Below are 144,179 nucleotides of genomic sequence, written 5' to 3'. Positions count from 1 at the left end.
AGTTGCAGGTTAAAGCGAGGGCGTCCTGGAGTGAAAACTGGCTGGATTTAAGGCGGAGAGTTCCAGCCGCAGGACGTGCAGATGCTCTAGGCAGGAAAGCGAGGAGGGAAGCGATCAAGTGGTCCTGGAGTTGTTCAAATGGCATATCAGCATTGTCTAGGGAAGAGGAATCACTGGTGCTGCGAAATGTGGAGTCTGAGTCACTGGGTATAGGTGAGCGGTAGCGAGCGTCGATAACGTAGCACTTACGGCTAGATGGATGAATAGCCTGAATGTTGTATTCATGTAAACGGAGAGCAAAGAGATCAAGACTGCCACAGGGCTCTTTGAGGGAGGACAACCAGCAGAGAGCATGATGATCAGTAACGAAACGTGATGGCTGACCATATAAGTAGGGTCGGAACTTCACAATGACCCAAATGATCGCCAAGCATTCTTTTTCGTTACACAATAATTCCTTCCATCTTTTGCCAACGTGCGGCGGGTGTACGCAACTTTTTCGGGGAAGCCGGCCTTCCGTTCAGCGAAAAGAGCACCTTGGCCCACTCCGCTGGCATCAGTGTGAATTTCCGTGCTTTGACTTGTCAAAATGACGAAGGTTTGGAGGGTACACCAGAAGGCGCCGATGCTTTGAGGAAGCTGCGTCACAGGCAGCTGTCCAAGACGAGAGTTTGGGGTCACCGGCAAGCAGCTCAGTTAGAGGGGACCGGGTGGAGGCGAAATTGTGGACGAAGCGGCGGAAATAACAGCATAGCCTGTAAAGCTACGCAGCTCTTTAAACGGAAGGGTTCGAGGGAACTTGGATACTGCACGCAGTTTGGTGGGATCAGAAAGAACGCACTTTTTAGAGGCGACGTGGCTAAAGATATTAGGCCACCGGGCAGCGAAGCAACACTTCTTTATGTTCAGGTGCAGGCTGACGTCGGTCAGACAGTACAGGACACGCTCGAGGTGGAATAGCTGTGACGAAAAGTACGAGCCTAACGACGTGACGTTAAATTTGTAGAGGCCGTAGGACGTAGCAAAAGCCGTCTTCTGCCTGTCAGCAGCTGCCAAGGGCACCTGCCAGTAGCCGGAGCGCAGGTCAAGCGAGAAAAGGAATTTCGTGCCATGGCGGTGGTCGAGGGCGTTGGCAATCGGAAGTGGACACACATCCTTTCGCGTACTTTTGTTGAGCCGACGGTAGTGAACACACAAGCGGATGGATCCGTGCTTCTTCCACACGAGAACAACGGGGGAGGCCCAAAATATGGGGTGTGAAAAGGCAGGATGACGCAGCGCTGGAGCACATCATCCACTTATTTTAATGACCTCACATTCTGTAGGCGACATGCCATGCGGACGCTGGCGCAATGGGGCATGCACGATGGTGTCGATGCAGTGAGTAACGACGGATGTGCGGCCCAGAGTTGTGTGCCGGAAGTCGGACGGACGGAAACGCTGAAGCAATTCAACGAGCTGATCGCGTTGGGCTTGCGAAAGGGTGTAGTTCATAAAGTGGCAAAAAAAAAACGAAATGGGGCCTGTTGCAGCAGGACGTGAATGCAGGGCAGCTATCTGGAGCGAGGCGGGGTCATCAGAGACGGTATATGTGACAATGTGATTAAGCCATTCGACATGTCCCAGGAACTCAGCATGGAGAACCTTTTTATGGGCAAGAGAAATGTTTCGTGACATAAACAGCACTGTAGCCATCGCAGATAGAAGGACGAAAGGAACGAGGAAAAGGTGGCGAAAGGCAGCAGCATCAGTCGCTTTGAAGCACACAGTTGCATCAGACAAGCAGGCGCACTAGAAGGGCAGCAGGCCTACAGAGAAAGCAGGGATGTCAGTATTTGTAGAGTACAGCATTTTATCGTCACAAGTAGAGGTATCGCACGGAGGGCCGGGGCAAAGCGGAGGCAGTCCAATGCTGGCATGGACATAATCGATTATCGCATGATAAATGGCGAGAAAGTCACAGCCCTTAATGATATCGTGAGAACAGCGAGACAGCACAAGAAATTTAGCAACGTACGAAATCTCCTGTATAACAAGGCGAGCTCTGCATGTTGCCAGATTTGGATGCGGTGCGAGCTGGCAATGCGGAAGCAAAAGTTCGTAACAGGTGCTGTCACTTGGCGCAGTCGGCCGCAAAAGGCGGCACTAGTAATAAAGAAAGCAGCACCAGGGTCTACAAGAGCGAAAACGGCGACACCATCGACAAACACTGACAACATTGCTGTACAAAGATAGAGGGCCTGTACAGTTTGAGGAAAACGCAGTTCTTGCCTCTGGAACTGTGGCACTTAGTTTTCTCCGGGAGGGAAAGCGAGCGACGGCGCATGTGGAAGAGAGTTTTGCGACGGGGAGAAGGTGACCGGCGTGAAGAGTAAGAAGAACGGTAAAGATGGGAGGAGTCCGTAGAGGGGCCGGAGGAAATAGTTGGCAAAAGAGGCGTTTGGTCGTAGTCTAACGGGCGTGCACTGCCTGGGAAATTCGGCACGTGTTGGTGTCAGCGCCGTTCGACATAGCCTGGAAATCCACAGGCATAGTAGATGAGGCTATTATTCAGGAGGCGCCATTGGTTCATGACGGCGCGGTGAGACGGTGAGTACCGACGGGTAGGTGTCGGCGGGGATGGCGGCGGCGCGATGGATGGGTGTGATACGCAGGCGTCGGGCTGCCGTGGTCTGGCGGCAACATCGGCTTAGGTGAGTGGGCGCAGTCAAAGGCGGGAGGAAGGCTGGGGGAAAAACGTCGGCGACCTGCTCCTGGATGGCGCGTCGAAGTGTGGGGTATAGGTATGGCGAAGGGTCTCCAGATACAGGCATAAGTGACAGTTGGCGGGCCAACTTTTCCCGTATAAATGCCTCGTTCTCAATAAACAATGACGTAGGGTTAGCAGCCAGACCGTAACCCGCCGGCGCAAGAAGCAACTAGTCGTGCACGCTGCAATGGCGAGTAGGACCCTGCTGTTCTTTCAGAACATCATAACTTTAGCAAAGTTCGATAATGTGGACGAATCATTGCGGATTCTAGGCGAGCAACATCTTAAACGCGTCATCAGAGGTACCCTTCAGGATACTAATTTTATAGGCCTCAGACACCGATGGGTTGTTGCGCTTGCGCAGGTCGACAACACCTGCGAGTGAAAATTTTGTACTGAGCGCGGGGGCGGAGGCATTGTTGGGCATGTAGTTTGCACACAGCGGGGCGGCTGAATACCTCTGAGAAACTGACCTTGAAGGAAAAGGAGATAGGCAAGTCGGCCTCGTAATTACGGAGTCACAAATTAGCCGCGTCGGACAGGTAGATTAGAACATTACCGAGTTTGGTGGCATCGTGCCACTTGTTGTAGGCGCTGACACGCTGACACGACGACAACCAGTCGTCGATATCGTGGCCGTCTGTGCCGCTGAAGACGTTGGAGTCCAGCTGCCGGAGTCTGCCGGAACAGACGATGGTAGGCGAAGGGATGAAGGCTGGTCTCTTCAGGCATACCGGCCGTCGGAGATAAGGTGAGGCTACGGTGCTCCACGATCAGAGGGCGAAGGCACAGAAGCCTCCACCAAACGTAAAGGGAGTGGTCGCTCAGGTGAATTCGGGTCACTTGCGGTGTCCGACGACAATCCTGGCCAAGCATTCGACCGTTGTTGTTGTCCTCAAGAAGATAATGGCGCGTACCCACTACGGGGGATTGGTCAAGAAACAGGCAATGACTGAAAGGTGTTCAAAGCGTAAAAAAATAATGACATAAATCTAAGAATGCATATTTGATGGTTGAAATTATAAAACAAAACATTGCAATATTGGTGACTGAAAATAAGAACGGGGCTAACCATGCAGCGTTTAGGAATCTTTGGTTACAGATGAATTTTGATCACGAGTAGCCAAATAGAATTCTGAAAGACATTAGGATGGCAGCCATTTCGTGTCTGAAAAGAAAGTTTGAATGGCGTAAAGCACATGCCTGTTGCTGTGGCCAAGGGTGGAAGCAGCAAGAGAGATGACAACGCCAGCGGCCAGACTTAGACGGAGATGTCGTAACGGGTGCTCTAGCAGGCGCCTCCGTGAAGAGGAGATGCGGCGGCAGGTCATCATGAAGTGATCGATAGCCTCGGGTTCCGCGCAGAGCGGGCATAATGGGGAGTCCGCCAGACCAGCCCTATGGTGGTAGAAGTTGGAGGCACGCGACAACGCAGTCGCGTGAAAGAAACTTCGAGCTTGCGCGATCGCCATCCTTTACTGCACCACGGGTAGAGAAGTTGCTCGAAGCCGGGAGATGAGGTAAGTACTGATGCTGCAGATTCTTTCAATAGCAGATACCTGCGAAACGTGGCTGCAGTAATATATGCGCAGGGTGGAAGGACAGATATGACGGCGCCTTGAAGAGCTGCCTTCACCAGGTTATCAGCAACCTCATTAAAATGAATTACTCTGTGCCCAGTCACCTAAACCTACCGTAACGAACACACGTGGGTTGGTACCAAGCATTTGAGTAAGGGGAGCGCCTGAGATCCCGTAGACGTGGTGAGATAGGAACACAGGGATAATGAATCCGTCATAATTATGACTGAAGGAAAAAGCTATTAGACTTGTGCAAAGGCAGGTCTACTACTAAAAATTCGGCTAAAAAAAGGGGTGAAGACCGATCAGCTTACTGTCCGTTGCCTACAAGGTATTTACTAAGGTAATCGCTAATAGAATCAGGGCAACCTTAGATTTAAATCAACCAAATGATCAGGCAGGCTTTCGTAAAGGATATTCTACAATGGATCACATTCACACTATCAATGAGAAGATAGAGAAATGCACAGAATAAAACTTACCCCTATAGATAGCCTTCTATGATTATGAGAAAGCATTTGACTCTTTGGAAACCTCAGCAATCATACAAGTATTGCGTAATTAGGGTGTAGATGAGCCTTATGTCAAAATCCTGGAAGCTAAACATAGGAACTGTACAGCTACCATATTCATCCATGAAGTCAGCAATAAATGTCCAATAAGTAAAGGCGTCAGGCAAGGGGACACGATCTTGCCAATGCTTTTCACCTCCTGTGTACAGGAGGTATTCCGAGGGCTGAATTGGGAACATTTGGGGATAAGAGCTAATAGAGAATACCTAAATAATCTGCGATTCGCTGATGGCATTACCTTGCTGAGTCACTGAGGAGATGAACTGCAAATAATGAACAATGAATTAGAGAGACAGAGCAGTACGGTGGGTCTAAAAAGTAACATGCAGAAAACCAAAGTTATGTTCTACAGCCTTGCAAGGGAACAACAGTTCACAATTGGCAGTGAGAGACTGGAAGTAGTGACGGAATACGTCTACTTAGGGCAGGTAGTGACAGCTGATCCGAATCAAGAGGGGGAGATAACTAGAAGGATAAGAATGGGGTTGAGCGCATATGGCAAGTTCTCGCAGATTATGACGGGCAGTTTACCAATTTCCCTCAAGAGAAAAGTGTACAACAGCTTTATCTTACCGGTACTCATCTACGGGGCAGAAACGTGGAGGCTAACGAAAAGAGTTCAGCTTAAGTTAAAGACAACGCAGCAAGCCATGGAAAGAAAAATGGTAGGTGTAACGTTAAGAGACCGGAAGCGGTCAGAGTGGGTGAGGGAACAAACGCGTGTAAATGGCATCCTTGTCAAAATTAAGAGAAAGAAATGGGCTTGGGCAGGGCATGTACAGCGAAGGCAAGGTAACCGCTGGTCTTTAAGGGTAATGGAATGGATTCCAAGAGAAGGCAAGCGTAGCAGGGGGCGGCAGAAGGTTAGGTTGGCGGATGAGGTTAGGAAGTTTGCAGGCATTGGATGGGCGCAGCTGGCGAAGGACAGGGATAATTGGAGACACATGAGAGAGGCCTTTGCCCAGCAGTGGGTGTAATCAGACTGATGATGATGATGAAATCGGGAAGGCGGAGAGACAATGACCAATCGAGAGGGAGAGAGAGAAAATACCGGCATCTGCCTATCCTTCACAATGTGAGGCGTATGTCGCTATGAGAACGGTAGAGTGAGAGCACATCAAATAACCGTGAGAGCACATCAAATAACCAGAGAACAAGATACAGCCGAGCTCTAATACTGCACGGACATACATTCTACATATCATGAGAAGCGAGTGCCTACTCACGCTGGAACGAATGTTGCTCAACCTGCGCATCATTCCGATCACTGGGACTCCTTTCGCAGTCATCTGCTCTATGTGGGCCCGCCAGGAAAGTGAAGGGTCATAAATTCTTCCGAAGTATTTTGTAGTTTCCAGTTGAGGAATTATTTGGTGCCTATAAAGAATGAAAATATTAACTGGATAAGAGACCGGGAAAACTAATAAAGCACAATTATTTATATTAAGGGACAGGTAAATGTCACCTAAGCATTTGTCCGGGATTTTGAGGTAACACAATGAGGACTGGTAGAGAGAGTATATATCATTCTCGGAAGCAAAAAAGGCGATGTCATCTTCATAAACATAGGTTGTCACCTTATGACTGCAGAGATTACTGCTAAGTGAGATGTTGAAAAGAACAAGGAAGAGGACCGCTCAATGGGGCACTCCTCTCGCTTGTCGAAATCTGCCAGAGGAAACATCGTTCTGGAGGCAGTAATATTCTCTGTCAGCAAGAAATTCAGCAACCCATGCTTCAAAGTAGCTCGGAAGACCTACAGCCTGTAATCTTTGAAACAGCGCCCAGTGCTCAGCGCTGTGATGAGCCTTCTGCGCATCTTGATTAAAAAACGCAGCGTACTGCTTTCGGCGACGAGCTAACTGCATGCGTCTCTGCAGGTCGGTATGAGCACTCCATATAAAGCATCCTGCCCTGAAACCTTTTGGCAGAGGTTAATTAACTCATTCTCTGAGAGTGTTGACATTATTTGGCCATGCAGCACCCTTTCGAACAACATTACGACATTCGAAGTTAAAGAAATCGGGCTTATATCGTCGAACAGATAACCATCTTCCTGATTATTAAGTATAGAGATAACAATCGCTAGACGCCACTCACCTGAAATCCATGGCCCTTTAAGAGAGTAATTTATAAGCGCCAATAAATAGTCCGGAGATTCAGATCCAGGAAGGTTCAGATCAGCAGCCCAAATTTCGCACTGATTGCCCATATATTGAAACAATACATTTTGCCCTGCAGCAAAATTTTGAAGATACAAACAACAACAGGCCACCACCTCTTGAGGGAAGATCTTACCTAGAAGAGCGATAACTTTTTATATTGTAGCTTGAATACGTAGTGAGTCACGTTCCCTGAAGAATAATTAAGCCTGGAGGTAATTTATTCGTTAAGCAAAGTAACATGTTGAAACGGAAAGAAGTGACTGGCAGGTGTACTGCAACCCTTTCAGCGACCCTGTTTTGTCGAAAGCGCCGCAGCGGCGAACGCCTATTGCAAAATGCTGCCTTTGATTGTAGAGTTAGGGAGGTCTTTTTTAGCCTTCGTCAGAGGGCAAGACGGATAAGCAACACCTAGCGGGGACCCACGGCGCTTTTAAGCTCACATCTCAGCCTCCATGTCAACAAACTCGGCAGATGATACTCCTGCTGCACTGTGATTTGGATATCCCGTTGGAGGAAGAGACAAAGACTCTGACTGAGTTTGACATAGTGGTTTGTAGCCACGGGCACAAAAGTCAGGGAAAGGGCAACCAAAGCTGAACAGATTGGGCCACATAGAGGAGCAGTGGAGGCTTGCAACCAACTGGACATCTGAGATGTCATGACCTGCTAAATTCACGAAGGTAGATTCTCCACTATGCGATCTATGGGACTCACCATCCTATTTTTCACCGCCGCAGATATCGCTTGCGACATGAGGGAATCCACAACAATTGCATGGCACGATTCCACACTAGAATATACAGATTCGCTATCCTTGATAGCTGCAAATGCCTCTCGTCTTGTGCCCCTGCGCTTGTCAATTAACTCCAGCACTTGAAGTTCTTCAGCCTTCGGGAGTGTCAGAATGGCTTGCTCAGTGGCTCCCACAACACAAACAGCACTTCTCGTGCTCCGAAGAACACTTAGCGGGGTCGTGGCTCTCTCCGCACGGAGAGAAACGAGGACTCGATTAAAAGGTCTTGGAACTATGTCCAAACCTCTAGAATCTGCGGCATTGTAGGGGCCTGAATGCGAACTGATTGACACGAAATATCAAAGCCCACACTTTGACTTCCTCTTAGGAACCGTGTGAGAAAAAATAAAGGAAGAAAAAAAATGGGAAAGTCAGCCCCGCAAACGTAGATATAACTGTCTCGGTTGGTACCTTCCTCCAGTCTACTATTCGGCTGCAGCGGTAAATGGTGATAACGCCAGCCAAAGTTAGTTTCTCTAGCGTGTCAGACGCGCTCATCCGTGGGTCCACATCACGAACTAACCCTTTATAACACGCCAGATAAGGAGGTATGAATCGCGCTCGCCGGGTGACTGGCGAAGGAAGTCTGCCACATATGCCTTGTCTGAAGATCTGCAAACGATCCCGCCACAGCCTAACTGCCAGACATCAGTGATTCGCATGTATTGCGGGGTTGTCTATTTCATAGCTGCCTGTACAGGCTCGGGGTTATTAAGCCAGTTGGAACCCTCTATCAGCGGGGACAAAAGCAACCGGAGGGCTGCTTACTCGGCCACGGAAAAAGCAATCAAGTGGCAACTTTTCAAGGAAGAGACAGGCCGACCACGGATAAGTCCTCTGGAGTGTAGTGCTTGTGGACATCAGCACACGTTCCCGCGATCAGTCGCCCTGGAAAACAGGAAAAGTACGCAGGAAACGAAAAAGAAATTCAAGCACACACGCAGCCCCGCCTTGTACGACACAGCCGCCACCCAAAAGATATGGCCCGAGTCAGAAGGCTGCCTTGCGCTAAGTTCAGCGTCGGATGCTTCGGTAGCTGCCAGGCTACACAATCAATATATTACCAGATCTATCGTCGTCCGGCTTGCATTTTTTTTTTGCTATTAAGGTTTTTGCTATCGTGAAAAACACCAAAAAATTCTAGACAAAAGCTCTTTTGAACAAGAAAACGTTTTTGGGTGCAAATTTTGCGTATATTTTAAGCTTTAACTGTAGCAGTAAATAAATGTGCAAATCTCCTGTTCGCACGCTCGTATTTTTTTTTTTGAAGTTAACGTTTTTGCTGTCGCAAAAGCGTTCCGTAGTGGTTTTCAAGACAGTCTGCGAGATGGAAGCTATGGAACACCTAAAAGATTGTGCTGCCCATTGGAAGGATGGCCCATGAGCTCCGATATTTCATTAACAATACAGTTTTCGAAACTTCCGAAATTTTTATCTGCAATGTTGTCCATGCTAGTTTGTGATGGAAACTCAATGCCTAGATGACAGAAGGACGGCAACACCGTGAAGCGGCAACAGCAGCGAGAGTCGGCCGGAGCTGCACTTATGTGCTTTACCGAAGCCACCAGCGTGGCTTTGGTTTCTTTACCAAAGCCACCATGGCGTGGTTTGGACCTTGTTGCCAAGCAGCCGCCAAGCAGGTGTTGCTGCACACATGGCAGTATCTATCTGGGTTTTGGCAAGTGCAATAGATAATGTACTTATACACACTCTTTGTCTGCTCTCTCTGAAAAGAATGAAAAAACTTCCACAATTTGTCTTTCATTGAGTTGTGTCTCCCTCCGTGCCGCTGTAGTGTTTCTAATAATGGTTTGGAACTGTTTTTTTTTGCACCGTCCTCAACGCTGCGCTTAATTTCCTGTGCTGGCCACTTTTCCAAAGTAATTATTATTTTTGAGTAGACTTGCGTTGACATATATTTTCGGTGTTCTATTATGCTGCTTCCTGAACGCTATTGCGATCTTATGCAGGGTGTTTCACCTAAGACTTTGCGCAATTTTTAAAACAGGCTTTTTGAGTTCGAAGGGTGCTATTTTCGGCATAGCACTGTCAGCGGTGTAGTACAGTCAAGAGTAAAAAAGATTAGTCCTAGTGACGTGCTGCACGAACGGCAGATAGCAACGCCCGGCGCTGCGGTTACGAACACGCCGATAAAATAAGTGACAGGCGTATTCGCAAAGCACGTGCAGCGCCAGTCGTGCGATCCGATTTTCATCGCTGTGGGGACGTCATTGTTCTAATAATTTTTATTAGCGACTGTACATCACGATACTGCTCAGATGTGCTAACTAGTCGGCTGATAAACTAATATCGAATAGTCAACTTTTTAATTAGTACTGTTTAGCTGCTTAATTTGAGGGGTGTGTAGCCCAAGGTAAGTATTATCTATATCACACTTTCAGAGGAGGAGGAGAGAAAGAAAGGAAGCTTAACTAGTAGAATCTAGCAACCGGAAGAATAAACCGATTTGCTACCCTGCACGAGAAGAAATGGGTGAGGGGATATAAAAATTAAAGAGAAAAGAGAGTAGCAGGCAAATGAAGTTAGTATGCAGTCTACAAGCGTCCGGAAAAGTCACAGCCTATCGCGCTGGCCAGAAGTCTTTAAGAAGCGGAGTAGTGCCCTTCACCGCCGACGATCGCCGCGGCCAGTGGCCGAGAATCTTCGTTTCCGTCAGTGGGCGTGGAGCTATAAACGCTCAAGCGCACGGCAGAAAGACTGCCTTTCGAAGATGGCGGCAGAGCATACCACTTTTTATAATTTAAAAAAGGGTGGTTACCTTCGGCGCTCTGGCCCAACAAATTTTGGCTACATCGCGCATAAATACATGCGGATTTAAAAGCTTGCAGGCATATTAAGTTCTCCAGAGCATGTAACTCGTCCAAATAGCCTACATTTGTTGGGCTATAGCACCGAGGGCAACCACATTTTAGAAGTTCTAAAACCTGATATGGATATTACTTACGGTGGGCCACAAACCTCTCAATATTTTGGCAGCTTAACAGTAATAGTTAAAGAATTGGCCTTTAGATATTATTTAACTAACCTGCTAGTTAGCACGTATTAGCTGTACTCATATGCACCACGCCGTAATGTAAGTTCCACTGCTTCATCAGGATTTCTGGCAAAGCACTGCCACCGTTGTAATCACAAACCTGCCTCCATACCCGACCTTCACGACTGCAAAATCGTGACACGAAACAAGTGCACAATAAGAAGAGAGATAATCGAGGCCAGGGCGATAGCAAAAGCGGGGGATTCATGCGTCTGAACCCCGTCTATTCTTCTTTCAGAAAAAGATGGAATTCTTGGATATGCGAAGTTAAGCGGCGATTATGGATGTTGGCTTCTCATCCGCCTTTTGTGTGATATTTTATAAGCTTTTATTTTTCTGTGGCCGCGGCGGTGGCTGAGTGGTTATGGCGCTCGGCTGCTGGCCCGAAAGACGCGGGTTCGATCCCGGCCGCGGCGGTCGAATTTTGATAGAGGCGAAATTCTAGAGGTCCGTGTACTGTGCGATGTCAGCGCACGTTAAAGAACCCCAGATGGTCGAAGTTTGCGGAGCCCTTCACTACGGCGTCTCTCATAGACTCAGTCGCTTTGGGACGTTAAATCCCCATAAACTAAACAAAACTAAGCTTTTATTTTGCATGCTTGTGAGCTGCGCTGTCTGTATACATTTCGACGCGCTTCTCAATAAAATTTCAGTTGGCAGTTCAGCGTTTGTCCCCTTCTTTCTGTCTGTGTTTGCTTGTGCGCTGCCATTTCATTAAGACGCTGACTATACTATGCCAAAAAAATCGCTTTTTTAACCAAAAGGCTTGTTTGGAAAATTGCGTAAGGTCTTAGGTGAAACATCAAGTATCTATTTAATGCAAAAGATTCCGCCGACTCCGTCCCTTTGTCGTTCTGCGAGCTTCAGCCTACCCGGAGCTGCGCTGGCTCGCCCATGTGACTATGCACGTCACTCGCCGCCGTGGTTTTGTAGCCGGCGCGCAAGCTCTCTCCGCCACCGCAGCTGGTGCCGCCGCGCATGCACTCTCCCGCTGCCAGACCGCGTGAGTCGTCGCGCGCTTGGTCGCGGTTTAAAGAGGAGCGCACCGCTGGCCTAGGCAGTGCGCGCTTCGCCATGGATCCGAGCGAAGCTGGGTCATCTCGGAGCGTTACGCAGAGGACCTTGCAACGTCATCAGCAAGCGACATCTGACCACCCCGCGGATATCGCCCGTTTTTGCTTTGTATAACTATGTTTAGAAGAGTTAAGCCTTTAGGAATTTTTCTATCATTCTATGAGGCTACTCGAAAGCGAAACAACTCGAACATGATAATGACTGTGGAAAAATTAGCCATCCCGGGAATCGAGCATGGCATTGCAAACAGTGGAAACAAAGTTGCAAACCGTTATTAGACAAAACTGCTATGGTACGGAAGGAAAAATAATGAATTGAAAAGGAAATTTTGGAAGGATTCTTGATACAAGCAGCGAACAAAGGAAGGCGTGTATGTACAGTTCTATCCATAATATCACGGAGATGGCTTTGGCGATCAAACACTTCTGGCGCTTAAACTAAGAAAAATTAGTATTTCATAAGTATGTTGCCACAATCCGTTGGTGCACTTGCGCGTAAACCCAAGAAACCAAATGTGTTCACTTCGGCACGCGTGATAAACTTCCAAACGCCGAAGTCTGCTCCGCAACATTTTGGCTTTGGCTGTACTTCATCTGTCGCAATCGCTGCAAAAAAAAAGAGAGACGTGATGTGGTGCAGGGTAGTGGGCAAAATCATAACGGGGTCGTACAAGGACAGTGGTTTCTTGTAATTATGTTATGGTTTATGTAGAAATGCGCCTTTAAATAGATAATAAATAGTTGTGAGTTTCTGCCAGCGTCGTATGTCATTTTGTCCTGTTGTTTTTCCTAAGTAGAGCATACGAACGGTTGTGAAAATGAAAGACCAACTGGCTGCTGTGTTAGCATAATTTACCACAGGACTGCTCATACGGTCGCGTTGCCAGTTGCGGTGACACAGCGTATTCTGTGTATCCTCATCAAAATTTTTGTTGATTTTTTTTCTCAGTTTTCACTGCTTGATGAATTGGCCTTGCATTTCGCATGTGCCTTTGCGCTCACAATAAACCCGTCGCAGTGCTGTTCCTTCACCACGATTCCTTCATCGGCCTGAAGTCGCTGTTGCTTGTATTCACACATTTCCCGTCTCATACCTGAAGCCTCAGCAGCGCTATATGTTCTCGGGGCACTTCCTTTTTTTTTTTTTCTCTTCCCGTGCGCTTTATTCAGAACGTCCATACTATTTGCGAGTCGTTTTGTTCTTTTATTTGCGGAGTATTTTTTCCGCATGCGCAATACGACAAACGGGCTCCAACAACTCGAACAGCCGAGCCGTTCGTAGACGCATCGCTGGCGGAGAATCAGACCCCATAAAAAGAAGCCTGTTTGCCAAGAGAAAGAGTAAGAGCTGGAGAAGTCCGCGCCTGAATGTGACACATTTGCGACTAGGGGAGCGATATCTTTTCCAGTGTGTAACGAAGGCATCATATTGCCGCGTGCCTAACAGCCTGCGGCCTCCGCGCTTAGTCAAAACAACAACGAAGTGGTGGTTGCCTCGGAAGGCGCGCTCGGGCTTGACCTGGCTCAGGGATTAAAAGGAACTACCACATTATTGGGTTCTCCCCTACGCCTACCTGCACGGCACTCCTTGCTTGGTGACAATATTCCGTGCTGACATTCAGCTGCACTTAATCTTAAAATCGTTAAGCGCGCCATCCTGGCTACATAGAGTGTCTAGTTTCGATTGCCAAAATTTCGTTCACACGATTTTCTGTTGCAAAATACTGCACGATTTCATATGAACCGCAATGGTCTCAGTACATTTCCGTTCTGGCCATAATGCGAGAAGTGTGTTTTCATATAAAGAAGCCGCAAAAACTTTGCGAAAGCTTGGTCAGTCGAGAAATCTGTCCATGTTTAAGGCACCCATATACGCGGTGGTTGTGTTGACGGTCACCACGTATATATGAATATTTTGGGTGTACAGTTGAATTTATGCGTTCAAATGTCATGTAAAGGCATGCTTGTCGCTTTTTTTTTAATTAATAACAAGGGTCATGTCACAGATGCGCCAAACATCTTAGAGAGCTCTAAAAAGAAAATTTACTACTTCAAAGCAACGTGCATCGGTCCTCACAAGCAAAACACCACTTCATGCACTCGGTACAGGTGGTTTTAATGTTTACAAGCAGTGGCCACAATGTACCCGCATACCTTTTTTACATGCGTTAACATGTTTGAACAAACATTGTATTTATGAACAGAATAGTGCGGAAAAAAATTGCACACTGGCTGACTAAAGTTAGGTTGAATGTTTTTCCAGAAAATGAAGAATAAAAATAAAGCAAACCCTCGCAATAAACTCACCAAGATTAGTTTGCATCTCTGACATATTTTTGAAAATTGGCCGCTTCACCCCTGCCCTGTGCCGTGACACATGCACCCTGGGTATTCCGTGCAGTGGTTTATGTCTGTTTTCAGTGTACATCTGCCTTGCGTTTTCTTTCCACTTGCCTTTCCTTTCAGAAGGCTATGCGTAGAACACGTTCGCGCGTTGCAAAATATACCGCATAAAGAACAGCCTAGCTACACTCTACGAATTTTCTGAAAACCGACTCAAAGTGATTCATTTTTCATGTCGTTAGCAGGGAAGTCGCTCCAAGCGCTGGCTCTGCAGTCACGTTTAGCTTTTTTCGGAGCAGAGAGTTTTAGCATAGCGGAGACGTACGCCCTGCGTACTTCGTGCGCACGAGAAGTGGTAGAGGCGCATACAGACGGGACCACTGCACCTGCGCAGCCGGCGTCTGGCGTGCCGGTGTTCGCCTACTGACGCACGCCTTCCTATGCTACAAACCTCTGTTCTGATGATATGCTTTCTTGAAAGTAGTTTTTTTTTGTTGGAAGGTAAATAAGAGCATTTTCTTCCTATCCTTGTTTTTCTTGGACACATTTTCTGTGCAATGAATACAACTGCTGTCTGAAAATATTGATGCTTACCTAAACTAATTGCACAGTTTTTCATAAGTGTGACTTTTTGGACTTGGTGCATGATCAAGCAAGAGAATATAGCGCAGAGCAGACATGACACAAGAAGAAATAAACAACACCAAGCGCTAACTTCCATTAAATTTCATTTCACAAATGCAACATATTTGTACACCAAAGACACGTCATCTTCTTGTGCTAACGGTAACGTTGCCTCAGAAGCGAGAGCTCTTTATATCATATAAAGGGATAGAGGGAGTCCTTATACACATGTCTCTCCCGAAGCGTTTATCTTTTCAGCTTCAATTGTTAATCGCGTGGTCATGTCGCTACTTCTTGCTAGAACAGTAGTTTTTTTCAAAAATTGGTTTCCTCGTTTTAGATTCGCCTCAACGAATGTGGTCAACAAGTGATCTCTCTTTCCCGTTCTAGACGTCGCGTGCGTGTTCCATCAATCGCTGATTGAGGCACCTGCCCGTCTGGCCGATGTAATGGCCCGCGCATGATAACGGTATTTTATATACGACACGTTCAATGCATGTCACATACGGTTTCTCATGACGAGTCGTGCATCCACGTGCTCTTTTGCTGCGTGTTTTTCCAATCTTGCAAATGGACGCAAGTTTCTTTGGTGACGAAAATACTACAGTTGCGTTTGCGCACTGTCCAATTCTTTTCAGATTATGAGAAATCTTATGCAAATATGGCAATAAAATAAAGCGCTTCCTTTCACCGAGCGTCGAAGGCGATTGACATTGATATTCATTAAGTTTTCGCAGAAGCTTCTCGGCGACAGTCACCTGGACATTGTCGGGGTACCCAGCATCAGTCAGCTTTTTGGTCTGCTCCTTAAAACTTTCATACATCCTGTGTGTACATGATTTTCTCAGAGAGTTCTGAAAAGACATGTTGACGATGAATCTTTTTACTTGTTTGGAGTGTGCAGAATGATATGGTCATACATGCTTGAAACTACGAGGCTGATAGGCCCAGCAAATGTGACTAGGATGATAGGTGAAGTTGAGGTCTAAAAACCTGATAGTCATTTACGGGAAATTCAGTATATAAAACAAGTAAATCAAACACTTGTTCATGATGGTTACAATGCCTACGGCCTTTGACTTTATTGGGTCAAAGTCACTGCTAAAAAGGATTAGGAAATCGTCAACAAATCTAAACATTTTCAAAACGTCCATACCATCAAGGCGACTACTAGCAGTGTTGTCAAGTTTGGAAAGTATTAACGCGTTTTCAGTGGATATTAACGATCTATATTATTCGCTGCCAAATAGCAACGTGCTTTGCTGTGTTGAGGATTACATAGAAGATTTCGGGTGTGTTGCCTTCCAAAACATGGCGGGTATATCAGCGGCCAACTTCCTGGAGCTTTTAGCATTTTACTTGAAATCAACATTTATAAATAAACTGGAAAGGAAAACCATACCTTAAAAAGGACGGAATATGTATCGGGTCATGCTTGGCCCTGGTTCGAAGTGACTTGTCTTTATCCAAATTTGACAAGACTGCTAGTAGTCGCCTTGATGGTATGGACGTTTTGAAAATCTTTAGATTTGTTGACGATTCCCTAATACTTGTTAGCAGTGACTCTGACTCACTGAAGTCAAAGGCCGTAGGCATTGTAACCATCATGAAGAAGTGTTTGATCGACTTGTTTTAACTACTGAATTTCCAGTAAAAGACTCTATCAGGTTTTTAGACCTCAACTTCACCTTTCATCCTACTCAAATTTGCTGGGCCTGCCAGCCTCGTAGTAACAAGCATGTATGACCATATCATTCTGCACACTCCAAACAAGTAAAAAGATTCATCTTCAACATTGGTTTTCAGAACTCCGTGAGAAAATCATGTACACACAGTATGTATAAAAGTTTCAAGGGGCAGACAAAAAAGCTGACTGATGCTGGGTACCCCTACAATGTCCACATGTCTGTTGCCGAGAAGCTTCTGCGAAAACTGAATGAAGATCAATGTCAATCGCCCCCGATGCTGGGTGAAAGGAAGCGCTTTATTTTATTGCCATATTTGCATAAGATTTCTCATAATCTGAAAGAATGGGACAGTGCGCAAAGGCAACTGTAGTATTTTCGTCACCATAGAAACTTGCCTCCTTTTGCAAGATTGGAAAAACACGCAGCAACAGAGCACGTGGATGCACGACTCGTCATGAGAAGCCGTATGTAACATGCATTGAAGGTGTCGTATATAAAATACCGTTATCATGCGGGGGCCATTACATCGGCAAGAAGGGCAGGTGCCTACCTCAGCGATTGATGGAACACGCACGCGACGTCTAGAGCGGGAAAGAGAGATCACTTGTTGACCACATTCGTTCAGGCGAATCTAAAACGTGCAATCCAATTTTTGAAAAAAACTGCTGTGCTAGCAAGAAGTAGCGACATGACCACGCAGTAATAATTGAAGCTTAAAGGATAAACGCCTCAGGAGAGATATGTGTATAAGCACTCCCTCTATCTCTTTATGTGATAACGAGCTCTCGCATCTTAGGCAACGTTACCGTTAGCACAAGAAGATGACGTGTCTTTGGTTTATAAATATGTTGCATGTGTGAAATGAAATTTGTTGGAAGTTAGCGCTCGGTGTTGTTTATTTCTTCTTGTGCCCTGTCTGCTCTGCGCTCTATTCTCTTGCAGTTTTTCATGTTGTCAGGTGCAGATACTCTTCATATTGCGCTCATTTATTCGGCCGACATGTTTCGTTGCGCTAAATAGTTTTTGCTTGTTTCTCATGTGAAACTAGAGCTATTTTAAGGGGACACCAAGTGGGTATTTTTTTTTATTTTCGCCAGAAACTTTTTCGACCACAAATGCTGTTTTGCAGTTCGTACAAGGACACTAGGCTTCCCCGTTTGATGTTTCAGAACTTGGATTCTTTGCAATGAATTATAGATGCAGGATATCACTGCAATTCTCGTAATAAAACCCGTTTGAACGGAATGGCAGTTCAACGACATTTAGGTTAGATTTTGACTGCTTTTCCGACTCTCAAAAGAATTTCAATGAGTTCAAATATTATTTTTTAAAAATTATCGTGGAACTATCATTCATATAACATCAGATTTTAAACTGACCACCATAGAATGTAGTTTCAAAGGCAAGGCATGGGCTAATTTCCAAGCTATCCTAATAGAGCTACCATGTGGCCTCCATCACACCGCTAAAAAATTTCTATATGTGTTATAAATGTTAAAATGAAGCAACCCGGCCTCACTGAAGTTTTAACCAACAATTATTTTGAGGAAAGAAGGAACAATGTTAGAAATTTAATGAAGAAAACTGATTGGGGCAATTCTCATCAGGTTCCTCAATATATAGAATGAAATTTTGGGCTGCCAAAAAAAGTAAAATGTTAATATGGCCTCCGCTGATTAAGAAATCAGTGATAGCTGCAATTACAGTCGCACAGAGCTCCCCCCTACGTGACACTGCCTGTTGGTTGTCTTTCTGCATCTTGTACTGCACCCGGTCACAGTTACTTCCGGTGACGCTGTTTCTTACCCCTACTGCTCCGCCTTGTGAGTAGGCCCACGACGATAATGCCAGTGCTCCCACGCCCGCAATATAGCCCGCTCCCGGCTACTAACCTCGCTTGCCTCAGCAGAGATGCTACGACCACTCCACTTGCTTCTATCGCCATCTCACCGCGTCGAGCTCGCCAAAAACTGCAGCCCCGTTATGCTGGCTCGTACCATGTGCTGCGACAACTGACCGCAGTCCCCAAAGAGATCACTCCGGCCTTTCCAGAGACCACCTCCGGTCAAGCTGAATCTGACGAGCATACTTGTCTCGTGCTTACAGCCCTGCCACTCGCAGTGCCCTGGAACTCCCTAATCTGCGGTGTTGTATTTGCAATCGATAATATTGCCGACGATGTGAACTATGTGTCGGGGGCGTGCCCTGTAACCTAGATTTTGCTGATTTTCCTCCAGTGCGCATTGCCTTGGTAGGTTCTGTACCAACCATAAATTATGCTAACCAGGTGAAGAGCGCCTACATCTCTGCACTAGTCTAATCTCAGTAGAGTACGCTGCGTTTTTAAAGCGTTCTCAAGTAAGCTGGAACAGCCCGTAGAGGATTTGTATTCTTGTTGCTTATGGCTTCTTGCTTAATTTATTACCGTAGAGATTATTTGCCCCCTCTTTCCCATCAGTTAACTTAAAACTCAGATTGAAAACTCAAATTTCTGCAGACATAAGGCTTTCATTTCAGTATGTTCGCTACAAAGCTTTTCCACTTTTTTTGAACCACGCGTAAATAGATGCAGTGATCACAAGCAGATATATAGAAACTCAAGCTCAACCATAAGAGTTAAATTACTTTTTATAATTACAGTGGGCTGGTAATATCTTTAACGAGCCCGATTGTGGTGCTGCTTGTTAAGTTATTTTTTTACCCGCTACTTCCTGCTTGGCTACCATTCATAGTCAGAAGTCGGCATATGAAAAATCGAGGAACAAAAGCAGCACACACCCTCCACGGTGGCTCAGTGATACGTAATAGCGCTCAGATACTGAGCCGTAGTTCCCGAGTTCGAACACGGTCTTTTCGGCCGCGTTTCGATGGAGGCAAAATGCGAAAGGCGCACATGGCTGTTTGATGCTAGTGCACGTTAATCATCGCCAGGTGATCGAAATTATTCTTGAGCCCACCACTATCGAACGTCCTACTCTCTCTTTCACTGAAACCTAGCCCTTACGGCGCGGTGTGGGTGTCCAGCGAGAGGTTAGGCAGTTACTCTGCCATGTCCTATCCTCAAAGAAACATTTCTTTAGCAGCACACAGTGTCTCAGATACTTCACACTATGGTTCTGTGAAATTGGTATTATGATTAGTGAAAAGGCTATTTTTATCTCATTTGGTAGCAGCTATAACAACCGGCACTTTTTCACTTCTCAGCGAGACGAGGTGCACAAATGTTTGAGATAATTAGGCATGTACCTTTTAGTTAGCAATTTCTAGGACGTTTATCTTCAGTAGTGCGCTACCGTCATCTTTCATTCACTGCACAGAAACATCTGCCTTCGATACATTTCCATTGAAACGCGAGAATAAATACACGATCGAACTCGCATACGGGGTGCCTCTAGAGCTTTGGTGAAGGTGGGCAATAATCTTATTTTATGTGGCTCATCAGGGGTCCTTGTCTGGACCGCCAGTCAGGAATGCATTGCCCTCAGTACCATTTTTATGCAGGAAAGAGGAGCGAACACTGCCGCCACTTGAGAGAAAAGCATGAACGTATAATGGCGACGCCATTTCCTTAACAACTGTAGGCTTCCCACAAGGAATTCCCGAAAAGATCTCTTGATGACCGCCAGGAGCTACTGTAGGCAATTTTAAAAGCGCTTCTTAATACATATCTAAATGATGGCACAACGCATTTATGCATCTCGATGTGTACCTCAGAAGCCTAACCCCAGAGAAGGAGGCCTGATGTATTTTTGTTTCACATTTTCGTTTTTCACCGCCAAATGAGTGAAAGGAAGCGCATCGATCATGTGCACGCACCGGCATATTTAAGCACAAGTATTCACGCGCATAGGCTTGTCTAGTCAATCAACCTTGGAATATTAGTGGAGGGGATTGACTTACAGCTCCGTATGATACGCAGGACGGCCGCTGATTGTGAGGGCAGAGAAATTTACTCAGGTTGATGCCCAGGCACGCTGTTCGGTTTAGCTTGCGGCCGCTGGATTTTGCGGATCGATAGACCGTTGCCTTGAGGGCGTAGGTTGTAAGGCCCACTTTTGATGAGGTTGTCTGCGTGGAGCGCAGACTCGATGCACCGACGCCCGTACGGTGTGATGAGTACGGTACAAGATTTACACCTCTATCTTGTCGCGCAATGGAACCTCCCCAGTGGAGGTCCATATTTTCGCGCTTTTGTCACGAGTGTCGCATGCCAGCCAGCGCGCACTCTTTGCGCATGCAAGAGAGGCTTCCGCTCGTAGCAGCAAAGTTACGATGGCGCCCTTTCGATTCGCAAATAGCCACGCCGCTGCGTCAGCTCTGGACGCTCTTCTGTATGCTGTGCCTGATGCAGGCAACTTCACGCCGGTCGGTAGGCTGCAAAATCTTGCTGAAGGAGGAGCGCAGATGGTGCCTCGCGTTGCACATTGCCTCTTAGTTGGAGATTCTGTTTGTTTCGTCACTCTTGCCGAACAAACCGTTTTGTAGTTGACATGAATGCTTCCTTGCACGTTCCACGGATGTCGCACCAGAAAATTTATGACTTATTGCACTTCAACAGGGGGTTGATTTTTTAAATCTTTGCAGAATCTATTTGAGAAACCAAAGAAATACGTCGGTGCAGGTTGTGCAAATGGATTGTAGAGCAAAACGCACAATAAAAAGTGAATGAGGTCCACTAAAACATTAATAGTTAACTGAAATTAACAGATTACCTTTTTAAATTTCGTTTTAGTGCAGAATGCTATACTGCGAGATTAAAGGAAGTGAAAATACATGGCGAGCCCAAATTATAAACCTGCTGCGCCGGCATTCTGGTTCAAAATATCAAGTGTGTAAAATATCCCTCTGAGAACACGTTACGCTCACTTTCTAGTGTCACAGGCTGTGACAGCGCGCTGCGTGGGCCGAGAAGGCTGCCATCTCCGGCGACATCTCTTTGTAGGACCCGAGAGACGCTTCAACAAGAGACTGTATGGCGCCAGGAATCGTCAGGTGTCGAAGGCTAAGGCTAATTAGGGGTCCGACGGCCGTCAGCATGGCCGCCAGTTTTATTCGTACGCTGAGAAGGTCAAATGCAAGAGTGACAGAGATGCCGTCAGGAGAAGGTAGCCAAGCGTGCGGGCGTTGGCGTGTGTGTGTGTGGGGGGGGGGGGGGGGGTTCAGGGAAGAAAGGGACTGCCTTAGGTGCGCCGGCGCTGAGAGGAGGGATATCCTTTTGGGAATTCCTTGTGGGAAGCCTACAGTTGTTAAAGAAATGGCGTCGCCATTATACGTTCATGCTTTTCTCTCAAGTGCCGGCAGTGTTCGCTCCTCTTTCCTGCATAAAAATGGTACTGAGGGAAATGCATTCCTGACTGGCGGTCCAGACAAGTACCCCTGATGAGCGACATAAAATAAGATTATTGCCCACCTTCACCAAAGCTGTAGAGGCACCCAGTATGCGAGTTCGATCGTGTATTTATTCTCGCGTTTCAATGGGAATGTATCGAAGGCAGATGTTTCTGTGCAGTGAATGAAAGATGACGGTAGCGCACTACTGAAGATAAACGTCCTAGAAATTGCTAACTAAAAGGTACATGCCTAATTATCTCAAACATTTGTGCACCTCGTCTCGCTGAGAAGTGAAAAAGTGCCGGTTGTTATAGCTGCTACCAAATGAGATGAAAGTAGCGTTTGCACTAATCGTAATACCAATTTCACAGAAACATAGTGTAAAGTATCTGAGACATTGTGTGCTGCTACAAAAATCTTTCTTTGAGGAAAGGACATGGCGCAGTAACTTCCTCACATCTCGCTGGACACCCAAACCGCGCCGTAAGAGTAAGGCTGCAGTGAAAAAGCGAGAAAGACGTTCGATAGTGGTGGGCTCAAGAATAATTTCAATCACCTGGCGATGTTTAACGTGCACTAACATCGAACAGCACATGGGCGCCTTTCGCATTTTGCCTCCATCTAAACGCGGCCGCAACGGCCGGGTTCGAACTCGGGTACTAGAGCTCAGTACCCGAGCGCTCTTACCACTGAGCCACCGTGGCGGGTGTGTGCTGCTTTTGTCTCTCGTTTTTTTTATATTCCGACTTCTGACTATGCATACCCGTCTGACTATGCATACTTCTTTCTTCTGACTATGCATACGCACATACGCGTCGCATATAGGGAAATAAATACAGGGGAAAAGCAAAGCCAGTACGACAGTACCAAGCAATATAGATGCCACAAAATAAGCAATGCAAAAACACAATTGAAAATGCGGGGACAGTGCAGCTACTAAGCCAGCAGTGAAGACATCAAGAATGATTGGAAAGCAACGGAGGGTTCTGCGGTAGAGCATTCAATTCAGAAACTTCTTGGATTAATGAGAAAACATGTATGTATTTGTGCGTGCAAAACAGGTTCCAGGCTATGGGTATGCTTGTGAAGCGAGGCTCGTCTAGAATCACTAGCGATGTTAGGATGGTTCTAATTTGTCTCCGATGCAGATGTCAATAAAAAAGTTCAGACTTCTCTGGCGAGCATTGCAAGCCCCTATGGCTGACAGTTCTTGTTTTCATTTGTAGTCCTCTGTAGCGTACTTTCGATGAGCGCGTCGTTTCCACGGGTCATCCACATGGTGACATCCACATACATGCAGAAGTTCAAGCCATCTATCCGCTCCAGCATCACTGGTAGCCGTATCGCGGCCAGGTTGAAGAGATGGGAGAAAGTGCCGAGCGCTGCGGGGTGCCGATGCTGCCCAAGTGTATGTCTTGAAACTGACTTTCATCAAATTGGATGCGCGCTATCCTGCCCGAAAAGAAATTGTAATTTAATTGTATGTGCGTCCCCAGATTTAAAAGAGCCAGGTTTCCTAGCATCGCCTCGTGTTTTACATTATCGAAAGCTTTCGCGGGATCCCAAGCCCCAAAAGTAGTTTCGCATCGAACGACTTAGTGCAAAATATGTCATGTTTGAGTTGTATCATGACATCTTGCTTGGATAAATAGGGTCTAAAATATATCATCGAATAGGGGTATAAGTCGTCTTCCATGAAATTGCTTAATTGCGTTGGTATGACGTGTTCCATCAGTTTCCCGGCGCAAGATGTGATGCATATAGGCTTTAGATTTTCTAGAGTTAGCAGTTTTTCTTTGCTTAGGTATGAAAACTACCGTAACTGTTTTCCACTGTTTGGGAATCTTCCCCTTTTCCCAGCGCTGTTATAATTTTGCAGCGAGAGCTACACTGGGCTACCAGTCGAGCATTTCGCGGCGCATGAGATGGGCCAGTTGCGCGCATGCGCCTTTTCTATGGCAACCGGATAGGAGCAAGGTGCGGCGTGCGCTTCGCTGTCGCCGCGGTCGTGCGCCCGTTCCACCATCGGAGCCGAGCGTGACGTCACGCGTAGGAGCAATTGTGCGCATGCGCCGATACCATGGTAACCAGAGAAACCCCACATCTGCGCCGCGTTCTTCGCCTCCGCCTCGCCGCACCCCGCTGCATCACCTGAACCACGCGCCGCATGCGCAGCATTTGCGTATAAAAGGCGGAGGTGTAATGGGCGTCGGTATCACAACGTTTGATATGCATGCATAGAAGGAGAGTCCATCCGCTGCTAAACGGCAGTTTAGACAAGAGAAGATTAACTCTTCCGATCCCGAGGTTGTCGCCAGGCTCTTGGATGCTCAACCAAGAAAGAATGAGCGTCAGATAGGTGAAGAAAGCAGCGGAGACGCCCGATCAGAAAGAGGAACGGCCTGCCAAACGGAGTTGCCAAACTGCCGAGTGTAATAAACTGCGCATAGCCGCCGAGATGGAGCCCAATGTCTCTCATTGCTAAACATTCAGGGACCACAACAAGCTCAGCCAGGGAAACGTACCTGTCGCTACGTATATCCTGGCATAGCCGAGCTAAGCCAATGCCAATTTTTTCGTCTAGGTTTCTAAGCACTTTGTTGGTGACACCATCGGGCACGGGGGCTGGATTGGTTTTGAGCTTATTTCTTCTCGAACCTCGAATTCGTTGGTAGGGGCGTCTAGTTTGCTGCTGGATGTACCCTCATAAGTAGGTAAGGGAGTTTTGGTGGCGGATCATATATCGACAACGAACTGCATCGAGGAGCTCCTGTTGAGAACTCTCAAATTTATAACCTAATTTATGTAAATTTTGTCGCTGTGTTAACTTACTGCCTTCTGGATCGAGGAGGTGTCGGAGGAGATTCCATGTTTTGGCGAGGCCGATGTTGCCCTCAAGCTGGTCACACATTGTTGCACAGCTCTGATCGCAGAGTCTAAGTGCATATTCCTTAATCTCTTTGATATGGCGTGCTAGGAGCCTTCTGAGTTTGGCAGTGACCAATACATATTTGTCCCCTACCCGAGAGGACTGGGAGGCGGCCCTGCTCAGCTGCCTGGACCTAGCGGGCCAACAAGCCCTGGTTTAGCGAGCTCGAGTGGCGGTGCAGACCAGTGGTGTCCCTGAAAAAAGGACTCCACCTAGTATTATAAAGGGAGCGGCTCACTAGAGGCTGCTTCTGTGTCTACTTCTCTGTAAATATTATTAAACGCTTTCCCCCACCAGCCACCCTCCTACCCTGCCAGGTGGCAGCTATTGGTGCAGTGCCGCGTTCCTGCCACAAAGTTGTCAACGCTAATGCATGCAGCCCACATCTCTCTCTCTCTCCACACCACCACGTACCTCAATGCGCGATTGAAGCCTCCACTGACCCAGGGAGCCACTTAGGCGCTCTTTCTTTCCCCAAAATATCGGCGTTCAGAAATCTGTCAACGCTAACGCCAATGTGCACAATGCACGTCAACAGCTTTATCTTTGTATATCCTAGATTAGCTGAGCTAATCCGCATTAATTTTTTGCGTGTGTATTGCGAGGACGTCGTCCCCCGTCATACGTCGATGCATCAGGGTCATCCAGGCATCCGACCAGACTTGCAGCTCTTCCTCGAGTTCTTCGAGAAAGCCTTGCAGCCTTTCGAGTGACCCCGACAGCAAGGATACCATGCCGTACTTCAGTAGGACAGTAGTGAAGCCGAATTTGAGACTTGCCTCAGCCGCAGGACCATAGAAGACTATTAAGAGCCAGCTCGTCATCGAGCCAGTCCACGATGAAGACAAATGGTCGAACGCCAAAGCACACAATTCTTATCCTGCCTGCGCATGGATCTGACTGTATGGTGCGACTTAACAGACAAGCTGTTTGTGTGCAACATGAGGCCCTTGTGCCAAACGTATTTAAAGACGTTCACGAGAACACGCGCAAACCACCGTTGTAGTTGACGTCCCTCATGCGTCTGCGCTCGAATCACTGCGGGCCATCACTGAACTCGGAGGCATGTCAGTCCACACTGTTATGGCGCTCGCTCGGTGAAGAAGATTCTTCTGGGGTCACCTACGACGTCGACGAGGCTATGACGAAAGAAGGCGTGCCAATACTCATGAAACTAGGAAATGAAGGCACCATGATTCTTCGAGTTTCACATCTTGGCAAATCTCGCTGTGTGAAGATCGTGTTCAAAGGCGACGGCCTTCCGTCAAATGTAAAGGTAGGCCATTTTCGTCATGCTGTAGGGGAATTTCTGCCTAAGCCCCTACACTCCAAGAAATGTATGAAAATGGGCCATGTTCGCGATGTCTGCTGTCATGTGAGTGTGTGCTGCTGTTGTGTCGAACTCCAGGACGCTTAGACATGTGCCGAAAAAGTCCTAAGGTGTTCAAACTGCAACGGTTCCCATGACGCCTCATCGAGAGATTGCCCGCGGCTAAAAGCAGAGCATGCTGTCCTAAGGAAAACAGTCAGGGACAACTCGACCCACAGCGAAGCCGCTACGATTGTTCGAACGAGACATTCCCGACGCAAGAAGGATTCCAGAAAGGGTTCTGCCAATGAGAGCCGTGCTGACGCGCTGCTGGCGACTCCTCTTCACCCTCCTCCACCTCCTGGTCCTCCTCGTTCTAGTGTGACCGTACGCTCTACAGACAAGGGCATCCAGATGTCATCAGGTACGGATTCATGGCCAGCACCTCCGCGCACGGGCTGCCGAAGCAAGGCCGCCAAACCTTTGTGATCTTAAAGAGTGTGGTCAACGCCATTCCACCTCTCCTACAGGCTATGCAACCCTCAACTGCTTGAAGCATCTTACTAGTCCTGGACTCCATGAGTCGAGCGCTTTAGGGGTTCGACGGGTATATTTATAGTGTGTGGGCGGGAACGAAGCGTGGCGAAAAATATGGAAACTCGAAATGGTTGCCGGGCTGAAACGAGGGTATAATCAGAGTTAATCGATAACCAATCAGTCAAGTGAACGAAAAAACAACCATGGCTCCAAATTTTTAAAAGGAGACCAGTTTCGAGGAGGCGCCAACGCTTTCGCATCCTTTCAATGCGGGTAGCCGCAGTGATCTCTAATTATTCACTTCTACACGATGACCTTTTAAACCATTTAACCAGAGGATAGATGACATTGGAGTAGTTAACTTCCAGAATTCAACTGGCATAAGCGCCGCCGCTGTGGTGAAGTGGTTATGGCGCTCAGATGCTGGCCCGAAAGACGCGGATTCGATCCCGGCCGCGGCGCTCGAATTTCGATGGGGGCGAAATTCTAGAGGCCCGTGTACTGTGCGATGTGAGTGCACGTTAAAGAACGCCAGGTGGTCGAATTTTCCTGACCTTTTCTCTAGGGCATCTCTCATAGGCTTAGTCACTTTGGGACATTAAACCTCAATAAACCATAAACTATCAACTCGCATAAGGGCTGAGAGGTTTTTGGAGATGCTTGAATTTTTCCTCACGTCCACCGTTGTGTCACTCATTGACTAAACCTTAGTGCGAAATTCTGGAATCCGTATCGGCTTTTTGTGATATCTACCTGGCAGCGATGGATAGAAACATAGAATAATGTCTTCATAACAGGCATGTAGTTACGGTCTGCAGATAAATAGATGATTACCTGGTAGTTTTAGATAAGGCTTCAGCTGTCCGGTTACATGAAACAGTTAACGACATTACTGATCTGTTCAAAGCGTCATCCGGTGGCCTAAACTTTACCTTGGAAATTCCAGTTGAGAGACAGATACTGCGCCATTTCCTTTCCCTAAAAACCAATTATTATTATTATTATTATTACTAATATTATATTATGCCAGTTGACAACAGAATTCAGCTTCTAGATTTGCGGCTCCAGTTCAGCGACGCACACATTTGCTGGTGCTATAATGCCCGGTCACAAAACAGGCTGCTTCCTTTCGGCAGTGCCCACTCAAAACTATTTCAAACGGCCAATAGGGACAAGCGCATTCAGGCCACGTTAGAAAAGTACTTCGAGCACATGACCTCCTCCAGCTTTGAAAGCAGGTACAACGCCTCTTACCTGCCGAATACTCACCTGCCTTGGTCTGAAATCTGTATGAGATTTTGCTTCAAATGACGAAAAAGCAGGCGAAGACTGGGAACGAAAGAGAAAACTCCTTGTAGCTGTCATTCCCTGCCTCCACAAGATCTCGCACAACATAAAATAGGTAGCAGGAACGTACAATGTTCTGGTCATCTTTTCGGCTCTGTGCAAGGTGGCAAAGATGTGTGCCATCGTTAACAGACGAAGACAGCCGACTTGCACAACGAGACAAGCGAACCGGTACACAAACTACAAAATAGGTGTAGCGTATCAGATTCGGCTAACCTGTGGCAAAGTCTGCACAGGCCATACGGGACAATGCTTTAATGTCAGAGCTCAGGAGCATATCCTCAAAGTAAGCAACTGATCTGGAAAACATCTTTCAGACCACTACAACCAGCCCAACCACACCTGTCAGCCTTTATTAGTGAGCACGAGGTTTCCGGCGACGGAAAACAAAAAATTTGAAATTGAAGTGTTTGAGGGGCATATAAAATTGCGAGGGCAGGTGACTGGTGTGTCAGCACACTGTTAGTTTCATTGCACGAAAAATAAATGTTTCCTTGATCGTGCCTAAAACCTTCTATTGTCTTAATTGCACGCGCTTAAGTCAATGCACTCACATTCATTCTTGAGTTTCAACTTCATGACCACTTTAAAGCTTTTACCAAACACAAAGGGAACGCGCAATGCACACCGTAGATTGACGGCACAGAAGGGCTGTTTGTGCACAACGATCGGCGCACAAGGGAGAGAGCAGAGGCCTTCCATATCAACAGAAAGACAAGCAGTTGCGTCAGCACGCCTTCAGTAACCCTAACCTCCCAGGAAATGAGCCCGTTGCACAGGGGATATCATATCGGCGATAACTGCAAGAGCCTCTGATACAGTTTCATTTTTCTTTACATTTTCAATTAGTAGATTTGTGTTTCACCATGCGCATGTGCGTAGTTCTGCTCTACGTATAAATTGACGTGCTTACTTCCAGTAAAATTTAGTTGAAGATCAGCGGCGTTGTGTGTGTTCCCTACATTCTTGGTCCTTGTTCCTTAGCGCTGTTTAATATTATGGTACAATCCCCATACATTGCAAACAGGCACACACCGCAAATAATCAATTTAGGCTTGGGCAAGTTAAGGCTGCATGCGAATCGGTGACATCTGTTAGCCACCTCCTGTCTCAATACGATATTCACTCAGCTGAGGTCCCTGCAACGAGTCTGCCTTCCGTTTGGCCTTCTGAGTTGTCGCTGTGATATTTTTCCAAGTCATAGGTAAGCTCTCGCTTGTGCGGTGAGGGTCTTTCCTTGTTTGTTATTTGTAAATAACTTAGGTTTGTAAAGTTCGCCTTGATAAAATTTTGCTGGAAGTTTAGCACCGCGAAGCATCATATATTGCGAGAAAACGCATTTTTTTGCAGGATGAGACCATCACTTACCTGAAGCATGATTGAGGTGTCCACTAACCCAGGGAGCCAGTGATGCGTGACTTCAGCTTTTTTATCGTCAATGCCAATTTACACAATCACGTCCTGTGTTCCAGTGCTGCGTCAACACAGCAGTGTTGTCAACGCCAACGCGTATTGTTCTAGTGCGGTGTTTCAGCCGTAGCGTTTTCCACGCCAACGCACACAGCGAAGATCTCTCTGTCACTACCGCCACATAGCTCAAAAGCGTGAATATTAGTTTTATAATAGTATTATTTGATAAAGAAGACTATTTGCAATGCACAGCGCGAGTGTGTGGTGCACTTTAACACGAGGCGTGTTCGGGTGCGGAGATATCGTAGTGCTCTCGCACAGTGGCCGACGAAGCTGATCTATTCACGCCACCTCGGCTTCGTAAGCCTGTATTGAATGTTTATTTTATTCTTTTTTTCTTTCGTTCTGCACAAACCCACAAACATCACAAGATTTTACGCCGGTTCAACCCTCCGGAACAGTGCTTTCGTACTAAAAAAACGGACCCTGGCTCAAGTAATGCCCCACCCGCCACTCACCCTACCGAAAAAAGAAGAAATTTTCTTGTAGTATTTTGGGATCTGAACACAAAAATTACAGTCATGAGAAATGAATTATCTGTAGTATTGTGCAGTCCCCTGTCGTAAAGACGGAATCAATTATTATGCGACAAAAGACAGCTTCGCAATACCACAGAAAATTCTGCCGCAACTATAGGACGACCAAAAGTTTCGCCGTATTTTGGAAACGGCTCTGTCGTATGTTTCTGCTTGGATTCAGCATGGAACAGTACAAAGGCATTTTGACTGTCGATAAACGCCTTCGCCACACATTTACCGTACACGAGCAGTGGAGAAATGAGCGACACCATGGATGGATTTCAAGCATAGCGAAGTCAAATGTTGGCGCACCGTTAAAAATTTATCACATGCAACTACCATCAAAGTGGTGCTTAGATACATAAGTACCAATAACCTGAATGGCCACCTTTAGACTCGCCCTGGGCATTGAATATTTTTTTTCCGTAAAAAGAAGCCAAGACGACAGCCACGTCCTTTATCTCCTCTACTTCATTAATACCACTCGTTTTATTAAGGGTTGCGTACAGAATGTGTGTATGATTAACCACAGTGCCTTTCCTTCATTTTCTCCCTGACTCTAAGATGGCACCGTAGATTCGTGGATTATTGGATTGATCGTTTATTAAATTTCGTTCCCTTCACCTACGATGCCACCTGTAACCCAAATAACAGTTGTTAAAGAGTAGCTTGCAGGTTAATAAATCCAGCATGGTTATTGGGCAGATATTGAGAAGAATGCACCACAACCACAAATGTGAGGTGTCGCTGCCCGATGACGGTGCACAGAGCAGCGATACACTAAGCTTTATGGGCTTCGCTTCTTGAAAACACAGCCTTGAGAAAAGCAGAGGTGCACAGTTGACGGCACACTGCCTTGCTTGCTTTGAAATAGAACAGCGTAGAAAGCAATGTGTGAATTTATTTATTGATGCAGCAACAGATGTTGCCGGCTGATGATTTGTGATCACTGACGCATTCCGTGTGAATCATGCCATATATCAAGGTGGCAAATAAGCATTTTTCTGTATCCCACGGCGGACCATGCGACTAGAAACACTTGCGTTCATGTGCCTGCAATCGACGCAGTGAGTCCGCTTTCAAGAATTGGCTGTGACCTCTACCTAAACGTCCTCTACAGGACCCTTGACGGCGTACTGGCCCGCAACGTGCGTTGACAGGAACAAGTCGAGCGGGGCTAGACGCCGCTAGCTCTTTTTTCCCAAGCTTGCTCTTCGCTTTGGTGTTTCGTCCTCAAAGGGTTATTAAAAACAACTGACAAACTCGTGGCTGAATTCTTGCTATCACCCCAACCCCAAAGTAACAGACTAAACTCCTCAACGCAAGGTTTCTCGAGGGATCAAACAGCTGATGCAAATCTATAAGGAAAACAGCACAGCCTGCGGGACAAACTCGGCTGACTTAGATAAAATTATGTATGATTTTTGGACGCCAAATTAGCACTGCCTTCCTACTCCGAGAATATATATCCAAGAAAATAAAAACTTTATTTATTTACCATAATTTTTGCAATAATGAATTCTGGCTTCGTCGTGCATTTCTTAACGAATCCTTCGTCTCACCTCTTTTGTTCCCTTTACAGCATAGCAAGGACCTCAGTTTTTGGCCCCATCTCTGGCACAGAAGTTGGAAAAGCCACCTCTTATTCGGGTCTGAGAGGGACTGAGCTCTGTCCCAAGTGTCGCTGGGCACCTGCAGGTTTGCAATGGGAAGAAGATTTCCTTTGGCCACGTTCTCGGCTTTCTTTTAGACGAAACGCTTGGGCAAATAGTTGTTACCTAACCTTTGCTGTGATGGGACATTAAATTGCTGAGAGAACTTGAATCCACGTATCGTTAAAGCTCAGCTCTGGTCTTGTCTTGTTGTCAATTTTGTTGTAGGGAAATTCGAGGCGCAGCCTAACTTCTAAAGGTGCCGCACCTCTGAAGAGGCTAATTGTAGGCTTGGAGATGTCTTTTAACACTTCACCAGCCAAGACCAGCGCTCACAAAGGAAGCCACCAGGCCCAGTTTTCTTACATTTCGCAGTTCTTAACTTCGTATCTTGCATTTGCAGTTTAAAAGATGTATTACAAGAGACTTAATGAATATGTGCGCCATATGTGATAGAACTGAAGGTCTGGCTACATGTAAATAACGCAAAATCCTTGCAATGCAGAAGGGCAGACAGCCGACGCTGTAGGTCATTGAGATAGAACCGCACGTGACATGAAGTGGTCATGCGTTCCCTCCAGGTGACGGTATGTTCTCTTTTGTTTGATCGCGTTAACATCTCTCGTATCTAATACAGATCGATTTCGCCTTTACACGGGCAATACAATTACGGTCTAGTTGAAGGTGAAGAAAACCGTGTGCAAGAGCTTAAGGACCTGAATCACGTGTGAGATATACAACGTAAAGAAAGCTATAAAAGTACAACTTTAATAAAGATGACTGGTTCAGGCTTGAGAACAGAAGTCCACTGGATCATGAGTTTAAATGCTGTGTAGGTGCAGTTCACATGTATTGGAGTGACCGCCCCTCTATCCACACTGATCAGCCGGTGTCACGGATTTCCCCGGAGAACACACGGACCGAAGGAATGAACAAGGCGACAGGTGTACCCAAACAGACGCATATTTAATACACCCTACGTGAAACAAACACTAGCACACAAACTAACAAAACTAACTCAAAACACAAACACTGTCAATACACACGAGCCGGTAACAGTGCTACTAGCGTCTACTACTAGCTGTTAGCTGTTCTACTGTTAGCGGTCGGGGTTCGTGCTCACGCACGGATGGCTCGGTGCGGATGCGGTGTAGCATAGGTCCAGAAACCGGCGTCGAGATGGCGTTCGATGTGCTCGGGCTGGCGTCGCTGGCGGCGTCGTTGGCTGCGTTGTACAAGCTCCCGGTCCAAGCGCCCGTGGAGGTGATGCCGGTGATGTTGGCGTTGGGGGCACGTACCATAAGGATGAGTGGCAACAGCGCTGAATACACCCCTGGCCGTAGCAAGTGGTAGCGTTCTCCGTTGACACCCCGGAACGGGCTCAGGAACGGCAGGAAATCCACGGTGCGAAGCCGTAAAACTCGAGCTCATCGGAGCAGTAGCCGGCGTTGCTCTCTTCCAGCCGGTGCGTCCATGACCCTCTGGAGCCTCCGCTTCTCTGATCTTTCCACCGTGCCTCGCTCTCCCTCACGCTTTTTTATCTTTGGCGTTAGTCCACGTAATCCTTGTCGTCATCCTCTTCTTCTCTCCTCCACCAATCATCTCCTCCCATCTCTCCAAATACTTCATCTTCATCTTTTTTATTCTTCGGTTAGTCCGCGTCTCCTTATCGCCATGCTTGTCTTCTTCTTCAAACCTTTTTTGTTCAGACATTTATTGCAGATTCCCTATTATATGTGACAAGGGCCCCCTCTCTCAACACATTTTTTTACATGAAAACAGCACACATCATCCTCATCTTCAAGCCATCCAGCCAACCGGCTTCTTTTGCGAATCTGGACCCAGCACCCAACACACCGCGGATGTCAAGCTCACACCAAAAGTACACCACTAGCACAGCACCCAAATTGCACTTACGGAGCATTAACACACCACTGCCGTTGTCCGCGCGGAGTCCTTAATACTCATCTTAATGCCCACAACACGCTCCCTTGTATAAGTATGTAACAACAACAGAAAGGTGCAGTCCAGAGATAGCAAGAGCCATTTAGATGGCTCTATCTGTATAGAGATCTTATTTGCAACATATGACCTCCGTTTTGGCCGAAGCATAAGAAAACACATCCTCCTTGATTTGGAGTAGAGCTGTGATCGTCTGTCTTCATTCGAATTGGGATTTATTAGTACCTCATTCCATCCTACACTTTTCTTCCCACTGCGCGTGGGCACCTCGCCATCATAATCTGTGTACTCGGCCACTACCGAGCATGCTGCCTTAGGCGCGTAGTGCTATACTGTCTCTCTTCGCATTTTTTCAACAAATTTGCATGGAAAATATTCTAAGTGGTATTTATCAGTAATTCATAAACCATGTCACGTTTGTTCCGCGTCACATGATACGGGCCCTTCCATTGCGTCAGTAACTTATTATGATCCGTTGGTAGCAGGATTAGAACCCTGTCGCCCTGATTCAGCTTCCTGTCAGCGGCTTTCTTGTCATAAAATTGCTTATAGCGTTCGCGCGCCCTTCCCAGACCTTGATGCGCAACCCTGCATATTTCCTCCAAAATGTCCCCCAACTAAATCACGTATGTGTATGTTGTCTTAGGATCTGAAGCAATCTTTTTATTAGCCAACAGCTTTTTCAGTATTGTGAGTGGACCTCTAACGGTTCTCTCATACAACATCTCGAAGGGCGAGGAACCATGAATATGTTCGGTACTTCAAGGTAAGCGAACAGAAGAGCTGGGAGATATCTATCCCAAGCAGTAGGTATCTCCTGGCACACTTTCTTGATCATATTTTTGACGGTGCCGTTGAAACGCTCTACAAGCCCATTACACATGGGATGGTATGGCGTTATTAGTAACTGCCTTACTGAAAAAGGCGGTTAACCTTCTTCATTAGTTCTGACATAAAGTTCGAGCCCTGGTCACTCCAAATTTCCCTCGGAAGCCCATAACGCGAGAACATCTCCGCAAGACTCTCCGCCACTTGGATGCTGTCATTGGTCTTCAATGGAATAGTGTCAGGATAACGAGTGGCCACGTCAACCAGAGCAAGCATATATCTATTGCCTCTGGCGGATGCTGGAGAGATTGGCCACACAACGTCAATAGCCACTCTTTGAAACGGTAGGTCAATGGCTGGCTCTTGCCCAGAGGTGCGGGACCAACGCATCCCTTCGGAACTGTCTCATGAGCGAACAAAGCGAGTAACGTCACTCTGGACACCTGGCCAGAAGAACTCCTCGGTGATTCTAGACACAGTTTTTTTAACACTATGGTGTCCAGCAATAATGACGTCATGTCCTAAGCGTAACACTGGCGCTCTCATATCTTTCGGTAACACCAGCGGTTGGCCCCGCCTTCCTGAGCTAAAATTGCATTCCCTGTGCAGAAGACCGTTTACCAATTGACATTCGAATGACGTACGACTACTCTTTGTTTTCACTTTTTCCCCGACTCTTTCGAAGCAGGCTTTCAAGCTCGGGTCTTCTCTTTACCTAATTGCAATTTCTCCCTGCGTTACGCTCAGACACATCGTAACGGGAGAAGAGAGCGGACGGTGCGTTGCTCGGGCTGTCCTTGAGCTCTTGTCTTCATTGCCGACGGTACACTGGCTGCCCCATCACCCACCTGAGCAGTCGTGGGCCTTTCTTCTTTTGGGAGCTCTTCAACGTCGAGCATCCTCCACTCGGTATCGAGGTCTTCGACACTTCTTTCACCCGTAGTGTTTCCCAAGATGGCATCGCAGATAGGTTGCGCTACGCATTTTGCCAATAACTGTCCAATATAATATGGATGAAAACTGTAATCCTGCCTCAGGAAGGCACCTTGCTATCTACGCGAGTGACGGCCGACGCTTCTCCTGTAAGATCCTCGTCCTTCTCCAGACTTCTCCGAACCAAAGCCGTGCTGGCTCCGCTGTCTCTAAGCACCCCAATATAGGACGTTTCCCTACTGCCCAACCACCACCGGCATTGCTGCTTTCGACTTGGGGGTTCTACTCACCGCCATATTTTCCAGCGGTGTTTGCTCTCATTTTAGCTGAGGAACCTCAGTTGGTGGGACAAGTTCTGCCCAAGAGTTGACAACACAAGCAGCTCGGTCCTGCGTTCTATATCGGCACTCATCCAGGGTATGACCCCTCCTCTTACAACCTTGACACACAACCTCGGTCTTTTGGGCAACGCTACTTGTCCGACAGTCAACTGCACGGTGTCCCACCTTGCCGCAGAGGAAACACCTTACTGGTGACTTAGATGCACCGCCATAGGATCCTGATTTTGTTTCATCTGTCTCTAGGACCTTTTGGGTTTCCTCCTTTGCCTTATTGATATTTCTCAGCCCTTGAGCCCCGAGGAATATGCCTCCAGGTGTCGGCAAACTCTTCCAGCGATCAAAACTTTCAGGAACAGCGCTAGCTTCAGACTGCAAGATGATAAAGACTGCTCTGTCACCAGCTTGTCACGCACACCTTCAAAACTCTTTTCTGTGTTTGACGTATCAGGCCACCTGTAAAAATAGTTGGTCAGCCTGCAGGAGAACTGTTTAGCGGTTTCAGAATCCTGAGAATTCGCTGTGCGAAATCTCTCACGAAAATCGTCTGCCTTAAGCCTGAATCTTCGGAGGCGTGCCTTCTTGACTTTCTCGTATTCCATGAAATCAGTGGCAGGCATCCTTCCAAACGTATTGAGCGCCTCCCCGAATAAACACGCTCAATGCCGTGGCCCATTCACTGCTCCCCTGCCTTGCCTCAACGCTATCCGCTCGAAGCGTTGCAGATATGCGTCAAATCATCTCTTTTGTCATAAGAAGGAGCCGTCAGCTTTCTTGGACAAACTCTGCAGGTCTAGGAGATTCTGTAGTCGCAAAGGAACGCTGATCATTGTCCGTGATCTCCTCATATCCTCCGGCGACAAGCGACTAATTCCACAAAAGAAATTTCTTCTCCCATTTTATCCTTCTTTTCTCATGGTCTTCAGCCTCGCGAGCCCTTCTTACCTCCCTCTCTTCTGCCTCGCGAGCTGTTATTTTCTTCGCGAGGTCTTTCATCTGCTTCGCGAGCTCTTTTATCCTCCCGCTCTTCTGCTTCGCGAGCTCTTCTAACCTCTCGCTCTTCTGGCTCGCGAGAGTCTGCCCGCGCTTGTGCCCTTTCCTCTCTCTGCCTTTTTGCCTCTTCTTTCTCCTCTTCACAGAGACGCATCGCCTCTTCCTTGCATAACCCTTGCTTGAGCTCCATTACTAACGTTTTTGCCAAAATCCATACTTTCTGCCATCGAGAGTTCGGAAAGATCCGAGACAAAAGAAAAAGGAAATGAATCCTGGCAAAGTCCACCAGTTAACTTTGTCACGTATCTCCCCGGTGATCACTCGGGCCGAAAGAATGTACTAGGCGACAGGTATACCCATACAGACGCACATTTAATACACTCTACGCGACACAAACACTAGTACACAAAACTGACACAAAACGCAAAGGCTATCAATATACACGACCCGGAAACATTGCTACTAGCGTCTACTACTAGTGTTTTACTGTTAGCTGTCGTCGTTCGTGCTCATCGTTGGTTCTGTACCGATGTGGCGTAGCATGGGTCCAGTAGCCGGCGTCGATGTGGCGTTCGACGTGCTCAGGCTGGCGTCGCTGGCGACGGCGTTGGAGTAGTACAAGCCCCCGGTCCGAGCACCCGTGGAGGTGATACCGGTGATGTTGGCGTTGGAGGCACCACCAGGATGGGTGGCAACAACGCCGGAAACAACCCTGGCCCTAGCAGGTGGTAGCGTCCTCCGTCGACTCCCCGGAAAGGGCTCAGGAACGACAGGAAGTCCACGGTGCGAAGCCGTAGAACTCGAGCTCACCGTAGCAGTAGCCGGCGTTCCTCTCTTCCGGCCAAAGCCTCCCTGACCTGCCGGAGCCTCCGCTTCTCTGTTCTTTCGACCGTACGTCGCTCTCCCTCGCGCTTTATAGGAAGGAAAGAAGCCTTGCTTCAGACGTTGCTGGCACATACCCGATACGGGAGAGTGGCCAAGACACAGGTGGTTAAATGCTGGATTCAGAAAAATTTTGACGGGAAAAGGAGTGGTAATAGTATGTAGTCTGATAGATTGGAAGACTGAAGGATAAGGGTCCTGTTAACTTGGAGATCGAAGACGGGATAACGGCTTAATGTTCATAATAGTTTACAATGCCTCTATTGTTTCAATGTCGTAATGACTGAGAGCGGGAAAAAAGAAATTAGATTGGGAGTCGCTGCGTTTCTTGAAAGTTTTTCACAGCAGAGCGCACACTCCTGTCGCGTCGTCCGAGCAAAGAAGCGCCAATGGACTGAACAACCGCGGAGGACACAGGCAAGCCCCGTTGATGAAATGAAATTTGCAAAAGACGCTTCCTCAAATGAGAGAAGCAGCGGCAGAACAGCAGGAAGTTATCTATTGTCTCCGGTTCCGCACAAAAGGGGCACAGTAAGGAAGCCGCCAGGCCAGATCTGTGAAGGTAGAAATTTAGAAGGGGAACCCGGCAAAGCAAGCGCGTCAAAGAGACCTCTAGTCTGCATGAGGGCCAGTCTTTGCTACGCCAAGGATGCAGAAGATGCTGATATTCGAGAGATGATGTAAGAACCTAGGCAGCAAATTCCTGAAATATTGTGTAGATGCGAAACCTCACCGCAGCTGCATATGCACACGTTGGCAGGACAGCAGCAACTGGGCCACAAAGAAAGGCTCTTGCTAAGGAATCTGCAACCTCATTTAAGTGAAAGGCCATGTGACCTGGTACCCAAAGCAACCTTACCGAATTTAGATGGAGCGGGATAAGAACTTAAAGATGCATAATGCCAGAGACTCAATGGGTGAGGATAATGAAGAGCAAACGGGCAGAGAGTCTGTCATAACCACGGCCTGGGAAACGGTAGTTTCTAATTTTCGTAAGGCTAAGATTACTGCTACTAATTCAGCCAGAAAAACTGGAGTGAAGTCAGGAAGAGGGAGAGAAAAGGACCAATCTAGTGAAGGCAAAAAAATTCCCACACCTGCCATTTTGCGATGCTGCGAGGAATCGGTAGCAATAAGAACATGAGAGGGAAACGACCTTAGGTGGTCCTGCAACAGACCCTGAAGAAGCGGGAAGAGCTGCAGCTTTGCATTCGATGGGAAAATGTCATCAAAATCAATCTGGACAGATGATGAGTTGTTATACATTTGGCGGACGTCTGTGAAATGAATATTTATAGGATCAAGGAGGGACTTCGCGTAACATATCTGTGGAGTATGAAAACGCGACCAGAGGGCACTAAAAAGGCGGAAGGTAGACTAAGAATATATTATACTGGAAGCGTGAAGAGATGAGTCTCACAATTTTAAAAATGTTTGAACTGTTAAAAGGAGAAACCTAGCTGATAACGATGGAATTGGCGCCTCAATGTGCAGAACAGCATTGGCGACATAATTTTGAAGTCCCAGACAAAGGCGCAAGCAACGCCTCACGCTCCAACAGCACAAGAGGGCGAAGTTTATAGGCAGGAGCTCCTGAGAATAAAACACACCCGAACTCCAAAATTGGGCTGACGTACCTTTAAATCATCAGAAGTGTATGCCTTCTCATGCCTGACCTAGCAGTACAAAGCCTGCGTAGGATGCCAATGGTCCGAACTCCTTTTGCGGAAACATGCTCAATGTGTGGCCGCCAGGATGACAAGTGACGTATATTACTCCGAGATACTTCACTTTCTGAACTTGAGGTATTATGCTATTTTTATAGACCAGGCAGATAATTACAGGAACAGAAACCGGAAATAATAACAATGCGCATTTCTTCACATTGAGGGACAGATGAATTATTCCCAACCAGTTGTCAAGAACATTGAGGTAATTTTGCAAGGCTTTATAGCCTTGGCGTTAGTGCACGTAATCCTTTTCGTCGTCCTCTTCTTCTTCTCTCCTTCACCAATCATCTCCTCCCACCCCACCTAAAACTTCTTCATTTTCTTTATTCTTCGGTTAGTCCACGTTATCCTTATCGCCGTCCTCATCATCTTCTTCAAACCTCTTTCCTTCATATTTTTATTTCAGACTTCCTATTATATGTGACAACAGGACTGAGAGCATGTCAGCCAGCAGGCCAGCATCAATGGCGCAATGCCAGTAGGCCAACATCACTGGGCCAATAGCAGTAGGGCGAGAATATTAGGGCGAAACTATTAGGGTGACACCAGTAGGTCTGCACAAATAACATCCCAGTTTACGTTTAGCGAACAGACCAGCAACCTGTTGGATCTTGTGCTAGAGATTTTTTTTCTGATTGGCGTACATTACCGTTTTCCTGGGGCACAAAAAACATGTTTCTGGAGCATTTCTTGCTAGATAAACATGCAGGATGTCTTTATAGTGTGTATCGTGAATAATCTGTTGCCCATACACGACACCATTTTGAATGTTATTATATTTCGCGACGTGGTATGTTCGTCCCAGAGTACTACTAAGATTCTTGTCCGCTATATGCAAGCCATTCATTGTTGTTGGATTAATGGCGCCTATGACCAAAATGATACCAGTCGGAATATTTGCCATTCAAACCACTCCATTGCTGTTGCCATACTTTCGTGTTTCACGAACACAATACCAATCTGGAAACTATTGGTGTTGGCTACTGGCTTCGTCGCGAAAGAGGTCAGTAACTATTTTTTTTTTTGCCGTTGAAGACCGAACAGAGAGGAAAGTTTGGATTTTTTCGACGGGGCTGGAAATTTAGGGCGGTCAGCATGCTTAGTTTTATAACAACATAGAGTCAATTATATATAGTATTGTGAGTCAATATACCCTCCGCACTAGAGCACGTCAATGCTTCACTTTTTTTGCGGAAGGCAGCAAAAGAATGAGTGGTTCTACCTCAAGTCCGGTGCTGCAGATTGGAACCATCATGCATGCATATTTTAGCTTGAACGACGCGAGATTTATAAGGAAACATAAGGGTGGGCCGGACACCAATGAGGCCGCAGTTATCCTGAATATTTTCTCTTTGTTAGATGACCGGAGTTTATGACACAATGGCACAAGGCTGCTCCATTTCTGTGTTGACCGGCTTCCACGCCGTCGCTCTGAGCATGATCACGATAAGCGCAAGGACTGTCCACATTAGGCCACATGCACTCAAGCTTACGCGTGAGTGCGACCGAGTACGTAGGCTCCAGCGGATAAAGAGCAAAATTTTCGCGCCTCCGAGGCAGAAGCCATTGAGTCGGAGCCCTGAGACACGGAATGTCGGAGTAGAGATTGCGAGTCAACAATGAAACGACGCGAATCAGCGCCCAAGCTCTTAGTGTAAACTACTACATGGCGTTCATATCGTGTGCTATGAATTCGTAACGCTGGTTTTCATAGAGAGTTTCAGCTGAAACCATTCGCCAGCTAGCTTGCGGCAGCTGCTAGCAGTCGCTAGTTGCAGTAGCTAGTCATGGATTGAAATGACGGTTTCTCGGCACAAAACACTATCGACCTTATATATATATATGAGGATTTCTTTTGCTCGTTAAACAAGGAGAAATCGAGATTTATCTGAAAACGCCCAACAACCGAGCCAACGAAAAATCAATGCTCTAATCCGTGCTACGTCGACATTATTCCACTGCAGGAATGTATGCGTGCTGACCAGTGTTTTGTTGCCATAAAGAAAGTAAAGTTTTGTTCTCGAAGGCGTTTTTGCCCTAGCTCCTCTTCTGCCCCGAAAGTTTTCGCCTGACGCTTCCTTAGGCGATCGCGTTGTCTGTTCTCTTCCGCGGTTAGTGTTTTTGCCTGTCGCTTCGGAAGGCGATCGCGTTCTTGGCGATGGGCAGCAGTACTCGTTGAACGTTCCGCCCAGGTAGCCGCCATTATGTTAAACAGCGTGCGCTAACAGGACGTACACAGGAAACTTGGAGACAGAGGAAAGAAGCGCAAATATTTGCGCTTCTTTCCTCTGTCTCCAAGTTTCCTGTGTACGTCCTGTTAGCGCCCGCTTCCTAATAGAGATGTACCAAATAGCCCGTCAGAAAGTTCTACTCCATTACGTTAAGGTCACAGCGTCTTAAAAACACAGTTTGCAGTTGACGCGTGTGATACCCAGAACGAAAATGGTTTTTCAAGCCCGAGTGTCAGGTTACATGGGTACAGAATATTGAGCAGCCTGTGCGCACGTGCTCATTGGTCCCGAGGTACCGGCATTTTGTCCGCCTCGCGGATAAGTAGTGCCATTTGGCACCACCACCGCGATTCTTGTTTGAACGGCTCTGTACCACGAGGCAGCGGCAATCCTTGACGCCGGGGCGCACACGCTAGAAACTCTCCAAGACTAACAATTCTGCGCCTTAGCAATGCGTTATTGTAGGCAGTAACTTAAAAAAACGCATTGCATTCAGTACTGCTTCACTTGACGATATTTGAAATAATTTTTGCAACAACACCTGAAAAGTTCTGAAACTCCTGTCAGCCTCTGTAGGGCACCTTTGGATGTCCAGTAGCTTTTGTGGACTGAACCATGACGGACAATGGGAGTTGAAAATCAAGCCGCAAATGGATTCCTGCAGTATAATTTCTTTCTGGCAGGAGACTTTGTTTCCATAAAATACATGTTGGGTTTTGTACAAAGCAGGAATGTGACTTTAAGCATTTATTCAAGACATGTGGGAGCGCACAGTGCTGCCATTGTTCGTGGCCTAACGGAGCAGGTACGCGTCGAGGCCTCAGATGAGGCCTTTTCGCGACTTCGGTCAGGTTCATGAAAGCACCAGCACGTCACCCTTGCGCTGTTCACTGAAGGCAACCTGTCCGGCTCAACAGCAAGGTCCTTCTCAGATGACATAGTCGCATTCGCAGACGCCAGGCCCATTCGCAGGCTCCACATTCAGGCCACGCCTGCATACACGTAAGGCACATAGCGTCCTTCTCTCATTTCGCCTTTGCCGCCATATCCTATACATTGAGAGACAGGTAGCTTTCTTCACTGGGCGCTTTCTCAAGCAAATCTTTTCCTGAATATAATCAGGGGCAAGACTTAAGCAGGTGACCGTTGCAATAATCGTAGCAGGACAACATTTATTGCCCAAACACTGATGACTAAAAGCTGTTAGGAAGCAAGCAGTTTATATGAAACACTTACGTGCAGGAACTTACGAGGCCTTAAAAAGGGCTTAAACCTCTGAATGCTGAACAAGGTACGATCAAGCAACATTTATACTGGTAGAGACTGTAGCCGCATCACATACATCAAACAGCAAGTAGCAAGATGCACACACACGCAGTATTCAGCTTGGTGTCGCTGTTGGTTGATTTTGGCTATTTTCAATGACTCTAGAAAGAACGAGGGCGTCAGTAAAACACCCATACAATGCATAATTTCCTTTGCGACCGACGAGGTGGCGCACACTAAATCGCGCTGGCATGATCACGATCCCCTTGCCCGAGCAGCATCATTGTTACGTTCTACATTCCCCGCTGGCCATTTGCGCGGTTACTTGAAAGCATAGAATTTTAAATAAAATACTATAAATTATACATGTTCTGGAAAATGTAGAACCTTGTAATTCTTGTACTTTTTTATTGCAAATATCTCCATTACCTTGCAAAAAAAGCACCTGTAATGTTTCGTAACAAAGGCACTGATGTAAAATTAAAACTACACCTATTCGTTAGCAGCTCGTTTCAGAAAAAAGTGTTTTCATCTTCGTAGCATACTCCTTTCTGTGCTTTAATGACTACTTTACTTTTGGCTTGACAACCTCAGTGATAATACACGGCATATCAGTGAGACCTCTAAATACCTCAGTGACCGGACTTACTTATTTTACAGATATATCGTGCAGGCCGAGCCCGCACTACACATGGAAATTACGCGGACTCTAATTAAGCGAAAGTGGGCTATATAATGCAACTCAGCCGCCTGACAGCAAATAAATCTGGTAAATGTGGGGTTCGCAATTTAAAATTCGGCAGCAAACGCGAAATATATCATTTTTTTACTTGGACGCAACGAAAAAATGACTAACAATCCACAGATAAAGGACTCTATCTCTAGTGAGTTTACTGGACTTAAGTATAAGGAACTCCAGCAAACACTCTTCGTACACGCTGTTATCGTTTACGGCGGAACCCCAAACACTACACTAATGCGCACGAGCATAAATGGAGAGTGAAAAATGCAACAGACCGGTGGATATGATGACGTAAGGACAGTGAGATTCACAGGGACTTGAGACGACCCGTAGCATTTAGTGGTCATTTCCGTGCTTACGGTTTAAGGAGGGTCGGTTGGCCGCAATGAGGAGTACCTTCCTTTCTTTTGTACTGATCCGTTACCTACGATTGATAACAGAGCACAGAAACACACACCAGACAACATCGAGAAGAAAAACAAGCGGCCAAATTCACTCATCCAGGCTAAGATTACCGCCATTTGCGTTCAAAATAATATTTTTGCTAAAAGGTTTTACCTGCACATTGTCTGCTTTCGTTTTTATAACAGGGGGTGTTCAAAAGTAGAACCCCTGCATTTTTACAATCACACGATGAACAAAAGACGAAACCCGCAGTCGCAGGCAGGTTATGCGGCAAGGCGGACAAAAAGTGATTGGATAAGTGCTGCCGTTAATCGGCTAATTAGTATCTGAAATATCTTAACAACTTTATAGCCGTTTAGATCACCGTGAATATCTATATTCAAATTTTATGGCAGTGACATTCATACCAAAAACATTTGGAGAATTCTCTTGGGGCACCCGTTTTCTGGAATTTCCTCTCAAATGGTTCAGTACAACACTCGCAATTACACAAGTTACTTGGCGGCAATCGGCGCTAAAATTTTCCCCAGTGTGACTGCGCCGTTTCGCATGGTGTGTACAAGATCTTTCAAGCCAACATTTAAACGGAAGAATTTATCAGATTCACTTACTGTTGTATGCTATTGGAAGACAAAAGAAACAAAAACATCTTCCTCACGTCGGTACTGTTACGCCAGTCATCAGCGTCTTGTGTTAGCAATTACGTGAACTGGGTTTAGTATGTCGAAGCAAATGTCCTTGAACACGCACGTGATAGAGCAGAAATCTTGAAAAAGCATTGGTGTAGAAACGCGACCACCTCTAAATTAGGAATACTAATATACACGCTAGCTCGACTGGGTTTTCGTTAATGGGGGTTTAACGTCCTAAAGCGACTCAGGCTATGAGAGGCGCGGTAGTGAAGGGCTCCGGAGATTTCGACCACCTGGGGTCTTTAACGTGCAGTGACATCACACATATACACGGGCCTCTAGAATTTCGCCTCCATCGAAATTCGACCGCCGCGGCCGGGATCAAACCCGCGTCTTTCGGGCCAGCAGCCGAGCGCCATAACCACTCAGCCACCGCGGCGGCTTCTCGACTGGGTGAATTCTTATTATTTCATTTTTGCTTATTATTCGGTTAGCGACAAGGCTCCACCATTCTGATTTTATCCACGTATCTGGCCTAACAAGTTACACGCGAAAACCACCTCTTTCTGTCACTGCCCATGCCATGTTTTTTTATGAGTCAAGAAACACGAGTTGTAAACCCCCTTAACATCAGAAAGATGCCACGGCTGAAGCGTACGTTGAAGCCTGAATGGTATAATCACTACCTTATTTCGAATATTAGTCGCTTGTAACTTTTTCCATGTCTGATTCGTTGCGCAGAGTATTAGAATAAAAATAAAGGCGCAATTTATGGTGGTCAGTAACCTTCATATACCTCAGTTAAAATTGTGTTTCCCTCAATTTACCCTTGCACTGAAATTTATTTAGTTTTGAATAGTCTTAGAACTTGCTTTCTTTCTTGAGATAACATGTCACAAATTTTACGGTAAAATCACCTGTTAAACTTTGCTTTCTTTGTTAGAACATTGCTGGAACAATTGGGTGGGCTGACTGGTCTTTATATGACTTTTGGCGTTGACACACACACACAACCGCACACACGCACACACACACATAATGGTTAAATGAAGTAGCCACTTCTACAGAGAGGCATTTATTGTCGACGTTTCTACTTAGGTGCGGTCTTCTGCAGACAAGACATAATGACCGCAACGCGATCAAAACCTCGACCGCAAATGTCTCGCTGTAGAAGTGCCCACTTCATTTGACCTTTTCCCTGCGGAATCCAACGGAACCTACTTTCGTAACCCAATATATATATATATATATATATATATATATATATATATATATATATATATATATATATATATATATATATATATATATATATATATATATATATATATACATACATACATACACTTATGAAGTGAGCTAACAGTCACCGAAACCAAGGTGCATAGGGGAACGTTATGTTTTTTTTTAATGTGTTATGCTGATGAGTGGGATAATATTACTTAGATTAATATATCGCTTAAAGAAAATTACTTATATATAATGCTAATAGCTTAACGAGGGTCTCGGTTCTGGCAGTCGTGAAGCCACAGGTTGCTTAAGAGGGCTCTCGCACAGTTTCGTCCCTCGCCGTTAGACGACGTTCCACGTCACGCTCGCTGTATTACAGGACGTGCTACGTCCGCCGCTATGGTCGAGGGTGGCGCTGGTGAACACTCTCAAGGTTCGCGTACACCAAATAAACATAAATACCCACGACAGCAGCAGATTGGACAGCCGTTGCCGTAGCTCAGTTGGTAAGAGCACCGAACGCGATATTCGGAGGTCGTGGGTTCGGATCCCACCGGCGGCATGGTTGTTTTTTCTGCTGCTTCATATAAATAATTTTCTTTAGGCGATTTATTAATCTAAGTAATATTATCCCACTGATCAGCTCAACACATTAAAAAAAAACAACGTTCTCCTATGCACCTTGGTTTCAGTGACTGTTAGCTCACTTATAAGTTTGTCAAACGGGCCCCTTATTTACTTTACCTATTCTGCTAATAGCTTAACTAGGGTCTCGGTTCTAGCAATCTTGATGCCACAGGTTGCTTAAGAGGGCTCTCGCACAGTTTCCGCCCTCGCCGTTAGATGACGTTCCACGTCACGCTCGCGGTATTACAGGACGTGCTACGTCCGCCGCTATGGTCGAGGGTGGCGCTGGTGAACACTCTCAAGGTTCGCGTACACCAAATGAACATAAATACCCACGAGAGCAGCAGATTGGACAGCCGTCGCCGTAGCTCAGTTGGTAAGAGCACCGGACGCGTTATTCAGGGGTCGTGGGTTCGGATCCCACCGGCGGCATGGTTGTTTTTTCTGCTGGTTTATAAGTAATTTTCTTCAAAAACCTAATCGATTGCCACCACAAATATATAAAAAATAGAAACATTCCCCAATGCACCTTGGTTTCGGTAACTGTTGACCTCCTTAAAATGTTTCTCAAACGAGCCCCTCATTTCATATGCCTTCTCTGCTAATAGCTTAACAGGGGTCTCGGTTCTGGCAGTCTTGATGCCATAGGTAGCATAAGAGGGTTCTCGCACAGTTTCCGCCCCCGCCGTTAGATGACGTTCTACGTCACACTCGCGGTATTACAGGGCATGCTACGTCCACCGCTATGGACGAGGGTGGCGCTGGTGAACACTCTCAAGGTTCTCTTACACGCAAGACATAAATACCCATGAAAGCAGCAGATTGGACAGCCGTCGCCGTGGCTCAGTTGGTAGAGCACCGGCCGCGTTATTCGGAGGTCGTGGGTTCGGATCCCACCGGCGGCATGATTGTTTTTTCTGCTGCTTTATAAGTTATTTTCTTTAAAAAACTAATTGATTGGCACTACAAATATATAAAAAATAAAAAACAAACATTCCCCCAATGCACTTTGGTTTCGATGACTTTTGGCTTCCTTAAAATGTTTGTCAAACGAGCCCCTCATTTCATATGCCTTCTCTGTATATATATATATATATATATATATATATATATATATATATATATATATATATATATATATATATATATATATATATATATATATAAGGCAAAGGAAATGAGGTGCTGGTATGACAAACATATGAAGGCAGCCAACAGTCACCGAAACCATGGTGTATAGAGGAATGTTTCTAATTTTTTTTCTATATTATATATATATATAAATATATATATATATATATATATATATATGCATGTTACCTGATTGATTTAGCACAGCATCGCAGTTAATCCGAAGGAATGTTTTCGATCCTCTCCTCTGCCCAAAATGTTATTCTATCTATACTCCTTTTTTCCAGGCTACAGTCCGCACAGTTATTTATTCTGCGAAGTTCAATCCTATAAAAAACATCACTAAACTGCCCGCCCTAGGTGCATTGCCTGCTGGGCCGATCCTTAGAACACTTTAACTGCGTCCGTCCCAAGACAACCACGGCGGGCTGGATGGTGTATTCAAATATATTGCAGCCGTTTCCTGAACTGACATGTTTAACGGTTTTCTTGCTTCCTGGAGGAAAGACACATCAGCACCAGAATTACTGCTCAGGTGCCTATGATCGGGTGATCGGAATTATTTCTCCTAGGGCATGTCGCCTGAAGAATAATCTGCACGCAAAACAGGCCAGCTCTGGAAATGCGATTTAAAATCAGAGCAAGTTTGGTAGCAAAAAAGGGATAATGAGAATTATGATGGACAAAACAGGTCGTGGTAGTGAAGTTGGAAAACAAAATCTAGCCCTTCATATAGATCGCAAACCACAAGAATGTATTCCTCGGATTTTGAACCCAAGAAACTGTAATAATACTAGATTATACAATATTATTTCTTAATTTCATTTTTGTTTGTTGTCTTCCGTTCAATGTAATGACACCTTTTGAATGTTTAAGATCGTGGGGAAATTTCAACTGGGCAAACTTTTGCGCCGGCAAGCCCATCGTCTTTCCCGCGTAATAATGAGACGTATAAATGTTAAGTAAGCGTCCTCACCTCAGCATCCGGCAGCGCTGCTCCTCGAACCTCGCGGATGCCTTCTCAGGTTTGTTCACGGAGGCGGGGCTCCACAGTTTCTCAGCCGGGGCACACGCTCGGGGCCTGCGATGTTTGCAAGAGTGCCTCGTTTCGGGATGCTAACGAGCATACAATGTACCAGTTTCTCCTCAGGTGTTACACCATGCATTTTGCTAAGCTCCTCAGTCAGGGTATTTAACTATTACTTACGTATATGCACGCACTCGCGTTCTTTAATCTCTCTAAATGCGTCACAGAACAATTAAACGTAAATATTACGCCGCATCGAGCACTTGTTGACATGCCTACGTTGTGGAGCAAGCACACCTGATTTAAAATAATTGCGATATTTGCTGTTTATTATTCATCACTAGCGTAAGCCTTCTCAGGCCCCTATTGGAACGGGAACTGGGTTGCGGTAGCTCATAACCCAAAACTTTACGAAACTCATGAATGCGAAAAACCCACAAATGTGAGAAGTAGCCTCCGCGGTGGCTCAGTCGCTATGGCGCTCGGCTGCTGACCCCAAAGACGCGGGTTCGATCCCTGCAGCAGCGGTCGAATTTCGATGGAGGCGGAATTCTAGAGGAACATGTACTGTGCGATGTCAGTGCACGTTAAAGAGCCCCAGGCGGTCGAAATTTCCGAATCCCTTCACTACGGAGTCCCTCATAGACTGAGTCGCTTTGGGACGTTAAACCCCCATAAGCAAAGCCATAAACTAAACAAGTCAGAAGTGCCACACTATATATTACATGGCAAAAACAGTATGTCAGAGATTCACAGCATCTTTTTGAAAACGAATATTTGCACCAAAGCGCGTGGTTTCGTGTCTTTAAGCCCGACAGTAATCACGCGAAAGTTCCCGTGCTTCATAGATCTACATAAGCTATCTTCTGCAATATGACCTCCAGCGATTGCCTGGCGCGGCGATTGTGTCCCCAAAGAAGAAATCCGAATGGTTTACTTTCAGTTTGAGCTGTGGTGTCCTCCGCTTATACCATGCCGCAATAAAACCTGTTTTTTACATAACGAAAGATGTTTGTGTCCCCAGCGCCTGCTGTCAAAAACCGAGGCCTACACGCCATTGTGTGCATGCGATTTCTTGGCTTAATGACTGGCTTTATATGATGGTCTCAAATATAGGCAGCGCGACCATGCACAGGTCATTCTGTTTAATTACGGATGCCACGCATGATTTTTTGCGCGTTGCCCTTGCTCACTTTGCCCCTGAGTACTGTCCCGGATTGGCACAGAAACGCCTGATGAACTCCTCCGATGTGCCCAGATCCCTTTATCCCGCAGCAGTGTCATGATTTGGTGAACCTTATGTTTGGGGTCAGGGCATGTAATGTGAACGAATGATAACCGACTGCCCGTAAGCGTAACGGCGTGGATTCGAAGAGAAGGCAAGCGTAGCGGTGGGCTGTAGAGAGTTAGGAGGGCGGATGAGATTAAGAAGTTTGCGGGGATACTGTGGCTTCGGCTGCCAAAGGACAGTGTTAATTCGAGAGACACGAGCGAGGCCTTTGCCCTGCAGTGGGCATAGTAAGGCTGATGTAGATGATGATGGGGGTGGTACTCCGTACACAGTGCCTTCACCAAAAGCGAGCTGTTCTCCGAGCTAGGCCATGAAATATTAGTGAAAGAGATAATTCAGCAGTCCTCTGACAGCTGCTGCGGATTTGCTCATGGAAATTTTGTATAGACTATTGTTGCCAAAATTTATTTGTAGAAACGTTGTAAACCTACTTAACTGAATAAAACATGCCTAGATTATCTTTACGGGTCTTTTATTTTTCTTCTTTTAATTGTGGTCACTATGCTGGCCAATTCTATTCCACCCGAAAGACAGACAACACGGGGCCTTTCATAAAAGCGTTGCTATCGCTGCGCAGTTAAACGTCCATATTTAAACCGTGCACACGGCCACTTCTCTCTCCCTTTTCGCTGTTTTATCCTCTATCCCCTAGATGTCGGATGTCGTGGCTAAAGGCGTAGGCCTTCCTCTTGGCTGTTTCGTGTCGCGACTGCCATGGGGTGCATTGGTTTTTCGCATGGACGGCCGAAAAGCATGTAAACGGGTATAGGCCTTGCAGCCGTGGTTCTACAAAACTAGTGTTGTTAAATAATTGAACAGCCGCTTGTAGGTAGAAACGTCGCAAGTTTTTTGGTTTAAGGGCATAATTCTCAAGCATGATTTCACAATATCATGACGTGGAATAGCATCCGACGTGCGCTGCTCTCCAAGTTGTTGGCGACTGGAAAATACTGATTTATCACTAGCGCTGTGCTGGAATTCCTTCTAACAGCGCATCCAATTCTCCAACACAACAAACGTTAAACTCGGACAGTGGTTCACACTTCTGCATGCGGCGTTGGCTCTGACGTCGTTATTGTGCAATGCACTAAGATGACAACAAAAGTGTAATTGCTTAGCCCAAACGTTCCCCTAGCAAGGCCATGTGGAGACCAGGGGTGTCAATTTTGTCTGTGCAGATTTCTGTTGCTTCCTGGCTATCATTCCTCTTGATTTTTTTGGCGAAGCTTTGTCTTCAATCGTGCAGTCTTGTTCGTGTACCTTCCATATGAAAGATTCCACCTGAAGTCCTAATCTGGAAGTGTATGATTCCTCATTGTAATAAATATAGGTAGACAGCACTCAGGGGTACAGTACTGCATGCTTCGGCTAAATAAGGCGCTAAGATACTTTAAGTCATTTTCATGCCACTGGAGTTTGCACATAGCGGTAAATTGTGAATCTACGAACGCAATAGACCACAGTCCCATTTCATTCCTCGCCACTGCGTACTAATCTACAGCGAGAAGAATGTCTGATGAAAATGACGGCTTTTTAAAACAAAACCTACTGCTACACTCATAAGCGCTGTAATTCTTGCAGTCTCCAAGAATTTCCGTTTTTCTGTTCTGCGCGTTATGCACGATAATCGCCATCCCGGCTACCCTGTCGTCTCTCCAATACAATTCGTCCGACGACTCATACGTAGGGGGCAAGTAAGCTAAACAGATTTCGTTTCAAAGAAGTGTCATTTGAAAAGTTGAAATCTGCGGCCTTTGCTGCTGTCCGATTCCTCCTGGTTACAACTGCCACACCTTCGTCACTGCCTCACTCTGTTTTGTTCCGTTCTCTACTTGAAATCGATTTTATTTTAGGCTGCCGTTTGCTAAGCGTGCCGCTTTAGCCTCCGCGCATTTAGCCTCTTGCATTAAGCACACAAATTACACGCTAACCAATGCAACCAATACATCGGTGATGCTGCCGTTGAGCTCCTTCGCTTATCCTCATTTACCTGCATACAGTGAACACCTCATCATCAACGCAAACTGATTTTACATAGCGCAGCGACACCTTTTTTATCAAAATGGTTTGTGTGCATGCAGCTTAAGGTAAAGTAAGACGTGATCCTGTCTTTCCCGTGATACTGTCCCAATACTTGTTCAGGAGTGGGACAGTGACGACACCGGCTAGAATGTTTTGTCCTGTATCAAAGCATGCGCACTCCGGTGTAGTTTACACATCACACTTTCTTACACTACCAGTCAAGGTCCTAGCATAGGAATTCCAGATGGGAAATCCCCACCCCTCCCTCATTACCTCCCACCTCCCACCCCTCCCCGTTCCAGTGTGAAGCGGGCCTGTCTAGCGCAGCCTCGGACGACCAGCGTAACGTAATAACCCAGGCCATCCTGATAGCTACTGCAATTGGGACCCCTTACAAAGATCTCCATGCTCGAGGGGCCTCCCTCCTTACTTTCTAACATAATAATTTTTTTCTTTCTCTTGTGTCGCCCTAGAGTCCGTATTATTGTAGATATCAGTGTTCTTCATCCGGAGATTTCTGGTAAGAAAATTGCCTCTAAGTATCCATGACAAACGCCGTCCTAATGCCACTGGCACTAGTCCCGTTCAATGCTGTTGCGCTTAGGTACTCCAGATGTTGTTCGTCACAGGAATGAGCAACGCTTATTACTGAATAGCGTGCTATAGCGGAAGTGGTAACCGCTCATCAAAGACAGAGTACCCTACGATATTTTAATGCGTCCGTACTACTGTCTTCAGATTGATTTAGGCTTTCAGTGAGCTCCAGCTGTAAAGACGGAAATCTTGCTGACCCTATGAACAGAGGTCATGTACGGCGCAAAAGTAGAAGAACGATGCCAGGTCGTTCGTCTAAGCGAATGTTGGAAGGTATCCAGTTGACGTCGATCATTTCCCATCGTTAATCGTCCTGTTTCTAAAACATATATCGCTCGTCGGGATATCGAACCAGCTTACTTGTTATTCTAAGTGAGTGATTTCGCCCTCATAATTCATCACAGATCATAGCAGAGCACTGAAAAGTGCAGGAGGAGAAAGTATAACCAAAACATAGAGGTGTGTAGCGGTAAAACGAAAAGATCACACCCAAGATATGCCGACGGGCATGCCTCCCATAAAAGAGTGATCGCGATTAACAGAAGTAATTATTACCAAGGAGATTCAATCTCTCATTTTATTATCACTTCGAATTTTCAACGCTGCTGGAATATCCTTCGTAAACTCCATGGATCCATCTGTCTTTAGGGCTCTTGTCTTTAGTGGTCTTGTTTTGCCTAATGAACCTAAAGAACCAACTAGCCCAACATAAATCTTTATCAGTCTAAGAGAACAAAAATTTGTAGGATTTTGTGAGTAGTGTAAAAACTGTTGATCAGTGCATCCAACTCACCACGTGCGACTGATTAGGTTTGTTCCATCCACGTACTCTCCCCACATGCAAGCTTCTCCACCTAGAACCAGAGCCTTCTGCTGGGGCGTACCTGCAAGGATATCAAAAAAGACTTTGCATTAAATGTTATACCAGGTAATTGCTTTCATTTTACACAGTAGTTTATTTTGTGCTTATCTATTGATTTGCTAAGAACGCAAGATATAAATATTCGGAAATCTTTATTCACGATGTTAATTGCAGAGCATCAAATCGGAAAAGTTTCATTATGGTTTGTAGCACCAATCTTTCCTAGTACCGCACAATATGCGCAACTGTGTTGCAATCGTTCAGTATAATGGTAGTGAGGAATATGCACGGGATTAGACAAATGCGTGCATGCTGTTATGTACGTGGTTTTCCAAGTCGCCTCATTTGTGTTCCGGTTTCGGCGCAGAACTCAGGCGATATGACACGTCCAGAGTGTACGAAAGCATGAGTACCAGAGGAATGTTTCATATACGAAAACCTTTCTAGTAAGTTTATTTACTTAGGCATAATACTGTCCCACCCAACCTAACCACCACAAAATGGAGAAGATGCATCTAATCCCTGCTGACAGTCTATTCGCCAGTAAAGAAAACATCTCAGCTTAAGTTTGAAATCAACACAGCACATTTTAGGCATTCGTAGCTGAATATATCAATGTGAGGAGTCTCACGTTACGAAGAAAATGCACGCCGCCGACATGTCGGGCGCACAGAGTGTAGCGGCCTACACTGGATGATAACGGGGGCTGCAAGAAAAACGTGGATAAACTTCCGCGACACAGACATTGCACCAAACTGAGTGCGCTTGCCCATTAAGCGAGACCGCGTATCTTGAAGCAGACAGGCTCCTGTAATTTGACCTATCTCTCGAGCTGACGGGCATCTTCTAACGAAAATTTAAGGCTTGTCTTGCATGAAACCTTGTTTTGGTGGCCTTTGGCCAAGAGAGTAGCACTAGTGTGCTTGAGTTAAGCATCCAGCATTGACCACTAGACTAATTCAAGAAATATCAAAACTTTCAGAGTTGGCTTCTTAGACATTTGTGTAAATACTAAACATAAGCATTTTGCGTTGCACAGTGCAGAAAACTTTTAGGATCAGTAACTCTATTATGTAAAATGGAGTAATATTTTTAAAACAGCTGTGCCACGCCAGTTCTCGCTTTTCAGAAGTGCCTTAAAATCAATTAAGGCACAGTTGAATGAAGAGCATTAGCAAAATAAATGTTGCTCACATGGACTCTGTCTGCGCCCCGTGCCGAGGGAAACCATTGCATTTTTCTAGACAGTTTCTTGGGCACTTGACCTTGAATTTTAGACAGTTGTTGGGTCAGTGTAACGATACTCTTATTGTTGGGTTGAGTTGTATAACATCGTTCCTTAGTAACGCCCTAACTTTTATTTACACATGAAGCTCCAGAATTGTTATTTTTTAATTCCAGAAAACATATTCTCTTGTTTACCTTATAGATTGCACTTGTCCGCGAAGCGATGTTTTTTGCGCCATCCAACAATACCTTACCTAATCCGCCTTTTTCATTTTCCTGTGCTGCCACCTCGCGTACAACGCTGGAAGCTCACTGGTAGGGTACTGCGCGCCCAACCCGGCCGGACTGAGTGCCGCTGCGGAGCACGTTTTGTTGGAATCTGTCAACGATTGCGCGTCCTGGGCAGCACCTGATACCTGGAGGATTTCTAGGGTTCACTGATGGCTTGGTGCGAAGTCCGAGGCAGGCTGTAGTGCCCACCGAACACCGAAAAGCAAATTCTTCAGTATCTCCGATCATCCGGCATGCGATGCGAACACCAGCTAGCAAGGGCCGCCGCTTCAGAGATGAAGGCTACATTCGGAACATAATGTTCAATGAAATATCCCCGATCAGTGAGGTTGGCATTTTCCGCTGTATACGCCTGCCATGCATGACAGGTGGATACCACATCGTGCACGCCGTAGCACAGAAAAATACTGGGGGCAACAGTTTTCACAAGCAATCGTTGTGCTCAAGCGCTGCAGAATAGCTACACGAGCTATAAAAGCACAAGCGTACTCGCAACAAAGTAGCTCTGCTAGAATTTCACTGTATTTTCCCACAACACACCGCTGAATAGGTTAAACAAGCATGCGCGTCCATAAAGACGAGCGCGAGAGGCGCACATTAATCCATTCCGGCGATACCACGCAGACCTCTTCATCATGGATGTGATTCGAACACACGCATAACGCACCTTCTTCTTCTTCTGCCTCTTAATACATGGCACATACCCACACGGGGGGATTGGCCAGGGTGTAGTGGCATAAACAAGGAAATTTCCATAGGAGATTATGACAAAGCTTTAGCACCATGCGTGAATGCTCTCGTAGCTTCTTTTCCGTTGCCCGCTCCATCGCGCGTTGAAAGCGGCTCACAGCACTTGCCCATTTGGCCTTCTTGCTTGAGAAAGCAAAAAGCGTCGGAACGCAGTCTGGGTGCCGCGGTGACATTCGAGGCCTTCCTGCCCATAAATAAAACACTTCGTGATAGACTGCACACGCATTTAAACACAGTACCTCGTCGGTACCTGTCACAAAGTGATTCCCGCACAGTCTTGACGTGCTTGACGGTGCCCAAGGGCGGCACGATCGTCGAGCCGGCTAACTGCTTTTATCCACGCTTCGCGTCGAAGGCTCTCCCGGGAAGCGCTCGGAAAGCGAAAAAATCCGAGTTTTCTTCCCTTTATGTATTGGGCATTGCTGCCGTATGCAACACATTTCGTAGGTATCGCCAAATGCGTCGCGCTGAACGCCCGACAGCTGCAGCAACGCACCCCGCGTAGGAAGCCGGTTTGTTTACACTTTCACGACCGGTCTCGAGTGGAGCGAGCGACCCTTGCAATATGTTTCGCGACACCGCCGCCAGGGGATGGGCACATGCGCTGTCGCGTCGTGAAAAAGGCGCATTAATCAAACTAGGTGGTGCTAAAGGTAATCCTGTCCTATGTATAGAAAGTGGCCTATGTGATTACAACCAGAATGTTTGTCTCAGTAACTGGCCTTGCCTAAAATTTGTGAAGCTATTTGCAGAATACATGGTTCGGAGGCATAAAGGAGCGCGCTAGAGTGATTTTCTTCCTGCGACGAAGAAATACAAAAAATAATCGCAATTGTCTTTTGTGTGAACAAATTTCCTGATGGTCTGAGTAGAAGTCATTTGGCGTTATTTTAGGTTTTATATTATTGCACGAACGCTTTGCGATAAATTGCCCTAAAATTGGTTGGGAGGAAGGGAAAGGGCGCAGTGACTATCTCACTTGTGGGTAGACGCCCTGATCGCACCGTGAGAAGTGAGCAGGTGGCTTATTGGAAGTGTTCTCCAGAGCACTGCTTGTACCAAAGCCGTACCGAAGCGAAAATCCTTTACATTATAAAGTTGTATCATTAAGACATGTGGCGTCCCTTATTTAGCATTACGTGTTGTTATATTTAAACCCTTTCACGAATACACGGGTGGCGTCACGTGTAACGTGACTGCCGCTGCACAACGCCGACGGTACGACGCCGCCTTTTCTGCTGGATGGGACTATGAACGCTATCACGCTAAAAGACGTTAGTGTGCTGTGCATTGTGAGTACACGTCTGATGGACCCCGGGTGCCCTAGATTAATCCAAACCATTGCACTTCGGCACTTCTTCCTTTCTTTCTTCCTTTATCTCTTTCTTTCTTTGGTTCATTACTTCCTTCTTTCTTCCCTTCTTTCCTTCCTTCTTTCATTTCTTCTTTCCTTCATTCCTTTCTTCTTTTTTTACATCTTTCCATAATTCTTTCCTTCTTCCTTTTCTTTCCTTCTTTCCATCCTTCTTTCTCTCATTCTTTCTTTCTTTCTTTCCATCGCTCTTTCCTTCTGCCTTTCCTTTCTTTTTTCGTTCCATCTTTCTTTCACTCTTTTTGTCTTCGTTCCTTCTTTATTTATTTTCTGCCTTCTTTCCTTCTCCTTCCCTTCTTTACTTCCTTCCTTCTTTCTTCCCTTCCTTCCTTCCTTTCTTTCTCTCTTTCTTTCTTTTTCCTATGCTTCCTTCTTTCTTTCCTTCTCTCTTTGTTTCTTTATGGCTCTTCTCACTTTGTGGATGAAGTATTCACTTAAAACAGATACTGTACGGCGCCTTTACATTCCTGAAAACAATTTATTTTTAATTCTTTACCCGTGGCAGTTGCTCAGTGGTGATGGCGCTGGGCTACTGAGCCGGAGTTGGAAGGTTTAAAGCCGGCCGGGGCGGCCGCGTTTCGATGGAGGCGAAGCGCAAAACGCGCCCGTGTGTTGTGCCATGTTACTGCATGGTAAACGTCCCCGGGATCACAGAACCCTCCACTACGGCACGTCTTTCTATTTCCTTCTTTCACTCCTACCTTTATCCCTTCTCTAACAGCGCGCTTCGGGTGTTCACCGAAATGTGAGACTCTTACTGCGCCATTTCCTTCCCTCAAAAACCAATTTTCATTCTCAGTTTAACTATTGTATGAAAGATGACAAATACAGCAATATGTGAGGCACAGCGCAAGATGTTACCATTCACAATGCGGAGCGCCAGCCTGGGCTAGTGGTCGAAAGGTCTAAGGCGCCATGAAACGAAGCTATATTCGCACCACCGGTCGTTGAAATCCCGCTTGGGGCTTGTGTTTTGCAGCCCCACTACGTGCAGCCCCACACGCGTGTGCGCGCGCGTGTGTGCGTGTGTGTGTTAATACTCGATGGAGCCCATCAAATATGGCGTCCTCATGCAACTTAGCAGGTGGCGGTTAAATTAATGATTGGTCTCGAGAGCGAAGGGTCGCAGCACCCAGGCAGTGGAGCACCGCTCAACCACTGCACCATTGAGCCAGGAGTGGCATGAGCACTCTCAGGGATCTCTGAATGTTAAATATAGAAAGCCTAATTCTGCATATATGCGCATTCAGCCATTAGTTATCGCGTCATACACTTAAGGCGGAGCGCGTGCCGCGGTAAGGCGGCGACTGTCTTCCCGAATTAGCGCGCAGACCAGAAGGGGTGCGGCGGCGTCGCGGCAGCGGCTACGAAGAGCTATGCATGGGTAAAATTGCCAGCTGCATGGCAGTGGGTTACATGAGGCCACAGAGCACGGCGACTTGGTTCACAAAGTGAGCGGGCGGGCCTAGGCACTCTCACGCGTAAGCATTCGCAAGTGTTCCTGCCGACTTTGTTTTCCTAGTGGCTGCCTATAAGCAAGAATGTGGCTGTAACAAATTGTTCTAGACGAAAAGTCGGGCACTGTGCCTCAAACTGCTCTTAGTGGATTGCACTCAAGAGAACACTATTATTACTGTTCATATCATAACCGTTAAAAAACTGCAGTTTTTTCACCAGAGTGTGTGCCCGCAAAAAAAAAAAAAACTTTAAATCTTTGATCATGTCCAAGAATAAACCCTCCTTGCGTCATTGTGCTGAAGACATCCTGCTATCGATGGACCAATTTGTGCTTTGCTCTCCAAGCGAAGATTATTTATTTATATATTTATTTATTTATTTATTTATTTATTTATTTATTTATTTATTTATTTGAAATACCCTCAGGGCCATACGGCATTATAGAGAGGAGTGGTTATACAATGTAGTAAAACATAGAAATATGAGCACAATATTACAGAAGGTTGCTAGTTATACAGTGCTAGCTAAATCATCTTGAAATAAACGGTGATCACCGATTAGTATCAGTCGTGCGGGAAGGTGATTCCACTCGTCGGATGTCCGGGGTAAAAAGGAATGAAAGTAGGTTTTCGTTCTGCAGAATGGTATTACAACCTTTTGGGCGTGATTCATGCGTGATGACACGTACTATGGGGGTGAAATAAGTTCTTCGCGTAGATAAGAATGGTGAAAAAGTTTATGAAAAAGGCGAAGACGAAGTGCTCGACGACGGGACCCAAGGGATGGCAGACCGAGACTAGATTTCATGCTGGTTATGCTTGCAGTTCTGTTGTAGTTAGAGAGAATGAATCGAGCAGCTGTATTTTGGACCATCTCAAGCGAGTGCGTGAAGTTCTGGTGATAAGGATCCCATATCGATGCAGCGTATTCGAGTTTAGGTAAAACTAGTGTTCTGTACAGTAAAAGTTTCAGCGATGATGGTGCTTTAGCAAAGTTACGACGAAGGTATCCAAGTGTTTTGTTGGCGTTGTTAACGACATGTGTGACATGAGCAGTCGAGGTAAGGTCATTAGTTATGTGAACACCGAGGTATTTAAAAGAGTGTACGGAGTCCAGAGACAAACCGTGAAGGTGATAAGAGGGCAAGGTATTAGTCACTAGAGACACACGCATGAATTTGCACTTGTTAACATTAAGGTCCATTAGCCAAGATTTACATCAGGTAGAGATGGAGTCGAGGTCGGATTGTAGCATTAGTATGTCGCTATCGCATGTTATTTCCCTGAATATTACGCAGTCATCGGCGAATAGGTGAATGTGAGATGAAATGCAGGAGGGTAGGTCGTTAATGTAAGTAAAAGAAGTGGACCGAGCACAGTGCCTTGCGGAACATCGGAGTGAATCACACTCGGATCTGAGGTGAGGTCATTAATAGAAACAAACTGTTGACGGTTTCTAAGAAAAGCTTCAAGCCAGGTTGAAATCTTTGGGTCGAGGTTAAGTTGCTGCAATTTGTATAGTAGTAAGTTATGACACACTTTATCAAACGCTTTCGTGAAATCTATGAATGCGGCGGTCAATGCCGGTAAAAGATTTTCGCGAGCGTCGTCTCGAGACAAATTTACGCAGAACCCTAAATTTAATGACAGCAATTAATGGTCGCAAGGGACTAGATATTTCTGGTTCCTTTTGGACCGCCTAGTTCGCTCCTAGCTATTTATCATCGTCACCGTTTTCATTTCCTAAATGAAAAAGCCGTTCAAGAAGACCTGCACTCACCTGTGAAGTTCTGCGGGTCACACTCATAGTAGACCTTCCAGTCGGCGCCATAGTTAATATGGTTCAGGTACCAGCAGCTTGACAGCAGGGTTTGGAAACCTGCCGCCGTGACAGCGTTCAGCTCGGTCAAGTACGGTTGCTTCCAGACGTGCACTACGGTGTCCGGCGCCACCTGCACCGAACGCGTAGAAACAAATATAGAACGGGTGAGTAAATTATCGTTAGTGTCAACAGGTTAGGTAAGGGCCACCAGATTGAGTACTAAACTTATGAGATAATTAACAATTTGAAATGTCGGCAAGCAGGGCTAAATTTATGTGCCACATTTACAGGTGCACTAAAAATCCTTTATGTCATGGCACCACAATACTGACAAGTAGAAGAAGAGACAAACGAAGGGTTTTTCTGCATGTTCGTCTTGTTCCATAGCGTAACTCCCCCTTACCGACTCGTCCAAATTTCCACGTTTTTGAAACATTTTGTCTGCAGAAAGTGTTCTCCTGAAACTTTGGCCCATTGGATGGCCTAAAAAAGCTTCTAAGTATCGAAGTATGAATTGGGTTATTAGCAGAGGAGAGGGGTGGTGGCAGGAAGGACTGTCTGCAGTTCCGCTTGTATAACAAATGTTGACAAAATTGAATATATCGCTGGAGGGCAGACCCTTATGGTTACACCTCCTTATTTCAGTAGCTTGGCTTTAATTACTTGCGAACATAGCGTTCCCACTTCTGAACCACTATGGGAAGCCCTTCCATTCCAATATCACGCGAATTGATTCAGCTAACAAGTCTCGGTGACAGCAGATGGTGATCTTCATTAAATCAGTGTGTGAGTTGCCTCTTACTTTGCTGGCGCTGAATGAGTAGTGAAATGCAGGCGCTGTGGTATTTAATAAGCGCAGCTGGCGTACGAAGAGCAGAGCTAGGTCTGTGTACCTTCCAACGGAAGCATGCCACATAACGCCCTCCTCTCAGTGTCTGCAATTATCTGGGTTTCGTAAGGTGGACGTTGTTTCCGACGTCAGTATGCCGCGATGCGTAAACCCATTGTTTGGATCAGGGTGCCACAATGCAAACTATCGCGTATTGCACAAAAAGGAAAGCCTCGATGGTTTGATGTGTTTTCATGTTTTCATGCGAACCTTGATGTGCAAGCTGCATCAGCTGTGAAAATAATACCGCCAAGCTGAAGGCCCCCGGCGGAGGCCTTCAAATAGCACCTCTGATACGGCTGCGACGACAGTCGCATGTTATTAAAGCAGATTCGCAGTCCATGAATATACTCTCGTTTCTCTAGATGATGCTGGCGTATTTTAGGGCATAAATGATCGTAGTTAGCTATGACTGACGTGTAGAATGTGTTGATTGCCGTAAGGGCCTCTCGGTCGCTGTGGTGTTTGGAGAATGACTTACCACATTGATCTTTCTGTGACTTGTCGTAGCGACTGTGTAAGTAGCTCTATGTAGACCTTTTTCCAGTTCTTTCACGCATTGCACTTCTGCTCTTTGTCACTGGCATCTGTTTTCACTCTACATAGCACTCGCAAGGTCGATAGTCGAGCTTTATGAGCCGCGGTTACACGAATGCGACAGAAGTCGACCCCGGTTCACTTTTTGAGAGAAAGCAGGTTTTGAGAAGGGAAGGCGTCACTCGACCTCAACTCTCTTTCTGGACGTTTATGCACTTTCCCTCAAAAAGTGGCCTGGAATCGACCTCGGTCGCATTCATGTAAACGCGGCTATGATCTCATCCCAAAAGATGTGCTTAATGGGAAATGAAGGGACGATTGGTTAGTTGGCAGTGTAATTGGTATAGGATGTGCCTTTCCGGCTTTGGTGGCTCCACACATTTGACAGTCACAATTATACTCAGTTGTGCCTAATCTTTCAATGTTTTAAGTAGGAAGTGCAACCAGAAGTGCTTAGATTTTTCGAAATTTGGAAAAAAAGGAGATAAGTTGCAGTACCTTCCGCTTAAGCCTTTTTCTTTATTGCTATTGCCATTTCTGGCCGTTTGTGTAATGCGCTGCAGAGAGTGAGAGAAAGACTCACTACTTTGGAAATGTTTTACTGCATTTTCTCGATGGGCCCTAATAACATGAATGAGTCACGATAAACTTGATAAAGCATTTGTTTTCGGCAGTGACGTGTATGAGTTCTGCAAGAATTTAGTTCACTGCCCTTGAAGATTGATACGGCGCATTATTTTGACGCTCTGCGGCTGTTAATTCCGGTGAGTGTTTATGCCGAGCTTACTGTCAGCCTACATCAAACCGAATGAGTTAAATTACAAAGAGTACAAAATTTATATTCTTGTGAAACAGCCTCAGGTGTGTTCTACACTCGTTTGTGATCTGGTGATTGCTGATGGATGCTGTCTTCGTTCATTGAGTGTCATCGTTGACGAAGGTTAAATGCAAAGTCTGCCTACTGCGCTCTCTAATGCGGTAGAAGGTGGGAAATGTTGATAAAAGTTTCCATTCTATCTCCTGGTTAAAAGCGGCTGCAAGCATGTATTGCATACCAAGAAAGGCATAGCACATTGAAGGGTACCTCATAGATGTTAGGCCCACTCGATTTACGGCCAGGGCCTTTGTGTTATTCAGAAACCGCCGCCTTCATCGCGCGCTTAAGGGTCAACGAAGGAGGCTGTAAGCTTTCTGTGTTGCAAGCAGAACTGAACAAAGTTGTCACTATCAAATACATCCGTACCATCCGCTGGATCACATGGGCGCCAAATGCATTGCCGGGATCACACATTTTTCACCGCCCCCAATCCATTGGTTTTGCAGACGCCCTGCCTCAGTTCTTTGTCCAGCCCATAAGCTCGGGCTTCATGGCATGCCATAAATGACGGGTTCGAAACAATGTAAAGCGCACCGTGGCACGTGCTGCCGCCGACAACCGAATATTCGGCGTGCATGCACAGCGTTGGGAGATATACGCAATGCGCCGCACAATTTAATGCACGCAAGGGCGCATACTATTCTATCGAAGAACTGCCCCAAGTCCGCTCTATGCTCTCAGCGTATTATCGTTTCGGTTCAGCGTCACTTTATTCCTCTATCTGTTTTGCCGCTGTTCCCGGACAGGGTTAATAATAATAATTGGTTTTTGGGTAAAGCAAATAGCGCAGTATCTGTCTCATATATCGTTGGACACCTGAACCGCGCCGTAAGGGAAGGGATAAAGGAGTGAAAGAAGAAATGAAGAGAGAGGTGCCGTAGTGGAGGGCTACGGAATGATTTCGACCACCTGGGGATCTTTAACGTGCACTGACATCGCACAGCACACGGGCGCCTAGCGTTTTTCCTCCTGAGTTTTCCGAGAACGGAAGTTGACGCACTTCATGCCCATTAAGCTTGAGGACAGGATGGCTACTCCGAGAACTTCGCGGCACATTCGCACTCTGTGACGTAGGCTACTGCCTATTTCCGGTCTCCATGCTCAGTCTTTGACGAGTACATTTATTAAAGGGAGGACTGGGCGATGAGACCAAATAGGGAACGTAGAAATGTAAACGACCGTTGTCCTTTTTGATGCGCGAAATCCTACAGTTTATTTTACATTCTGCAGGGATCCAACCTACTTTTTTTGCAAAATCACAAAATCTACGTTTGCGACATCGCGTGATATACTATACTGTCTCTTTCCGAAGAAGACTACAGCGTTCCCTGAAGAACTAAATATGATTTCTTTGTGTCGACATATTTGCCCATCACACATAAAAATTTAATTGAAAAAAATAGTCATGGGACCTCGATTACCGTTCTTACCTGAGCACATCCATATCCATTTCGCCACACTTCTTGCGCATGATCCGTCGCGTGCACAACAGACATGTTTAGACTCGCCAGATGACCATTCGGCATTAACTCTCGCTACGTCCGGCCTTCGCCGCTTCGGTTGCCTGACCGGCCTCTCGAACGCATGTCCTCTTCCTTCGTTGTTTTGTCCTCAATACTCTTGGCGTGGGTTTCATAATAGTAATCACCATCAGCCTGACTACGCCCACTTCTGGGCAAATGCCTCTCCCATGTCTCTCTAACTAACCCTGAAATTTGCCAGCTGCGCTAACCGTAAGCCTGCAAACTTCTTAATCTCACCCGCCCACCTAATCTTCTGCCCCTCCCACTGCTACGCTTGTCTTCTCTTGTAATCCAGTCTGTTACCCTTAAGGACCATCGGTTATCTTGCAGGCAGGACTGCGCGAATCAGACAGAAACAATGACGGTACTACCGGCGCAGAGTTACTTCCAACTGTTTATTAAAGATTGAAAGCACATGATCTATAAGCGAGGAACCGACGCCCGCAAACGCCTTTGTTGATCATAAAACACACACAAGAAACTAAATCACATCATTACGGGACGCCAGATTAATCGCCTCGCCTTTATTCAAGGTGGCTGTTAATTTAGACATTTCTTTAACTTGTTTATTCTGGGCTCCAGCAAGGATATCATTTCGTTTTGTTTTTTTACCCAAGAAAAGTATGATCACTGTCTGCTATCTCATAATAGTATCTGTGCGAACGACGAAGGCTATTAGGCGCGTCAGTTACACGTTTATATAGCATGTACTTTCACTCATGGGCGAACATTTGAAGTCTGAGTCCACGGTGTCAGTCGCGTATTTATGTGTACTGCGCTGTCTGATTGGCGTAGTCCTACCTTTATACAAAATGAGCCGGCTTGCCCGCAGGAGGTTTTACTGTACGCATCCGTTTCTTCCTCCCTACTTTCTGCGCTGTTCTTCGCTCGTTCTTTCCTCCTGTTCATTCTCAGCGGTGTCTTACTCGACGATCGATTTTTGTCATCACTGGGCCTCTAACGCTTCACAAAATAAAAGCAGTTATCGAGCCCGACCAAAAAAATAGTGCCTAAATATTGCTGCTCTCTGAGGGATGACCAACATTTTGTCATTGCATGCCTACCGCAATATATTTTTGGTAGCAAAGCGGAGCGCATTTTATTATGTGCACGGGTAAATGTCTCTATACACATCTCGTTTCCAATGTGGTAATAATTTAGCCTCCCTGAACTGCCGACATACGAATCAAGCACTGATGGCATCTGTGCAGGGGAAGTTTGACCTATTTAGCGTTACAGCGTTTAGTCGTGACTTCCTGTTTCCTTTGAGAATGAAATAAACCTCAAATATCAGTGGGCACATAGCAGACACTATCAGGTATTTTAAAAACAACTTGCTGTCACTCCCTGAGGTAAAATGCATATAACAGTTGTATCGTGCTATTGCACATTTGAAGGAACAAAATTCTAGCCTAACAAAAGCTCTTTGAAATTAACTGTAGATAACACAGAATCCCATTGACGGAATAAAAAGTGTGGGGAAATTGGCAGAAATGTGGATGTAGCTGAAATGGCCGGGATAATTCAGAATAATTTCATGCGATGGTTCACAGCACAATTGTGAAAAAAGAGCAAGATTTTGGGAGTTCTCTATAAACATGTAGATTACGTTATCTTAGCTACAACGGTCTCAGCGTCAGAGGTATCAGAGATGAAAATGGACGAAATGTACTTGGAAGGGCCGACTCTTTCAAAAAGCAGTACCCTTATTCTAACAGATATAAGGTTGGGGCAACCTAAGAAGCTTTAAAAATAATAACCCTCGCCTGCGACACTTACGTATCTTAATCCAATTTGAAGATAAATGAAAAGGACCGAGGGCAAAGGTACAATTTTAACACCCGTACGTGGAGAAAATGGAAAAAAAAATGAGGTTGGGGTGGTAAAAAGCTACATAGCGACCCCCAGCCGGGGGAGCGGGCCCGGGGAGGCTCCTCTGATCTCCCCTGGGACGAAGCGAAGAGGATGGAAAAAATGGATAGGTTGTAAGGTTGTGCACAGGGGATATGGGCATAGGGATGGGAAACAGGGCAGGGAGTTTTTTTTTTTTTTGCTCTGATCCTTCGAAAGTCTTCACTCCATTGCTGGCCTGCCTGTCCAGGACAGGGAACGGGCTCCGACCGCCGGAAACAGGAGAGCCTAACACGTGGTCAGCTACCTCGGGCCCCTCCCTGACTTTCAGGTTTTTTTTCCAACCTGTCAGCTACTAGCCGTCGACTTCTTTTCGCGGTTTTCGTAGCGAGAGCTACATTATTGTAGCCGCTTCGCCTTTTCAGCATGGCCGCACTTTCGTCGTGGTTGCACCTCGGCCGTGGTCACACCGCTCGGCGCGCCATCTGGCATGACGTCACTCCGTCGTTTCGCTCGTCGTGGAGCAGACGCCACTCGCCTCGCCAGTTGTGCGCATGCGTAGTAGAGGGAGAGGGACTACATTACGGCAGCCGCTTCGCCTCTTCAGCATGGTCGCACTTTCGCCGTGGTTGCACCTCAACCGTGGTCGCACCGCTCTGCGCGCCATCAGGCATGACGTCACTCCATCGTTGCGCTCGTCGTGGAGCAGACGCCACTCGCCTCGCCAGTTGTGCGCATGCGTAGTAGAGGAAGAGGGACTACATTACGGCAGCCACTTCGCCTCTTCAGCATGGTCGCACTTTCGCCGTGGTTGCACCTCAACCATGGTCGCCCCGCTCTGCGCGCCATCAGGCATGACGTCACTCCATCGTTGCGCTCGTCGTGGAGAAGACGCCACTCGCCTCGCCAGTTGTGCGCATGCGTAGTAGAGGGAGAGGGACTACATTACGGCAGCCGCTTCGCCTCTTCAGCATGGTTGCACTTTCGCCGTGGTTGCACCTCAACTATGGTCGCACCGCTCTGCGCGCCATCAGGCATGACGTCACTTCATCGTTGCGCTCGTCGTGGAGAAGATGCCACTCGCCTCGCCAGTTGTGCGCATGCGTAGTAGAGGGAGAGGGACTACATTACGGCAGCCGCTTCGCCTCTTCAGCATGGTCGCACTTTCACCGTTGTTGCACCTCAACCGTGGTCGCACCGCTCTGCGCGCCATCAGGCATGACGTCACTTCATCGTTGCGCTCGTCGTGGAGCAGGCGCCACTCGCCTCGCCAGTTGTGCGCACGCGTAGTAGAGGTAGAGGGGCTAAGCAGTGTGTATATACATACGCTTCGGCGTAGCAGAAGGCGAGCCGCAGCGTTTGTTCGGCGTCGCGTCAGCGTCTCGTCTACCGGCGCCGTCGCTTTGAGCACGCTGGAGAGGGCTACCAAACACATGAGGGCATAGGAACTGGCGTCTCCAGACGGGGGAGGGGAGACACCGTGAGTGAAGTCTCTCAATTATCCCCAGTCAGTACCTAATCGTCCAATTCAGCGCTGACGGGAACATTTTGGGGGGCAAGGGGGACAATAGCAAGGGTGCAGAAGGGGCGCTGCTGCCTTTGCAGAAACGGGCCACGGCTTTTGGCCCCACCAATCCCCACCTGCTAGGTATTTCCGGCGCCGACGCTGCGATCTGGCCTTGCCAGATATCTGCGTCTACCTGCGTCGCCTCGCTCCAAGTGCCGAATTTTCGCCTCCGGCGACGCCAGTAGTCCACACGCTGACGCGGCGCCGAAGAAACCCTGGCTTGTGCTTCGGCCGTCATGGAGAACGGTGAGTCGGCTAGGCTGAATGAAGCCGGACTTCGGTGTCGCAATGAAACAAGGACGAGACAGCGTGCCGTAGAGACCGAAGAAGAGAGTGTCAAACGTCTCAATAAGCGCCGTAATGACGACGCGGCTACACGACTTCGCTTAGCGTCCAACAGTGAACCCGCGAATGAAGAAGACGACGTGCCGAGTTTGGCGTCTCTGAAGCAAGCAAGACTTCAGCATTGGAACGAAACAAGCATACACAGAGATTACCCAAGTAAATCATCAGTAGCATTACGTCGCCTAAGCAAAGCGAAGCCTCAGCGTCGTCATGGCCTATAGCTCTCGCTATCTACTAGGTTTAACGAGAGCGGAAAACAGCCAATTTTTCAGACACCGGAAGTATGTGTGGTGCGGTCCGGCCAGTAGAGGCTTAGGTCGTCAGCCTATCGGCCCTACGGCTATTGGCACCATGACCTAGCACCTCCGGTGGGACCCACGTGTACTTCCAACCAACCAACCATGCACTTATTCTCTTCCCTAGCTTGCTCCACGCCTACTGAGGAGGGAGTGTTCAAGGCTGGGCTTACCGGGCCGAAAACCAAGAACGTAGCTTAGGGTGAAATAACCCGGCCTACTCCGCCGGTACTGCACAACATCGGCGGTTTTCGCACTGGTCGTACTACGCCCCCCTACCTCGGCGTACCGCAGTGACCCCAATTTCCTCGCGGGCAGCCGTGAAGCTGCCTCCAAAAGGACATCGCTTCCGAGGAGCCTGGCTGCTGTGAACCCCCGCGCAGACCTGGCCTCTCCAAAACCAGAAACAGGCGCGTCGGTCGCCTGACGTGCACGCCCCCGCGTGCGGAGGCGAGTAGCATGTATTTGAAAACCTTTTGAGCTTTGATGCCTTCCGTGCCGAATTTCGTGGGTCCAGTCTGGGTGTGTCCCCAGGCCTGCCTCCGCTCACGCATCAGACCACACGAGCGCAACTGGGCCTGACAGTCACCTGAAAGTCACTGCCTCTCCCTGGGGTTTCGCATCCCCCGAGGATGGGCCCCGGCCAACCCATCCCCTCCGCTTGCTTTGCACCGGAACAAAGCCTAGTAGCCGAAACTACACCGGCCCGTATCCGGTGGCGGAGGGGAGAGGGGGGGCACGAGCAGGCCGCACAGTTGGATTGCCCCCCCCCCCCCCTTTTATACTAACAGTAAGAAGCAAACTAGTCAAACACGCGCGGCTTAAAATGTCCTCGTTGTCTTTATCTAAAAACTCGAAAATTCATGCTATTGACGCGGGCTTGATTCGCGCTAGTTGCGAAGAGGCTGCCATTAGAGTTAAATGAAATGCAGCTCCTTGTTCCTTCTTTAGAAAGATTTCTGTTAAGCATTAGCTTTGGTACGAAAGTTCTAGCACACGCATTTTGGTGCAACTATCGATACTAAGGGAGTGCCGTTTCATCCGAAGTCACGAATCAAAAACATTGGGTCCCCTCTCGTCCTATAGCCATGAGCTTCGAATTTGGCGGTCTAATCAAACGGCGCAAACTGAAATTTCATATCTTACTTAGTCGACGCCTCCACAATCGAAAGCAAACATGCGTAAGCAAATCTCTATACTTTTCAACTTTGATCTGCATGTTTTTTCATGACATAAAACACAGTAGGATCATTAAAATTGGAGGTGGGTTTGTACTTTCTACAGCAATGTCCCTTTGTTGTTCTGCAGTTTTTCCCACCTTGCAGCAACCCAAGATCTGCTTGCAGTATTTGAAATGAATAAACAAAAGAAAAATGGGCACGTCTTTCGGGGGGGAGGGGGGGGGGCACCAATCCTTGTTGCTGAATGAAGATACAAATATGAGACTCCGTGGTATAGGTTGGGCTCGGGCAGGCGCGCGACTATAGTCTGATCGCAGTTCTGAAAACGGTGCCGACGAGAGCACGACGGATATCCAGTGAGTGCAAAGAAAACATTTTGCAGGAGTTGGAAACACTTCTTGTGCAGTGATACGGCAAGAACTTATAACTAAGTTCTCTCACCTCCACCTTGTTGTCGAACACCTCTTGCCACACCATGTAGCTCTTGCCCGTGCGCCGCACAATTTGAAGCAACCTGCAAGCACAGCGAACAGTCCTTTTGAGGCTCTGAGAATGTGAGAGGCTTTGAGAGGCTCTACAGCTTTAATTGCCATGGCAGTGTCAGCTACCTACAGCAAAATCTATCGGTACATTTTCGAAGCCGTTTCTGACATTGTTCGCAAAGGAAACTAGTGGTTGTCGCATGAAATATAACGGCCGTCCGGCGTTTTCCCACTGTGAAAGTGGCATGCTACATCACAGAATATTTCATTCACTTCAGAGATCTTGATGACGAAGGCTTCGACAGTACCGGCTCTAGCTGCAGCTACATCCAAGAAAGTGTTCCAAGCGTCAATAGCCATTGAATTTGCAGGCATAAGGATGCGACGGGTTAGTGTGGAAAATTGTCCTGAATTTTCTAACTTGTATCATGCAACCATAAGCTTCATTCAACTTAAACAGAAAATTTGATTCTTGATTTTCAAGCGCATGTCGCCACGCCCTGCTTGAGGAAGTAGTAGCAGATGCGCAGTGGTCAATCTAAAAGCAGCTTCACATTGCTTGCTACTTAGTGCAGAAAAACGAGCTCTGTGACCTAACTCACGCTATTCCTGTGTGCTTTAGCCAGCCCCTTCCGCCCCGTGAGCCGGCCAAACTAAATGTCATGTTGGGGGCCACATGCAGGCGGGCGCTGTGGCCGCGGCCGAGATATTAATGCACTCGGCCCGAGTGAATAAAGCGCACGGAATTGGTTTTGTTGTGGTAGTTGCTTTTCTTTCGAGGGGTCCAGTGTAGGCCGCCACCAAATTAGTTCCATTATATTGAGTTAAAATCTCAAGTATTAAAAGGACACGAGATGATCCTGTTGAGGTGACCTCGCTGAAGTGTCTAGATGCGCAAGCTCACGATGTCGTTGATTTGAGAGCCCCTAGTTTACGGTCTTTTCATAAACTGCTTTTCCACGATCTGTCGCACTACCCTCCTCGGCAATGCTTAGCATCTCCGCTGTCCTGGGTTGCAAACGTTGGCCAATTACCGGTTAGTAGTGTGTGTAACACTTCCGTTTATTATTTGCATCAATGTTTCTCTGAATATAGACAACCTGTATAATTTACCTTTTATTTGAAGTTTGGTCCTGTATACTTCCTCGGTTCTGAGTATGCACTAACTACCGGGCATGACGGCTCCCCTGGTCTTGAAAGCGAGTGGTATCCTTATCGAAATTCTTGCTCACTCTCTGCCTATACCTTACGTTCGGGCAAAAGCAAGTACCGCATTGTGATCCTTTGGACGCCGCGCTGCTCTTTCTACGCAGGTGGTGACGTTTATTGCGGGCATCTAATGCGCATGATCAAAACATTGACGGACATGCACGGAGGCCATGTTTCGCTGAGTTCTGCGGTAGGAGGTAAGATGCATCGTCAGCTCAGAGAAATGACGGAGATAATGCACAAAAGGTTATGTTGAGATTGTGAGCGAGCGGTTTTGAAATCAATGTCATCGTGAGCTAGCGGCCCCATGCGGACTCTTAAGCGAGGTCAGCCAAGCGGATAAATCTTGTGTGTCTTTCATGGTTCGGATTTGAAATCAATTTAAATGATCTGATTACTACGCTGCGTACATATACGTGCAGGAACCCGAGGTGAGGAAAAAAGTAAAGAAACAAAAATCTAAAGGAACACCAGAGCGGTAACACGAGAGAGAAGCAAAAAGCCAGAAGGTGGGCTGAGAGAGTAAAATGCAGGCCTGACAAGTACCGCAGCGTGAAACAAGAGTCTGAAAGAGCAAGGCGAGCATAGGAGTATGGGGAGAAAGAACAACTGGGCTAATCCCCGAACGTGGGTTTGTGGCATTTGTTGTTAGGACAACATGAACAAAAACAACTTAGAGCGTGATGAACACCCTTGACCTTATGTTTCAACTATCATGTTTACGGAATAACAACGATCCAACTTTACTCCGCGTTGACAGAGAAAGCAGCTGATTGAGGCTGGCACTCACGGCGAAATTGTTAAAGTATAGCAGCCTATAATCCCAGCTTCAAAGGAATCACACGCAGCCAAAATTGGCGACAAGATAAGTTCGCAACCGCTTTTCCCGCTTTCTCTTCGTTCCGTTCTGGAGGTTCTGATGCTATGCCGCCACTATAATCCCCGGAAAAGAGTCATAAAGAATCACTGAGCACAGCTTTCGCCTGAACCAGATATTTTTCACACCCGATAACAGATATGGTAGCCCTGGTTACTCAGGCAACATGGAATCTCATCAAATTTGCGCTTTCCTGATGGCCCACCTCCTATTGCAAGTAGCCCAGGCAACTCGACACCGGGAGGCCATGAGGACTGATTGTTGGCAAATTATCGCCAATGCAGACTTTCCTCTTACTCAAGTTGCGAAGTGAAGACAGCCGACAAGCTGCACCTCCTTACAGAAGCGTAGCATTCATTCTAGTCCGAGCTGAGGTAGCGGCCCACGTTTGTATCTGGGCGTTGCGGTGCATGGTACTGCCGACTTGCGCTAACAGCCACGGCCAAAGTTCGCGCTCGCCCGCGGCATAGTGTTCAAGGGCCCACGTACTAAACGTGTGGTCTCTGCGAGCCGTCATCATCCGGCGTAGTGTGAAAATAGGCCTCTAGAGCTGCAGTCTTGTTACGGTGTCTAGTCAAACTCACTTCTGTATGTAGTAGTCTTCAAGCTTCTCATAGTTTCCAGCGATGCCCATTTTCCGCATGAAGCTGGTGATGTTCGGGTTCGACTTCCTGAAACATGAAGTAGCTTTTTAGTATTTTAAACATTTAAAACATTCAACAAAAAGCTATCGCGCGTGCCGTGTTAGATGCCTTTGAAAAAGAGATCATTGTAAAAATGAAATTATTTTTGAACGGAAGTGAATATATCCCGTATTCTACGCTACCAGGAAGAACAAAAGTGAGAGTTATTTTCGCCGTCACTCTCTTATGAAACTAGAGTCCAATCATAAAGAAAAAGTTGTCACTGCGTTTAATCTGCGTGCTACGAACGAAAGTATTGGTGTAGCGGCTTCCTGAAGTATTCATTTTGAATAATTGCAGCAGGTCACTTTCTGAGATAAATATTAAAAATTTTGAACAAAACTAAAATAATTGCTCATGCAAGATAGTGGCAATCTCCTCGGAATAACTCGCTTGTGCTAGCCGAGTGCTACATACAGCGTTTCTTCGATTTTCCTAACCGGTATCGAAAGCGAAACAGTTACCAGCTTAGACTGCTGCTCTGCGCAGTCGGCAGATGAATTGCAACGCGCATCGGCTGAGTGACACATGGGAAAATTTCACGCCGATCTTCATCGCTTTCCATGCACAAGAAATGGGATTGAGTAAAACATTCAGACGCAAAAATCTCGGAGGGCATGGATGCTAAATCTGCGACATCCAATGGGCCAGAAGCGAAACCTGGCCTGCAAGTAAAAAAACATAAAAATTTTAGTGTTTAAAACTAGTTCAGAGTATCTCAGCTAATTAGAGTATTGACAATTGTCATTAAAGTCTTAATTTATAACCGCCTAGTCTCATGACCTACGTCCAGGAGCGGTTTGTGCAGTTAATCGTAGCTTTTTGACAAATCTTGGAAGTCAAATTTTGAAAGAGAAATCGTCGCGGGCACAACTTCCGCGGTAAACGGTGGTTGCCAAGAGTAAAGGCATTTCCCTATCAATTTTACGACTGTGAGCCCATTGGGTGACAACGAATAACATCCGACGAATGCCCATCGGCAATCAGTGCGAACGGAGGCGACTCTGTGTCCTTCGCTGCAGAGAGACCGTGGTTTGCTACCTGAATATGCCTCATATTGAAGGATATTTCTTGATGACCAGCTCGCGGCCTAGTCAGCAGTGGCAGAATGATAGATTGCAAATAAAGGTGAAAAGAACAAAGGGCGCACTGGGCTGTGCTTGTTTTCTTTAGAGCACACGTTGTTTATGTGTGCTCTGAAGAAAAGTGTTTGCTTCGACGTTCCAGCCAAACACATCAGGTAGCTCTAAGTCACGGAAGTTCACTGAATCAACTATTCATTAAACACCGCGTGTGTCGCAATAAGTGTGTTGATTTATATTAAAATGCTCAGCTTTTATTCGCGATAATTTATTTCCAATATTTCTTTAGAAAAGCCAGTGTCCCGTTGAAAAGACTTCCCCGTAACAAGTCCCACGACAGTGAGCGGAATTTTTGACTGCCTTCAATATTTACAATAGTCAGACGACAAAAGTTAAATCTACGAAAGCGAAACCTCTGCTGACATGTGACCAATCCACTGGGTTTGTCTTTCTTGACATAGTTTCGTGCACTGGTATTTCGGAGCATAATCCCCGCTTTTTGTTCAGCGTGCTTCAGTATGTACAAAACTCCTCAAAGCGCGCAACTGGAGCAGGGCTTAGGTGGCACCTGCCTACCGGCAACAGCTGCCACAGCACAGCTCTGCGGGCATCGCTAATCGCCAATTGCTTTTCTTTGGAACCTCTATTTAAATAACGTGACATGTGAAAGCACTCGCGGTGCGTCGACCACCTACCAGCAGTCGAAGCCGACTTCATCTCCGCCCAGGTGAACATACTGATCAGGAAACACATCCGCGACCTCCTTGAAGAGCCGCGCCAAGAATGTGTACGACCCGTTTTTGGTGGGGTCTATCGGGCCGAGTTCGCCATCGGGCTCTGAGCCTTTGTAGCAGGTCGTCAAGACGTCAGGAAACGCTGCTCCCCATGAGCGGGTGTGTCCTGCAGCATGGCAAAAGCCATGGTGTGTTCCTTTTTCCTCACCTTTTTCTATACACGGGAAATTGGCGAAGGCTATTAACGTACAACTATACGCTGCCTGTTATTCCACAGCTTCTTTCTTTTTCGCCTTAGTCGCAGCGCAGTGCAACGAACAGAACGAAATAGACGAAAAGAGGACTTGGAATCGGTTCCTTCCATGACACCCTCCCTTGGCTTAGTTCATTGTGTTCCTTGCTCTGGTTTATCAAATTATGGAAAACCAACAGCAAGTATTTCATTTTGATGTGTAATCATTTGTCTGCTGAACCTACTGGATTAGCAGACAAAAAAACGCAAAATACTTTGCATGTTCTCTGGATTATTTTAGGCAGTTATTCTCGGCATTTCGCGCATCATATATTAAAACGTCTTAAGGGGGACGTGACAGTTCGAACTATTTTTACTATTGATGCATAAAATGTCACCAAATTTGCAGTATTAAGAAAATTTTTATGCTGCCATCAAAACTTCATTACAAACTTAGCTAAAATCAGTTGCTGGGTGAGATGGTGTTTCATGCTTACATTCACAGTGCAAAGACGAACACGAACAGTACAAAGACACCACAAAGCGGCGCTATGTGGCGTCTCACCTCTGGTCCGTGTTCGTCTCTGCGCTGTGAATGAAAGCAAATTTATATAGCTCGTATATTGGGCAATTACATCACTACGCTCATAAGGTCAACACCAAAGCGTTCATTATTTAACGAGAATTGTTTTTATGTCAGCTTTATCACAAAAACCTGTTATGTTTAATTAAACTGATTATTTTCTTAGATTCCAAATGCTAGTCGAAATAAAAGTTAAACTCCAGTATACATATATGCTAAATAAATTTCTTGCAAAAATAACTTTCAAAACCTACTGCATATGTAGATGAAAAATGGATTGCTTCATTGCAATCCTTCTCTCCCCAGGATTATAGCGCAAAAATTGTATATTTCGACTGCTATTGATAACAAAAAGCTGAAGGCATGAGTGATAGAAATCCCCGAAAAAGTGAAACCTCAGAAGAACAAGCTTAAAATTTATTTTCTCGTTTGCATCGTTTGTCGCTCGTATGCTTTTGCCTTTAGTCAGAGCAAAAAGGTATTGTATACAACCGAAGCGCTGATCTGCTGATCCCTACTATACATAGCGATACCACGAAGTAGAAATTTCTGGAGCCATTGACTACGGCGTCCCTGATAGCCAGAGCCGATTTGGGACGTTTACCCCCATGAACCTCAAACCATAAAACTATGATGACGGTCCTTCGTTGTTGGAATCGCGCGAAATGAGCGACATTCTGAGAACATCAGAAGAGTGATTCGTGGATATTTTTTTTTATGATCACAATTAAAAAGGCAATTTTCTGAATGTATACTTCCTATCCCTCTTCAACATTTGTCATGACAGAGATAGAGACCTGAGGGTTAAGAAAAAATAAACTGATAAATCTGAAATTTTGGCCACATTCTTCACTCATTTTGCCACGTTTCCCTCAAGCATAAATATTTAAGGCCTGGCACGGTAAATTGCATTTAGCCTAAGATAAGCCTGCCGTCTCAAGCGGAATCTGTCGACATAAGGTACTTCTCATGTGTAGAAATTACAAATCAACAGTGCGAAATACCGCTTGTCATCGTCAATTAGTTTTTCAAAATTTATTCTCACGCTGCATATCCTAATTCACTGCACGGAAGCGGCTCTCCTTACTACCAAAAGGCCCATAGGTTATACAACTCCTATATTTCAACGGCAACCGCGTGCTTCTCATAATCATCATCAGCAACATACTGGCTACACCCACTACAAGACAAAGGCCTCTCCCATGTCTCTCCAATTAACTCTGTCCTTTGCCAGCTGCGGCTACCCTATCCCCGCAAAGCTTTAAGGCGAAAGCCTTTAATGGCTCATCGTTGTCCGCCGGTCCGTCCGTCCGTCCGCGAAATCTTTCACACTTTGGCGTCATCAATGGCAGGATTGCTATAACCCATACGCTCTTAGCAATTACTAAGTAATGGGTGATTAATAATTAGTTAATTAGTCATTGTTAAGCGATTAGTAAAATGTATTAAAATATAAAAACGAAAAATACAAACATCAAAATATAAATGAATAACAAGTAATGAAAATAAAAACAAAAATAAACAAAACAAAACTAAATAAAACAAACAAAATTAACCAGTAAGAACAACAGGAAAATATGCGTTGCCTACGGGCGCCGTGGAAAAAAACCCGTGTTCTAGAAAGTTCCATGCTTTCGCATTCCTGCACGTAAGCAGACTTAAGTGCCCTCAGAATTTTTTTTAAATCCATCCGCCCGCCTCACTTTCTGCCGCCCGCTGCTAAGCTTGCCTTCTCTTCGACCTTAAAGGGAATATGAAATGAATAAAAAGTCGCTTGTAAATGTTTTCAATGCTTAGAAATGATGCTAAGAAGCATTCACACCGAGTATGAGTCTTCGGAACTGAGCCGGCTATTTGTTAAGAATTTATAAATCCGTGTTTTTTAAAATTCGCGGGCCGATTGGTGTGCTCGTAGTGACCAATTTTGAAACTTAAATCGCGAAAAAAAAAACACGTCACTGTACCCGTGACGTCGCCAGGCCACCACACGCTCTCATTCGCTGGAGCCATGGCAGCCACAACGTCACGGGCACACTTCCGGTAGCCGTGAAAATCGTCTGCTCGAGCCGCCTCGCGACCCTCTCGGGCAAGCGCGAGCCAGGGCTTTGCCTTCGCGCGTATGGTTTCAATTTTCCTCTGCCGCCTCCTTCTGTCGGGAGTTCCGGACCTACTCGAAGTGGCTCGCCGAGTCGCTACTATCGTCGCTGGCGTTCAGCCGGTACGGCGTGAACGCATAGGGCTCGATGCCCATCGCGGCCGTAAGAGCGAGCAGTCCAGGCCCAGGTCCATTACTGCTAACTACAACAGGCGACAAGCAAAGAAACCCGATGCGCGCCGCAGTAACGCCGCCTACGCTGCTGCTGGGGTGCTAGGAGCGACAACCGGAAGTTGCAAAAGGAACGTCAGCGGATGATGTATTCAGGGGCGGGACCCAGTCCCGGAGCTGTTTTCTTTATTTTTGTGTGGTTCCCCACGTGTACGAGTTCAGGGGGAGAGGAGGAGCGTAATTTTTAATCGTCTATATCTTCGATGTTATTGATGCCAGCTTAAAAATTCTTGCGTTGGGGTGACGAGTGATGAAATGCCTTTCTCTGGTCTTCTTTACGTATTCTCAATTAATTTATTGCATAGTCCCTTTAAAAACCACGGGTTATATGCCTTCGCATTGCATGCACTGCCCACGCCCATTTCTTCTTCGTGATTTCGACTAGGATGTCATCAACTCGTGTGGGTTCACTCACCTCTTTTCAGCTCTTTTCTACAAAGAAATGGAACAAAGGAAGGGAAATGCTCAGGGTGGTTGCCGTGGCAAGAACTCTGGGCCTCATTTTCTCTCTTGTTAACTTTGTGTCTGGCAAGAAACCATCTTCCTACTCTCTACCATGCAGTGGTCTCTTCCTTTCTCTTAATGTTACATCAATCAGTTTTCTTTCCATACCTCACTGTGATATCCTCATTTTAAGTTGAACCTTTTTTGTTTAGCCTCCAAGTTTCTGCCCCACAGGTAACTACCACTGCGATTCTAACGTTCCCAAAAACATACTCGTATCCGAGAGGTAAATCTGCTATCTACATTATTTTACTAGGTGGCAAAATTTTGACGAGGACACTGTGAAAGTCATTTCACCCTGCTTTAAGCGTTTGGTGGATAAACAACGTCGGAGGTGAACAGCAAAATGTTTTGTCAATGCATAATAAAGGGAAGCGTTTGCCTACAGTTACCATGTAAGGAACGCAGAAAAAGCCTGAATGCTAGGCGAGTACGCACAAACAAGTTCACTTGATCTTTGGTAGTGCTTTTCACTTCATGATGATTTGAAGCATACCTCGGCCCATGGCTTGTCAACTACTACCTCCGTACTGGAAGCTTCATAGAATTGAAACACGTTTGCAGAGAATAATATAGAATATCGATCTTCTGCCCTACCTTCGTCCCGGCGTCTCTGCGTGTCCCGCAGCTACTGCTAGCCTGGAATTCCTAGAATTTACTCTGATTTCTCCTTTCTTTCCGTACCGGGTGTGTCGAACTCGGCCATTACGCGGATGCCTCTGGCCGAAGCTTCGCTGATGACGCGTTGGACGTCTTCTGGTTGGTAGACATGCGTCTCCGGGTAGTAGGCGCCCTGCAAAGTGCGCCATTTTTTGTTAACAATGCTACTAAGTCCAGGTAGTCACCACGATATTGAAACCGGAAAGTTCTAGCGTCAACCAGGCGACAAAGAAACCAAACCTACAGAAGAAGAAAAACTAGATTGACAGTCATGTGGACTTGAAATATCATCTGCGCGTTCCCCACGATAGCGCTGCTGATTTTGTGGTCAATTTGAGTTGACTATGGAAAAGCATGCATTAAGAAAACTATGTCGATTTGCTCTCAACAGTGACTGGTACCTTAAAAACATTGTTGATTTTGTAAATTGTTGTCATCAACTGTAAAACTACAATTAGGATGGTCGAGCACTTTATATACGGAAGCCTCGTTGTTGTCACAGGGACGCGGCTTTTTTCTCTGTTCAAGCACCTGCGCAGGTTGTGTGCCGATCATGAGTGTAGCATTGAACACAAACTGCATCTAGCCACTGTGTGCGCTCAAGTTTTGACATTTTTTTTAATGCATCTGGAACCATATCTTTCAAGGCAAACGCTAATATCTTGAAGCTGTTTGCCCGACTCATACACCTACGAGAAAATAAGAATGAAACGTTATTAGGGTACGTTGGATGAGCGACATATTTTTATTTATGGTCAGTAAGAAAATATCATTTATTCGTGCGCCGTCATGATTGATGGTAAAATTCAATTTTTTTTTCATTCTCGGTGCTTTTGTTCCTAGCACACGTATATTTTCATTCCTGTGTTTCTCCTGTCCCTTATCCTGCGATAAGCCTCCTGCCAAAGATATTTGCAATTATAACGAACTATGAGATGGGGTTAATAAGTCTGTTCTTATGCTCATATATGCTGATGATTGTACCATACACAGGAATGTAGAAAATGATCGTGATGTAAGTAGTTTGCAGAATGATCTAAACAAAATTCATGCTTGGTGCACTAATTGGGGCATGTCTTTGAACAATGCTAAATGTTAACTTGTGTCGACCCGTAAACGCTTTCATCTGAGATCATTGCCTAAATGGGACGGACTACTTCTTGAAAGGGTCCAACATCACAAACACCTCGGTGTCTATTTTTCAGAAAATTTACCTTGGAACAGACATATTGAACACTTAACCTTAAAGTCATCTCGAAGGCTAAACCTTGTTCGACGTAATTTTTTTGAAGCCCCCAAGAAAATAAAATAAATTTTTAGATAACAAATCTTCGTCCGGTACTCGAATACGCTTGCGCAGTGAGGGGCCCTCAATGCTGAAACCTTACAGAAAAGCTTGAACGCGGCCAAATACGGGCTGCAAGATTTGTGTCTGGTAATTATAACTTCCGTAGCAGTACTGCATTAGTTAAAGAGAACTTTGGTTGGAAAACAGTGGCACACCACCGGTTAACTGCAAAATTATAACTTTTTTTCCCGAATTTACTCTGATCTCAGAACCATAAATAAGAACTTGTACATTTTTCCTCCCCACTTCATCTCTAAACGATGTGATCACGAGCTGAATGTTCTTGAAAGGCGCTGTCGTACTGATGTCTACCATAATTAATTTTTTTCCACATGCCTCCGCGCACTGGAATAAGCTTCCCAAGACCATTGGTGAATTTAAAACGTGTTTAGAGTTTCTGTCTTTATTGTCAGGCAGTCTGCCACAGATTAATATTATCCCGTTTACTTCACATCTTTTGGCTGGCATTGCGCTTCATACAATAGTGTATCATTTCAAATTCTGTTTTGCCATTTTGCACCGCAGTTCACTGAAGACCGTTTGCCATCGAGATGACTCATCGATGTTACCTACTTTGTCACTTTCTTGCTTTTACCACCTGTGCTTAGCTGTTTTAACTTTTTGTCACATGTTAATTTTCCTCCAATGGTCTCTCACCCCCCCCCCCCTCCTGCAATTATGTCATTGTGGGGCGGCAGGTACTTGTATAAATAAATAAGTGCTGAAACAACACTGCTGCAGTGAAAACCGTCGAAGAGTGCTGATTGTTAAATGAGGCCCCCTTAGGCTACTTAAGATACAGTTTGGATACCTGACGGCGCGTCCTCACGGGCGTTTAAAATCTGGTCTCTGTAAACTATAAGTCCCCATGGCGGGGCTCGTATCTTTGAATTCGCGCATGTGTCTGAGCTTCGCATGTTTTGAGTCACTACAGCTGATGTTCATGGGTGGTGAGAAGACCAATAAGAAATAAAAGTACTCACCTTCTCACTCAAGCTCGGAAACGTCTTGCTTACGTAGGGGAAGGAAGGATCATCCACGATGTGCCAATGGAGAACATTCAGCTTGTTGTACGCCATTGCATCCTGCGTACAGCACATTGCATATTTGACTTTTAAGCAACCGGCAACATGTGACTAACACCTGAACCAACCTATTGAAAATGTTAAGTGCATATAATGATAAAATCGAAAAATCGAGCATTGCTCTACGTTAACAATTGCTCCACTCCTGTACGAAATAGTGAATTCATGAGCTTACTTAGTAAAGTCACTAAAAAAAACAAGAAACGCCGTTCACCTAAGCAAGTCTTCAAGACGAAGCTTAGGAATGCAAATATTTCATGGTCACGACTGCTTCGTCACTAAATGCAAAATTATCCTCCACAGTTATCGTCAAACTAAGAAGAAACCAGCGACGCGACGCTTGTTGATGTAATACAAGGGCAGCATTGCTAGCCTACCATGACCCGAGTGAATTATTCGTACACCGAATGTTCACTAGCGCAAGGTCTTACAGCCAATCGTATTCTGCGTTGCTTGCCTGGTCAGCAGTCCAGGCCATTAAATTTTTGTTTAACCTTGCGACCGGTTACTTCCCAAAAGAAAAAAGCGGAATAATAAAAAAGTACTCGGAAGCAGGTGGCGTTCCTGCCTTCACACTTTTTGCTGAGTGTGTAAAATATAAGAGGGCGAGGAGACATTATTAGACATGCACTGTGCACAACCATATAAACAACTGTTCTTTATAGGCTTGAACTTAGAACCCTTCCGCATCCAGTTTCCCGTCACCCTTTCTCCTCTGTCCGATTGCGCTACACTTTAGGGAATATAAATGAACATCCAAAAGTCCACGACCTATAAGTAACCCGTCCTAGAGAACGCTGGCACTGAGAAGCATTTTATGCATGCATCTACTTTCAATAATAAGAGAGTCAGCAATTTTTTTCCACCGGGCATAAAGTTATGAAGGTTCAAAGTTACGCTGGCTGACGATAAGCGTCCATTGTAGGGAGATAAGTCCTAAGTCGGAAGCGAACAATGGTGCGGCAGAAAAAGACCAGGACGAGAGGGTAACACATGCGGACGCTTCTGTGCGTGTTACCCTCTCGTCCTCGGCTATTGTGCAGCGCCATTCTTTGCTTAACATGTGCTACCAACTTGCCCAAGCCTATGCGCAGCTTAATCGAAACATCTTTATGTGAATAAGCTGCATACCACACTCGGAACAGAGCTATCCAGGCCCATATCTTGAAAATTACATCAGTGAACGTTTGTCAGGCGGCACCGGACTTGGCTGGCAATACGCTGGTCTTCTGACAGCGCGATGCAGTGGATTTCGGTTCGTACACTTCCAGTTTCCTGAGTTATGCTGGGCGACGCCAAGCTGAGAAGTTTTTGGAACTTCTAATCACGCTGGAGTGGGTGCCAGTCCCGGTTTTATCTGCTTTCCGAGCGAAACAAAGTGGAAAATATGTGCCAAAGAGCTGCTATCAAGGAAAACTGGTACCTCTCAAGCGTTGACATGACCTGCAGCGGGCGCATCATTTACGGTGAGACGAGCTCTTTCGCGGCATGAAGAAATAGCTACACTTAAATCGCGGGGAGTAACAAAGTACGCCTTGATTTCATAATTAATCTTCCCAACAAATAAGACTACGATCCTTGCCGATGAAGTTCTCAGAGGCTTAGAAAGCAACACGATCGCTATATCAACGCCACAAAGTTCTCATCTGGTATTTTATTTGTTCTAGTGCTGCAGACTATCCCCAATCAGCAATCTTCTGTTACAGTGGGGCTCTCAAAAGGTGCCGAAGACTTTTTGCTTAAGCACTGGTGAGTTCGAACGAAGTATCACAAGATGCCGTGCTCGAGCGCTATTGAGGCCTTAGCCAGCAAGCTTTAGTAACCGTGAAATTCGTTGTATATATGCATCAATAGCAAGCAACGCAGAATAAACGTTGTCTGGTGAGCCTATTTTCAATTAGCTTTGTTCTCCTGATAGGGACGCAGTCAATTCTCGCCCCAACTGAGCAGCCCCACTGAACACTTTTTAGCGACGCTACCACAGTGTTTGTCACGCATATTGTGATATTCTTGCATGTTTGTTTCAGGTCTTCATTGCTTCACTGCATTGTGGTGCGTTGCAGTAACTATTCTCCACAGCTTCTTCGCTTCTCTTTGTTATTTATTTATTTATTTATTTTACCCTCAAGGCTACGGGCATTACAGAGGGGACTGGTTGAATGAGATACAATACAGAAAAGATAACACGAAGCAGACAAATTAATGATCGACATATACAATGGTAGTAATGCGGTTCTAAAATGAGTAATGTCTACAATGGTGGCAATTGGTTTGGGCAGATGGTTCCAGTCCTTAGATGTTCGAGAAATGAAGGAGTTGCTGCATGTTTTCGTGTTGAGTGGAGCAATTCCAAGCTTGTGTGAGTGGTCCAGACGAGATGAGATGTACGAAGGCGAAGGGATGAGTGCGCTGCGAATCTTGGGACAAATATGAAAAAAATTATAGAGTAAGGAAATTAGAGAAAATTTCCGACGACAAGCTAATGAAGGAAGGTTTAACAGGTGTTTCATTGATGATATGCTAGCAGTACGATGGTAGTTATACAAAATGAAACGAACGGAGTTATTCTGGACAAGCTCCAGGGCATAGGTTAGGTTAGCACAGCTAAGGTCCCAAATGGATGCAGCGTATTCTAGTTTGCTACAGATTAGTGTCTTGTACAGGAGAACTTTAAGTGATCCGGGGGCAGAAGAAAAATTACGGCGAAGATAACCAAGCATGCGATTAGCATTGTTAATTATGGTGATAATGGGAAACGACCAAGTAAGATCAGAAGAAATTTCAATGTCGAGATAACGATAGGAAGTAACGGATTCGAGCGCACTGTTATTTAGGTAATAGACGCTAGGACTGCAGGAATTTCTAGAGACACGTAAGGCTTTACATTTAGATGTATTAAGGTCTATTTTCCCCAAGTCACACCAATTCTTAATAGCATCCACATCATGTTGCAAGGCATTAATATCGTCCGAACTGTTAATTTCCCGAAAGACAACACAATCATCAGCAAATAAATGAATGTTTGAGGATACACAGTCAGGTAGGTCATTAATGTATATTAGGAACAACAGAGGATCTAACACAGAGGCCTCAGGCACGCAAGAACCAACGGAACATAATGATGAGTTGCCATTGTTAGTGATACAAGTGGAAACGGTTTAAAAGAAATTGTTCAAGCCAAAGTAGTATGTTCGGTTCAAGGTTTAGTTTGGCTAGTTTGAAGAGGAGGAGTCGATGACGAACTTATTCAGAAGCTTTCTTGAAATCAAGAAATATGTAGTCAGCTAGTGAGCCTATATCAATGATAATATGAAGATTGTGAGTGAATGATGCTAATTGCGTTTCACATGAAAGAAATTTTCGGAAACCGTGCTGGGCGCTGTTGAAGAACGAGTTATTTTCCACAAAGTTAGCGATATGGGAGTACAGGATGTGCTCTAGTAATTTGCAGGAAATACTGGCTAAAGAAATTGGGCGGTCGTTGATAGCACTCACTTGATAGCACCTTTGATGAATGATAATTTAAAATCTAGCCGCACTCTAAATTGCCGCAATCCAGCCGCATTCTAAAATGCCGCGATGTCATTTTACGCTCTATCTACGAACCCACAATGTACCTCCTGCTCAAGGCCGCCGGGTTGCCTCAGTGGTTCCGGCGCTCGGCTGCTTACCCGGAACACGCGGGTTCGATCCCGGCCGCGGCGGCCGACTTTCAATGGAGGCGTAGTTCTAGATGCCCGTGCACTGTGCGATGTCAGTGCACGTTAAAGATACCCAAGTGGTTGAAGTCTGCGGACCCTTCACTACGGCGTCCCTCACCACCTGAGCAGGTTTGGGACGTTAAACCCCATAAACCAAAACAAACCTCCTGCTCAAGCGCATTCTACATCTGTCACATATTTTTATCATTTCATTGCTTACCAAAGCCGCCGTGGTGGCTCAGTCACAGCCGCCACGTTAGCGCAGTTGAAGTGGATTTCCGGCCACGCTACCGAGCGGACGTGCTTATCATGTGCTCCAACGGGGCGGTGTTAGCGACCGTTTCTGGCTGTGGTAACAAAGATTTTGATGAAGCTGAACAGGACTACCAAGTTATACTGCAGCAGCTGCTCTCAGGTCAGGGAGTTTTGAATACCGTCTTCTCTCAGGGAGATGTGAAGGCTCGGCCGTTCCGTGTCGAAGATTTCAGGGATGCTCTAGCTGATTTTGGTACGCTACCCGACGTCATCGCGCTGCGGCCGTACCAAATGAACCATGTTTGGGTGGTAACACTGAAGACAATGCAGTTGTTCACCTTCGCGGTGCAACTGCTTTTCGCCGCTCTACCGTCTGCCTCCTGTACATCGGTTTCGACCGCCGCCCTGAAGTTCCTTGAAAAAGGTCTTTTCCATCCGCCTGCCCCATCACCGTTGTTGCCCCATCTCCTACCCTCATCGTCGCCAGAGGACGTCATCTTAGACCATCAGTGGCCAGTCCCATCACCAAGAACATCATCTGATAATTCTAGCAGCCATATAAAGCCCCTGCTGTCATCGCCGCCGCTCTGTGGGCTCAGTAGCTGTGCATCAGCGCAGGCTACTAAACCGCTACTTTGCAGGTTAGTAATAAGTTTTCCCTATTTGCTAAAAAAAACAATAACTACTTTTTAATGCAGCTGCGGAGCCCTCAGTGCTGCTGTAGTATTGCTGCCGAGTGTTCACGTGTTCTTCGTTTTCTTTTACTATTTTCAGGCGATGTTGAAACTATCCCAGGCCCCGACCGTCACGACAGCGTACTTTCCGAGCTCAAAAAACTAGCTATCGGACAAGCTACATTAATTTCTGATCTGCAGGACATTAAACACCGACTGAAAACTACCGAAACAACCTTGACCGACTTAAACAAGCGCATGGACACTCTACAATTACACTACGCCACACTTTCTACTCTCCATTCTGAAATCGACGCCCTGAAAACTTTAAACACTGAACTTACCTGCAAGGTCGACAAACTGCCCAAGCAGCACAGGTCATCGGCCCAATATTGCAACAGGATGGTCCCATCCTAGTCCTTTGTAGCGCCAGCTTTGCCAATACAGTTCCAATGTTGGGCTGCTTGGGTGGAAGCACGTATGGACGACGCAGAAAATCGGTCTCGCCGTAACAATCTCATATTTTATAATATTCCAGACTCTAACCCCACTGAAACGTATGCAGACTCGGAAGAAACAGTCATTCGTCATTGCTCCGCTCAACTAGGTTTTGCCATCGAACCTAATCTAATCTAGCGTGCTCACCGCCTCGGGCGCCACTCTACTAATCGCACCAGGCCAATCATCGTTAAATTCACCTCATCGAAAACTAAAGAAAGCGTCCTTTTTTAGGCAATAAGCTGAAAGGCCCCAACTACAGTATTGGCGAAGACTTCTTCCTTCCCGTTCGTAACGCCCGCAAACACCTTGTAGCCTTTGCCAAATCGGTATCCGATAAGTTTTCTTTGCGCTTCAAAACATTACATATTGGTCCTAACCGCAACATATATACGAACAGTCAAAGATGTAAAATAGCAACCATCTCAGCTCCTGTCGACAGATCGTTGTAGGCATGTATACTAAGAAGCCCTTTCATTGTCAGCAATCCTTACTAACGTACGAAGTTTCATTTCAAAGCGCGACATTTTTTCCCATATCGTCACTTAATCTGCCAGTAACATACTAGTCTTGAGAGAAACGTGGCTAAACAGCGATATTTCCGATAGTGAAGTGCTTGCCGACTTGCCCAATTTCTGTGTTTTTCGTAAAGATCGCCCAGATCGAAGGGGAGGAGGGGTACTGATTGCCACCGCTCGAGATCTATCATGCTCAGCCATTAACCTTTTATCAGATATAGAAATATTGTGTTTTATGCCACTGTTCACCTAAATCAGTTGTGATCGGCGTTTGCTACCGGCCTCCTAACAGCCCAGATTTCCCTCGAAAACTTAATAACGCACTGAATGAAATTAAAGCTAAACACCCTAACACATGCACTCTCCTATTCGGAGACTTCAATTTTCCGTGTATCGACTGGAATAATCTAACCGCTACAGGGAATAAGGATGCTAATGAATTTCTAGACGCTTGCCTTATTTTAACCTCATTGAAACTATATCTGAGCCAACTCGTGTAACCGAAGACTGCACAAATATTCTAGATTTATTATTAACGGATAACCCTGAATGCGTTAATTCCATCACGTATCTACCAGGCGTCAGCGATCATCACGTCATAGATGCCGGCTTCACGATTAAACCATCCGTACGCGCAACAACTAAAAGAACTATCCGATTATACGATAAAGGAAACTATACAGCAATAAATAATGAATTTCGCGCATTTTTGCCAGGATTTCAATCTAACTTTCATCAAAGATGTATGCATGATTACTGGTCCTTGTTTAAGAGGAAAATCGACGATTTGGTCGACAGGCTTATTCCGAACATAAATATAAGAACTAACCCTCAAAACACATGGTTCACAAATACACTCAAACGCCTTGAAAATAAAAAGAAGCGTCTTTTCCGATCGGCCATGTTGCTTTCTAGTCAGAACGCTTGGAACAAATATTACGCATCCGAAAAAACATTCTTATCAAGTATTCGAGAAGCCAAGCGCACCTTTTTCAACTCCGAACTGCCTAAAATGTTATCAACTAACCCCCTTAGGTTCTGGCAAGTCATTAACCCCCAGCGCACACGCACTATTTCCCTCAGCGATGGTTCGGGTTAAACTGTATGCGAAACAGAATGCGCCAACATGTTCAACGGAGCCTTTTATTCCGTGTTTACTAATGAAACAGATCCGACATTTCCTCCAAACGCCCCTGTTATTCAAGATACTATGCCCTCTCTTACATTTTCTTCAGCAGGAATTTCTTCACTAACTGAAAACATTAAACTTTCATCCTCTGCAGGAACAGACAATATCAACGCTGAAATACTGATTAATACAAAAGAGATATGTTCATCTCTGTTGTGTTTGTTATTCGCTCAGTCACTCTTCACAGGTCAATTTCCCATAGACTGGAAAATTGGGAAGGTCGTTCGAATCTACAAATCAGGTAACAAGAACTCGCCGCTTAATTCCCGTCCCATCTCGCTAACTAGTATTCCCTGCAAAATCATGTAACACGTCATCTATACCTATATCATGGCATTCCTTGATTCGAACAACTTTTTTCTACCTGCACAGCATGGGTTTCGCCGGGGTTATTCCTGCGAGCCCCAACTTGCTACGTTCATTCATGATCTGCATGCTAAACTTGATTGTAATCTACAGACTGACATCGTATCTTTAGATTTTGCGAAAGCGTTTGATAAAGCACCCCATAAACGCCTGCTGATAAAATTTTCCCAATTAAATTTGCACCCCCATATTTTGAAATGGATTGAAGAATTTTTAACTAATCGTTCTCAGTTTGTCTCCGTTAACAATAAGAACTCTAACTCACGCTTAGTAACGTCGGGCGTTCCACAGGGACCTGTGCTTGGCCCGCTACTGTTTCTCATATACATCAATGATCTGCCTTCAAACGTAACATCTAACATACGCATGTTCGCTGACGACTGTGTAGTTTATCGTGCTATTCTCACCAACGCTCACCAATCTTCTCTTCAAAATGACCTCAGTGCTGTTCAGGAGTGGTGTGATAAGTGGCTAATGGAACTTAACCCACGTAAATGTAATCCTTTGTCCATCAGCCGCCGCCGTAACCCTATAATTTTCTCTTACGAAATATCAAAGTTCCCGTACAACTAGTTCAGTCATACAAGGACCTAGGCATAACAATTTCTAGCGATCTTTCTTGGAGCTTGCATGTAACTAACATAATATCGTCTGCAAACAAGACGCTAGGTTTCCTCAAGCGCCATCTTCACCATGCTCCCAGCATGTAAAGTTATTAGCTCACAAATCATTCATCAGGTCCAAACTAGAATTTGCATCGCCCATTTGGAATCCTCTTCAAGCTTACCTCATCAATTCCCTCGAATCTGTTCAAAATCGCGCTGCTCGCTTCATTCATTCATCGTACTCTTATGACATCAGCGTTTCCTCCTTAAAAACAGCATCTGGATTATCACCCTTATCGCTCCGCCATCGCATTGCCAGCCTGTCTTTATTTCACAAATTTTTCCACAGCCCTATGCACATCGCACCTTTTATTCTTCCCCCAGCGCGCATATCTCATCACACCAGCCATCACCTACAAGTTGCCCGTCCACGCTCACGCACCGTCACTTTTTCTAATTCCTTCTTTCCTCCTGCAGCCGCAGACTGCAACGGCCTTCCAAACAACGTTGCCATCATCACTTGCCCAAGTCTTTTCGTTGAAAATGTAAAAACTTTCCGGTTATTGTGAATCTGTGCTTTTAATTGTTTCCACTCGTTATGTAGCACCCTTCTTTTGGGGCCTTTAAGGTAATAAAATGAAATGAAATGAAATGAAATGAAAACAGCTGATGCGACAAAGAGTATGCTTGCTAAAGGGGAGCTCGTCGTCAATGAGCGTCGGCGCCTTGTCATTAATCCGGATAACCAAGTCATCAGACTTGAACTTCACTGGTTACTTCACGGAGTCATTGACGACGAGGTGCGGGCTGCCTTAGCTGTTTATGGCAAGGTAACAGAAGTTACCCGAGAGAAATGGCGAGTCCACGGCATGAGCGGCAGGGCGTCGACGACAAGGCTAGTAGCCCTTAATTTGAGGCCGGGAAGCGCGATTGACGATCTGACTTATCAGCTACGTTTCGGAGGTGAGGTGTCCTTAGTGGTGGTGCCGAAAGGGCTTCGTCGTGTTGACGGTGCGGCAGCACGGGCCACATCAGGCGAGACGGCTAAGTGCCACGGTGCTCACGACGCCGACGCTTTGGGTACGACGATACCCAGTGTGTCAACACCTACACTTCCATCAAAAGCCAACCGAAGACTGATTTGGTGGCAGAGAACATCATGGACGCTCAAGATGCGGAAGAGACTTCAAGTACTCCTGCAGGGCAACCAGCGCGGGCCCAAGCTAGTGACGCACCTGACTGCGCAAAGGAAAGTCACGGTGCTAATTCTATCACTGGTCAACAAGTTCCTGTAAGTGAAAGCCTGAGTGAAAGGCTGTTGAGAATGACTCCGGTAGTGCTACAAAAACCATTTCGGGAGTAGACGAGCACGAAAAAGCGCAACCTATGGGTGCCACGAGCGGGCAGCCACCGACAAGGGTGCTTAAGAAGACGGTGGGTGCCGGCGACAGTTCGAGCGTGGAACCGCCTCCTAAAACAGCTGTGAATTGGCGCCCAAGCTTCATGAATGGATAAGGCTGAACCCTTGAAATTGGACTGTGGTTCAAGCCACGTAGCCATGACTTGTGAAATTGCAGTCTTGTCTTGATATTAGTCGCCAATCAGAAGCCCAGACAGTTCTCCCTGACCGCAAAGCGGTCAACCAGGAGCCCACCTAAGAGCAGGGACTTATTGTCCCTTAATGTAAGCCACCAACATTTGCGTACTGTACATCATGACAGCATCTCAAGACCCAGCCCTATAGATGGCACGGAGTCGGCGTTTCCTGCGTCATGTTTCAGATACCTGCACATAAGGAACGTTGACAAGAAATGAAGAAAGGGAACTAGAAAATTGACAAGCAAATATCTGGACAGCAAAAGGGGGACAAATCAGCAATTATCGGTTAAGAAAAAGGTTAAAGAAAGAGAGAGCTCTATGAAAAACAGAGTTGCTAGCGAAATTGGCACTGCGAACCTACAGGATTTTTAAGAAGGAAATTGCCAAAGAAAATATCTATGATAATTATGGGGGAAGCTCATTGTTGTTTGAGACGAGGACAAAAGTTTTGCGGACTAAGACATACAGAGTCAAGTACCACGAGATAGGCACGTTGTGCGTTGCGTGCGGAGAGGAGGAGGAAACGGCTGAACACTTGATACTTTTCTGTTAATGGCTTCACCCTACAGTGGAAAGCAGCGGGGCTTATTTATCCAAGACATTGGGGTGTAAGGACAGTGAAGGGAAAGTAGATATTAAGCGGCTATAAGTATAACCAAGCGAAGGTTATCTGATTGCTGGTTAAAATCAAGACGAGAGTAAGATTTCATGTCATGGCTGGGTAGCTTGAGCCTCCGCCCGATTTAAAGGGTTCAGCCTTATCCATTCATCCATCCATCCATCCTGCGCGGGAGCGACGGTCGACTGTCTCTGTAAACGGCGTACGATTTATGGCACTGCATATCTAAGTAAGCCATATGCGGCCCTTTGGTTTGATTAAACATGGCAGCGATTAAACGTGTATCCACATTGAACGTACGAGGCTTGGCAAGTAGGCGTAGGCAGTACCAGGTTAGCCGCCTATTAATTGAAAACGACTTAGACATCGCTGCCAAGAGTAGACGTAGACGGACCGCATGGTGCAGGCTTTCACAACCAATTACAACGTGTGAATTTCTCATGCTGTACAAGCATCTGCACGTTGCGCTATTTATGCGCAAAAGCATAGGAATTGTGGACGAACAAGCTTTTCTTTTTTTTTTACAGTTCCCTCGGACAACCACCCTACATCACACCGCCCGCTCGCATATCTCATCGCACCGGCCATCCACTGCAAGTGTCATGCCAACGCACCCGCACCGTCACTTTTTCCGCATCCTTTTTTCTTCGCACTGCTAAAGACTGGAATGGCCTTCCCCACGACGTTGATGCCATCACCTGCCAATCAAGTTTTGTGAACAATTTAAATATGCATTTCATAAATATCATGTAAGCAATCATATTCAACCCATATTTGTACTCCCACCCCTTATATAACACCCCCAAAGTGGGGTCTTTAAGGTAATAAAGTGAAGTGAAGTGAAATCGTTGCTTTATTGTCCTAGATTTTGGCATTACAAAGTCTTTTCGGCGTTCAGTGTGCATATACACGCCAAACAGATAATGTGAGCGCAAGGTGTTTTTGAAAATGTAGAGCTGTATCTGCAATCCGAGTGGAATAATATATTTCTTGGAGATTTTAATTGTGTTTGCAGGCCAGAGGACCGAGCCAAAGGTCGGCAGTAAGAGATCAAAGTGTTAGCACATTGAACGGGCTGGTTGACGATTATGAGTTAATAGATGTACGGAAACCTGGGCATGTTTGTTTCTACTATCCATGGTAAAACAGTGCGGAGAAACACGAGGATGGAACAAACGGAACGGAGCGCTCGTGTCGTCGTGTTTGTACCGTCCTCGTGTTTTTCCGTGCTGTTTTACCATGGATATGAGTTATTAGATGTTGACTGTCGTTTAATCACAAGCACTCCGGTGAAATTCCCGCATTTCTAAGGTGAGAGCCATGTTAGGCTTGATCGCATTTATATATCGATGGATTGAGCACCTTTTTGTGAAAGCTATGACGTTATACTACTATATTTTTCTGATCATTGCCTTGTTGTGTTCAGCCTGGGTTCCAAAGTAAGGAGGTCGAAATTTAACTGGGATCTCTGGTAATTAAATGCTAAACTCTTAGACGACAATATCTTTGTAAACGATGTAAAACATTTTGTGCACATGGCAGCGAATAGTTACAGTAGCTTTGCAGCCAGCTGGGCAAACTCTCAAGGCAGAATAAAACTGAAGGCAATGGGAAACTTGCGCTGAAGTTTGCGGTGCCGATTGCAGCGCCATAACACACTGCCTAGCTTGAAGAGCAAGCTGTTTTGGGTGGTACTATTAGTACTTTTCCGCGCCACCTTCAGACGCTTATTGGCGTAAGCCTCCGCGCTCTGTCGTGCCGTGCGTAAGCTATCTGGGCTACGCCGAGAGAAGCTAGGCAATGATTGCTGTCAGGCAAACGTGGGTATCTAATCGCGCAGAATGTGTTCCCGCGTTTGCAGAGGCCCAAGCGGCTGACAAAAGCAGTTTTGAGTAACCGAATGAAACAATTGCAGTGCCACCTTGGCAGCGCAGGTTCCCCGTCGAGCAACAACTGTGCTGCACTACAAGGAAAAGCAAAAAGAAAAGGATTTGCAGTGCCAGCTGAAATTACTGCTGAACATCGAAAGTGCGCAGCCTGGTTTCCGCATGAAGCAGATGAAGGAAGTGAAAAGCAAACGTGAGCTTGTGAATGAAGATAAGCATAAAAGGGCAGTGGTGCGAGCACGCGCTGAGCGAATATGGCTTGCAGAGTGGGCCACTAAGCGATCCCCGAGTGAGGAAAAAATGAAATCCACAAAATACTATACATAAATAAGGAAAACACCGACCCCAGTCTTATAGAAGCGGCGTTTGTTGATCAATATCGAGATTTAATGGGACGGAGCATGCAAGGAAAGGTTTTGAACTTCATTTTTTTGCGACGAATGCCCAAATTAGATGACAGTGTTAAAGAAAGATTGGAAGCGCTAATCAGTGTAATTAAAATAGAATGTGCGAATAACCGGCTATGTGCAGGATAGTCCCCTGGACCTGATGGCCTAGGCCCGTCTTCTACAAGTTTTTCCAAGGAGAGCTCAGTTCTTTTTTGCATAGAGCCTTCAAGGAGCCATATGAAATGGAACAATTGCTACACACTTTTAAGACGGCTCATGTCTTGATTCCGAAGTGTGACGACGCAACGAAGCTACTGTTGGTGGTTCTATAAGCCGATAAGCCTCACCAACGTCGATTATAAAATGTTTATGAAAGTGCTGGCAAGAAGGACACAAGGCATTAAAAAATATCTGGTAGGTCCACATCAAACCTGTGGCATTCCAGGGCGCGCCATTACCGCCAATGTACACGTACAGAGAAGCATTCTCGGGTGCTGCGATGCTCTGTAATGTCGAGTTGGTATGTTGCAACTCGATCTGGCGAAAGCGTTTGATCGAGTATCCCATGACATTCTTTTTCAGGTCTTAGAGTATGCCAATATTGGGAATATTATCACCAATGGTGTCAAACTGGCGTACTCTGATTGTGCTGCGCACCTCAATGTAAACAAAAGACTTAACGAGAGTGTTACTGTAAAATACTCTGTGAGGCAAGGCTGTCAATTGTCCCCCTTACTTTTCGCGTTATATCTTGAAACCTTTTGCTGAAGCCTGATACATAATTAAAGGATCCGCAGTCCCACGCCCGAGGAAATAGAAGTTAAGGTGCCTGCGTTCGCGGATGATGTCGCTATCTTCAGCCATAATCGAGTCAGCGTTCGAGGAGGTGTTCAGGCGGCGAGTGATTTCTGCGATAAAGCACGATGTCGCGTTAACCGGAAGTCAGTAGGTTTCTGGCATGGCGAGTTGGATCAACAACGTGAAGCGTTTGCCAACGTACAATGGACAGTGCTACCCTTAAAATATCTTGGTGCGCCCCTCGAGCACTATGATAACAGAGATCAATATTGGAAGAATGAAACAGGAAGTGCTCGGGATGAAACGCTTGCATGGAATGGTCGCAATCTTTCCATGTTCGCACGTGCCACTATTGCTAAGCTTTTTCTAGTCGTAAAGATATAGTATGTTCTGCAGGTATTATTTATAACGCATGTGAACATACAAAATATACACAGAGTATTTGCTTGCTTTTTGTGTGGCGTAGCGCATGGGAACGTACTAGCAGGGCCAGTTTGCTTCATTCGCTTCGCGGTGGTGGTGTGGGTCTTGTGCACTTAAATTTGAGGCAAACTGTGTCGCGCTTTATCTTTCTTCGCGAGAAGAATGATGAATTTTTGCGCACATTCATCCAAGTACATTGGTGAAATACTCTGCCCGAACACATCGCGGCATGTTCTGCTAAAAGAACTGCAAGGTACAGAAGGATTTTGGAGCGAAGTTTTGTCTTTTCGCTTGTTGAAAGTGCGTTTTTCTATAGAGTATTTGTGTTGGGCAACAAAAAAAAAGAAATTGTGTAAAGATTTATTGAATGTTATGCTACCCATACCAATGTACCGACAACTAAGAAGTGCAGGCTCAGGGAAGGATGTCCCAAAGGGGTGAAAAGAATGCCTGCAAAGCCCTGCGATAATAGCTGTTTCTTTCAGCTCTAAGCTGCAGGCTTCCACTCAAAACATGTCTAGATAAGAAGGGATTTCTCGTGCCATGGATAGCAAATTATTTCTTGTGCAAAAAGGCAGAAAAGATCGAACTTGTGTTCATCGACTGTTTGGACCCTGTATTTCATTGGTACATCCTTCAAAGGACGTAAAAGAAAGACCTGCCAATCACATCGTATGGGATTCGGTATTTGCCTGTAGGTAATGAGGGAGGTTTCTCTTATGACCTTATTATGCTACTCGGCCTGCATAGTTAATGGAAAACAAGGATGGCATTTAGAAATGCTGATGCATACGTTCCGCCAGTCAGATTGAGTTTTATAGAAAGTGCTATGTACGTGCGAGAAGCTTACCGTGCTCAACTAGAGCCACCTGAGTGGCTACCCGTGTTGGATGAACTTGCAGCTCTGAAGAAATTTTAAATTGCTACATTTACCCGAGTGCAGTCAGCGTGTTTTATTGAACTAATTTGATTGTTGTCGAGACTGGCAATAAAGAAAAAAAGCCGCGCTGCCTCAGTGGTTAGAGTGCTCAGCTGGTGACCCGAAGGACGCGGGTTCGATTGCGGTGGGGTGTGTAGCGTTTCGATAGAGGCGAAATGCTATAAGCCCGCGCTCTGTGAGATGTCAGTGCAGGTAAAGAACCCCAGGTGGCCGAAATTATCCGAAGACCCAAAGTACGGGGACCCTCATAGCCATATTCTTTGACTCAGGCTTTAAACTTGCACAAAAACTGATTTTTGTTTGGTGTCCACATTTTAACGTTGTGTTAGGATTATGCAGGTTTTCGTCCCACTCTTGACTGCATCGTTCCTGTTGCCGCTGCTTCGAAGGAAAACTCAGAAAGAATTACAGCGTTCAAAACACAGCATTGTGGCATTAAAGTTGGCCGGGCACGGCACAAACAGCTAAAATTGTGGCATTACAGTGTGTCGCGTCTAACATCTTGTCAGCCCATGCGTATCAGACCAATATACGTCCGAAAGCACTAGGCCGGCCCACTTACCAAGGTTTCGACGATGGCGTGGACCGGAAGGAAGTGCCTCGACGTGTCGATAAGAAGGCCACGGTGCGAGAACCTGGGCTTGTCGTAGATCGCCGTCTCGTTCACGACAAACTGCGCATAAGAATCGACCGTTAATTTAAGGATGCGCCGAGAGGGCGCATTGTGTCCAGGTACAGAGGATGTCCATTATTTTCCTAGATTAGCTTAGTACGCTAGATGCAATTATAATGACAAACCTGCAAGCCTGTATCTTTGCGGACGGTGCCTAATACACGGGGCCTAATCCGAACGTTACCTCACCTGAGGGGTCGTATGATCAGTGGGCGGTCACGTCAGGTGTGAAGTGTAAAATAGTGCTGGGATTACTTTGCGTCGGGCACAATTCGATGGCGTGAGCAACTGCTGATATTCGTATATAAAGTTACGGGAAAAGAAGAATCGCTTTCAGCTAGAGCTGCACAAATATCAAAAGTATGGTTCCGAATCAACTACGAATATTAGTTGTTGGCTACGAATCGAGATGCCTTCTCTTGAATATTTTCTAATCATTTTGAATACAGCACAAGGGGTTCTAAGTAAAGACAAATGCTTTCCGCCAATACAAAGCGATCAAGAAAAACATAAATAGCACAAAAAAGTTTGCTTTCGAAAAACACATAGGCGACAGAATTTACTATACCTCTGAGACCAAGAGGGCAATAAATAAGGGAATGGGATGAGAGGGTAGTCAAGTAACAGTGAGAAGTAATTGACTTCATTCTATAGAGTAATGCCTTGTTTGCATTTCTTTCGATAACAGTTACATTCAGTGAAAGAAGTCCTATTATCAGTTTGGCCTGATGCTCTCATGACAAACTGGCTTAATGAATACAGTACTGAAGTATAGTCAGTTGCCCACGAAGATAGCTCCGTACTGGAGGAGCACCATCATTGCTTAGTTATCGGATGTGGAAGGAGCTAAAACTATTAGTCTAAATGTAAACAGCCAGCTGGTGAAAGACTTAAGGGGTGGAACTATCCTTTCCATGCTCCCTTGCTACGCCTGAATACAAAGCGCTGGTCGCAATATACCACCCCGAACGCATCGTTCAGGACAACGCATAGGCGTATGACCGCAACGTGGACGTTCTTTGGACCACAAGGCGCATGAGAGGCCCGAGCGCTGTTTCGAACCGAAGGTGAGACATCAAAACCACGCTTTCAGATTCCCCAGAGCGCGGCCCGTGCTGATAATGTACTCGGTGCGCCTGCGCGCAGGATGGCTGCGAGCAGGCTGGCTGCGAGCTCGATTATTCTATCGTACGCTCTTTTCTTGGCCTCTGTGCGCCTGAAATACGCTGTTTCTAGATTGGAACTGAAGGGAATTGAGAACGAGCAAAGTGGGCGCTGCGAAACAAACGCAGCTGGGAGCACGGACCGCAACTTCGCCCATTCGGCTATCATCTATAAGCCAGACCGCTGCAGTGGATGCTGCCGTCTCTTATCGTCGCATTTAAACCCAGAGGTTTGCTACCGGTCAGGATCACAGCCAGTTTTCTATGCGTCGTGGCGCAACACGACGGTGTACAAAAAAGTAGTGCATTTCATAAGACACCATTAGAATGCCGTGTGCACAGTTACCGTCACCGTCACCGAAGTAGCCCGCGCGCCATCTATGTGCATCTTGAGGGCGCCAGATGGCGCCATCGAGTACTCGTGAGCTGAGCGGACACCTGCCGCATTGGGACCAATAAGCGCATGCGTACTAGTGGTGGGGGAGCTCCCGGTATTGCAGTAACGGTACCACGGTGCAGAAAAGGCGAGTATTTTCCGACCAGAAGCCTGCAGTTGCCGCAACGCGAGAGCAGTCGATGGCTTCAGCGCACTAATATTATCTAAGTCTTTAAAGTGCTGTGTTCTGGCACTCAGTCCCATAAGGAAAGAGGAAGTTAAATTATGGTAATGGCACGATGTTTCGCGGCGACCTTAGATGAATGGAAACTGGTAATTTTAAAATATTATTGAGGTTCGAGTAGTGAAAGCGCGGCCCGAACCGAAGCGAACAGTAAACACTATACAAAGTTTCCAATATTCTCACTCTTAGTCTCGGCACCTCTTAGTAAAGAAATTCCCTTTGAACATGTAGCTATGCGAGGTGTCCCTACTATATGTAGCCAAAGTTAAAAAATATGCCAGTGCGCAATAACGCGGCTCCACTACAACCATGCGGACCACTAGATAAGCCTGAGTATGCTTGTATTTTATTGCATTTAATTACTGCAAAGCCTGAAAAAAATATTGAGCTTTCGACATTTGGTTTATGTCTTTTCATCGTGATATGTTCATTTCCCGTATGGTAAGTCCGCTATGATCCCACGAAATATGAAAAAAAATTCTACGTTACATTCCTCACGCGCGCCGCGACTGCAGTGCTCTCAAACGGGAAACTCGTGATCTTTTCTCCGCTATGTGGTTCTGCTTATGTTAGCGGGAAGAGTAAAGATGTGGGCGCCGGAGCGATTCATCTGCGAAATAAAACCTGCGACCTAGGCGCCATCAGTGCGGAAAAGAGTGGGTGCCATACTTCGCAGGAGCGACATGGAGGCCAATGCTAAGAGCATTCCTAGGCGTCTGTCGGGCGTTTCGTCTGTCGAATCGCAGGGAAGACACCAACCTGTGGTGCAAAGAATGGCGTCTGGACGAAAAAACGCCAGATTCGAGGCACCTTACTAGAAATAGCGGTCGGTGTCTAGGAACACCACTCAATGTTCTGGCCTGTATATTGCTATCACAACCACCGCACCCGCTGTGTTCCGCACTGAACGTGTTTAGGCCGCAGGTGTTACCTTCAGTTATGCCGCCACGCCCACGTCATTGTTTTCGCCCTGTAACATTCGCTGCCCCGTCGAATACAGCTACGTTCATGACTGCAGAGTACAAAAGCACTGCAGTCGCAGTACGTAAGCGGAGAATCATACGTTCCTTTTCTTGAAATTTCTGAGCTGGTGTGGTACATCAACCGTAGATGACCGCATATGGAACACACAATGCTGAGCAAAGGCAGCTCTGGGTTTCGACTTGGCCAGCCAACAGCGGTCTGGCGTCGATGAGCCTCTTCTTGGGCGCACTGTAATGGGCCTGCTACCCCTAACACACGCGCTACTCAGGCGCCATGCCTTAGCGCGACGCCACTAGAGCCCGCCTTCTGCCCGGTGCGGTACCCTCTTTCTCCGCTATCAACCGAGCACCCTCATAGCTATACTCCATCTTACGAGATGTTTGCAGCACTATGAAAGGTAAAGATCTCTCGCCAAATCAAGATGGCGAGCACAACATCACTGTCTTCCTAGGTGCCTGTTGCCTCACCATTTACTGGCAGGTGGCGCCTTCCATCTGAAAAAAGGCGTACTAGTAGTGAACTTCTTTATATTTCTAGAAGCTGGCGCTTGATGTCTTGTTTCTTTCTTGTGCTTGTTTTTGGTCGGGCTGATGCCTGTTCCAAAAAGAGAGGAACTTTTTCCAGCACCCGTTCGTATCAGTTCCTATGTTGTCACGTGACGGATATTTTCGATGTTCCTGTCAAGTGCATATAACTTTATTTACTCCAGAGTGGTCACTGCACTAGTAAGCTGGGTCGAATGCAGGCAGGGCCAACCGAATGTCGATGGTTGCACAGGGCAAAACAAGCCCACATGTTCTGCGAAACTCAATGCCCAAGCGGCCAAAAATTAATTCGGAGCCCTCCGCAATATCGCTCTCATTTTAGATTTCTCACTGCGACAGTATTGAATAATTCCGACTTTTCCGCGCTCAATTAATGAATCACGTCCGCACGTTAAAGGCGCTCATCTCATCATCATCATCACAAATTCATTCAGCGCTGCTGGTTGTGTAGGCGTCCAGGTTGACAACAATCGCCGGTCATTGGTCAACAAGATAGTCGATGATGTGGCCCAGTTTTGTCATTACATTTTCTCACTAATAACATGCTCCGCAAAATTATTTCATTTCTCAGTACTCACTTGCATGATATGCAGCCAAACCAGAGGCTCGATGTCTTGGAGCTTAAACGTCTTGTTTTTACTGGATACGAAGCCCTTGACGTCGCACCAAACAAGCTCTATCGGGTTATGTTAGCAGTGTTACGGTGGCAGCTGCACACAACGAGATGGCCAGCAGCTTCAGCGATGCAGTCCACTTGTATATCGGTCCCCACCTGTGTTCACGCTGTTGACAACTTCCATGAGCTCAGCCTTCACCGTGTCACTGCTCCACGCGGCACCTTCTCCGGACAGCCAAGCCTGTGTGTCATTTTTGAGGGTACTGATGTGGTGCACTTTATCGTGATTTACTGAATGATATGGGCCATTGTCCATCACTATAACGCTGCCAGCTTCTTCGGTGATAAAACTCGGCCTGCCTTCAACTTCTGCGTTGTCCACTGGTAAAGCATTCGCTCACTCACTTGCGTGAGCCCTGTCATTCTCTTGGATGAGCGCATTCATACTTGAACTGTCCCCACACTCGACTCAAAGCACTTCAAGAAGCCAACTTCTTCACCTGCTTGGGAAAACAGCGCACTCTCGCTGTAGGGTGCACATGCGACACAATCGACTCGGCCGACTCCATGTGAGAAAATGGCGAAGCATCACTCCCTCGCAGCAGGCCTCCGCAGAGCTGTGTCCGTACAAGCTTTGTCTGTTAATCTGACCAGTGATTGAAACCCTCTCTACCATTTATACCCAGAAAGTCCGATCTATGCTTTCAGTTGCTGTGCTTATTGTTTGGGTAATAGCCCCACACTATTCGATTGTTTCAGAGACTATTTTTGTGTCCCTGCAGCCCTGATTGCACGAGAGAGCTTTCGCATTCTGTAGTGCTCCAAACATCTTGTGAGGCGGAGCATAACGCGCAATTTTCTGCACTGCGCTCCGCATTCGCTCTCTTTCATCCGCCACTTGACGCTCATTTGTTCTGCCGGTTGCGCGGAGATCGGCGGCGTGAGAGGCCGCTCAAACGAGCAACGAATATTAAAGCCCTGCTCTCTAAAACATTTTGCCGCTTCATAATGTCAGCCTACCCGACACGTGTCATATTTGGAAAGAAAGTGTGCGAAAGAACGGGATTCGAGCTGGCAAACGTCTTGCATATTCCACGAACCTTGCCTCCTGAAAAGTGCGAAATTGTAAATAGGGCTTAAAAGACATGGCTTAAAGGCAAGTAAACGCAAGTTAAAAAAAAGCTAACGCTGCTATCAACATCGAAACAAAGAAATACTTTCGGGCGTATAAAGCATGAAACGCATATGAAGTACACTGGCATTGGCAGGGGGAACGGCTGTTTGAATAGCTGGCTATTTTCCGGTACAGTAGATATCGCTACTTCGATATGCAACACTTATTTAACTTTTCTGACATAACGAATGAATCTTTGAAATTTAATAATAAACAGAATGCCAGTGTCAGTTGTTCAGCAGGGTATATCTTTTCGAGCAATACTCCACTAACCGTTCATTGAAGTCACCGACGACGCGAAGTTAACAGGAAGGATTGTTTTAAGTATATGAGGTTGGGAACTCACCTCACCACTTTCCACCGTGTAGACAAGCTGGCTGAATGTCTCCAGTGCCCTGAGCGCTCCCCAGACTGTTTCAGCAGTGAGAAAAGAGTCCGAGTGCGCTCTCACCAGAAGTTTATCTGAAAAATAATTCACGCCAGCGGTAAGCTATGTGCTTTCCTGGAGGCTTGCTGATTCAGCGGTGTTGGGCGTCTCACGCTCCTCTTTATCTTGAACAAAAGACCCTCTATGTGCCTGAATATGAAGATAGAATTAGGCGCAGAAAATCCCCCGCGGTTTTGAAATTGGGAAAAAAACAGTATTGTCTCCACGATTCAGCTTTTGCAAGATCCAGTGCGAGTGGAACTCCTTAATCCAGTACCAGATTCGGTTTCTGATAATCGTGACTGAGGCTTGGTACTCGTCGTTGGGCGCTTAAAGGCATTCTCTGCTGATGGCGGAAATACATCCCTGGGTTGAGGGAAAATAAATGAATGCACACATGGCAATTAAAGAACAATACATCGGTAAAAAACAAGAAAGAAAAGTCCTCTTAATAGGCGCCCTCACTTCCAACACGGCAGCCGTATACGCTTTCCTTTGCAGTCGTCCTGAAGAAACAGTTTTGGAATGCCACTCTCAATCACAGTGCAACTGGGATGTTCGATATATTGTGCGAAATTTGCTAGAATTGATAATAAAAATTCACAATATGGTTTCGGCAACTAATTTATCAAATCTATAAGAGCTTTTACGTTCATCCATTGCCTTCTAAAAGGCTTCTTTTTTACTTTTTCAATAGCACCTTCGACATCTAACACGGCCTATTGTTATTGATTGATGTATGCGACTGTTTCTTGATGTTTTGATTTCTTTCCTGATTTGTATTTTTCGCCTTTTTTGTGTATAATTTCCAGCTGTTCTAGTTGTTCTGCTTAACAATCACATTATTAGAGTTCAGAAATTTCGAATCTTGTTTTTTTTTTAAATGTGCATGTATTTAACTTGTCCTTGCTCTTCACAGCTATTTCTTGTTGCCTAGGCGTATTCCTGTTATGTGTTTGTATTTTACCCCTGACGTTATACTCTCGAACTGAGGCCCTCAGGGTATCGTGTATGAATGAAGCCTTTATTGCAAGGAAGGCATGGCTCTCAGCCGCGGTTGGGGAAATAGGAGGGATGGGGATGTATGTGGTGAAATAATTTTAGTAGGTCCTTTTCGTAGCTTTCATAGCTGCGCGTAATAAAGCAGTCAACCTTTCTTACATTTCTCCAAACATGCCGCTCTCTCTAGCGCACGCCGCGATGGCATGTTGTGCTGCGGTGCTCGATCATATTAGTCTGTTAGGATGGTCAGGTCGTCATATGGTATGTGCTGATTTTGTTATTATTAAAAAACACGAAATCAAGCGACAGCCACAGCTGACTCGCGCACTGGTTGCAATTTCTCCACACATATCATGCCGTTAGCGACACGGTTTCAGCTATCGGCTTTCAAATGTAGCACCCGTCTTCCAACATGCCCTGCTTTACGCCTAGAAAACGCAAAGCCCTTCCCAAGACCTCCGAGCCAAAATCTCTAAGTCACTATGGTGATACTTAAGAAATGGTAACTTTGACTCGAAAGGACATTGCTGGCGCGAGCTTATTTATAGGTCATTTTGACGTGAGCCTCTGCGTGCAGCATTGGGAAAGGTGGGCACGTGCGGCCCCCTTATGTGCGGGTATCCTGTCGTAGGTGCATTTACAAAGTGTAGTGAGATCAGTTGGAACAGAAGAAGTCGCCTTTTTTTTTCCACACAAACGAATCTAGACGCCTGCACTGTTGACGTAAAGCCGTAGGCATGCTCGGAAGTATTCTCAAGAGCTGGGGAAATTGCATAAAACCAGGGACATAGGACTAAGTATCTGGAGCGATACCATGCGGTCTTCTATAGGTTTTGTCCTTAAATTACGTTGTGAGTAGCCTTGAGCTTTTAGTATGGGGCTCTTAACTATTACTTGAGATCAAATGAATACAAGCGATTCCGGCATTAAGGATAGCAGAAATATTATTAAGAACGGTGGTCAGGCATTAAAATTTTGTACTTCATTAACAATTTCACTCGACTGGTAAGAATTTCGCTGCCAAGCACTACATTTACCGGAGAGTTTTATGAAAGGACTTTTTTTAATGGGAGGCGGAGTACGCACCCAGACATTCCCAGCTGTAGTGTTCCGGCATTGACTCAATGGACTATTTTAGAGGAAAAAAATATTGATGGGGACAGTTAGGCTCTGCCCTGAGGGCATGATGCTATAGCATTAATGTGTTTATGCCCTATTATGCGGAATTTCTCAGACTCGACTTCTACTCATAGATCGTGCTACCTCTCCTGGCGCCATTGTGCAGCTGTTACGCGATGCGCCACTGCTCTGCGATGACAGGTGCCGCCTCCGGTGTGATTTGTGCGATCCAGGTTGATTTTCCCAGCAACCTCTCACCACTTAACAGTACCTCTTGCGGGGACTTGTTGGTGCAACATTGTGTAAAAAGTAAAAATTAGCGCTGTTTTTACTTTTATCTCTCATGACTAATCATTAATTTAACTGCAACCTGCCACCGGTAGGCAGGTTGCCAGGTTGCTGTAAGGCCAGAATGTCACGTGCTCTAGAGTGGCCCACCTACCCCGTAGGCTGCTTCTTTGGTGAATTTCCGCGTAGTTTTCGCTCACGCTCAACGCTCAACAAAGCAGACGACGACGCCTGAGTTTCTGCGACACGAGCTCCCTAATGCTAGCACGTTAAGACTCTTTTAGGGGACTGAAGTCCGTGCAGCGCCAATACTTTTTAAGTGCACGCGTAATTTCGGATAGATTTATGCTTTGACGGCGACCAAATTGCAGCCGGTTCATCTGTGAGTGCAGCAGTGGCACCGCCTCCAACCTACTAAGCCTGGATCTTTTATTAGCCGCTTCTAAAATAGGGAGCCACGCATGTCCCGACAAACCAGCCAGAGGCGTCTGTTCAACGAGGAGCACTCACAACTCTCGTCCATGTCTGGGTGCGGCAGTTCTTCACACTTTCCAGTCACCGTCACGTTGAGAACGTCGAGGGTAGCGAGAGCCACGCGCCGCCAGGGACCGCGCCGACCTTGGCCGCCGCCTGGAGCCTTGCAGCCCGCGAACAGGATGTGGTCACGGTAGCGCTGGATCGCTCGCTGGACCACATCGCAGGAGCCGTCGTATTGGAAGGAAAACTCATTCGGGTCCAGCGACAGGAGATTCCTCCCCGTAGTCTGGTTCAGGGGTAGAGGCCATACACCGCCGCGCGTTGGCACCACCTGCAGACGAGGGAACAAAGATCGTATCTCGCCGCAATGTTCATCTCAAGGCAGGCTGGCTCAGGGTATCGGCCTAACAGCTGAATCACTGCTCTACTTTAATCTGGGACATCTTTCTTGTGATAATTGCATTTTGGCTACTACCGTAATGCACTTCTCTACCTGCAAAAAAAATGTTAAAGTTTTTGACGAAAGTATATGCTTCTAAGCTGCCACACAAAGAGAGCGTTCGAGGCTATTGATGCATCTAACTGAAGCGAAGTAGCTTCCGCTCTGCTGACATCACTTCCCTCCTCCCAGTGAGAATTAGCCTTATCTGGTGACGCTACTTCTCTCCACCAAATGGGCGAATTTTATGATCGATGGCACGTATCTTTCCAATTGGAGGTTTTTTACTATACTATTAAAATATGAAAATGTTTTGAGCAATACGCGGCTACAAAGTTTCACATGTGTAATACTCCTGCTCGTGAGCTGATTTGTTAGCCGGTGGTGGCCAGCTTTACTCTTGGTGCACATATGACCAGGTCTTCCTTCCTCAACGTTGTACTCATTCGCAATCAGCTTAGTGTGTAATCGCTAGTCACTCGTTGCGGCACCGCAGGACCTCTCGGGCAAGCTTTTAGGTTGAAATGTGATGAATTTTTAAAACAATAAATTAATTGTATTATAAAAACTATGGGTGACTAATGGACTAAGTTCTTAAGTGAAGATATACCGAATTCCAGTTAGTCTGCACATAGATACTGGTGGAAGGCATGCGGATTTGACAGCTACACGGTAGGCTGACGCTCTTGTCTGAGGTAACGGCACTAAGAGGTAATGATTAAAACTTTTGGACAACCGCGGGACTGTATTTTGTGCGGTGGAAAGCAGTTAATTGTTGTCTCAGTGGTAGACCTGTGGCTTAAACTGTCGATTAAATAGTGGATTAAACACTTGATGTGCAGGCCAACTGGTTAGTCATCCTTTATGTCAGCCATCATGCCTGGACAATATTAACACTCCCCATCCTGACACCCTTCACACTTCTTGTCCTTCTCGCCCTCATCCGGCAATCTTCCTGGGAGCGAAAGCCCTACTTCGACATCTCCATCCAATGGCCAACACTTTGTCTAGACAAATCCTCTTGTCGAAATGCTGGAGACCACCCTGAGGATCTTTCCTCCATTGTTCATTTCATGTGTTCCTTGTGCCTTAGTCATTATATCAGTACTATGGGTGGAATAATGGTTTGCAAATATGTTCGAACCGGCAACAATTCTATGCTTAATGTCCAGTAAAAAAAGAAAGAATTGAAAATGAAATTGTAGCAGCTTTTTTGAGTGAAACCGCGCGACAATGGAACATGTGTAAGCGCACCATCTGTCGCGTTCAAAATTAATGAAATTGATATTGTAACGTACTTTGTGTCGACGATGAAGAGGAGGAGTCCAGACGCGTAGAGGAAAAAAGAAGCTGGTCGGCCTGGCCAGGTTGAGCTTTCCGCCCCGTCACTAAACCTCTTAAATAGACGTCTCAGATGTCCTCAGTTCCAGCTGAGTCGCAACAGACGCAACTCAGCTCTACGTCCCGCAGGTTATAATGGCCCTGGCAACGTCCTGCATGCTGGCCTCGCCGTGCTTCGTGACTTACCCTGGTTTTTCACGGTCACTGGAAATGGAAAAACCATCACCTGCGTGCGCATCGTTGGAAGGACTACCTATCACCGGCACTTCTATCGCCTCGCCACACGTGTCGATCGGATCTGGGACGGAAGCCTGCGTGGCAGACTACTTAAGCAGGCCACATCTCGACTGCAGTTTCAGTGGACATGGGAGCAGCCTTCCCGGCACCATGGCTAACGCAACTCTGCTCTACGTTCCGCAGGTTATAATGGCCCTGGCAACGTCCTGCATGCTGGCCTCGCCGTGCTTCGTGACTTACCCAGGTTTTTCACGGTCACTGGAAATGGAAAAACCATCACCTGCGTGCGCATCGTTGGAAGGACTACCTATCACCGGCACTTCTATCGCCTCGCCACACGTGTAGATCGGATCTGGGACGGAAGCCTGCGTGCCAGACTACTTAAGCAGGCCACACCTCGACTGCAGTTTCAGTGGACATGGGAGCAGCCTTCTCGGCACCATGGCTAACGCAACTCTGCTCTACGTTCCGCAGGTTTGTACAAGCTATTCGCTTTATGCCAAAAGATCGGACAACCGATTTCTCTTTCTGCTCCCATGTCCATATGTGCTGCTCGCAACCTTCAGTGAATGTGTTGATGTATCGCTTGTACTACTTTGCTCTGGAGACATTGAGACCAACCCCGGCCCACCCAAGCCGCGCCCAGTCATTTCAAAGTCAGAGTCAAATTACGATCCTGAAACGTCCATATTAGCGATGCTTACAAGCATGAACGACCGGACCTTAGATTTAGCTAAAGGTCAAACCCAGATCTGCGCAGACGTTAAGATCATTAAAGACAATCAAGCATCACTGGAAAGCAAAACATTAGATGTATTCAATCGCCTTGAAGTTCTTGAATCAAAAACTAACATTCTTAATACTATCCAGCCTGAGTTAGTTTCAATTCAGGACACTACTAGTCGTCTGACATCGCACCAGGCGGTAGTGTAGTCTCGTCTAGATAGCCTGGAAGACCAGTCGAGAAGGAATAATCTGATCCTGCATGGCATTCCTGATGAAAGCGAATAATGGAATGAGACTGAAAAGAAAACGCTTGCTGCGTTGTCGGAAGTACTTGACGACGATTCCACACAGCTAAGCATTGAACGTGCTCATCGTCTCGGCACTTTTTCACCCTCAAAAAATCGCCCTATTATCATCAAATTTTCCTCTTTCAAAGACGGAATGAAAGTGTTGGACCTCCGTACTAAACTAAGTGGCAAACAACTTTCCGTGTCTGAGGATTTTTCTCCCGCCACTCGTTTTGCCCGCAAAAAACTAACAGAATTCGCGAAAAAACTACCGCGATCTCCCAAGTACCGCCTGCGATATAACAAGTTGGTTGTTAATCGCAAGTGCTACATCTTTAACGCTGATACCGATACCATTGAGGAGCTGCAAGTCCAATCTTTTGTCGAAAGCGAGCAGAGCCGTCCTGCTCCCCTTGAGGTAAGCAATATTTCGGAAAGCGAAGAAGAAAACCCATAGCATGGAACGAAGGGAAGTGGTCTGGCTTTATCACCTCCTCGCACATCCGTTCTACTGGCCAACGCTAGAAGCATTCTTAATAAACGCGAATCGTTTCACTCCGCTGTGGACACGTGCGAGGCTGATATCATCGCAATAACAGAAACCTGACTTCATCCTAACGTACACGATAGTGAGATATTTGACGATTCATCCCGCTTTTCAGTTTACAGACGCGATCGCACTCAGCGACCAGGCGGTGGTGTCTTGCTTGCTATATCGAAAACAATACAGTCCTATCACACTCCTGTACAAACTAATCTAGAATCCATTTGGGCCTGCGTAGAACTAAACCATCATAAAAACGTTTTTGGTGTATGTTATCGACCTCCCAATTATCCTTCCACGTTCACATCAGAATTGCATGATGTGCTTGACCTTGCTGTTACGCGGCACCTTGCAGCGCCTATTACTTTGTTAGGCGATTTTAACGTTCCTGAGCTGACATGGTATTCGGAAATAACTCCTAAATCATCCCCATCGTCACAAGGCAATGAGTTCTTGAACCTTTGTTCACTCTTTTCCCTCTCTCAGCTAGTATCCCAACCAACCCGTCTATCAGACACCACTGCTAACATATTAGACTTAGTGTTGACATCCCATTCTGATCTCGTTTCAGACTTGACCTGCATGCCCGGCATAAGTGACCACTTCCTGGTCTCGTTTAATTTCTGCATTCCTTCCAACAACGCTGACAAGAAAGTCAAGCGTATCCGTGATTATAGCAGAGCTGACTTTCAGGCTGTCAACGAAGAACTATTTTTATTTCTCGATGCATTTTTAACAGATTTTGATAGCCGGGAGGCGCAGGTGAACTGGAACATTTTCGTTGCTAAGGTTAACGAACTAACGGAAAGATATATCCCCCTACGCACCATTACAACTCATAGAAATGCACTGTGGTACAACGCTCACATAAGAAGGCTTTGTAACAGGAAAAAACGCTTTTACCGAAACGCAAACAATGTAACTCCGTTTCTAAATGGGAAGCTTATCATGCGGCAAATAGCGTGTATTTATCGGCAATGAAAAACGCCAAAAATCCTTTTCTACAGCACACACTGCCCAACATGCTCACAAATGATCCCAAAAAAATTTGGCGTGCCATCAATCCCAATTGAAATCATTCAATTAAACTGTTAGATGAAAACGGTTCAACTATCGCTGATACTGATTGTCCTAAAATTCTAAATGAATCATTTTGTCGCAATTTTGTTCTTTCTTCCAACGTCCCGTTTCCTACAGTGGAGGACTGCCAATTCTCAATCATGGATGCAATATCCATCGAGCCCCTAGGAATAGAAAAATTAATAGAAAATCTTAAGACCTATACAAGCCCTGGAACAGATTTAATTAACGCGAAGTTCTTGAAGAGTGCTAAACTTTATTCCTCAATAATCCTTTCCAAAATTTTCCAGCAGTCACTTGAGACGTCAGTGCTTCCAGCAAACTGGACGATCGGGAAGGTGGTTCCGTTGCACAAGTCAGGTAGTACAAATTCCCCTCTTAATTACCGCCCAATATCACTAACCAGCATACCGTGCAAAATTTTTGAGCACATCCTATACACTAACTTAGTTACCTTTCTCGAATCTAACTCCTTCTTCACTGACGCTCAACACGGCTTTCGCAAATCATTCTCGTGCGAGACGCAGTTACTTACCTTCACGCACAAGGTTCACACTATTCTGGATCGTCGTTCATGCGCGGACTGTATCTTTCTAGACTTCTCCAAGGCTTTCGAGAAGGTTAGTCACAAACTACTTCTTTTTAAACTTAGCAAGCTAAATCTTCTCCCAAATGTTTTAGCATGGTTAGAAAATTTCCTTTGTAATAGAACACAGTTTGTAATGGCTAATAAAATTTGTTCTCCATTCACTTCCGTGCATTCTGGGGTCCCACAGGGGTCTGTCCTTGGGCCCCTTTTGTTCCTGATATATATTAATGACCTTCCTATTTCCGTTACCTCCCACATTCATTTATTTGCAGATGACTGTGTAATATTTCGTGAAATTAACGACCCTAACGACTCTCTTCTTTTGCAAAAAGACATTAATGGAATTCTTGAGTGGTGTAATACGTGGTCAATGGAACTAAATAAAACCAAATGTAAAGTACTACGTGTGTCACGCATTTCTATACACCCCACCTCTTATCATCTAGATAACATCGAACTAGAACAAGTGTCTTCATACCGCTATTTAGGCGTTCACATAGTAAGTGATCTAACTTGGTCTTTTCACATCAATTCAATGATTAACAACGCCAACCGTGCCCTCGGCTACCTTCGCCGTAACTTTCTCTCTGCCCCCACTTCCTTGAAACTTCTCCTCTATAAATCTGTCGTTCGTAGTAAGTTGGAATATGCTGCGTCCATTTGGGATCCCTTCACAAAAAATTTGATCAGTTCCCTCGAATTAATTCAGAATAACTCGGCACGTTTCATCCTTCAGAACTATAACCGTACCGCTAGCGTAACCTCTATGAAGAATACATTACAGTTACCATCTCTTGATAGCCGTCGAAAGCACGCTCGCCTTTGCCTAATGCATAAAATAATGTATCATAACCCCAGACTGCACCGCGATCTTATACTTCCTCCATCATATGTTTCATCACGAGTTGATCATGCGCATAAAATCGGCATTCCTTTCTTTAAAACAAAATGCGCAGCTGAGTCTTTCCTTCCACGAACAGCAAAGGACTGGAACCACCTTCCGGAAAGTACAGCCTCCATCATCGACCATCAGCGTTTTTGTTCCGCCTTAGCTATCATTGTATAATTAGAAATCAAACGCCTTGTACTAAACCCCTGTATACAACCACTCCCCTCTTCAATTCCTTCGGGCCTTGAGGGTAGAATAAATGAAATGAAATGAAATGAAGATATCGTAAAATTGTGCAGGTTATTGAATCCACGGGTGTCTGAAGAAGATTAGGTTGAACACTTAATTAAAGGGGTCGCTGAATATCTACAACTTCCTTACAACTTCTACAACTTTCTTATTAACACTTCTACAACTTCCTTATCTGCAACTTCCTTATTATCAAAGACAGCTTGAAGTATACTGCCGACGTCATAAGGTAGTGCAGAACGTTCGAGGCATTGAGACTTCGTCGTATTGTCCCGAAATTTGGGCACCCGGCCAATGTCACCTCTATCGCCTGCGTTGAAGTCGCTGCTCCAGTGTCGATGGCTGACATGATTCGCCAAATTGTGTGCCAGGAGCTCCTCCGGCATCAAAACGCTGTGCGCCGTGATGACGACCAGCCGGACGGTGGCGAACTGCAGGCAGAGCCCGCAACACCATCCACTTCTTTGGTTCCAGCTGGCGGTGCGAAGAACTTTGCCGATCCTGGACCCTGCGATTTACGGTATGCCTACCCGTCTGTGGGAAGACAGCGCGCCTACACAGGCAACTTGGCGCGACCGCAGACTCGACCTGACTGCAACCAACGTTCTGACCCCGCTTGGCAGGCGGTATACGTTGACCACTGGCGCCCTCCGCCTGTGTGTTACCGCTGTGGCATAACCGGACATATATCCCGATATTGCCGCCGACCAAGTCCGATGCAACAAGACCACCGCCCGCGGCCGAACACTTCTCTCATCCCCGATGTTGACGTCCAGCTCCTAACGCCAACATCTCTTAGGGTAGCTACCATGCGGCATTGCTGCGAAACGCCTCGCCCGCCTCTGACCGCAGCCTGACACCACCTTCACGTCAACAACGCTCACCATCCCCTCGACGCCGCTCTCCCCCTCCGGGAACTAGACGGCACGGCCGATGGAGGTGAGGCCGCCGGCGATTCGATGTCATCAATACGTACCTCTTCCCATGTTTATGCTGAAGAACAAACTTGTAGTGATTATCGATGGAATTCGAACTCTGGCGTTACCAGACACCGGTGCGACAGTATCATTAATGAGTTTGGCCTTTAAGAATAGTTTGGGGCGAAAAGTAAGGTTCGGCTGGGATCAGGCTATGGTGTTTCGGAGTGTTGGAAGGGAAATATTAGTTCCGCTTGATGTCTGCTCACGAAGGTTGTTATTGGTTGACAAGTGTTCAGGACTTTGTTTACTGTGCTGTCGCGTTCTACTAATGATGTCATACTTGGAATTGACTTTTTGCAACAGTGCGGTGCAGCAATAGATTGTTGTACAGGAGGGATTTCATTGAACGCTACTTTGCAGTCGGCTCTTGATTTCGGAGCGTTCTCTTGTGTCAGAGGACACAGTTGTCCTAGTGATGTCCGCCAGATTCGTGCCGGTTGTTTCATCTGAAATGTCTGGCACCTTTGACGCCGTGGAGGAACCCATTGCACTTACGTGCCATAAGAAGTGTCCTCGTGCCCTGTTGCATTGTGCCCGTGGCTAGTGGCCAAACCGTGTTGTGGGCAGTGAACTATTCGGAAGAGTCCGCTGTACTACCCCGTGGCACGAAGCTTGCCCATTTTGAGGACGGTTTGTCTGTTCAAATCGCGACGCTCATTAACCGCGCTTTTGAAGAGCCGGAACACCCCTGTGAAGACTCCAAATTTCAGTCTGATTAATAAGTCTCTTTGCAGAAACTAGCGCCGCGTTTTCGTGGAACTTCTTTCGAAGCCTATCACTGTGTTTGGTTTCTCCAGAGACAATCAAGCACCTATTCCACCTTCTCGCATTCATCAGGTGATCGACACTGTTTCCACATTTCCAATACGACAGAGGCCTTACCGTGTATCACCGACCGAACGTGAGCTAATAGGCCAACAAGATTGTGACATGTTAAACCGAGGAGTTATCCAGAAATCTTCAATCCTTTGGGCCGCTGCAGTTATCCTCGTGAAAAATAAAGATAATACGTGGCGATTCTGTGTGGACTATCGTCGCCTAAATGCAATCACAAAAAAGACGTGTTACCGCTCCCACGCATGGATGATGCCATCGACTGTCTTCACTCCGCCTCATACTTTTTCTTGTTTTATTTCAGTTCAGGGTACTGGCAACTAGCAATGCACCCAAACGACAAATAAAAGGTGGCATTTGTCACACCTGGCGGACTCTATGAATTTAACGTTTAACCTTTTGCACTATGTAATGCACCTGACACATTGAAAGATTTATAGACACTATTTTGCGTGGTCTGTAGTGGCAGATTTGTTTGTGTTACTTGGATGATGTTGTGATCTTTGGAAAACATTTAGCGAACATAGCAGCCGCCTCGCTATCGTCCTCAACTGCATCGAAAGAGCGGGCCTGGTCTTTAACTCTAAGAAGTGTCACTTTGGCGAACGCCAAATAATTGTCCTCGGTCACTTGTTTGGTAAGGACGGTGTCCGGCTGGATTTCCTGAAAGTTGAGGCTGTCACCAGTTTCACAGCGCCGCAATAAGTCAACGAACTTAGCAGTTTTTTAGGGCTGTGCTCGTATTTTCGCCCTTTTGTCCCGCGGTTTGCCTACGTCGCCTTTCCTTTCACGTGCCTCCTACAAAAAGACGTGCCATTCCAGTGGACCTCTGACTGTGAGTCTGCATTCCTCCATCTGATATTTCTTCTGATGTCGGCGCTATCCCGCACCATTTCTGCCCGTCTGCTCCCATCGAAGTTCACATCGACACCAGTGGTGTCAGAGTTGGCGGTGTGCTCATCCAGTGGCACGGCGGAGATCAGCATGAGGTAGCTTATGCCAGTCGGTCGTTGAGCAAGTCGGAACTGAACTACACAGTTACGTAACAAGAGGGTATCGCGATAGTTTTGCTGTGCAGCACTTTCGTTCCTACCTGTACGGCAATGCTTTTACCATCGTCACCGACCATCATTCGGTCTGTTGGCTCGTGAACATCCGTGACCCATGTGGCCGACTTGCTCGCTGGGTTTTGCGGCTACAAGAGTTCAACTTCACTTTCGTATACAAAAAGCGGTCGCCACCACGCCGACGCTGACTGTCTCTCGCGCTGCCGCTTCCGACGACTGGTTTCGATGGCGACAACTTCGACGACTACCTCTCTTCTGTTTCACCCACGTTTCCTGATCCTAACCAGTGCAAGACTGAACAGCGCAAGAACACGACGTTAACAGCACTCTTCGACGCCACCGGCCATTCCCCTGCTGCCCGTTTCTGTATTCGCGGTGGTTTGCTTTACAAGAATAATGCCACGCCCGGCGGTGCACGGTTCCTTCTCGTCGTGCCGGAAAGCCTTCGCATCCCTGTTCTTCGACTGATGTCCGACGATGCCACGTCTGGCCACTTGAGAGTTGCCCGGACTCTTCACCGCACACAAGAACGTTTTTACTGGCCCAAAATGCGTCGAACAATTCAACAATACGTAGCCAGTTGTGTACAGTGCCACTGTTTAAAGCTTCCTATGACGTGTTCGCCAGGCCAGCTGCACTCGATCACACCTTCTACCGCACCATTTCAGCAAGTGGGCATTGACCTGTTAGGACCTTTTCCGCGGTCTGCGAACGGTAACGGGTGGGCTATCGTGTGTGTTGACCACCTAACCCGATAATTCACATTGCCACAACGATAAATTTTCGATAAAGTTTTCTTTGATTCTAATCCACATTGGTTCCTGTGTGGACAGCAACAAGAGCGTGTAACTCATGAATATTACAAAGGATTCATTATGGAAATTAAGTGACCATACTTGGAACAGGGCAACTTTCAACGCTCTCTCCACGTGCACCTTTCGTGCCACTACTTAGAAGCCCAAGCAAATCCCAAAACTGCGTCTGTCTTTAGTTCGCGTAACAACCCCACTCAACCGTAGTTAAGACGCATGATTGGGCCCTTGGATAAGTAATAAGCAGGTTAAAGTTTTTTTTTTAGATTTTGTATCAACGATGCTAGTAAGCTGATGCTGACCACTAGAGGGTGCCTGTCATATAAATTGTAATTGCTTATTTCGCTGTTAGATCACAAGGTCTGCTATAAACAATGCACTTGGTGCCAGGGGGCACCATGTGTATTGTGTGCAAGAAGATATGTTCCTCTATTTTCCTGACTGTACAGAAGATCAAAATAGACACTTGCTTCGGTGAGCAGAAGACAAATACATAGACCTCGAAATTTGGTTACTGATGGAAACAATCGCATTTTAAAATTGCTATGTCAATAAATATATTGTTGGCAGTTTTTTAGTGCGGCATTTCTGTCTGTGATTACCATTTCACCCTTTGGGTACTGGCGGCTTTACACCCCGACGTCGCAGTTCCTGCCCATGTTAGTGGTCAGCAGTGAAGTGCATGAGCCTCGGTCACTCACCACGTTAGGCCTCCAGGACAGATCAGGGTTCCACGCACCAGAACGCGGGCCGTGGCCGGCGGCCGCAGGTGCCCAGCAGGCCAGCAGCAGCAAGGGGAACAACTTACACCAATTCATGGCCTGCAAAAAAAAGGTTAGTAAAAAGGAATCGTTATCATGTGCCGTGTTCAAATTTGACAGTGTTTTATGCATATGGCTTGTATACGTTTTTTTACTTAGACATAACCTACAAATCACTAAATTGAATATTGGTGTTGGGCAGGCTGCATGTCGCACATGTTTGAATGCTCCAAGCCCGAGGCTTGTATGACAGAATGGACGAGTCTACAGGCGCAAACCGCGCGCTGTGATGAGTGACTCACACCCGCTCCAGAGCTCGGTCGTTTTCCGCGTTTTGCATTGTGCAAACCTACTGCGTTGGGATGCTCGCTTCTGCGGCTAACTGTCGCTCGTTTTGAATCGCCCCGACCAGGGAAGCTGCGCACACTTCATATTCCTGTAAACACAGGTTCACATGTCCAGCAATTTAGGAGAAACATATCGAAAATTAGGAAACTTTAAGATTCTTTTACGGTACTATTGATAGTAATGGTCCATTCTTCTGATAAAGTGTTTCCATCGGAAGCATCGAACAGTTAAGTCTCCCGTAGAAAATCTATGGGGAACGATTTTGGTGATAGCAAAATCGTTAATAGACGAAAAAATGCAAGACTGTCGTCGGGTGCTCTCAGAACATATTTATTGTTGTGATCAAATCTTACATTATATAAAAAATTGCGTTCATAAATGGTTTCCCGCTCAAAAATGCTTTTGTTTAGAATGGCTGGGTATGGCACGCTAATATTGCGGTCAAACTCCTGAGTTTCGACATCGCATGCCTTTCAAACAGCCTGGACGTCCTCATCGGGGTTGTTTCGCGTTTCACACATGGCACCACGCTTCGGATCACACCAGCGGGAGGAAGCCCTAATGTGAAAGGATGTCCCAGAGGGCAGTGCCTGTGATCACTACAGACAGTTTTATTCAGACTATGGATCGCACCCGTCGAACAGCAGTCTTCAATATGATCTGATCTTAGAGATTGCAAAGAGAATCTCACCGCAGCTAGGCATTGATAGCAGTAACCGGAGGGGACACAACCCGTTAACACGATATGTACAAAACAGTGTGCAAAGCAAACTTCTTTTTGTGAAAGCAGGCTGCTGCTAGCAGTGATTCCTTTTTTACATTAATTTCACGCATTTCATCTTGTAAATAAGCTGGTTCGTTATGGCATATAGCAAGTGCAGTAATTAATATTTCTGTAAACAATGAGCAGGACTGCAAGTAGCCGTCCATTTTGTGCAGGTCTTTTTTGCCAGCAGTAGTAAAACCTCTTTTTTTTAGCAAGTTGAAGCGTAATGTGCCCCTCTCAAGCACAATATTTCCGCAACTCTTCGGGTGTTTGCGCGATAAGTCGCGGAGTTTAGGGGTTGCTGTTTTCACGAATTATGACACTCTCTGCAAAAATCTGAACACCCTTGCCAAAAATCACCTGCTGGCATTTTGTACTGGAAAACTTACAAATGGCCTTTCTTAAAGCCTCTATATACTGATTCGACGAAATAATATTTAATTTCAAAGGAAACGAAAATGGCACGTCAAATGATAAGGTTCGTCTTTAAAGGCATGACGCGACAGCGTTAATGAGTTAATACCCATATAAGCGGAAATGGTCATTTTGTACTTTGCCTTCATTGATTACTATGAGTACTCATACATTTCCTGGTGCAGTGCTGGAGCGGTTAAGCGATGCGCCTCTGCCCCAAGCAGGTGGCTGTTCCAGACAGAACCACCGGTGCGGCAGTAAGATCCAGGTTGGTTTTGCCGAGCAAAGCTCGCGACAAATTATTAGTTTTACTGCTACCTGCCGCAGTGCGCAGTTTGATCACAATGCGGTGGGCAGTTGGTGATGACGCCACAAGGTCGCGCGACCTATAGCTTGACAAAACTTAAGTATCCAGCTATGTATTTTGTTATGGCTTGAAATATACAACTTTCCCTGCGTAAATACGCATTTGTAGTTGTGTGCATTTCTATAGCCATGTGCATGCGACGTATCTTGAATACCACTATGATTATATCAGTATGTACAAATTGGCCTCACTGTTGATAATAAGTCCTCTCTTTTGTTTCATAATAGCTTGTGTTATTAAGTGTTCTTTTTATTTTTCGTGCTCGTTTTGACTGCGCTTAATTTCAGAACGTTGTGTTCTGTCGTCCGCTGAGCTCTGCCCTTGTGAAAGTAATTATGTATTTCTTATGGGGAGGGGGGGGGGGTGGAGGCGGGAACCAGTCAAGCTATCCAGCTTTTTTTCCCCAACCTACCCCATCACGTTGACGGAAATAAAGGCTACTATTATTATTATGTCTGCTGTAAAGCTCCGTCCACATTCAGGACCGCCACACAGATTTCCTAAAGAAAAAAAGTAGTCCGTTATTAAAACTTTCATTTCGACCTAAACAAAAAGTTAATCCCAACAAAAATATTATATGCATATAATTTTTATAGATGGCTTCTTTAACACAGTAAAACATTAAAATGTTGATTTACTATATTACTTCGACTGGCCAGCGGAATACTAAAGTACGCCACAGACCATGGCACAGTGCTAGCAACTGCCTTTTTTGAAGTTGTATCCTTCAATAGGTGGCGTTTGGACGACCTGCTTTTTTGCTCGCGCCGCCATCGCCGCAGCCGACGAAGACGGCGGATTTTCTGCACAGTGACAGTTTAACACTATCGCGTTAAAATTCAGATGTTTCCGCGATCGAGCAGCGCGGTATTCTCTGCTCAGTATGAATTGATAAGACAGAAGATCGAAAAGCGACACCGGTTTCTCTTTGAAGCCGCCATTCATGACACTGTGAAGGAGTTTCATAACGAATTAGTGACGGAGTTTAATGACGTATTAGCAGAGGAGCCCAAACGGATATTGGTGGAGCGCTTTCACAGTTTTGTTTTTGGTATGTGGGCAATGCAGCCCGCGAACAGACACGACTCTGAATCAAAGACCTACGCTGCCAGTGCAACACGATAAATAGAAGCAGAAACTGCTATGCTGCATGCGCCGTTTCACAAAATATATGCGCCATTGCTCTGTTACACGCGTCGCTAAACATTGGCGGCTAGATGAAACCGCGATGGCGTCTCGCATTTGTTTTTCTCCTAATTATTCTACACGCTTCTTTCCATTTCACTTTTGAGTTGACTGCTGGCTACAGCAAAGACAAAATTTTATTTAATTTTAAGTAAGGCCGGCCTATGGTGGACCCAAGAATAGTGAATACGTAAATTCTGAATACAATGAAAGGCATAAAGACATACAATATTGGCACTACCCAAATCCAGACCCCGCCGAGGCGCACTATTTTAGCGAACTGAGAGCGGCTAGTTCACGAATAAAATCTTGTCATAAAAAAAAACTGCCAGCACATATTATGTTCCCCCACTTTGCTGGGAAAAAAAACTCTCTGAAACTGTTAGCTTCAGCTAAACTTGGATAAAGCGTTTGTTTATTAACGTTATGAGTCCTTCTCAGAAGAGGAGGCTTAATGCACTCAGGAAGCGTAGGTTTATTTCTTCCTGACAAGTTACTATATATAAATGCCGGATTGACAGCTCTTCACGCAGATTGGCACTCTTTCAAAGCTGTTTAAATGTAGTGTAAGCATTGTGTGTGAGCCTGACCTTCATTTGTCTATATTCATCATCATCTCCCATCTTCGTCTTCGTCGCGAACTCCATTCCTGCGGGTGGCAATTGAACCAGCTCTGTCCATCCTCAATCTCGCGGTAATAAATATGGAGGGGGTCGTCTTTCTGCTAGATTTCCCAAATATAAACCTGACATCTTTTTTACTGACTCTTTCACGGCGCATGATGTGTTTTTTTTTCCTTTATGGTTCCCACACTGGTGAAGCGTATTCGAGTGAAAACCTTAGGCAAGTATTGTAAGGGAATTTCGTGGTGTGTGCCGGAACAGTTTTTAGTTTTCCTTGAAGAGTTCGTAACTTTCACACCGCATCGGTGCAAATACTTGTAATATGTGGTGACCAGTTTAGCTTAATGTCAAATGGAATAGATAGGCCTTTATATTTATCATGACAGATAGAGAGAGAGAGAGGAGTTTATTGAGCGGAAAGGCAAAAAAATTCCCCCTCAAATTTCAAATTATATAAATGCCGTGGAGAAAAAGATTATGCAAATTGGACGATTTTTTCCCGTTATTCGTAAAAGAAACGTTTTTCATTCTTTAGTTCCATTCATCGTTTAAAAAAAACAATCGTTAATGGCAAAATTGCTTTTTATACCGACTCGTGACCATGTTCGGATGAAATTTCTTTAAACACGATACGATCGGCCGCGAATAACTTCTCAGATACATCGTGAGGAACAACCGTAAATAAACAAAATAAAAATAATAACTGTCCAAGCACACTTCCTTGCGAAAGTATTTAAGCTACCATGGCTGAGAAGCACTCTTCGTTCACTACAGTCTGGCAAAGTGCGCGCAGAGCTGATGTGAGGACTGTTATAGGAAATGGTAGACGGACGTAAGGCTGGTAAGACTGACGTATGGCTGAGCTTCTCGTAGAAATACTTCAACTTTTGTCAAATAAAACTCCATAAATTTTGCTCCTCGCTTTTAGTTGCTCTACTTCCCAAAGGCGGAAATTTCTTAAGAAAAACCTAAAGCATATCTGCAAACGAAGACAATGGTCGCCGAAACCAAGGAGCACAAGTGAATATTTAAATTTTTCAATTTGTGACTTTGATTAATGATATTGAAGTGCACTATTTTATAGCTGAAATACAAATGATTTGCAAGCAGAAGAGAAAACCATCAGATATCGTAGGGGGGACTGGAACCCGCGACCTTCGAATTTCGCGTCGAGTGCTCTATCGACAGAGGTATGGCTGCGGCTCCAGTATTCTCCTTTCGGGAGTATTTATGTAAACTGTAAACTAGCCTTGGAAGCGTTCACCAGCGCCACCCTCGTTCATTAGGCATATCGGTCATATCAAATGGTAAATTTTGTGAATTTTGTGGTTATGGAATTATTTTAGAACTGTGCAATAAAGGTAAAGCGACAGCAATTTTCTTCTCTTCTACACAACCTGGGCTGTGTTCTGAGCGGTAGCTCTAGTTATCGCTTTTAATGTTCTTTCAAGTAACGTGTTAGCACCGGTTGTCCTATTGTGGTACTTTTTCTAAAGACAAAATATGTTTAAAATTGATCATGCACATTAAAATGAAGTTTTCTTAAATTTCTCTATGAAGAGCCATGTAGTAACAACAATTGTGAATCAGACGTATATTTTTTTAGAAACTCTTCTTCCTATTGTACACGCACTAACAGTCTTTTGAGGAACGGTAGCTAGAAGCCCTGGTGTGGTGAAGCTGTAACCCTAAAATAAGCTTGTTGCGCTGCCTACATCGTTGTTTTATTCAAACTGTGTCATAAATCTTTTTTTCACCGATGCTTTCATCTTATTCGTCCTGTTGCTCTTGGCGGAGGCCTAAGAATCTGTGCTTGTTGTCGGAATATTTTGTATCTGGATCATTACCACACCGTAAAGGTCACTCAGTTTAACAAACATCTTTTCGCATGGCTTAAATCTCATTGGCGTATCAGCGCGAGGGCGATCATATCTCCCTTCGCCGCCTATTTCTGGAGGAGAAAGCAGCTAGGAGTTTGTGTAAACTTCAAAAACTTTGATGCATACGAAAAATCAATGGCAGTCCAACACCGACGAAATCTGCAAGAGAAAGCGAAACGTAATATTTAAAATCAGACTGTCTATGCAATGTGTTCTATGAAAACTAGAAAACAAGCGTGTTTCCATGTCATTTCCTTTGTTTTAAAGCCAAATATGCCTGCGTTAACCATTGTGCCCCTGAGTTGATTCTAATTAAAATGTCGAATTTGAGTAGAAGTGCTGCTTGTTGGGCGAGTTGATGATCCATGAAAATAGAGCAGCGCGTAACAAAACAGGACACAAAAGAGAGATACAGAACGACACGAGCGCTGTCTTGTGGCCATGAGTATATTGGGCAAACAGGGAGATGTGTGAATGGCAGGTTAAAAGAACATGACTACAATGTTAATGAAAACAAACCGAACCACCTAAGCCAACACTGTCGCCACTGCAAGGTCGAGTCTGAGAAACGGGACCGTCCAAATTCGTGCATGCCACTTTTTAAGAACAGCCAAATCATAACCCGCCACAATGATAAGATTGTTCGAGAGATTATTGAGGCTCGTAGTATTTCGCGTGCAGGTAACAAGTGTGTGAGCGTGGCATCAGTGGCACTGTCAGCGAAAGAGCTCTCCTATCTAGATCGATGGCAACCAGTGAAAGGCTGACTTATCAATCTTTTTTGTTTTTCGTTTCTTGTTGTGGCTCATGTATTTATACGTAGCGACATCAAGAAATAAACAGTTGACAGCGCTCGTGTCGTTCTGTGTCTCTCTTTTGTGTCCTGTTTTGTTACGCGCTGCTCTATTTTAATTGGAGTAGCAATGCGTTATTTTTAAATAGCTTCCAGTGATCATAAGTGCACGCCATTGTGAGGTTTCCTTCAGCATCGTTAGCGTTTTTAGGACAAAGATCGGACCACCACTTTTTAGAGAATTTTTACTTGCAGTCTCTCATTAAACTTTTTCCCAGCAAAATAGCTAGAATAGCGCTTGCTAGAATACCCACGGACGTGCCTTAAAGCAAGTTTGACATCGCCACCTGTTTTCAACGTACACAAGCAGGCCGATAGCTACCTTAATGGGGCATCAGAAACCCGCAGTAATCTATTTTTTTTTCTCGAAAATATGTCCTTCAGCATAACAAGGTGATATGTGCATATGCAGGCCGGTGTCGGCTGTGAATGCCAAAATGGCCCGATATTGGGGCCCTTGGATCCAGATTCGAGTGTCCGGTGGTCGAGTGGTGTAGTAACCCTGAATGCCGAGGTAGGGGACGCTTGCGTGGCTCCCCGACGTCCAGGGCAGATGATCATAAAGTGAGGTAACGTCATCCTTGTAGCAGAAGCGGGGCAGAAGGGGCAGTTCAGAAGAAGCGAGGTCTGTGATGTGCAGGAGACGCTGATCGCAGGCGTCAGCGCAGCATCCACCAGTGTTCTCAACGCCACCTCCTCACGGCGAATTAAACCGCCGGAAAGGTTGGATCCACGCGGCGGAATTAAAGCATGCATGGAGCGGCGGAGAAATTCCTTTTTAGGTAGTACGGCGTCTCCTGCGGATAATTTCCGTAGAGGAAGCAGGTGTGGCACTTGCAGCGGAAATGGGACGCACTGTCCGGTTCCCTAAGGTAGTGCGTATTGCGTCGAGCCCATAGAACTCGGACAGGGCATGGATACGATTCCACGATAGAGCACACATCTACAGCGATGTCCAAAGTACAGACTACGCGTCGTATAGCTTTTGCTGTTTATTTTTAGCGGCTATATAGGAGAAGACAGTTCAGTAGAGCAGAGAGGAGGTCCTTTAAAGTGGATAAGCCGTCACGAATGACAATGAGCTCTGCTATCACAGACAGAACCGGCACCTCTGTGATGTAGGTAGAGCGACAGAGAAGACTGGTGTGCAATATATTAGCTTTGGTGCTTGCGTCCACGTAAGCTTGAAGTGCGCCCATGGAGTCTGCTGGGAGAGGAGGGTCTGTTTCTCTCACTGAGCGATCAGCGTTGCGCATGACAGGTAGCGGTTGGTTGCCGGTGACCTGGAGATGCTGCCAAGGAGGAGGTCCCAAATGCGTTGCCTGAAGAAGCGGATGAGCGTGATGAAAGTAATTTGCTAGGGCAGATGCCGCAGGGGTTTGCTGATACTTTCAGGCTGCGGGCATTACGGCGCTGCTCCACGAGCTCATCAGTGGAATTCAGCTGAGCTTCCGCTTGCAGTATAGGCGTCAAGCGAGGAAGGTCAGTGATAACTCGCATGGCCTCTATGTTCACTGTTTCTAATCAGTCCCAATTTCTGTGCAAGGCGTTGGAGTTGTGCTTGATAAACCAGCCGAGGCTGCAACACAGAGCGGACTAACGTTCGAGCCATATTAAAGCATACGCCATCTGTTTTCTTGGCTATTCGACGAAATAGGTGCAGCCTATTGGCGACCCGCGGTACTGCAGATCCAGAGCTGTCGAGGTCGCCACCTTGCACTAGCATCGACGAGGCTGCAGTTAGGAGAATAATTGCAATGTAATTGCTGTCCGGACATCCTGCAGCTGTACGACTATGTAAACAAGGCCAGTGGGAGTCGCTGCTAGAAGTATTTTGGGTTTGTATTTGGAATCTATCAGACTCATATATTGCGCTGCGTACTAGGTTTTGAAATTGTTCCCAACGGAACGAAATTATTTCAGATTGCGCGCGCACTCCCGAAGAAACACACGCTTGTGTGCGCGCCCTTAACATATTTGAGTTTCTCGCGCATATGCTTGCTTCTCCTGGAAACCTCACCTTCCATAACAATATCAGCAGGAGTTCGCACCAACATGTGTGTACAAAGAGTTATTCTTAAGGGCAGGCGGCTTCCTGTAATGACAGGGGTCTCGGAGAATTCTTTTTTTTTTATGCGGTCTGGCTCCGTTATCATGAAGGTTTAGGGGTTCATGGAACATCCCGCTGAGACCCTTGGCTTAAATGTATTTCCAAAATGGAGATGCACATCCTTCAGACATCGTAGAGTCTTGTTAAGAAATAAAATACAGCAGACAAAAAGCGTGCGCCCTACTCTTCAGCCGTGCAAACACAATCCATAGTGCGAAAAGTGAGGTGAAACTATGCAGAATTGAACTAATTTTCTCTGCTCTTCTTGTGCACTGAATATTGTGCACTAGATATTACCTGCAATCTCGGGAAAGTGACGTTTCTCAATGTGCTTTGCACGATATAGTCAAGCGGTATGCTTCCCTTATGGCACTTGACAGCGACAAGCAGACACAGTCCTTATCGCTAGTGCTCGCGCAGATCGCGCTGCCAGCTCCTGTGTCGCAACCATGTCACCTTTTTAAGGAGCAGCACACCGGGCTAGATGATCTGTTTCTTGCTACGCGGAACGTTTGCGAGCGCTGCGATCAGGGCGTGCAAGCGGGCATGTCACCTGGCATTTTTTTGTATTTCGCGGGCATGTGCAAACAGCCAAAAAAAAAAGCGGATACGTAATAGATGGAAAGTTAGAAACTGTTCAATTGGACGTTTTGCGGAGCGTATTACAAGTTTTTCATTGGACTTTTTCGCCTATCTTTATTGCTTGTGAAGTTGGTTAATTAGTCTCGACTAATTTGGCAATTAAGCACAACATAAAAAACAATGTGAGTTGCTCCATGCAATAGCCAGCCACATGCATTTGGTCGCGTCGTCTTAGAGTGCCTCGGCGTATTTTTAAATTCTGGGTAAAGTTAGCGTTGACACCCTGTATACTTCTAAGGATTTGCTGAGAGAATGCGCTCCGAAGGATATATGCGTAGCAACAAGGCTCACAGTTCGTCCCTTTAAGCTGTAGGAAAGAAGCCAAAGATTATGTTGCGTTCAACAACAATGAAATACCTTCAAGTGTTTTCCGGGCTCGGCAACAGAAAGGAACTCGTTGGCTTTTTTCCTAGAACCTCACTCGCGTCATGTGGACTTTTCTGAATAGGATAAAAAGCCGCCCTTCAGCGGGGATTCTGGCAAGCGCCGATAAGCCTCCGAAGCGATGATAACGGCAACTGAAGAGCAAAGCATTCAGGCGACCGGTTTCGACTCTTATTTTGTCAAAAGTTTTTTTCTCTTGTGTGCAGTTCATACAGCGAGTTAAAAACATGGCCAGTGTAGGATCTCCTGAATTTTCCTTTTTTTTAACTGTTGAGGCAACTTTGATTAGAGAAGGTAGGCGTGCGACAAAATATTGTTGAGAATTTTTCCTGAAAAGATTAATCACCGATCACTTCATGCAACATAAGGTTTTTTTTTTTAATTATCATCCTCACTGGTGTCATGACCATCATCCGCGTAACTGCGACTTCTGAAAAGCAAAGGCCTTGCCTCCTAACTCCACTCAACCATGCCCTTCATCATCTGCAGCCACCCTATATCCGGAAACTTTACAGCTTCTGCTTGTAATTGCTACTGATAGGCATTGCCTCAAAGATCATACCGATACCATACATCTTGGAGGCTGGCCTCGCTTTCTTATTTTTTTTTTTTCTGCGCACGAAACTTAACCACAGTTGGTCTCACACAAGTGAGGGTCAAAATGTGTAATCTATGCCCAGTTACTGACATAAACGCTGTTCCAAAAGTCTGTCTAAGGTCTGTTTATAGAACCTTCGACCTGTTTTTTTTATTCTTTATTTATCCGAGAGTCAGCGCAGCCAGCTTGCAAGGGGCGGAAAAAATGCGAAAACTTTTAACTCATTTGAACGTAGCTTTTTTTACTGACCATTGCAAGCTGGGTGCGGTGTGCCCTCCGGAGTTAAATGGACTTCTTCGCGAGATCACCGCTGCACTCGTCGCGTTGATTTACCTAAAGGTACGCTCTTTAGGAGAACCGCTTTCTTTCAACTGCTCTTGCGCGGCTGTTGAAACGAGTGAATGGTTAATTCCGTGCATATTTTTGCTTCTTCATTATATGAGTAGTGATCAAAATGCGCAGCTATTGAATCGAGTTTAGTAGACCTTGGAATTGGCTAAGTACGTCACTCCCCATTGCCTCTGAGCGGTGTTTTGTTTTTTTCTTCACTGACGTTTAGGGGAGACAAAATAAAACCTGGATCATTTATACTTTTCCGCGGTTTGTCCTACCTTGAAGTGTTTCAGGTCTATGTATTTCGCATATCCAAACACATTATATGCATACGGAGAAGTTTGGTGCCTCAGAGCGCCACCGACTACTCACTTTCACATAGGGGAAGAAATCACAGTAGAACTGAGCACTGAATGCACAACATCACTAAACAAACAGAAGGCAGCGCACATACCACAAATGTAAACCCTGAATGAACATAAACCTTAAACTCTTAGCGATCATAACCACCCTATGTGGAAAATAAGCTTTTACTGTTGCGGAAAATTTTTTTTTCGTTCAATAGAAATCTACCTTCTACATATGTTGCCTGCATTTACTTTCCGAAAATGTGGAAATATATGCACACAAAAATATGTCTGGTCCTCCGCGTTTTACACATCCAATACCTGGAGCAAGAAGCATCTATGGCGTTACTCCATGGACTGCAAGGAGTGGGATGGCCTTTTTTAGTGGTATAGTTTTTTTTTATCGCAATGCAGTGCAAAAAAACTTTACCGCTAAAAATGGCTGCTCCACTATCGCAAAACTAAAAATTTGCCAAATTCTGCAAGGATGTGCGAAAAGATTTATTGAGTACCAAGATATCCAACTCTAAAGGCAATGCGTTGAAAGTGCAGCGTCTCTGCGTGTCTCTTGGTGTCTATTCTTCTCTTGTCTGTGTGTTTTTTTTGCGCTGATACTCTGCCTAAAACACCCGGCAATTAGGTTTTCTGACAGTTCATAGTCACTTCAGAGCTATCGCTGAAAATTTTGACTCCACTGAGGCAGGAAATACTACCCGTATCTCGTTGTTACTCCTGAGGAGGAGAAGGATGCCCTGAAAAGCGCGAACCCTCGTATTCTTTCTGTCATTAAAGGAGGTGTTGAAGACCGTTTGTGTGTTCTGCAGTGATGCATTTTTTGTTCAACATAGAGAAGCCGGTACTGTGGATGAAAAAAATGTGAGAACCAGTGCCGAGTGTGGTCTGTCGACTAAGGTCTTCTTTAAACACTTCACATTCTGCGCGGAAACTAGTGTCCTTGGCTGATGTGACATGTTTTTGCCGAAAATAGACGTTCCTATTAGATGAGCGGTGCCATCGCTGGTCTGTAACGTGCTTTTCTCTCTGTGGTCGCCCAGGAGCTTAACTTTGCCGTTTGTGAGCGTAATGAAGGTTTTTTTCTGCCGTTTTTAGAGGTAGATTCTTAACAACTACCCAAACTTCTGCCTTACTTGTTTGCGAAGCATATAAGCAGGCATGAGTAAGAATTGCAAGCTGGGCTAGTTGGTTGTTTGATATGCTTGAGTCGTTGACAGGGCGAAAAAAACTAGAAAGAAGAAAGGCTGGCATGTTTCTCCCAAATGCTTCGGGATGCGCAAAGCGAGGGGTGGAACCCCCCAAAAATGCTCTTGAAACGAGAAGCATAGACAACAAAATTACTGAACAATGCTTATAAGAAAGCTCAAGCAATGAATACGAGAAAGCCTATATCTCATGCAACTGTCGTTCTAAAACTAATTGGTGTTCTTCGGTGTGAGAAATGGGCGGAGAAAGGAAAAAATATGCCTCCGTTGACGAAATTTTATTTTTTAGCCTAGTGTCCCCCAGATCACCCCGCCATTCAAATCTCCATTCACGGAATTTGCTTCTGAATGACAGGCTTCTTGGCATATGCCCACGCAGTATAGCACAGGTTTTCATTCGGAGCCCTAGCCAGCGTATATATTCTGCAGAGAAGTGCTAGCCAAGGAAGGTGTAGGAAACTCCCTTTAGTTTTCGTTTCAACTACTTCAGGGCGACCTGGCGACTGGAGGTGAAATCATTCTTAAACCTGAATGATTCCTGCCCACGTACGTAACACGATGATGCTACGGTCGTGGTCGAATTCTTTGAGTTACTGCGATACGAAGCGATACGAAGCTGGCCTTTTCTCGACGGCGGTGGTTTGAACCCTGATCGGGGATGAACTGTTTTTTATGCTGGGTACCGTTGTCATCACGACGATACGACACTCTAGTTGGCTTCCCTCCGACCGCTATAGTAGGAATTTGCAGACATCCGTATTTGCGGTACAATGTTGTATATGGAACTTGCCTACCCCTGGCCTTGTCCTCGGCGCCGTAGAGGCACTAAGTACTGCTTCTGTGGTAGCAAGGACATGAATAATAAACAAATATTTCATTTTAGGGACTTTTCTGAGATAGCATTATTGTAGCTTTTCACTCCCTTAGTGCTCTGCTATTTGCAATACAAAATAAAGTTCGCTATCTTATTTCTCATTCGGGTTTTGTGGCAAAAATCGTGGCTCAAAAATTAGAGAATGGAGCGTCTTACCTGAAAGCGAAAGCGCACTGATATAAATAGGGCAACGAGAGACACTGCAGATGTTAAGTTCCAACCACAATTTATCCCATGTCAACAGATACTGGACACAGTCCTTAACCTTTTCTTAAGGGGACAGTCAGGGCAACGCCATATCTAATCATTTCTCTGGGTTAAAATTGATTCCCTGGCTTACTATGGCTAAGACAACGTTTCGACAGCAGAAAAGGACTGAATTATTGGCGAGGAAATTCAATATAAACATGTTCCCGCCGACTGATTCAAGGTTGCGACATTCATACTGAAAAAGACATGTTGCCTCCGTTCAGTAGTAAATGATGGTGCAGCCTAGCCCCTATATCCGCGGTGAAAAATGGTAGGTGAAAATATTTCACCTACTAAGTCGGCTGGCGATGGCGAGGTCTGCATTGAGTTTTGTTTATTCTTCTCTGGATTTCGAAAGCTACCTTTTAACTAAGAAAGGTCTCTTTCTGATTAGAAAGCGGTAGCCTATCAACAGGGGCCAACTTCAATTGTCCCCAGTGTCCCTTTAACCCTTGGTGACACACGGGAAAGATATGTCCCTGGAATTGAAACCGGTGCAACGAAAGAACTACTACGTGCATAACCTTATAGCTTGCTCATCTCACTCTCTTATGCGTACGTACTTTACCCGAACATCATGTTTCGGTCGGCAAAACAGACACCATCGTCCCTCAAGACGTGGCAGTTTTGCACCCAAAGCCCAGCGGTTTTAGCCCAACAAATGAAGTGTATTTTTTTTGTATTTGTCGTCTGTTACAATTAAGTGAATACAGGATCAGGTTCTTTAGATCTTATAATTGCCGAGAAAATAAAAGGAACGGTTGCGTCATCGCATATCACATTTCAGTAGCAGTAAACTGCGTTGGGACATATGTGTCTCTATGTGCCGCAAAGGAACTTCGGTACTGCATCGAATTCGTGGACGTGAGCCAAGCTGGTGGCCTTCCGCTTTCACAGATGTGACGTAAGAAAATTGAATGATACTTTGTGCTTAGTGTGTGTCTGTGAGCTATCCTTAATCTTTTTGTTTTCTAAGCGCTGCTTCCTGCCTCGTATGAGGATAGCAGGAAAACAGCGTACATTTTTAGTGTCGCAGGAAGAGAGACTGTAACCTTGTTCGCCAAGCCAACAGTCAGAAGACCGCGTTTCAATTTGACCACAAAGATTTGCGCTTCTTGGAGGACGACATGGATAATGGATAATGTTGGGGCAGAGATTGACACTGAGCACCTAGACAATTCGGAGCTATTCTATCCCCGGAGTAAACGCATCACATGTCTGGGTCGACAGCGCTCAACTCTATTTTCATGCACTAAATGGAAGCTACAAAGAAAATGACACGTAAAAAGTCTCACAGAACAATTCAATTTGCAAAATACGCCGGAGCGTAGCACGCGTAAGTGCAGTGCATACCGGGCCCGCATAAGGGTTGCGCCGTCACCCTACCTGCGATTTCTTCGCAGTGATGAGCGTCGATGCGCTCGTTTCTGACGAACTCGTAAAAGAAGGTCTGCGTTATGCACGACAAAATAGATATGTTTTCACGATAACGCACCGAGAAATGGAAGCGCATCAAGGTGTAGACCTCATCTTCCTCTTGTCGACGTGGGATTAACAACGCCAAGAATTTCTACAATAAGATGCAAGCTAAAAATGCTCAAATGCCTGATCTCACCTCGATGGAATTTCGACAGGCCCTGCTTCCATCCCTTATGCCCAGTTTTTCTAGCCGGCAGCGAGGCAAGACAACTCTTGTGCAGACGCAGAAACTCGTCACGACGGTCACGCAGCCCGTGGCCACAGCAAACCAAGTGAACGAAGGTTACACTCGCAAGTAATTCGCGAATTGTGCGAAGTGAATGGTCGATAACCGCCAGTTCAGTTATTGCATAGTTTGTACAGAATACACGGGATTTGTGGCGGTAAGAAACTTTTTTCCGTTTTTTCAAAGCGCGAATAAGTAGCGGCTACAGCCGCGGTGAGGTGACTTTTTTAAGGTACATTGGGACACATATGTCAAAACCCATATCTTTTGCAGACAATACCAAGTGACTGTTTTTTTGTGTTCGGTGCCATATTATACGAATACAATTGTGTTGATTTTCCCATCGCTCGCTTTCTTCTGTACCTTAAAGGAATAAAGAGAGGTATGGCTTCAGCGCCTGCCTGGGAAAACTGATTGGTAGTTTTTTGTGTACCAGATTACTTTGCTGGAACTTGTACATCAGTCTAATTTTATACTTTATGCGCACTGGTTTTCGGGCACAGGTGGACACTGTGGAATGTGTCTTATCCTTGGTCACGTGGCCTACAGAGACCTAGGAGGGAAAGGAAGCAAAAATATAAAGGATGCAGTGCGAACAGACATTACCAAGAAAAACCTAAGAGCAGGAACAATTCAAAGCTCTGCCGTTACACTGCCTGTAACAGTGCACCTAACAATCACTCCCGTATATCAGTCTGTTAGGGCCATAACTGACACAGTTTTCGTCCCTTTAAGAGAGCAGTAAGCTTTATTCTTTTTTACAACGATATCGTGATGCAAGGGCACGCGTCCTCCCACTTTAATGGTGCCCCCCTCTAAGGCAGTTTTGTGGTCATCGTTTCAGGCTGATGAGATGACTGCTGCTATCGTACTCGCGAAAAATTTCTCTGAAGAATGAAAAATGACGCCACTTATATGGTGTATACATTATTTCCTGGAAAAACAGCCCTTATTTTCCCAGACTACGACCAGCTTTCATTTCTAGGGTGCGCATTTATCTTGATGAAAAAGACGAACAAGGACACACTTAGCTCGCTCCCTGCCCATCTACAGTACACTCGTTCCCAAGGACCAAATAGACCGCATGACCACCGATAGAACAGCATGCTGAGCTCGATGGCGCACGAGAAAACGGCAGACAAGAACAGGTGCATACAACAGCCATTAGCAGGCCACCCTGGACACATATATTAAACAATAAATGGAGCATGAGCTGACCCCTTGTCGCTGCCCTCGCCTGCGGGAATGGCATCTGTCACGCGACCGCGGGGAAGCATGTTCTGTTGCCTGCTGAGTGCTCTGTCGCCCCTGAGCAGAGAACCGAGCTTTTCCCGATATGTTGAGATTTCTTTGTGAGAACCTTTTACAGGCACCAGGACCTCTCTGTAACCCCAGGTACCACTCTAGACTATACTTCGCCCAGTAGTTCCACGCAGCACTACCAAAGCTGCGATGAGTGCACAGGCAATTTTCTGCCGCTGCGGAATGTAGTACCAGTATAAAGTAAGCATACGGGCATATGGGACATCGCTCTTTTAAAGTACGCATGCGTCAAACGCTATTTCATATCGAGGCTTAACGTACGCTCGCGTTATACGCAATTTCCCAAGTTTAGCATTCCCGACGCTTGCGTGCTCTCAGCGTTTCCAAATGGCGACGGCCTTGGACGCAGGACCCTTCGTCTCGAAATGAATTCTTAGTTGTTACTGCCGTCTTCATTACGTTTAAAATGGACACCAATCTTTTGCTTGGTCCCTTCTCGCTTATAACAAAACGCATGAGCGAAGAATTTGCATTCTTTTTTATTTACAGTGACAATTCGGCCGCTTGTAGTCCTAAGTAGAAGCGTCGGTTTCTTGACAAAAGGTTTGCGTTTTTGCAACCAGATGGTACCATTAGGCTGAGCTCATCGTGGCGTTTCCGTTTGCAGACGGTGAACTAAAGGTGCGAATGCGGCAAATGTTAACGTCCCGTAAGATGCTTGCGTTTAGGGTACGTAAGTGTGTTGAAGCTTATCGTACGTAGGCACCTTCTATTCATCCTCTTTTCTAGTCATATCTGTGTACTCCGCGAGCAGGCACCATGGAGATGACTTGGTGTTAAAGAACACACTTAACGCGCTCTTTTTATTGGCTGAGGAGGTCTCCGCCTTTGGTAATCCGGCAAGTTATCTATATGTTGAGGTATAAGTCCAGTGCACTTGTCTGGGCTTTGCTTCACCCGCAATAGATATTAGCGCTTGGCCTGTGGTGTGCAATCCAACACAGCGCGTCCCAACTTTAGTGTCACATGCACTATGTAACACACAATAATGTTACATCTCTTAAATTGACAGATCTGTGGCAAATTTTTGCGTTAAACAATTTTCCTGTCGTAGCGATTCGGTCTAAGTGGAGTAATCACTGAATGAGGAATAATGACACCCGGCATGATGCCGTATTGTGTCACCAAGTAGAGATAGTGTCGCAGTGGCTAAACCGCAACGCCTTTTTTCACGCGCGAATAGTGCGAGAAGGCAAAAAATGCACTACCTAATTAAGAATAAAAGATACGTAACTGTGTTCACAATTTCCTTCGTCATTATACCGACCTAGATAGCGGAAATGTCAACTCAAACTCTGTTATGGCTTTTCCGCAAAAGCAAGGGACAATGAGCGCAGACAGGATGCAGGCAATGCAGACGGTATGTGCCGGAGCACTGGAAGAGCAGGACCGCTGGCTGTCAGCCTATCCTCCGTCCGTACATGGGGATTCGAAAAAAAAGGAAGAAACGAAGTGGAGGACAATGCATCGACAAAACAGCTGACCATCTGGAAAGTAAACAGCATTCATAAAGACTGTTGCAAACGAGGTATGAAACACACGGGGTTGTTAATATCATACCGAGACAGCGCTCTGTGTTTCTGCTGTCTCTTTTAACAGACTTCATGTGCGCTTTTTTCTTCGTTATTTTGCAAAGAACTCACCAAGAAACCCAACATCCTCCAGATAATTTTTTTTTCACTGCAGTTACCGAAGCTTTAAACGAAATGGCAACTTGGCTGCAAAGAGCACTTGCACTCTTGCACGAAAGAGTCAAAAAGTGTGCTCTTTGGATTGCCGTGAACACCTGCCTTGAGCTCTGCCTACTTACTGCTGTGTGCTTCCGACGACTGGGCAGAACATTCCAGTGAGCAGCATAACGATGCGCCACCGCCTCTTTTTTGCAAAGGGCAATGAACGAATGAAATTGAAGCCAGGGCAACGCGTTAAGACACGCGTTCTTGTTTTTGGAGTAATAGACGAGCATGCTTGATTGTCTGGTTTCAATGCGAACTTTTGATGCCAAGTCAACATGAAGAATGCGTGTGCACTTAACGCTTAGGAGGATCGTTCGCAGTATAAAGAAAAGAAGCGCCAAAAATACCAGGTGCAGACCGACTCTCTATACCCTATACCTGATAACTGAAAAATTGTCCAATACACAGGGCAACGGAATCGCATGCGCCGCAGTCTAGGAAATAGGTTTAGTATCCTCTAAAGTTATTTTCGGCTCTTTTAGGACCTGTGTCTTGCGTGGAGTGTGTGGCTCAACACGTATTGTTTTGAAGCGAAAAGCTTCACTAGGCTCGTCAACATAGGGCTTCGCGTGAGCAACACTACCGATTTGCCTCAGCTGCGCATGCGCGAAACAGAGTGACGTCACGCGGAGCGCAGGTGGTCGCTGCTGCCTCCGTCGTCTGACCTTTCGCCATGGAAGGAGGAGAAGGAGACCTAGAAGTGGTAGCGTGGGGGTTGGCAAAAAAGCAGCGAAGATATGAAAAGTGCAAGGCTAGACAAGCGGCTGAAACGCCAGAATCACGAGAGGCACGCCTTGCTAAACGGCGGCAAAAAGACGTCGAATTGCGCCGGTTGGCTGCGTCAATTGAGAGTGGCCAGGTGAGCGAAGACTGTACTTCGGGAGACGTCAAGCGGTTTCGAAGAAAGAATGAAAAGGCCAGAGCTAAACGAGCAACCGAAACACCCGAACAACGAGTGGAGCGTCTCGCTAAACGACGACCACACGCTCAAAAGCGGCTCTTAGCCGCGTCTGCTACCAGTGTTAGCAGTCAACAGAGTGAAGACAACGACGACGACGCTATGGAAGAAGAGGTAACGACTCGCCGCTATACAAACTACATGTTGAAACTTGTTGAAAATGCCTGCGCGATCAAGGCCTTTGCGACAGACATTTTGAACAACCCGTTCGGCCACGTGTGTGACGTTTGTGAAAGACTATGGCACTTGCGGGATCTAAGACGATTGTACAAGCTTTGTATACCTAAGATAACACGTTTTGGAAAGGCTAGAAAGGTATACCCAAATTGTAACCCTACGTATGAACCTTAAGCTAAACCACGAATATCGCCATGAAGCTTTTCGCTTCGAGATATCCAGGCTTAACACTTTTGCTAAGCCTCAGCCCAACTTTTTTTCTTTTCTTTAGGACCTGACATAAAGATGAGTTTAGCGCGGGCACGTGTTACGGTGGTGGAAAAAAGTAAGCGTAGGCATGTGCACCAGAACAGATTTAGTAAAAGCACTTGTTAGCACTTGCAGCAGCGGATCCCAAACACACACAACACAATGTAGCACTGAAGTAACTTTAATTTTCTTAGGCGCTGCAAAATATATGCAATTTTGTCCATATGGGGCAAATATTCCAAAGCAGTTAAATCTGTTTCAACCATTTCCTCGCACATCGAGTTATCAAGTCCTAGGCTTTTAAACGAGTTTCGAGGCACAGTATTCTTTCTGTTTTCATGAACATATCCCAGAGCAGTAAAACGACGCTGGTATATTTTTTACACTGCTCGTGTTTCAAAATCACATCAATCTCTTTCAACTTCCAGCAGCAGGATAGGAAAGTTTGCATTGTGTAAGATCGGTGCCACGCACCCTAGCGAACTGTTCATTTAGTGGTTAGAGGAGTGAATACGGTGAAAATGGTGACCTGCACCCTCGATAGATGTCAAACACAAGACTCAGAGTAGGACCTTGAAATACATCTTAAAGCACTCCGGGATTGAGTATCCGTAAGCCGGGACTGCGTTTGTTTTTTTAAGTGCCAGTTAAGAACAATATTGTAAAAGGAAGTCCATCTGCCAGTGGAGGCCAGGTTGAATGCTTTGTAAAACAGCGTTTTAGCGCCAGCACACCGCATCGTCCAGGCCAGGAGGCTCACTTGGTTAGCACGGCCAACTCCGTAACCATCCACTACAGATTTGCTATATTTCTTTTTTCGACATGGGATTTCGTGTTTTTCACAAGGGCACCGCAGGCATTGGGCGACAAAAGTAGAGACAGCTGCAGCGACTAGCATACCTCTCTAGCAAGCAGTAGTATCACTATTGTGAGAAGTGATGTCCAGAAATGCCGCGCCACAATAAAATGAAATGAATTGAAGACACTTTCTCCAGTACTTCCCTCCTGCGCGCTCTAGCCGAGAGTTTATTTGAAGGCTGCTAGATTTTTCAGGAATAGAAAGAAAGGATGAAACGCGCATTATTCGCAAAATAATCTACAGGTTATTGGCTAATAGCTGACATTTCGCTTTAACGCAGAGTTAAGCTATGACTTCATATTCTTGGCACTGCGAGATGCCACGAGAAGACACAGTTCAACACCGCGTGGAAAGTTTGTTAAAGGGTATGACTTAATGCATTTTCGTTTATCATCATCGATGTTCTAGCTTGGTGCCTGAAATGGTTCAGTGAAAGGCTCACAGAAAACATGCCTGGGAAGTGTGCTTCGGCAGTTTGAGTCCTAGTTTGTGTGTAGTCTCTTGGTCTGTCAAAAAACAGTGCGACATTGTTTTAGCTTTCATTGAGAAGTATATATTTTCTTCTGGAAAATCTTTTAGCACTTCATCGTCACTCACCTTCAAGCTACTAATGACGATTTTCCACTGACCGGTTCCTTGGTCTTCTTGCCTGCCTTCCATGTACCCCCTACTATTCCCGCAATTTCTCGGCAGTCAGTGTGCGTCTGCAGTTGACCGTTCTAAGGTTGCTATATGCAGCATGTTCGATTTTCGTCGGGCATCACTGTTCTCAATCTTCTCGTAGGACAATAAAAGGTGTGCCTATAATGAATATTGTGCAGATACAGTAGATGCACCGGGCGCAGTTTGCAGAGAAGATACCCCTAAAAATTCCTGTAAACTTACGGCGAGCTGACAGCAATTATGGTTAATAAAGCGACGCCTTGTCAGCATTCTAAAAAAAGAGACCAATTAGGAGTACTAACAAAGAAATGTCCCTCAGCAGTGTCTATATTCTGCTGCGCACCACAGATGCTTGGAGTCTCATTGACCCGCATTTAAAACGGTTAGAAAAGTGCGCCTGAGCTTGAAACAAGCGGCAGTACTCACTCGGTGGCCGCTGCGTCTCTAGCCGAGAAAGGGAATGGCCCGGGATCGCCGTCAGCACAGATAGCCTATCGCGCCGCCTGCTGATTGCCGAGGGGCGGTGCCACACGCGCGTGAGGGTCCCAGACGGCGACCACATGATTGACATCATGTGATTCACATGGCAGAAGATGATGATATCACATCAAAGTTTGCTCCAACGAAGTATTTTCAAATAAATAAATAAATAAATAAACGAGGCAGTGCTTTAAGTATGTGAAGGGGTATATCTCTAAGGGGCACCCAATACTAACTACAATTCCTCACCACAAGTAAAGCGACACGCATTGGGAAGGTCGATCAAACAAGTCCTTTATTACTCACGTGCGACACGTTAAAATATATGCGCTTGTTAACGTGGGGTAGATGCCAGCTTACATTGAAGGCTAGAGTACAAATTGAGAAGGAAGATGCAGCAAGGTTTCTTTCCACCGCTGTTTAGAAGAACGTGCCATACGGAAAGGGCGACTAAAGAGAAAAAAAATAATAATCAGCCTCTTCTTCGTGCACTTGTTACTTACCTGCAGGCCTTCTTGACGAAGCGAGGCGTTCAGAAGAAAAAACAGCGCAGAAACACAGGACGAAGAAAGAACACAATGGCACAACGGCACAACAAGACAGAAGTCTTTTTCTAAGACTATGCGTATTTGGTTTAAAATTTCTAGACAGCGGTAAAACATGCATGGCGACAAAAGACGACACACACTATCTGACAGTTAAGCAATCGGCAAATGGTGGCGGCGGTGTATCCACCACCGTACAGCCATCGGTAATAATGAGTACAAGAGACCCACGGCCCGGCGCCTGGACATCAGACCGGGATGTCGAGGCGCCAGTGGCGCCATACGGCATATTATTCTAATTACTTGCAGTTTTTGCTCGTCCGCTGTGCAATGCAAACTGTGGCTGGACACTGGTGCACGAGCGGCGCTAGCTTTACTTCTTATTGCTACAAGTGCGAGTATTGGGCCTATAATTGGTTGTTCATCGTGGTGAAATGCGCTAAACATTTTACGGACAAAAAAAAGAAGCGGTACGAAGACGCACCACAGATCACAACACCACACAAACGTTTAACACAACTCTTTATGTTTTGTATATATGGTGTAACGTAACTCTCGATTTCTAACTATATCTCCTTCTGTATTTCACACCGCTTTCCTCTACCCCTCGCTTTTATTACCGCTCGCCTCAGCTCGGGTGCTTAAGATTTTAGATAGCAATACTCGTGGATTTTGGCATATTGTCCTTTTTATTTTATTGAATAATAACGACCGCCAAGAAGGGCTCTGTCGGCCTCCGTTGTGCCATGCCAAAGTAAGCTAAAAAATTTATTTTTACTTCTGGAATAAATATTCTTCGTGCATATGTACATCACCTCAAGGACGCAGATTTCTAGTGATAATCAGGCACACGATGTTTGGTTTGGTTATTGTCCTACCAGGGATACGTTCTTATGCGTTACGCGCCCCCACAGTTAAGAGGCAGAGCTTATGAGGACCGAATGACAATAAAATTCTTCTGAATATTAGAGGCAGAACTGTTCGGTTACCGAACCATCTGAAGTGAGTCCAGCTGTCCCTCCCCATATCGGGAAGAGACACTTTACTCTCCGTTCTTTTTATCGTCCCACAATAATTTTTGTTCTTGCCCATGTCCATAGCCTTCAAATTATTTCCAACGTATGAGTGCCAACTAGTTCTTATTGACACTGAAGTTGCGCCACCCAGCAATCGCGCTGGCTGCAGCAGTGGTTGGCGCTTCCTTTCTCAAAGTGAACGCCGTGCGCCGCACATCGTTCATCAATGCCAACCCTAGATTGGTACTATTGAATTCGGGCAAAATTGTTCTATGCCTGTCCAAAATGCGACGAGAGGATTATGAGCCTCGCTGACGACACGGCGCAATCGCGCGCTGAACAGTCTGTGACAAAGACATTCTAATGCAGTACCCAATACACCGTACCGAGTCTTGTAACCATGCAGCGTTTTGGTTAGTTATGCGCCCGTGTGCTGTGCGATGTCAGTGCACGTTAAAGATCCCCAGGTGGTCGAAATTATTCCGGAGCCCTCCACTGCAGCACCTCTTTCTTCCTTTCTTCTTTCACTCCCTGCTTTATCCCTTCCCTCACGGCGCGGTTCAGGTGCACAACGATATTTGAGACAGACACTGCGCCGTTTACTTTCCCCAAAAAAGCCAAACCAAACCAACTCTCATATTACGTCTTTGCAGAGAGCCTGCAGTAGCAACATTACTAAGAATAGTGGAACCCGAGTTCAAACTGGGAGCTATCGCGGTGGTGATGTATATCCCGCGGAAATGAATCGCCCATAAAAGTTTTCAGCCTCAGCGTTCTGCTTTAATTGACACTCATTGGGAATATTGCCAATATGAATACTATAGGTATATCTATTAGAGCATCATATGAGGAGTACGCGCCTGAGGTGTGAAAGTGGGCCCCAAAATGGGCTTCCATGCACTCCAAGTATTCGGGTCAGTTAAGGGCGCGTCGCCAGTGCATGCTTTCAAATAAACGTGAGAAGCATGTAGCTTGATTGCTACTCTTGTTTTGTTTTTCTTATGCTCTGCATTGTTTACTATAGCAAGCTGGTGCATAAAAATGGTACAGCAAAACAATGCAGGGTCGGTTTGTACGCGGGCATTGGACAAGACACGGAACATGCCACCTCTTTAATTTCATCACTGCTTTAGTGTATATAGCGGGTGATTCAAATCGCTCGATACACATTTTTATTTTGAAAGCTATGAAAAATACTTCGGTGCTGTCGGTGTAGGTGGGACGGATGATATTTACACGTAGGAGAAGAATTAAGTAATCAATAATTTGCATATATATGAGCAATAAACTTTTAAATTTCGGGTTCAGACCTATGGTATTGCAAATGGAAGGTCGGCAATATCGAAAGCCAGCTCGTTTTTTTAAAATGGCGGATTGGGCGCTGCTCTTCGAAATATAGTGTGTGAGAAACAAGCTTATGGAAACTTTTTGGGTTGGTTTTCCTACGCACTACAATAAAAAAAGGCGACGCTGGCATTTTTGATGCAGGAGATCCTCAGGCATTTCACGTGTTTTAGTAAGCAAAGATAACGACATTTCTCGGAGACAAGGCGTGCACAGACGCCAAACTATGAATGGGCATTTTCGGAAAGCCAACTTCAAGACTGTTTGAACTCATATTTTTTCACTTTTCATAAGTTGAGCCGTGTTGGCGATTCGTAAAAAAAATGGCGGCTCAGTTTCGATATTGGTGGCGTTCAATTTCGCAATATAATATTTTGCCGTAAAACCAAAATAGGAAGCCCATTATTTAGTTTAGTAAATTAATCATGTTATTGGAGCTAGATTTTGAAATTAATTTCGACGTTACTGTACGATTCACATACAATTTCTCTAGTGAAGCACATTATCCCACTTTTGAAACAAAAAATCGCCGTACACTCAGTGCTGTCTAGTATGCTCTAGTGCAACCTAGTGTAGTTTAATCTAGTGCAGTGCAGTGTAATCTAGTGTACTCTAGTACATACGGAAAGCTGCATAATACTTTCGCTTGGGGATAACAGGGTTCTTTGAAGAATGTCGGTGTCGCGCTGCTACAAGCAGCTTTGCAGCATAATTCTCCTCGAAATACATATTTTGCAATATGAGAAGCATTTCATATGCTATCTTTATTTTATTCTGCAATAACCGATGGCTTTTGGAACACTGGATGCTTTTTTAAAATTTTCGAATTATACTACTGTGTTACGGTGACAACAGGCCAAGAAGAATTTGACTGAAGAAGGCTGGCACAGAATTAAAATGAACAGCTTATTAATCGAAACTGCTGAAAGAAAAGGGAAAACCACTCAGCGACGGCGATGCGACACCAACACTTGGCGGTCGCTGCGATAAGATACATCGCAGGTCCCCATCACGTCCTAATGATGTCTAGGATCACTGGGACGTTCCCATTGATCTCCCGCTCACGCTGTCGCCAACGTTCTATCGCAGAATACACAGAATCGCAGAATACAGTCTTCGTTGAATAGATTAGTCGTGAGCAGCGGACCTCCTCCATGTGATAATTCCAGCATTTGGCGGAAGGAAAAAATGCAAGTTCATCGAGAAGTAGAAATAACAAAAGGACTGCGATAAAAATAATTGGGAGGCATCAGAAATCCTCGGGCCCTCTCGTTATCAGCCCAGCCTTCTTATCTCAGCTGTGCGAATGGGGTAAGCTATCAGTCTCCGCGGCGCCTCTACGCCCGGAAGCCACTTGCGCGTTGTGGCTGCTATCTAACCGCAAAAAAAATAGCCAAGGGGAGGCGATGGTGCAAAGGGCACACCACAGAAGCGCATCACTTCGCGAAGTGAACACAGTTTTAGTTCATGCTGTTGTAATTCGCAGTTGTAGTTTCTTAAATGAACGTCTTGCTGGGCAAGTTGGTAACTGTACATCTTTTTTGGTTACAGGCGCGAAAACAGACACAACTCAAGGTAGAAAGACGGGACGGAGTGCCACTCACAACTGCTTTATTTGAAGGCAACACGGACAAATATATACCCTCGTACACGCAAGGAATGCTATCATCTTCAAGGTTGATAAGAAAGCGAACGAGTGAAAAAAAAAATTGTTCTCTGTCTTATACAAAGTTATGGACGTGTCGCTGATGCACATGCTTCCTTTCTTTGCAATTAAAAAAGGTTCGATTAATTATCTGGCTTTTGTGTTTTTGCTTTTTGAAAGAATTCGCGCACCGGAAAAACATGGCTCACAAGAGCGTGACTGGCAGGACCTTATATGCTTAGGCATATTTGGGCCTTCTTTATTTTGCTCTACGTTTCTTTCATGTTTGCTGATTCCCTTGTTAAAGCAGCGCCCAGTTTGCCCTATATAGGAGCGGCCGCAGGAGTGGGGAATTTCGTAGACGACACCTTCGGCGCACTTCATGAACGATCGCCCATGTTTGGTGCCACACCCTCTCTTTTTTTTTCCGTTCTCTTTCAATGCGAGAACAAAGGCTTCCGAGCTTTTCTGGGGCTGAAAAAATAAGCGGCACACCATGCTTGCTTGCAACCTTCTTCAAGTTGTGGGCTAGCTTGTGCACATAGGGCACCACCACAGGTCGCACCAGCTCTTCTCGAGGGACATCTTTGCCAGCTCTCACAGCCTTTCTCTTCATCTTTTGTAGCAGGCTTTAAGCCTTCACTTAAACTTATTTCTGCACAAACTTGCGCGGTTTCGGCCGGCTGCGGCAGGGATGCTGGGAAGGCACGTCGCGTGATACACCTTCGCCTTCGCACTTATATCGGCTGCACTATATTGCTCTGCTCCCCACTGCTCGTTGACTTTGCTCCTGTTCTGTTCGCGTCTAATCACGTACACATTCGGCTTCACTATGTACACAGGCTTGTCGTCACAATGAAGCTGCGTATAACGCGTTGCGATACAGCTCCATTACGACCGTGTCCTCAGTACATAACGAGCTGAACATCAAAGGATATAGGCTCCGGTTAAAGTACCACGAAGAACGCAGCGTCCTCCCGCGACGCTCTTCGAAGTCACGCCGCGAAGTTAAAGAGCAAGCTCGCCCGGACCACGCTTCACTTTCTCGCAATTTCTTTCTGGCGCTATATCTCTTCGTTGTAAACCTTTAATCATTTCCGCGCGTCACGTTCCAGACATAAATCAAATTCTTCGCTAAACTCCTCTTCAGCCTCTAAGCTGGCGGATATACAAGGATGAGGACGGTGGTAAGCGAATGCAAATTAAAGAAATGCCAGGAACTGAGCACCGTTCCCGCCAGCCGTGCCAGGGCGGCGCATAACTCCCGCGCCGTGCGCGCGGCTTCCGGTAACGCGATCTCCCTTCCTCGTGCAAGATTAACGCCCTTAATCAAGGGCTCCGGCCGAGAAGGCGGCGGCAGAGCCCAAACCAGCGTCGCTGCGTCGCGACTGGTCTGCAGACTTGTCGGAGGGAAAACGCGTATATGCAGAGATGTCATGGCAAGAAAAACAAAGAAAGCAGCGCAGTCAGCGCGCTGGTGTGCCCGATCGATCGATGTAATACTTTCATATTATACATGGGGACGGAGATCTGGGTCCCTGCTTTATATAACAGGTATTCTCCAGATTCATAATTTTGCCTCTGCGCCGCTGGCCAACCGTGCCTCCGACGTCGGAGTCGACGGATGATTTCGCTTCCAATAGCTGCCGCCTATGGCGTAACAGGGGGCATGCCCTTAAAAATCTTTCTTTAGAGAGTCTATAGACTGTCCATAGACTCTATAGCCCTTTATACTTAGTGACACGGGCAGGTACAGTACTCACGGATTGAAATAGGACATTCGGAGCGCGTGGCCGTCACATCATGAAGCGCAGCCCGTAGACGCTCATGGAACCAAGGTGGTGCATTGTGGTATGGCGCGAGAGGGAGAACATCTACAAAGCAGAACTGTTCCTTCCAGTAGCCAACGAGCCGGCCTGTGGTTTACCACATGCCTGCGTGGCACTGCAAGGCTTGCGCTCCGAATGTCCTATTTCAATCCGTGAGTACTGTACACTTTGTGTTTCGTTGTTTTTATCGTCCCACAATAATTTTTGTCCACAGACTCTATAGCCCGTTTTACTTAGTGACACGGGCAGGGACACTTTATTTTTCGTTCTTTTTATGGCCCCACAATAATTTTTGTCCATAGACTCTTGTCAATAAAGTTTGCAGAGTTTCTGTAGACAACTCTAATAGACTAATCTGCAGACATTTCATAGACAATCTATAGATTTACGGCCGTATCGTTTTGGTAGACTTTTACCTTAGATTACACGAATAGACTAAAGGGAATATCTATAGGAAGGCAACAGACTTTTAAGAAGTCTACAGAAAGTCTATAGAGTATTTTTAAAAGGGTGTAGTCGTGACAGTGGAGCTAGCACCAATGTAACGGTTTAAAATCTTTGCAATATACATCCCCCCAAAACAGTACAACTACACTTGCTTCTTAGACATACCCAACAATTCTGGGCAAAAGGATTTTTAAATGGGAAAGAGTTCATGAGCGCAATTTTTTGATATAGTGGAAGATTTCACTATAACGATAAATATATCCGCAGATAACCCGACGGCAGTCTTGCATTTTTTTATTCTGTTAACGTTTTTGCTACCGTCAAAAGCGCTCCACTTTGGAGTTTACGGCAGTCTTGACTGCTCGATGCAATTGAT

General features: G+C 45.9%; 1 protein-coding gene across 3 annotated transcripts; it reads right to left on the bottom strand.

Moving 5' to 3' along the window:
- Positions 1-42,364: 42,364 nt before the first annotated feature.
- On the bottom strand, positions 42,365-137,030 carry LOC144101991 (beta-hexosaminidase subunit alpha-like). Of its 3 annotated transcripts, none has more exons than XM_077635236.1 (14): positions 136,924-137,030; positions 115,575-115,694; positions 104,833-105,130; positions 101,833-101,948; positions 96,274-96,384; positions 81,150-81,251; positions 78,843-78,951; positions 74,475-74,679; positions 72,599-72,685; positions 69,888-69,960; positions 60,339-60,510; positions 53,393-53,483; positions 48,642-48,746; positions 42,365-42,624 (listed from the first exon to the last, which is right to left on the bottom strand). In XM_077635236.1, the coding sequence occupies exons 2-14, from the start codon at positions 115,689-115,691 to the stop codon at positions 42,561-42,563; spliced, it is 1,650 nt and encodes a 549-aa protein (XP_077491362.1). In that variant the 5' UTR covers positions 115,692-115,694; positions 136,924-137,030; the 3' UTR covers positions 42,365-42,560. The 3 variants fall into 3 exon arrangements, with proteins under 3 accessions (XP_077491362.1, XP_077491360.1, XP_077491361.1); XM_077635234.1 differs by lacking the exon at positions 136,924-137,030 and adding an exon at positions 136,800-136,886; XM_077635235.1 differs by lacking the exon at positions 136,924-137,030 and adding an exon at positions 136,432-136,616.
- Positions 137,031-144,179: the final 7,149 nt, after the last annotated feature.

The sequence above is a fragment of the Amblyomma americanum genome, chromosome 8, assembly GCF_052857255.1.
Source record: "Amblyomma americanum isolate KBUSLIRL-KWMA chromosome 8, ASM5285725v1, whole genome shotgun sequence".
Lineage (NCBI taxonomy): Eukaryota > Metazoa > Arthropoda > Arachnida > Ixodida > Ixodidae > Amblyomma > Amblyomma americanum.
The sequence above is the reverse complement of the archived record's forward strand: the minus strand, read 5'-3'. Positions and strand labels throughout refer to the sequence as shown.

Coding starts and splice junctions, on each gene's coding strand:
- LOC144101991 (XM_077635234.1), bottom strand. CDS start 136,871: ATGCGGGTCAATGAGACTCCAAGCATCTGTGGTGCGCAGCAGAATATA. Junction 72,686..74,474: donor GAAGTCGGCTTCGACTGCTG/GTAGGTGGTCGA, acceptor TTCATGTTTCAG/GAAGTCGAACCCGAACATCA. Junction 69,961..72,598: donor GAAGACTACTACATACAGAA/GTGAGTTTGACT, acceptor CTGTGCTTGCAG/GTTGCTTCAAATTGTGCGGC.